Raw genomic sequence first — 125,991 nt, 5'->3', positions numbered from 1 at the left:
GTGCCCCATTTCTTTGTTTTTATGAACATGTGAATATAGACATTGTTGCCCCCACATCCTGTAACAGTAATGACACCCTGACACCAGGAAACTGTCTTTAACGCTTGATAGTTCTTCTCTAAACCACCAGGTGGAGGGAGAGAGCTTGTTTTCTGTCCACTCTTCCAGAACTAATGATCACACGCCTCTGTGCCTGTTACATTAAGTTTTCCAAGCTTGTACCTACAAATCATTCATAATCAACGTTCTCAGAAGCTGCCTTTACCGGAGCCATCGCCTGCTAAGAGGCTCCTGATAAATACTGCATTATCATGAAAAAATGTCTTAAGCGGTTGAAGATTGACTCTCTTAATATTAATGTTTGATGAATGGGGACCTGTATCACTAAAAGCCATCAGAGAGGAAGTTACATCAGCAGTGTCAGTGATGACTGCTTAATCAAACACAGTAATTGTTCAGTTGCAGCAAATTAGAATATGAGTGATTAACTGATGGAGATGGCAGTCAACACTGGGTGGAGAGAGGGTGCATCCAGAAAATTGGAGGTCACTGTGGGCAAAGACACACACACACACACACACACACACACACACACACACACACACACACCATTTCTATTAGGTGAGGGCTGGATTCAGGATGATGGAGTGTTTCAAAAACTGCCTTTATTATTGATTTCTCACTTCCTTTTCATCTCCCTTCTTTCAGTAAAGTCAACCCAGTAGGAACAAGTCCACTAACACACACACACTCACACACTGAACAATGACTGCACTGCATATGGCAGGATGCTCACCCATGGCTGTGAACCCCAGAGAGAAGGACTTCACAAACCTCCTTCACCCGCCGTTGAGCTCTCAACTAATGTACCTTGTAATTGAGAGAACCAGCGATCATGGTACAATATTGTCTCCCAGAAAGAGACATCTTTTCTTATGTTTAATCTTTTACATTTGGTGATTTTTATGTATTCATGGTTTGCCTGTCACGCTTTCCATCCGGAAAGAGTTACGGAAAGTTCAGCTGCAGAAGAGCTTATGTTTGCACCGTCCTGATAGATGACTAAAAAAAGAAGCCGTGCCAGGGATGCAAACCATGTGGCAACACATAATTATCTATTATAATAATCATCATCCATCCATCATCAGTAACGCTTATTGTTATTCACCCTCACATTCACACCTACGGACAATTTAGAGTCACCAGTTAACTTGTTGAGGTCATGTCTTTAGACTGTGGGAGGAAGCCGGTGTACCCGGAGAGAACCCACGCAGACACAGGGAGAACATTCAGATCTTACACAGAAAGACCCAGAAACCAGGAACCTTCTTGTTGTGAGGCGACAGTGCTAACCACTACACCACCATGCCACCCGTAATAATCATCATAATCATTGAAATAGCTTTTAATTAGGCCCATATGAGTCTATCATATGTGTAACACTTCATTTCACATGAATACACATGATCATATAGGTCACATAGGTCATTTGACATGACGGAAAGACAGACATGTTGTAACGTAGGTTTTATGTGTTACTTTTTGTCGCTGTAGGACCAGTTGGATTTGTGGTAGTGGAGGCCTGCTGAGGTAAACAACTGCAACATTGTTTTGTTGGAAAAACTGAGCCAGTGACTGGACATGATGCACACAAATAATGCTGGGACCATCATAATGGTTTTACATTTTTTTCAGTCAATTGGCTCATTTTGCTTAGGAAGGTTTCTAACTGAGTGAAATGAACAGGAAATATTTATGCAGCCATCATGATAAGAGCTGTAAGAACTCTCTAACTGTTAAGGAAAGGCGCTTCAGTGCTTCCTTTATTATCTCCTTTAGCATAGGATACACTGGAACAGAAAGGAAAGGAGATAATGCCGTCCCACAATTCAGTGACAAAAAAATCAACACACCATTCAGTAATTCACAACCAGTCATTTAAGTCAAGGAAGTGTATCTACAAAATGGGTCAGGTGCACCTTTACCTTCCTGATAATGTCCTGATTGCTGATTGACACCAGATGGTTTATTTAACAGTGTAGCTAAAACTTATGCAAAACTTTCTTTTTTAAAAATTACCAAAAGTGTTAAAGTAAATGCTCCTACCTTCCTTGTGTTTTGTCTTGTCTGTTTCTCTGGTCGTGGCCTCTGGTTCCCTCTCACCTGCCTGATTCTACCTTATCAACGAATCAACCCATGCATCAACTGCCAGATGTTTCAGTCTCCCTCGTGGTAACAGCGTTACAGCCTGCTCTGTGTTTTTGGTCTGTCTGTCAGTCATCCTCCTGCCATGTTTAGCTTTGTTCATCTCATGTCTGAACTCTGGCATTTCCTGTCACCACCACTCTTGCACCACCCTGGGTACCCTGCCACTGGCCTCCTCACCTCCCCTTCACATTCCCTTGGTGTAAATATATTTATAAACTGAGATTTATTCTTCCCTTGAGTCTGCTACTGTTCTCATTAACAAAAAGAAGTCAAAATGTTAATAAAAACTCAGCAGTGTGGTCATCTCATTATAAAAGCTAAAAAGCGACTTCGCTTTCAAACTGGGACAAAGACATAATAGATATAAAGAGAAGAATAAAAGCACAATAAATTCCTCAGATGATGAAGATGCAGGTAACCTACCACAGCATCACGTCACTTCAGATTCAGTGTTGTGACAGCACCTGACATCCTTCTCTGAAAGACACTTTATCACTGGGCTGCGAGAAAGCCAAACTGGCTTCCATCATTGTCGAGACGACACACACACACACACACACACACACACACACACACACACACACACACACACACACACACACACACACACACACAAATCCACCACTGCATCAAAGGTCATCTGAAATGCACTCTAGGAAAAGGGCCACTTTACAAATATGAACTCCTTGTAACAGAATTCCCGTTTGGAGAGTCCCTGTGTGTTAGGTTGTGTATAATTTATTTTTATTTGTTAAAATTAGTGTGGTGTCAATAATTCATAGGCGTCATAGAATGCAGTTTTCATAGCAAGTTATGTGAAACAAACATAACTTGAGACTTGGTCAACAAAAGCAATGAAGGAATGACAAAGGTCATCCTGTTGCGGCTCTTTTGGGTGTTTGAGTGTAATCAAAATCAACAGTGGCTGGGAGAGACCTCAGGTCATTCAGGTTGAACACTGTGTAACTTGATTTTAGACAAAGAGGTTAGGCCATAGTCACGACAGTAATATACTTACTGGGCACTAAATGGACTGTAACCAGCTCCTTCTGGAAAGTAGTGGAGTTGTTAAAAGCCAGTGAAGCTTGTTTGTTTTGAGCTTCTGCTGTCCACAGTCGCTGCTGATGGAGCACTGTGAAGACCTTGGTTTTCAAATTGGACCTCTACCATTTTAAAAGGATTACAGCTAAATGCAATCAGTAAAGATGCTCTCTGAGGCTTGGATTTCAAACGAAGGTCTGGGGAAAAACACTGATTCTTGAGCGTGTTGTAGGAGGTCACCAGCAAGAGCAGGAATAGAATATCTTAAATATTATCACATTATAAGGAAGTTGGAACAAAGAAAATGGGGTCGCTCATTTTGATTGATTGCGAAAACTTTTGAAGGACCAGTGTTCAAGATTTGGGGGGGTCTACATACAGAATATGGCAGACATGGAATAGAATATGTCTAACAATGTTTTCATTGGTGTATAATCACCTGAAAATAAGAATCATTATTATTAATCATCAGCACGTGATTTGGTCTGATTTCCAACAGGGCAGTCAGACCATTAGAGGAGTAACCCAAGTGACAATGGCCGCTTGAAAAGAGCTCTAGAGAGCCAGAAGCAGCATGGTCAACGCTGCTTCACTGACATCACCCCTGGTAGCCTGAAGAAAAGGTATGTTGAAGTTTGTTTGAAGTTTGCTGCACAACATTTGGAGAGAACTGACTCTGCAAGAAATACCATGAGTACAGCCATGCTCAGAGACTGGAGCATCATACTATGGGGCTGATTCTAACAAAATCTATATTATAGAAGGGAAGATGAATGGAGCCATGCACCTAGAAATCTATTACCATCCACCAGGATGATGACACAGGGGTGGAGCAGGACAAAGATCCAAAACATACTGCAAAGGAGGAAGAAAATAAAGGTGTTGTACCTATGTCACTTTCAGTGATGCCATTAGGCTGCTGTTGTGTTTGTGTTTTCGAAAATGCATAACTGATAGTAATGAGATTTTCTATGGATTTTTTTTTTTTTTTAGATATTTGTGGTTTTATGCTCTTGAATAATTTCTTCTATGGATTTTGAGTCTTAAATGATAAACACATCGATTGATTAAAAGATCCAGTGTGCAAAATTTAGGGGGATCTATTGGCAGAAATGAAATCTAATATTCATAAGTATATGAAAATAAGAATCATGTTTTCATTACCTTAGTATTAAACAATAAGAGTCTGTGGTTTTCAGTGGTTTTAGGACGGCTAAAGGGCATTGCTAGGGTGATGGATAGGGTAACGATGCTCCTTGGCTACTCTAAAACAGCAACAGTTACTTTGTTAATACAATAACTATATATACTCGGCAAGGTTTTGTAAAATAAATACAACAAAAAACACAATCATTCATTCATAACAAATAACCATTCTTTGCTCAAGCAGTGTAGTACTTCAGCGACTTTAAGGCAAGGATATTACTCTGGCATCCTCTGTCTTTGTAGTTTGGGCACCAGTAAGATTGCAGAGATGATTCACATTCATGTCCATTCACTGACATGATTTCTCCTGGCTCTAGGCAGGATCAGAAAGCTTTGTATGGTGGTGCTTCACAAGCAGTGGTTAGTGGTGTAGTGGTGCCTGGAGAAGTAGGTATACTCCATTTATGACAGTCTTTTTTCTTTTTTTTAAAGTAGCCTGTCTCGATTTTTCTCCGCCTTCTTTCTTTTTTAGCTTCTTCCTCCATCCATCCAAGTTTACTGTACATGCTTGGAATGGAAGGGTGAGGCGAGTGGTATTCAGTCGGCTGCAATCTGCAACTTCGCCACTAGATACTACACACTGTACCTTTAAAGCACACAGTAACTATCTGTCGTTGTCCTGAACCATGGAACTTTTAAACAGCTTTTGGTTGCTGTACCTGAGTCTGGAGTTAAAGGCTGATAAATATATAAAGGAGCCAAATTATTGAGTGTTTAAACAAAAGAATATTGTATTTTAAATAATTAAAGATGAATTCTGAAACAGATACTGTTTACACTGTTATCAACACCTATAATGCTGTCGCACAATACCTTAAAAAGTCATGACATTATTCAGTCTGTAATAAACAGATCTCTCTAACATCAGCGGTTCCTATGTGCCACCTACTGTAGCTACATGCATGACTTTTTGACTCTCTCATCCTAATCTAAGAGTGTATGATCCATATAGCATATGATCCCCTACTGCTGGCTAATTTCTGCAGCAATAACTATCGCGTTAGAATATTTAATTGAATTTTAAATAAACTCCAAGACTTACGAAAAACAACTCTGAAAGTACAGGCCAACTGAGAGCTACACAGTCTATTGAGATTAGGTGTAATTTGTCATTCCACCTTTGCCAGCCAACAAAGCCATAAATCACTGACAATATGATAACCTTACCGCAAACCGGAGCCGCTGTATTTTTAAGATATTGAATGATGATATCATGGGTGAGGATGTGTTTGGATGTGTATTGTTTTCCAATAGAGCTCCAGTTCATCAGAAGTGACTGATTACACTCCCACAGAGCAGGATACAGAGTTAGAAAACAACTACAGAGCAGAACGGGACTGGAAAACACAATGGATAGTGACAATGCACTGCAATGTATATGTGATGATTTAGACTGATCAATCACATACAGATAAGTCAAACAGATTGTTTGTGTTGAAGTGAATGATTCTGAATACGACAAAACAATGACAGTGGCTGTAACCAAGAATCATCATTGTGCCTTTCAGAATAATTTTGCCAGAAATAATGTTTAAATATGTTTTCAGAGATCCAGTCCTGTCATCGTTTATAACTGATAATTTGATTGGACTATTTTATACAGAAAATGTAATTTTGGTGTCAGTCAGAGACTGTATGGCAGCAGTGAAAGTGTGGAGACCACACTCTGTGTGTGAGCTTGAATTCATTTACTCCAACTCCACACTGTTATGTATATAAAACACATCCCTGTTGTTTTCTAACTATCCCGATTAATGTTGCATTTCAATGTTTTGCTTTCTTTTATCCGGCTCACCTGAATCTCTGCATGCCTCCATCTCCATTTCAGGGTGAGGTGCGCTTGCGAGCCACTTGGTGCTTGTTGTGTCTCGTCTCATCTGCACAGATTGCGTTTGAGGAGTTTTATTGCAAAATGTGGCTGCTGTACGTCTGCTCTGACAAAGTTATAGCTTTAGTGAAAGTACAATTCACTTCTGAATGTTATTGAAGTTGCTGACTTTCTGGAGCTCTCAGCTTACAAAATTGGAGTAAATGTAAGATCTTTTTTTTTCCCCATCTTCTCTTTGATATATGATAATAATTTTTAAGTTTGGAGTCGTGACTTTTAGAGACTTCTGAACTTTTCCTAGCATTTTAGTGTTCAATTCCAAATTAGTTCGTCCAAATGCTGTATCAAAAAATGTCCATCTAATGCAATAAGACATGCAATTATTAAAAATCTAGTTCTAATATACCTTTACTGAAAATCGTGTTAATGCTTCCATGAAATCTACTCTGGGATGTGAAAAATAATTTTCAACTGACTTCATGGGAAAGTCTTTATTTAAATTAAACTCCTTTGCCACTTTCGCCTGTTTATAGTGTGGCTACAGGTACAGCGGCTGGTCCCTGCTGGCCTTCTGACTCAGATCTCGTACACGGTCATGCATACTCAAACTGCAGCTCATCTGCCTGCTGCTGGTGCCCCCATATTCACTCTACTTCAGATTGGAAGTTTGGTGCAATCTCCCCCACAGTGAGTGAGCTGGGATCACCATCCTTCTGTAGCTACATAGGTAAGTATCCATACACCACTGGATAAAGAAGATGTGACCAGAGCTCTGTTTATCTACCCATCATGCCTTACTCTCTGCAGGGACTCATGATCGCTGTTCTTGGGAGTGTGGGAGGGCGCCGCATCGCACCATTAACTGGAATGTCAAAAATCATGAGTGCGTCGTAGACCCCTTCTCAGGACTATATGCAGTTATTGTCACTAGAGCGTGGGATTGACACTTCAGACACACACACATTTCCTGGATAGACACAATGACACATTCGCGTGCTGTCCACCAGATGCTGACCTTGCCCGAGCACTGACAGACGGGTTCCCTCAGGTGCTCCGACGCAGCACATCACTCACTGTGTTGAAAGTATCATTATTCACCAGTTCATTCTATCAAGGAAGGAGCTGAAGGTTGTGTTTACCAGCCGGAACGCAGCATCTCATGTCATGCCATGGCCTCCTGTAGACATTCTGATTTTTGTTTTTCTGCGTATTCTTCCTCCTTTCAGCAAAGAATGAATGTTTTGTCATTGCAGCATTGTTCTTTGCGGATGTGAAATGTGTGATAAATTCTTCGCAGTCAAGCAATCCATCCCTCTGACAATGATAATCAAAGATGCATTGAGGCAAAGGACACCCTCCCTTCTCTCACCACCACACACCCTCCTTCTCAGCAACTTGGCTGTGATTTGGAAACTGTCAGCCATTTGTGTCTGCTCAGCTCTTTTTGGCTTTTTTGTGTGTCTCCTCACACCTACACCGGCCCTCGTCGCTGAGCGGAGAGAGGGTGACTCATGGTGATGCCTCTCCAAAGGGAGGCCTTTTCAGTGATTACGACACTGCACGCCGCAGCACCGCCGCTGATTCACTCACTGAGGGGTGTCCTGTAAATCAGGCATCCCAGTGGTCCCGAGAGCGAGGCTACAGTTGGTGGCAGCTCAAGGACCGGCTGATGGACCCGGCCGCTGGCTGTCTCCATACTCAGCAAAAAGCTGGGTCCGTCTTTATGGTTGAACTTTGTGCACGAATAGATTACTTGTCAAGGAAAAGCTCATTTTGGTATGGAGGCTGACAATGTCACGGTGCAGACTAACTGCCTGCTAGGCTCTACGACAACATGGAGCATTCACAGTGAAAGACAAGAGGATAAAAAATACAATCCTACTTTTCAAACACAGAGCTCTGCTAGTGAAGTCAGTGGGCGTGGAATAATTTTGTGAATTAGAGCCCACTTTCTGAGACTGACTAAGAAATCTGACTGTCTAGACATTAACAAGACTAACAACGAGGGATGAGAGATGAAGGGATGGAGGTTAAAGGTATGAAGCGGGGAGAGTCAAATGTATGAAGGGATGAGGGTAGAGGGGATGAGGGGATGAGGGTCGGATGGAGGAGAGAACAGGGTCATTGGTGGATGGAACCTGGGAGTTGAGACTCTGGGTGGGGGAACCGTCTCTCCTTAGCTCTATGTCTTAGAGCCCCATGGTTCCTGTGTCTGAATGAAAGAGAGAAGAGAAGAGAGAGATAACAACAAAAGAGGGATTTGTGGGGGAGGGATGTGTAAACGTAGTCGAAGAGGGAGTGAATAGATAATGTGTGCTCAAGTACACGTGAAACGGAAATGGGATAAGTTCAAGGCATGGTCCTTGTTCCTGAACCTAGTTATAAAACTTCATTTCACCAGCAACATCTCTTTACAGAGATCAGTCTTACTGCTACTCTGGATAATCCACAGAACTCACTTTGAACAGTTTCCATTTTGCTTTTTACCAAAGAAATCACCTCTTTGAAAACTGTTCATAGATTATTGCAGTGGTGCTACAACAGTACTTTTTTACACAGCCACTTAACGCTGTTCAAACCGTCTCATGCTTTCAGCCATCCATTTTTATATAATATATAACTTATGTTGAAATGTGGGTTGTATGTTTATGTGGTCACCTTGTATTCTCCACCGGAGTGAGAGACCAAAGTTCAGTGATCTAAGACTCAACACAGTAAAGCAAATCATGGTCACCTCTGTCGGTGGCGTGCCTTTGAGAGTTTGTGGCTCAGCCAGGTTTGTGGCCCTCGCCCAAGTCACACCACAGGCAAGCCAGCTATTCAGCAGCAGGAGAAGTGTCATCGCTGAGGTTTCTAACAAATTACACCCTTCACTTGCGGGGAACACAGAGCGAGTTCTTGGCTGGGAGTGGGTTTTTGGCCAGGGTAAAGGGAAAACTGAGACTGGAAGAAACGCTCCTGAAAGCAAAGCGACACCTGTCCCATATTCAGCTCAGTGTCTCTCTACTGAAAAAGAAGACAGAGCACACGTTGTCAGGGCCAAAAAAGGAAAGAGAGTTCTTGGCATACAGCAGTGAACTAATATGACAAACTGTGTCCTTCCTGGCAACACGGCTCACACAGCATTAGATAAAGGAGAGTGCATTTGATAAGATTATTCAATTTTGTATGCTGACCATCTATGATGTATGGATCCAGGCAGTGAATAGAGCAGCGTGCTGCTGCATGTAGCTGCCAAACATGACTAAGTCATGAGCTGAATTTCTCTCTCTCTGTCTTTCTAATTATTTGTCTGATTATTCATTTTAGTCTGTTTTCTCAAAAGGACTGAAATCTCCACTTCAGCAGCTCTTACATACACCAAACCATCCAGCATCCTATCTAAATTCTGCAGGCTTTTACAGAGGAGTTTGTTCATATATCATTCACAGCTTGATTCATGGGACATTTTATGAGTAAAAAAAGGTGAGAATATTGTTTACAGTATTTTCTGATTTATGGAGTAATAAAAAGAGATATTCAGAATGTCCTCTGTTAGAACATCAACATCATTATATATGAGGTTTTTGTTACCTCAGATTGAGCCTGTTATATCTACAGACACAGCGGGTCCACTTTCATGGGGTCTGCCATGTTGAACCACCATGTTTTTACAGTAGCCCAGAACAAACTAAACACTGGCTCTTGATAGGACCTTTTGTGTTTTTCACATATTTCCCAGCCCCTGCAGTTTCTCCTTCACACTAGGAAGGAGGGGATGAGGCAACAGGGTTGTAATCAGCAACTACCACTAGATACCACTAAATCTTACACATTTCAGTAAGTATGTTGGTGCACCTGCAGCTTTTACCTATAGTGTCTTGATTGTTTCAAATGGAATGACCCCTTAAAGACCCCATCTGGTCTCATGACACTGGGTAACCCCCTTTCACTCATCATTTCCAAATTATTGAGGACAGAGACAGTGTAAGCCTCAGACATGTTTTATTATTTTATCAATATCTTGGAAGCCCAAGATTGCTATAACAAATGTTTATATGTCAATTGGGTGCACTTATAATAATTTGATTTTAGAGTTTTTTACTAGCTCCACTTATTATTATTGATGTTGTAATGTCAAAAGTTTGTATGTTGTATTAATGTTAGACTCTTGTTTGAATGATGAAAGGTGTGCTGAGAGCAGATGAACTGAGGAATATGGCTTATTTACATGTCTTGATAAGTATGTATATAGCAATAGAATTGTAATAAGTATGCATACATTGAGAAGGATTTTAAAATGCATGGAGGAAAAATCAGTCCGACCCACTGGACGCAGCATTGTTTGTCATTGATCAGCTGGAAGGACACCGAAGGCTCCACGGGTCCACCCCCTCTACCTGAGACCAACTTGATGTTACATTTTTACATTAACCAATGACAGTAAAAAGGAATGGACAGCGCATGAGTGACGTCACCCATAGTTTTCCAAAGCGCCATTTGAAGCTCAAAGTACGTTGGCCATGTTGGCTGTACTGGCTCTTGCGCCTTGGCAAAGATTATCTGTGGACCTGAGGTAGACTGAATGACACCTGAGTGCTCAATCAAGCCATCTGTAGCAGCACTGTTACTTATGCTGTGTTAATTAGCTATAGAGACCAAAACAGTTTTTTGTACCAGGCTGTAAACATGTTTATTTCTGCTGTGAAGTTGGACATTTCAACATGGGGACTTATGGAGAGCGACACATTCTGCAACCAGCCTCAAGTGGCCGCTCAAGGAATTACAGTTTTTGGCACTTTCACTTTGGCTTCACTTCCCAGTCTGGGGGTTGCTGCTTAGTTATAATGTGAAACGTTTTAACAATATAAATGATTACTCACATAATGCGATACTGATACATTTTGGCAGCGATATGCTTCCATAACGTTTTGCTACACATTATTAGGGGGGTTACTTTGCTGTATAGTTGAAGCTTTTACTTTGCTTTGTATTTTACGCTAAATATCTCAGTAGGTCTTTTCACAAAGTAGCCTATATTTGGGATTTCATGAAATTAAATCGAGTTGGCGGCAGGGGTTGGATATATAATTCGAGCAAATGTAGTAAAATTAGGTATGGCACTGCTGCATTTCAGCACTGCAAATTACTGTCAGTGCAAAATAGGGAAGCTCAGTTGTTTCCACGGCAGGTTGTGGATATGGCTTTAAAAACTGCTATTAAACTACACGCAATTGTCAGACGGTCCCTAACTCGGGCAGGCTGAGTAGTTGATGCTGGATCGCCGAGCAGCAGCAGCAGCTCAGTCAGTCCGTCGCTGCAGTCCGACACAGCGGCCAGTCATCAACATCCTCAGCGTCCCCCCGGAGCTGTCCTGTGGCTCTGAAGCGACGGTGAAACGGGTTCAGACGGAGCAGGTCACGACGGTGTAAACACTCCTGTGGACATGAGGACACCTGCTACGGCGACTTCTTCCAAAAGGCGGACCGGGAATCCTGACTGGCATCGATTTTCACCGAGCGAATGAGAAAGGTGGTGATGCAGCGGCGTCCGCACACACTGTCACCGAGACCCGCTAAGCTAGCAGCCTAGCCGCAGCAGCTAGCTGCGGGCTGTCGGTCCCCCAGCTCAGCCTCTAACACCACGGACAGCTAACATGTCAGCGAGCCCACATGCGTACGTCGGGATACTTTCATTCTTTATCCATGTTTCTTCCTCAGCATTGCGTCTTTAGTTTATTTCCCGCTGTACGTTTTTTTTTTTTTTTTTTTTTTTACCCCGCTAGCCGACGCTAGCTGCTAGCCCGCTCGCTCGTTAGCTCGCGTTTAGCATCGCGGCTAACCCGCCGCACACAGACTGGCTCTGTCACAGGATGAACTTGGTATTCAGTGCGGAGACGCCGAGACATCGTAGCTCGATGCAGACCCGATGGAAAACTACTGGATAACACGAACAAGGCTCGGAGAGACCTTTGTGTTTATAACATTAGCTGGCTTTGACCCGTCGGGCATTAAATGCGACTGCTTGTGTTTTAAAGGGGCAAATCCATCCTTCACATCAGCGCCTGGGGCAGTTTCTCAGCGGGGGTTTGCTCTCTGTACATAGGCATTTTTTTTACAACGAAGCAACGTGATTGTTTGCACGGAGCATTGAAGTTCAGATGTATTTAGCTTGCAAGTCCTGCCCCCCTTCATCATGCAAAGGGTCGCCACACAACTGTGAATTGTCATTCCGGTCGACTCCGACGGATAATGAATGGCAAGAGGATTTGTATGTGAGCTGATCTTGCTCTTCATCTCTGTCACTGCCTGTCATATTATTCTCGATCTGCTGCATCGCGCTGGAAACAGCCAAAGCAGAGAGCTGACGTTCATCCTGCGATGTTAAGTGTTTGGCTGAGATGCCAGCACACGCAGAGGGCAGTTGTTTGGTGATGGTCTCACAGATTATTGCACATCCTCTTGATACCTTTAAGCCTCTGGAAAATATGTTTGTCATTTTCCCTCAGGGCCAAAGGAAGTGTTTCATGTGTGTGTGCGTGCGTGAGAGATTCTGAGGTGTTTGTTTTAAAGATGGCATGTTATTAAATTCAGAGCTACTTTTATTACTCCAATATTTGAGCTGGATATATACGACATGCCAGTTTCTTGGTGTCGCCACGTATTTGATCATGATTCAGCGGCGTCGCTGAGAGCTTCACAAGATGTTACTAGCGGTTATGAGGGGCATGCTGCCGCGGGGGAGAAATGGTGACTAAAGAGAGACGAATAGTGACCGTGTTGAGGTAGGATGGTCCCAACGAAGACAAGAAAGGATCCGGTTGTTGTAAAATGGTCTCAACTAGTTTGTAAAAGGGTTTCTCTGCCCTCCGCAGCTCTGTGTTCAGCTCTAACTCTTTGCCTGTGATGTCCTCCCGTCTTTCAGACTCGTCATGACCGTTTCCCTGCTGACCAGTCACTCCTTCACTGAGGGACCTCGGCCGCTTTTGGTTTCTGGACTCCTCAACGCCGGAATGAGATAATAAAGTGGACCAGCTCGTGCATGCTGCTGCAACAACACCTGTGGCACTTGTAAACCCACCCCACCCTGCCCATCCTGATTCCAATCCCCGTCCCCTCCCCGTCCCTCCCCACCCCCGACAGCTGAGTTCACCTCGACGGTCGAAACATGACAACGCCGGCTCTCCTGCCGCTGTCGGGCCGAAGGATACCCACTCTGTCGCCGGGCGCCTCGTCGTTCCCGCACCACAGGGCTACGTTGAGGCTCTCCGAGAAGTTCATCCTCCTTCTCATTCTCAGTGCCTTCATCACCTTATGCTTCGGGGCCTTCTTCTTCCTCCCGGACAATTCCAAGCACAAGCGCTTTGACCTCGGCTTGGAGGATGTGCTCATCCCTCATATTGACTCCCCCAAAGAGGGGAAGCACGCTTCTGGACAGGTGGTCATACACGGACAGGGAGGACACGACGAGCACAGACACAGGTAAGGAGACTTTTACTAAAAGAAGACATTTGGCAACAACATTTCTCGATTATTAGTAATTCCAAGGTTTATTTTTGGTTGTTTATCCAAGTTACAGCCCACTGATATTTCCTGTGAGCCATGCGCTGACACTCCTCACTCCTTCAGCAGCCTGTCGTGACACCCAGGGGTGGAAAGTGATACACACTTCCCTGAATGTTAAAATACACGTCAGCACAGGTGTTCCTTCTTCCTCATTTCTTTTCTTTTTTTCTTTTTTTTTTTTGCCTCTTCCTGTCAGTTGCCGGGTGTAATTGTTCGCGTACAACAGAAATTTTATCACCTTGCTCGCTGTGTTGTTGCGCTGTCCCGCGGGCAGACGTGGCTGAACTCGATGAGCCAGAACACACAGGCTGTTTGAAAAGCTTTAGTAAGCGCTTAAACAGGCTCGGCAATGACTTCTCGCCACGAGCCAAATGCTGGCAAATTTTTGCCTGCAGCTTTTACGTTTGTCATTTGATGTGTGCGGCCTCACTGGCTGCCAGTCAGCCGTCGTTTCGAGGCTCTTTCACCCCCTCCTAAATCAAAATCTACGTCTGGCTACTCTAAATGTCTTGTACTATTTGGAATCCAGTGTGCTGGACACGTTTCATGCCCAGCTACTAAATTTTATTCTTAACCACCTCAAGCCACCTGAGGAGAAATTCTTCTCTCTGCATTTCAGTAGTTTTATTAATTACTTGGTTTAAGCCGCCACATCAGTACCAGGAACTGTTTTGTCACGCTAGGATTCTCTAACAAAATGCGATATTTGGGAATCCTGAAGTATGTGTGTTGAGTTTTATCCAGATAATTTATTACTAAACTGTTTTTTACATTTGATCTGCAGTTCACTACTCATCTCTCTCTCTCTACCTAATAATTCAATATACAGAGCCATATATGAATCATGCTTCTCTAGTGTACTATTTTCTGATGTCAAAAGACTTATGGGTGAAACAGAAAGCACAAAATGCCGAACAGTAGGTGGAAAGGATCATTTTATAGCAAAGGTCTCCCCCATGCTGGTGTAGGAGGTCATTAGTTTTACCGAGTGCTGGGCAAGGTGTTAAAAGCGATTTCTCAAACAGTTTTCACAGTGGGGACCGCTGAGTGTTGCCTCCTCGCTCCCTGCGGTGCCTTTTCATTTTTCCTTCCGGAAAGCCTTCCACAGCTCGGGAGTCTGCCCGCTGGACGTAACGTAATTATTGTCGTCCAGCGATTCGGAAGGAGCAGAGCACACCAGGCTTGATGCGGTGCTGCGTGTCCCTGTCAGGACCATGAGGGTTTTGTGAGGCGTAAAGAGTTGAGGCCATGACACGTCCACGCGTCTACAGGAGCGGCAGTTTACAGCAGGGATGAGAAGATGCTCAGTGAGTAGGTTGCGTCTGTTGATAGGGTGGCGTGACGCTGAAATGTTTCTGCTCTCATTCAAATCTTCATCACATTTAGCTGAGCTGTCGTTGCTCTTGGCTGATGCTCCCACATTTGTTTAAATGTTGTACCAACAGGTTTTGGCGCAGAGATGAGTTTCTCAGGGCGCAGCAGCAGTTAGCACAGGATATTTCTTCCTCTGTGGTTAATGGGCTGGCTCCTTTTTATAGCCTGTTTCCAGCTTACTGTTCTACTTCATGTATTTTTCAACGCATTGGAACTCATTGGAATTTATGACACGGATATCATGAAAGCCTTCGAAATTTAAAAATGAAATTAGTATAGCTTTTTAAAAAATATTCTAATGTTGTACATTTCTGAGCAGGTCCAGTTTGAAGTTCTGCAACGTGTTTGATTTTTGAGAGTTACGGTTCAAAGTGGCTTGTTAACGTGAGAGGAAGGAAGACGTGACGACAATCGAAGGTTTTTGAGAAGAGAGAAATTAGTTTTATGTCTAAAGTCTGTAGATGCTCCTCACACGAGCATTTACGCGATGCGATAGCTTTTATTTCTTTCTTTCTTTTCTCCACTCCTCATACCAGCTTATGGAAATGTGTTGAGTTTTCTTTTTGGTACGGCTGCCTCAGCTGTTCTTAAAATCATCACGCTGTGCTTCAGAGAAGCAGGGTTCAAACAGCCCCCAGAAAATGAGGCGCACTCGCATTTTAAGAGGCCCTCAGGATCGTAATAATTTCACCTTTACTTTATATTTGGCTACAGAAAAGCCCACAGAACCTGTGCTCTGTTCACAAGTTCACCCTCTTAATGGTCTTATTAAAGCTTGTGGGAAAGAAAATGGTATTATTGTATTTGTCACGTGGTAATTCAACTGTTACTGATATATTCTAACATCTTATAGCTGGATAGATTGTTTTAAATGACTCAGATTATGGTTAAAGGCCTGTGCTGTTTGATTTTATATTCATATTTTGTAGTTGACTTTTTGCGAAGCTGACACTGTGTGTGTGTGTCATGTGTGGAGGATGGAGGACTGCTCCCACAGTAAATTGAAATAGTTGTCTTGAGTGCTGCGATGTAACGCTCCGTCAAACACACTGCGAGGCCAGTAACTCTGTCTTGGGTTTGTTTTGGTCGTGTTCTTTAGGGGGGGTTGACGTGACAGATGACGGAGGCAGTGGCATTTCAGCAGCAGAACTGCCAAAGGGAGCTACAGTAGCAATAAGTAAGGCAGGAAAAAAGTCAGTCTCGTCATATGATCAGACACGTGGACGTCAGGCATATTTAATTATTAAAAGTGTGGACTGAATACTGAGAGAGGACGTTTGTTTTGCAGAACAGAGGATATTATGTATATTATATTGTAATATTATTGATTTGAGTAATGCTTATGTAATCAGGCTATGTGATCATTTGATTATCTCTTTCTGGCTTTCAGTGGATCATATTGTAACAATATGATGACACAGTGTTAGTGATATTTCTGTGTAAACTGTAATTCAGAACTACGTGAATTAGAGGTTTTACCGGACAGCACAGGAGAAGTTTTGTCTGGTGCGTAACAGTCAATGACAGTATAAAGAATGGACAGCGTGTGCGTGACGTCACCTGCAGGTTGAACTGATTCAAGCTTCGAATCTGTGAAGTCCTGTGAAAAATTGGCACGTGGATCATCGGTGTACCTGAGGCAGGCTGCTCAAACACTCCATCTGTAGCGGCACTCACCTGTCATAGCGGCCATGCTGTTAATCCTGCATAACTTTAAGTCTCAATATAATTTGAACAGGTGAGTTCTATAAAAAAAAAATCATTCAAGCTATAGAGACCAAAACTGTTTTTTGTAGCAGGCTGTAAACATGATTATTTCTGCTGTGAAGTTGGACATTTGAACATGGGGACTTATGGAGACTGACTCGTTCTGTAACCAGCCTTAGGTGGACGTTTGAGGAACTGCAGTTTTTTCCTCTCCCACATTGGCTTCATTTCCCAGACACAGAGGTTGCTGCTTGGTAACAATATAGTACATTTTATTTAATTGATTTATTGTTTGCTTTTTTTTTTCTTTTTGAACAGTCAATAGTTCCAGATACTCCAATGTGAGGGTTTACTGGATTATCTGTTTTAGATCATTGTGAATTCATGTTTGGATTTTCAACAACACTATTTACTATATACCTCTGTGGGTATCTCACATACCTCTGGCCTGTGAGAAATGGTAATGGTTTTGAATAGACTTGATTGATAAAAAGAACATGTGAGATTAATGGATGACCACTCCACCCAGTCCTACACTGCAGTTGCAGGCCTGAAGACCAGACAGAAGGCGTCGTCTCTGGTATTCTCTGAGGACAGATCCATTCAGAGCAGCCAAGCGAAGATCTTTCTGCGTTATTCTGTCTGCCTGGTGTGGAAATTACAACACGGAGCATTCATGCTGGGTATCTGCCAAAGTTCCCAGTAGGTTCGACAGGCTTGCCATCTGCCACCAAAATTAACCACAATTTAATTGTGCGATTGTGCTTTTCAGTGATCGTATGGTGATCAGTCAGTGCTGCGTAACGGCGAGGAAAATGCACGTTATGTGTGCTGTTTTTGTTCGAACAGCACAGTTTCCCACATGACTTATTTCACAAGCAACGGGAAAGTATGGAGTTCATTGTGATGGAGTTTTTTCCTCTGCTGTACAACTTCATTTTGCAGGCCAGAGGTTTGACACGGTTTGCAGGATTCTGTCTGAATCATCTTCACAACCGAGGAGAGAAAAAAACACACAGTTTGCACTTCAAAGATTGTTCAAGTCAATACTGTAATATCCTGTTTTCTGAATGATTATGTGGCCCCATGGTCTAGTAAATATCAGACCATCTTTTAACGGCACTTTCTGCGGCTGAGTGAACTTTCCCGGGCAGCCACACGAGCATGAATTGCTCATGCAAGATGTAATAATTGCCTCTCCGCTCCCTCCCGCCTCCTGTCATGAAATGCCGTCTGAAAAATAATAAGACGCTGATGGAGACTCCTGTGCCTGGAAGGTTTAAGATTACAATTTCTGACACACTTCCAGTCTTCCCTTACCTTTTCAATTATTCCACCCAAAACACTCTTGTCTTTACTCGCACGTCCTAACCTCTGACATCGTATCGGTTCTGTCCACATGCTGCAGGCAAGGAAGAGCCAGACCTCACGCTATTAGAGGACTAATTTGAGGAAAGTGGCTTTGAGCGGTTCTGCGTTTTGATAATGGAAAAAAAAGAAGAGATTTTGTCATGAATAAATATGGATTTAATGTGATGAAAGGTATTCTTCGAGTGAGTCACAGCCACAGGTAGAGGAAATGAACATCCCTTTCACAATGCATCTCTCTCATTATGGAGCTGAACGCCGTGACCGCAAGTCACCTGCTTTCACCAATTATTGCCCTGCCAGTTACTGTTGGTGTTGCAGCTTTGCTTTGGCGCCCATAAATCAGCATCAAAGCGTCTCAGATCATATTTGAGGCGTGGGGGGGGCGACATCAAAGTGCACTTATTTGTCATATTTAGTGTGATCTCAGATATCATTTCTGTGTCTTCACGCCTCATTTGCCTGTCAGCTACAAAGTAAATCCAGGCCTGCTGCTGTGTGTCGTTCTCTCCGTGTAAAGGACCAGGACCAGTTTGTGTGTGCACCCTATCGCCCCCATCACACACTGTCAAGCTCGCTCAACCTGGAGAGACAGAGAATACCAAGGCGCTGCAGGTGCAGAAGGCTCATGAACCGATCCATACTGATTTGTAGATCCAACAGGGGTATAGATATTTAATAATGCTTGTTCAGATGGATCTTTGGGAACACGGATGGGGCTTTAAAGGATAGCGTCAGTGCAGTCTGAGCTCTGTGCCATCGCCATGACTGCTTCTAGCTACAGCCATGCAGTTCAGCTGCAGGTTTAGCCTTTTACTCTAAAACTCAAAGACACCTGTGGTTTTGCCTAAAAACATCACACCTATGTTGTGAACCTACATCATGTTAAACCGCATGCAAATACTCGAGCAGGTCATCCAACAAACGTTTCCTGCTGCTCTCCTTTTGCGGCTGCGGTTTTAGAAGAGCACCGGCTACTCCAAACGATGTGCGGTTCCTCCTCCAAGTGACTGACGGGGTGCTCTATATCTCCAGCTGCAGCAAGGCCGTAGCATCGAGTATTTCTGACCTCATTCTGATGTTTTACTGTTGTAGATGTACACGGCAGAGGTTTGTGACTTGCGGCCCGTTGATTTCCAATAACTCAAACTTTGCCAACATTAGTCCACAAATTATAGGCCATCATACAAGATACATTTTACTGTCTGTCTTCAGATATGATCTTCTACATAGATACTCTAAGTGCATAGGAAGTGTGATTATTATATATGTTTTTGAACTTGCTGAGTTTAAAGAGATTGTAAAGAGGAAAAAACCTTTTTAGCCCCATTCAAACTCTGTGTTCTGATGGCTTCTGAATAGATATCACTACACGCAGAAGGAGATATCGATACAAATCCATCTTTCAGATCCACGCTCACAGTAATTTCACTAAGACTCGTCCTAATTAATTTGTCTGTTGTCAAGAGATTTCATCTTGTGCAGTTGGCATTAGGAGCGAGCAGCCTGCAGAACGAGGAGTGGACTTCCATCAGGCATAATCTCCTCATTAACACCGCTGCTTTATCAGAGCTGCTCTGTGTCTCTCATTTCCTGTCTTTCTCTCTCTCTTGTTTTGTTTCCATCTTTCTCATGTGATCATCATGTTGTTCCTCTGTGCAGAGCACAGCTGCAGCCTCTCAGATTGTCTCGAGGGCTGTGTGTGTGTGTGTGTGTGTGTGTGTGTTAGTGTGTTTGAGAGAGAGAGAGAAAGGGAGGAGATGGAGTGCATGTCTTTGAGTTCTTATGCATATGTTTCAGACGCTGTGCTGCAGGACAGAATTTCATTCATTACACTGTAAAGGGTAGTGATAGTAAACGGGAGGAACAAGTCAGTGAAATCACCTGCATACAGTTAGAATGATCACCTCTTCTGTCTGCACTGTTTCTGAAGTTTGACTTGACATATTTTACACTCTGCAAAGCGAGACTTAAAAAATCTGACATTGATATCTTGACCCAGACTTTGGTTTCGCCCTGGAATGAGTACTGAAAGAGTTTAAACAATACAAGTGAGAAAGTGCTGATGTTTTCCAGGCGTTGGCTCAGTCACTTGTTGTTATCACGATCCTGCTGGGGCAACGTTTTGGGCCATGGTGATGATTTTATCATCAGATGGACTTCATGAGATGTAGACGCCACATGCACACACAGAAGACATGTCACACAAGCACCAGCTGCACAGAAGAAGACTCTCAACCGTGTTCAAGGACGACAAGCACTATGGATGTGGAGTACAGTTGCAGATGTTCAGTGCTTTCAATCACACGTCACTCCTCTTTTGGTGACCAGGCATAACAGTGATGGACTGTATCATACAGCTTCACCTGGTTGTTCTCACGCAACTATAATAGAACTCGAGCATCACAACATGCAGCTGGATTATTATACAGTTGCAGATTAAGTGCAAACAGAAAGGAACAGAGACGCACGACACCACCTCTTTTGCTAATGTTAGTGGCGTTAGCGAGCGTCGGGCGGAGAAAGATTAGCCAGCTCGTAACAGTAACGGTCATGTGCTCCTGTTAAACAAAATGATGTCTGGCTGTAACCTGTCGGCGTGGTGGCTAAACAAACAGCAGATTTGTAACATCTGAATGTATGTGGATATGGAATATAAATGATATACATGTATTTATTTTTGTGACTACCTGATAATAATTCAATGTGGCCTTAAAATGGCCGTGCTCAGATTGGGTTGCAGCAGCCTTTGTCGGGGTTCAAACGAGCTCTCCAGCCACTTGGCAAACGACCAACTCTCATTTGGATGTCCTGTTGGAAGAAATTCTAACTGATGCCTCAATTAATGAAAGCACCGAAACACGTTTTGATGATTATCATACAGCGTTACCAGATGGCCAAAATAACCTGCTCACTTCAGTGGTCATAATGTGGCTCTCTGGGTGGTTATTACAATTAGCTTTGACATTGTTACTCTGCTCTGAAAAGACACATCAGGCAAAAAGTGTTTTTCTTTTTGTCAAATCAGTAGTACAGTACAATAATGAGACTACAGTCATATGATATTTATATTTGATGTCATTCCTTTCGCTTGACAAGTTTAAATCTTAGTTTTTTTGATGTACGTATATTGACAAACTTGCTTACTGCACTCAGTGCGGGTACTTGTGTGCCTTTGTGCGCATATGACTGCCAAGGGATGCAAACACTTGTTATTAAGTCAAGCCTGTGCTCAAACAATGCCTCAGAGAATATGTAGATACCTCCTGAGCACAGCCAGTGGCAAGGAATTTTACCATGAAACACCACACTTTGGAAACTTTGCTTGAAATTTCCAGACAGAGTGAGATGAGGCAAAGACAACGATTATATGATTGAAAGCTTGTATTTTAATCTCATACTTGCAATATCAAAGAGCAAAGCCTGTTTTAATATGTATGTAAATATTTTTTTCAAGTCCTGTTTGAACACTCCTGGTGCTCAGCAGTCACAGTACAGTGCAGCAGAAAATCAGAAAGACTCATCATGCATACCTGCATGCAGACTTTCCCTGAACAGAAATGAGGAACACATTGTTTTATCACTTTTATTGATTTTGTGTCATGAGACAGTTTTTAATAACAAAGGAATGTGACGGCGTGTGATGAGTTTTACTCAAATCAAATCAAATGGGTATGTTTGGTACAGCTTTCCAGCTTTTCTAATAAAGGAATGTAAGAGCAGGAATCTCTGAGTGAAAAACTAAATATAAGCAGCGGCTTGTGACGTGCACGGCCCGTATCAACACAGAGGACCAACCTGAAATAGATTTTGCCAGGAAATCCCGACTTAATAAGTGATTTAAAAAAAAGAAAAAAGAAAAAAAAGAGCTTCTCAAAACCATTTGCCACGTCTGTGCTTGACTTAGCGTCGAGGCGTTGCGGTTTCCCTAATGAATTCGTCAGAGCTAAGGAGGAGATGTAAGTTGCTTTGTAGTTTAAAAACACTGACTGTGACGTCATCTCCTGGCCAGCAGCGTTTCCGTGTTAAAAAGATATAGAAATGTCTATGTGTAATATCATTTGATCTTTGAAGCTGCCCGGTGATCACTCACAGAGGCACGCGGCGAACAGAGAATTGTAGGTAATTGCAGATTTTGCAAGGCGTAACAAGATAGAGCAAGATGTAATGAATCACTGCTCCTGGTAAAACCACTTTAAGAGTTCCCACTAGTATAAAGAAAGGAAAGTACACGAGCGGCACCTCGACATTAGTCAAAAGTGATGGCTTTTAACACGTTCTCTAATGTAAGAACATATCCAGATTAGTTGGTGAATTGATGCACCATTTCTGCTCACTGATTACCCTTAAACCCGAGGGACAGAGGGAGCCGGGCATGATGGATAGTTGAATGGAAAGTCGAACTGAAGAGATAAAGGAAATGAGGGCGGAAATGTGGTGTAGACGAGCGGAGCTGAAACAGGCCACATTACAAATTAATTTAAAGAATAAATGACTGAACATAACACAAGCAAGACTTCTCTTCAGTGATGGCCCTTGTGTCTGTCTAGACCTCTGGAAGGCTAGAGAGGGGGAAAAAAAACAGACACTTGTTTGAATTGGTTTGCATGAGTGCGAGACAGGAGAGGGGGGGAAAAAAAGATAAAATCACCAGAAAGGAAGTGGAAAGAGAATCGGAGAGAGACGGAGTGAAAGCCACTCGCAGTCCTCTGGGACGACGTGACCACGGTTAACTACAAAGCCTCTCACCGAATCCCCTCTCTGCCAAACTCTGAGAGCCTGCAGCCTCGGTCCACAATGGCTCCCCGTCAGTCAAAGCAACGGGGATCAAAGTGAGATTCCACAACGCCAAATTAAGAATTGGCCCTTCAGGTTTCCCAGGTTTTTAATTTCAAATGAACCTTTCTGAATTCACAAGCCCTGCTTTCTCCGTGACTTAGCGCAGCCACACGAGCTGTATCGGAGCCATATGGGTCTAATAATAAATGTGCATGTACCAGAAGTGTAGCATGCCAGCTGTTGGATTTATGATTGGCCTGGGGATGGGATGAGGGATCTCTGTTCTTATGATTTTTTTTTTTTCACTTATGGGGGAATCCTTTTGACAATCTGCACAAACGCCTGCACGATGGTTATTGTACTAAACTAGTGACTACGGCCTGATAGTGTATCACCTATTGTGTCTGAAACCATAATTTCACTGTTGACAAAACTGCTCTTTGCATAGTTGCATTGTCAGGGGGAAAAAATGGAAATTGGATCTTTTTAAGGATGATTCTCTCCGGAGGTTTCGTGATTGATTTTTTTCTTTTTTTTTTTCTTCCACATTTCTGATCTATCCATGCAGCAACCATCCAGGCTTAGCGCTTATTTGTTTCACAGCTCGGGCCTGTGCTAGCTGCAGGAGATGGACTCCTCTGTTTGCTATGAAGGCATTAGTCAGCCAGCCATGATGTAGGTCACGAGGGCCTGGATTTGAACACGGGTACAGAGCGAGCGCTGGCAAGGGCTCAGGTGTTCACCCGAAAACATACAGCAAGGAAGACGGATGGATCATGTACGTGTTCGTACGCGTAATGTGAGAACCAGAGGGACACGGACGATGAGGGAGAAGAGGACATCTCTCCTCTGTTTCACAAAACACCTGCCACTATTAAAAACATGGAGCATTTTGTACTGTACTACCAGCGCATGTTTCCATGGCAAGCCATTCAGCTCGGTGTTGTTTACGGTCGGGCTTTGATGTTTTTATTTTTGCAAAGTGTTTTGACAGTATTCAGCCTGATACGCAGCCATAACAGGAAAGTAACTAATCACTAACTGCTACACACAACACTCGACAAGTGGGAGGAAAGAGGTTTGGACAAATACTTAGAAAAAGAGCTAGAGAGAGGGAGAGAGAGAGAGGAGGAGGCCGGTTGTTTGGAAAATGCAAAAGATGGATGAGACGGCTTTAAAGGCAGAACACGAGACACGGGACAAAGAAGCTGTGGTTGTATTTGAGGGAAAAGGGTTTGTGTGTGTGTGTCTCTCGCTGTAGCTCGTCGTCAGAGCCGGTTAGGGAAGAGGGAGAATTGAAAGAATAAGCAACAAGAGCGGATGCTATTACACACCTACAGTTAAGCTTGGGAGAGCTGTTACACATACAGAAACGCAGCTGTCCAAGTGGGTCATGGGAGAAAAAAAAAAGAAAAAAGAAGCAGGACACGGAAGCTGTCTCATAGTTCACGTTGAAGGGAACCACGCGAGAAACAAAAACGTCTGCCACCTTACCAACCTCCGGCATGGACATCTTCTCTCCACTGGGTGGGCAGGAGACAGACTCACCCACATCACTTGAAACTCGGGTACCGTTTCTACGAGAGCTCACGTGTCCGAAGTGGACACTGTGCTGAAAATTAAGGATGACCCACTGTTCTGGGGACAATAAAAATAGCATCTGGGACTCAAGGATGGTGTTTATGCGTCATGGAATATAGAGTAAATGTGAGCTTAGATCAAGAAACTTGGATCCTGTTAGTAACTTTCTATGAAATGTCGCGACTTATTCAGACCTTCAGAGAAAATATCTAAAACATTCAAATATATGATATTGTAATTCATTCTCGTGCATGCTGCTCACAGCTCACAGCTCACAGTGCCAGGCTCTCCCTGTCCTCGCGCACTGGGTGCAGTCAGGAGGTGTGGTGTGTCGGCACATTTGACCTTCTCTCACTCCTCCTCTCAATCCGGATCTCTGGATTAAGCTGCTCGCCTACAGGATATGTAAATAGTTTGTTTGAGCTTGCAAATATTTGAATAACTTTGATATCTTACCTCCCTTTGTAGATCTTTTTTTAATTTAAAATATTTAATGTCCCTGTAGTGAGTTTGATTATTTGGCTGAATATTGACAAGACAAAAAATAAGTGATGCTTTATTGATCAAACAAGTAACTTAACCGATGAAGATTGAATACATTTATCTGGTTCACGCGCTTCTAAATATGTAAATGTGCTACATTGAATTCAACCCTTTTTGCTGTTTTTCCGGCGTTTTTGAACGGGGTGTTTTTATTTTTAAAAATTCCCCAATTCTCTACGCTGTTTCTGTGTCTGACATCGAGCCAGCTCGGGCTGCTCTGTGCAGATTGACATGGGCAGAAATGGAACGGCCGCACTTTCTCAGGCTTCTGAAACAGACCGCGGTGGTCTCCGAAATTTTGAGACACTGAAAGGAACGGTCACGGCGCGTAAGGATCGTGTCACATCCGTGCATGATGGAGGTTTGCCTCATGCTGCTCTCTACTCCCTGATAAATGGAGAAATATAATTCTCAACCGATCATCATTCTGCTGTGTGTAGCAGTGATTGACAGGTGGGCATTTATTATTGACAGTATCATAGCCAATCACTTCGTATAGCTGTTGTCATATTAGTCAGTGTGACTGGACTGCATGAAGGTGGCCTTGTCATGCTATAAGAGTAATCACTACTTTAGAGACGGTAGCTCCAAGAAACGACTTTGTTTGTTCACACACTTCCACCTAACTATCACACACAATAGCAGGACCTCCTCTAAGTGCAACGCAGTTACCAATAATACACCAGCGACTTTCCTGCCACGTCCTAAGGTCCGTCGAAAGTAGTTTCTGACCGTTCCTTATTATTTCCTGCAGCTGAAGAGGCACAAACTCTGTTGAACTAAACAACTCTTGATGAAAACAGTTTTTTAAATTTCCAGCATTTAGCTTTTGACGTGTTTGCATCTGCTGAGAAGTGAACACCTATTAGCTCGCAGAGCATCTCTCAGCGTATTTAAAACACCTCTCCGCAATTATGCATGTGTTTTCCTTTCAAGAGTCTCTGGCTGTCAATGTTTGCAGTCAGCACACGGCAGCTCTACCTTTTGCAGCGGCGTGCTACAGTTGTGTCACCTCTGAATGATGAATGCTCAGAGATTGGTTGATTTTAGTTTTTCAAGGAGACGAACGCACGTGTGACTTGGATTATTCAGCAGAGGCCTTGGCTCCTGTTCACAAGCCTTCGTGAGCCTCGGGGAACACTTTACTCCACGCGTGTCAAGAAGGCTCATGTTCTGACAGGATGACGTGGATTCATGGAACGCATGTGTGAAAACATGGTATTCTCAGCCATTCACTGATTAACTTTATACAGACTTCTCAGCATTTCCCCACACACAGGCCTTGATATTAAGTGTATTTTAGCATTTTTTTCATCAGTTAACTGGCGGACAGGGATGACGCATGCTCTGCAGAGAGTGAGACGCCCTCTGGTATTACATCAGGACGTCACAGTAAATATTTAAGAAGCAGGTACATGCACATATCTGGTTTCTGAGGATCGTTTTGACATGCTACATCAATAACAACACGCAGTTTACCTGCTCTTGTGAAAACATAACCACAGGAGACTTTCTAAAACATGCTGAGCCTAGGACCACTAACCAAGAGCAGTATTTGACAGCAGGCCGGACAAGGAGAGAGATGTGTGTGCAGTGAGCGACACAGACATGTATGTTCTTTTTAAAAAATATAGATTTCTTATTTATGACTAATTTCTCATCCACCTTGTGTGGAAACATTAAAGTCTGATTTAGCTTAAGAAAAGAAGCAGAACCAACTGGGCCTGCTCAGCATTTTTTGTTTGCAGCAGAGCGTGGTGGGCTGTTAATTGCTGTTAATTGTACCATGCAGTGCACCTGTGTGAATGTTTCTCCTCTCGTTAATCCAGGTTCCCGCTCTTTAATTTGTCGACAGTCTGCTTCATTTCCATTGACAGGACTGTTCTGTTGTTTCTATGGGATCCCATAAATTTGTGCTGTTGGAAAGTCGATCTTTCTTTAACACCACTTGAATTTTGATGTGTCTGGTTGAACACATCTTACTTTGATTTCTTTAGATGTGAAAGGCTTCAGTTGAGTGTAATGTACAGGCGCGCTGTGTAAAACGTGTTCTCTATGAACAGATATCTAATACACAATCTGCAGACGAGCGACCAGGATATTGGCCCTGGAAGTGTTCTGGTTTATTTGTAGCTATAGATTGGCTTTAAAACTCTAAAATATCATCAGCCTGGAACTACTTCCTCCACTCTGTGTTTGATTGGATTTTTTTCTCAGGTAATTCTGCCTTTTAGCAGCTATGTGTGCTGAAGCACAGTCGCAGACTCTGTGAAGAGTGACGACCACAGATGAACCCGTGACAGCAGCCTCGCATGAATGGGGTTCAATGAGAGTTCAGCACGAGCTGCCGTAGAACAGGTCACACACTCACACTCATTGTGAAAGGGGCAAGACTCTCTGTCTGTCTGCTCTGTGTGAAATGACTTACTGTCACTTGACACAGCCATGCGGCTGGGAGATGACAGCGCTGCAGCAGACGGGGTTTGCAAAGAGGTGTTGGGCCCATTGAAGTTGTGGCTGTTAAACACACAAACAACACACGATTAGTATAACTTCCTATGCATAATCTCTGTTGCCATGGTAAGAATTGACTTCAGATGCTGCAGGAGTGCCACACTTCCACTTTTACACTGCCACCTCTGCAGGGAGTACAACTACATTCAAATACTGAGCTGTCACTGATAGCCCAGTGGTCTTGTCTTATTCCTTTGCATAAATGATTCGCTGTCTATGACCTCAGTGTTCTTTGTGTGCGTGTGTGTTGTGTGTGTGTGTGTGTGTCTCTCTCTCTGTTTGTTGCCATGGTTACATAGCATCTAGCCTGCGATGCTTTCCCCAGAGCCTTGTGTTTCCACGTCTTCCAAAAAAAATAGAAAAGAAAACACGTCTTAGATACCCCAACCAGGCAGACGGACAACTGAAGAAGACATTTCAGTGACATTGAAAACAGTGATTACTGGAGGCCTGACATGAAGACAAGAAACAACTAAACAGGGAGGCGTGGCTCTCCTTGTTTGAGTCAGATTTTGGGGATATATGATGGGATGGGAGTATAGTGTGAGAATATAGCCGAGGCTCGATGCGGTCACCTGGGTGCTCGATAGCTGCGGCCCGAGCTCGTCTTTGTCAAGGTAATTGAGTCAGGCAGCTGTTGATGTGCTCTTAATTGTGTATTTGACATTATATGAGACTCGAGGGATCCATGGTGAGTGTTGGAATGTCTCGGAGGAAGAGGAAAGTGCGATATGAGATTTAAAAACGCAGGAGGAGCGGAACGTAAACGCAGGTTTGTATGGGAATGAGTTTTCACCAGAACTGCTGGTGCGTACAAACTTACACGTTTGTGTAATATGTATGATGGAGTTTTGTTTCCATGGCAACATGCTGACTCTACATATGCGTACGCCTACGCGGGGCAGAATCAATCCGTTAAACACGACAATGGCGTCGGCTCCTCATTTTCTTTTGTCATGCTCTCACACATCTCGTAAACACACACACACACACACACACACACACACACACACACACACACACACACACACGAACAGTCATACAGTCATCCAACATCGGCTGCAGCTCAATATCACATTTAAATGCACGCTGCTGAGGGCAAACTCACTCACAGAGGCACAGAGGAGGCGTGACGCCCTCTGGGTGTAGACTCTCACACACAGACAAACAAATTGCAAGATTGCAGTCAGTAGCACAGAGAAACCTCATCACAGACCTTGAAATAGAAGACATGACTCGAAATACGTGCAAACACATTCAACACAGTGGAAAGATGGATTAAACACACTCTCTCTCTCTCCCTCTCTCCCTCTCTCCCTCTCTCCCTCTCTCCCTCTCTCTCCCTCCCAAGCTGTATCACTAACTGGGAAGTACACCCACACGTACGTACTACACGTAAACATGAAAACACAGAGGAAACATTGGTACAAACCCATACATTCAGCGGCATACACACAATAATTGCCATCTTGGTTGTTGCAAAATATGTTTTCTATCAATTAAAGTCGGAGGCGCCGAGTTGTGATTTGAATATTTATGAGTCGTTTCCAGGGCGATGTTGCGTAACTTGGAAGCGGTTTATTTTGGTCTCTGTTGGCCCCACAGTCAGTGTCCTGATGGAACTGTAAAATGGATGCACATTGTGCTGTGTGAAGGATAATTAGTCTGCCTCTTTCCCGTCTGCCTCGCACGTCCCTTTGTCTGTCTTCTTCCATTCTTCATCTCCTCGCTTTCTTTCACATCCTTTTCCCCGTTCTGAATGTCTTTTAAGTGTTTCTTTTCCTCACTCTTGCTCACGTAGACTGTCAGCGCGGCCTTGGTTCACCCTGTCTCTGTCTCAGTGTATGCTGGGAAATGCGGCAGCACCAGTTGAACCTGAACAGGATGAGCAGTTATAGAAAATGGATGGTAGGCGCATGCGGATCACACGCGGGCTCTCTCTTTCTCCATTCTTTGTATCGTAATCTCTCCACCTTTTTATTCATCATGTTCAGCTCTTTGCTGCCTCCATTTCTCTCCCTCTCTGTTCCACTGGACAGACAGCTTTTAGTCCATCAGGTAGTGATACCAGGAAGACGGGTCTTCAACATCATCCACAGCTGCTCCACATGCATAAACCTCTCTATGTTCAGTTGATAAACTCCCTTCGCAGCCATCTGAGGGCCGCGGGTATATTAAGTAATGTGCACCATGCGCCTCCCAAACACTCGTTCTCTTTCACGGTTGCTCTTTATAGCGGCCTTGTGGGTCTTTAAGTGGAAGTCTCTGAACTGAAGTTGGCTCAGGTAGTACCTTTTAGTCTCATCAACCAGGTCTACAATAAAGACATGTGCTCTCGTGTGGGCTGACTTTTCTTCTCCCTCCGACCTTTTTTCTGATGAGGGGTGATTTTAGTCACATACTGTTTTATAGATGTACACATTTAAAGCACCTGAACACAGGAGAAATGATTTCTAGAGATCCTGACCTTTGAACTGCAGCTGTATAGGAAAAACTAGATACACGTGATACAAATGATTAAACAACAAGCAATCTGATTGGTCAACTAGACATTTAGAATGTGCTCAAATCAGCATGACCGCACACTGTCTGACTCATCACTAAAAATCTTCCTCCGCATTCTCCACATTCACATCCTGAAAACATGTAACATAACTGATATGAATAAATACATTGGAAGTCAACTTTTAATAAAGAAATACACCTGAATTATTTTTTTTTTTAGATTATTTTTTTGGCCTTTATGCCTTTAATGATAGTACAGCTGAAGAGTGACAGGAAGCTGGGGCAGAGAGAGGGAGTGACACGCAGTAAATGGCCGTACGATGCAGGATTCGAACCAGGGCGGCCGCTTAACCCACTGCGCTACCGACCACCCCAATACACCTGAATTTTAATTCTCATCTCTCTTTAGTAAATGTATCGAGTTGTTAGACAGCCTCATTAATACAGATGTGTACCTCGTTAATACAGATGTGTGCAGCACGTTGGAGATAAAACACTTTAGCGAGATTTAGCAGCTAAATCTGTCCATGGAAAAATTATTTTATTCAGCAGATCTCTTCAGTCACATCAAGACTGAACTAGCAAGTTAATCAGTTTTGTGTGTGGTATTTTTTACACTCTGGGAAACTCCATGAATGTTAGTCGGCTGCCACTAGAAAGCATCTTCGTTGCTAGATCATTATTAAGGCTCGGACTACTGGGTTCCATTCCATTTCAGAGTCCGCTGCCATGACAGATTGTTTTCCAGGTATTAGTCAGACCTCGTTGTATCTGCATGGAAACATCAGAACAGGGAAAAATATATTTTGAGAACAAATTGCCCCAGAATATGAATATCTCGATTATATATAGATTATATATATTACTGGTAATTGTTGTACACTGGCAGTATTACATTCAAACTTGAACTTCTTATTGACACTTTAGTGATGATTACAGACCTGACCACATCACTGTTAGCTCAATAAATGCTATTTAAACAATATTATATGTTTGAAAATCTGTTTGCTCCACAGACACAAAACTGCACTTTTGTTATGCACAAAAGTGCATAACATGTTGTTTTTTTTTGGGTTTTCCACATACACCTGCATCGTTTGTCACACCTTTACACACACTGAACACCAGAAGTGTGAATGCACCTCCACTTTGTTTTCTTAGTTCTTACAACAACACATTGTTCAAATTTACTAGATATTTGTTTCTTTTGTCAACATGCCAGCCCAGAATCCACTAACTGATATTAAATAAAATATTCTTTTTTAAAATGGGATTATTTTGCTTTTGTACTCCTAGCAGCCGTTCTTTCGGGAGAGGGCAGAGTCACATACTTGGGCATCTCAAGGACATTAACGGGCGGGTGCAGTCTGGCCAAATGACAACAGTGTCACTTTAACTCAAACATACAAAAAAAAATGAATGAAGAAGATTCCTCACACAAAGACATGAGCACACGTTCTCAGTGTTGTTTCCTCATTTTGTCAGACGTTGAGCCGTGCAGCTCTGCGGAGGCTCGCAGCTGAGTCCACACAGATCACAGCGGGTCGCCCGCTCGTTCCACATTTCCTGCGTTTATCGCACGAAAGGTCATTAATAAACACACCCACATGCAGTAAGGTGGTAGTTATTTTCCAAATGTGTACCCTGCAACTCATGCCCAGCACATTTTTAACCCCTTTTAGGCGGCACAAACCGCCACACGTTGACCTTACTGATCCTTGATATTTCTCAGTAAAGGTAGTTCTGGAACATACAGAGTGGATGAAAACATTACGGATCGACTCAAGCGTCAGGGGAAATTAATGTTCCGTCCATGTCTTTTCCTCCTGTCTTCCCTCTTCCGCTCACACCATGCTGGCTAATTAAGAGCAGTTGCATGTTGCCTAGTGCGGGACACCAAATAGGGCAGCACGAGGAGCAAACATGTTCATTTAAAATGTATTAAAGCCCAACATTATCATTTAAATAAAAAAAGATATCCTTCCTCTGTTCTTCTCCTCAATATGATGTGATAATAAGCATATGACTCATACATGTGATGATGATTACTTAAAGCTAATGCATTGCCTGGCCAAATATCATTTGTCATCTCATGTTTGTGTCATTGTGTATTGGTATTTGTGTAACAGCCAGGCGAGATTCAAAGACGATTTAAAAAAATACTTTCTTCCTTCAGTAACAGCAGAAGAGTTCAGTGTCATCGTCCTCCTGTCACCTTTTGCTTCCACCTCCCCGCGTGTTTGTTTTTCATCACTGACCCACCGCTTCACGGGCTACACCTGTGTCAACACCTTGGGGCTTGTAACGCTGTGTGAAACCAAAGATGAGGTTTCTCATTCCAGCACTGCCTCCCTCCTCATTGTTGTTCCTCTACAAATGTCCTATTTCCCGGAGCTCATGTGACTGCAGAGTTAGTGGGTGGGTGGGTTGGTCTCTCATTAGGAACTGGTAGTTTTGTCTGAATCAGAGGCGTGTGAGCTTTAGTTTTTATTGCGGAGGCTCCTTAACCTGCTTATTTGCTGTCCACCTCTACCAGCATCATAATAATTTAATATTCTTTTATTACATAAAACCCTGTATACCTTCAGGGGGAAAATAGGCAGAGGTACCAATTCACACAGAGAGGACTCTGAACTTTTCTATCACACATCCCCATTCCCAGAGGCTCAGTGTTTGTTATTAAAGTTGAGCGTTAATTAATTTAAAAAAGAAGCCCCTCTGCACACCTGTCTTCCCAAAGGTTTCACTTTTTTTTTTTTTTGTGTCAGACTTGGTTAAAATAACTCTGTGGAAGCTAATGGGGACCCAAACAATGAATAAAGAATAATAATGATGATAATAAGAAAGATTCACTTTTTTTTTTTTTTTCTGCCTCCCACAGGGAGGAGGAGGAGAGCCTGCGGGACAAGATCCGGGCTGACCACGAGCGAGCGCTGCAGGAGGCAAAGGAGAAGCTGAGGAAGTCACGTGAGGAGCTACAGGCCGAGATTCAGACGGAGAAGAGCAAAGTAATGGAGGAGCTGAAAAAGAAGGACGCAGGGCCTAAACCCTTGCCACCCGTCCCCATGCCCAAAGTGGTGGGCGTCAGTGATGGTGAGCCACCAGAGCCTGATGCCAAAGAGAAACGTGACAAGATCCGAGAGGTAAGATGTGAACAGTTATCATTTTGCATCCAGTTTGATTGAGTTTTTATTTACTTTTATGGTATCGTTTTGGAGAATGTGCACGGTGCTGATGCAGATTGTTTCACTGCTACACACACTGCGAGTTCGTATTAGTCGGAGTGCTGCGATCAAACGCTGTGCTGAAACGGCACTTCTAGAAATTGTAGCAAAAGCTGCGGCTAGTTCTTAATATCAATATATTTTATTATTGTCAATAAATCCATCAGTGTTCAGTCCCTTATTTAGCCATAAATTAAAGGACCTCCTCCTTTAGCATTCTTCTCGTCTGAACTTTACACCCTTTAAATATTTAAACTCCCTCTCTTAGCTAATTGTGTTTCCCGAGTTACATATCAGCATCTCGAGTGAAAGCCCTAATGTAGGAAAATAATGAGAATGAATGGCTTGTATTAGAGACAAAGTGCCACTAGCACTTCGTGGATTTCGTGAGAAAAGCAAGTGCCAGTGATATTTCATACGTTCAGTGTGCAAATCCTCTGTGCCCTCCTCATGTGCCACACGGTTTGGTATTAGTCCACTCTGACGGTTTGGCAAACATCCTTTAAATTAGCGCCATCAGCTCCACATTCACACGGTGCTGTAAAGATCCTCTTTCAATAAACTGGGGTGAAAACGTGTAAGTCACGAGATTGGTGTCCAATGAAATTTAAATCCCAGCATGTGTGCACGAGGGCCAGCTTGTGCTCGACGATACTGTACGTCTGAATCCATTTGTGTTGCCAAACGTCTGCCTAGGCGCCAGCTTTTATTGAAGGCAACAGTGAGCCAGACGGACAGTGTCTGTGCAGAATGCAGATGGTGCTATCTGGTCCTGCTCTCTATAGACACTAAGCCAACCCCCGGCCTATCTCCCTCTCTCTTGCTCCTCACCTTCCTCTCTCTCCCCCCTCCTGCAAGTTCTCCTGCATAATTACCTCATATCGTCTCTTGAAACAACTTGGAGTCAGAACACTCGCCGCACATGGGAGTTGGCCCATTCACTCGGAACCCGCCTTTGTCTCTAAATGCCCCTTTTGTTCCCTTCATAATTACCATTCAGAGAGAATGCCATACACTCCCAAATGAGCAGGAAAGTAGCAGCTGTATGGGCTACAGCGCCGCACACTCCCTTTTTTTTCTGATTGCCTTGTGACTCTAAGGAGAAATCATAATCGCACACTTCCATGCAATTGTGACTGGAGCTCTTTTTTTTCTCTCTCTCTTCTTTTTTTAAAATCCTGGCTGCAGGCAGACATTTGCTTAAGTCGAGTCCAGAGAGGAGTATCAGCATCCATGTTCTTGTCTTTGTCTCACGCAGACAGTAAACAGTGGTAGTTGTTCAGGCCTGAGGTCTGACACCATGATTCATTTTCACTTATTTTTCTGTCCTGTGAGGCTGTTTTCTAGCTGAACCATGGTGGTGCCATTGAATAGCTGCACAAGAGTTATTCCTCTTACGCCATATGTATTGAGACTTGTTATCAAATTTGCTTTTGCCACATTTTTCTTCATATTAATTAGAAAACCATATCACACTTATAATTCTTAAGCGTTTGTTGACGGTGTTGTTGTTTTTGCTTTCCATTGGTTGACAGATGTGTGGTCAGAACTAGGTTGACCTTGATGGACAAATACATACTTTGGATGGAGGTTAACAGATTAAAGGTAAATGTGATTTGCTAACATACAGGAAGATTATTGTTTTAGATTGATTTCCCTGGATCATACTAAATCCCATCCATCCATCTTCTGTAACCGGGGCTGGAGTCTATCCCAGTTGACTTAGGGCGAGAGGCTGGGTAGTTGCCAGCTTATCGCAGAGACAAACAAGCATTCACCGTCACATTCACACCTACGGCCAATTTGGAGTCACCAATTCACCTGTTAAGGTAGTTTCTTTGGACTGTGGAAGGAAGCCGGAGTACCCGGAGAGAACCCACATAGACATAGGGCATGGTCTGATCCAGCAGGATACTTTTACTCCACTCAAGCCTTTGTTCCTCCAGAAATAGAAATGAACCTTGTTTTTAAGCCTTCCAAATACATATTTCATTGACTGTACAGAACACAAAAAGCCTGCTCTTTCACCACTTCCATTAGCTTAGAACGCTGTACTATTTTGCTGTTCTGCTAATTGTGCAGCCCAGACATTAGTGGCCATTACACCTTTGTCTGGAGATGGAAGGAGCTTTAGGGCGATAAAAGAAAACGAATGGAATGAGCGACTATTAACCGTTCCAATACTATTCACCTGTCACACTGTGAAGTATTGTGGGCCCAGAGCTGTTGAAGTAAGCTGGCTGCTGCAGATAATGGGCCGCGGTACAAGGAACAGCTCACTTTGAATAAAGTTTCTCCATCAATAATGTTGGAAAAACACAAGTCGAGACAATTTGCACAAATCAAAACAATGTTTAATGAAATAGCAGATAGTCATTTTTTCCCCCTCAGGTTTGCATCGCTTTTCAGTGAGGACCTCTTCACATAACATAGTTATTATGTTCAGTCCTCTAATGATTTGGATTCTAGTAAACATTTCGGATAAATACACATGGTATAGAATATTTTATAGGACATTGTTAGAAGTCCTTGTTGACCACACATTGTGTGTTTTTGTTGAGAACCGGCTTTTTCTTTTCTAACAAAAAGAATCGAAACAAAACAGTGGAGGAGCAGGTTTCTCAAACCGATGCAGGAAATAAATGAAATAAATGGACCTACAGTAATATTCCATGGCTAAAATGATTAACTTTATACGTCATTTGATGTGTATCGTGATCAGAGTGATGGGGAAAACTTGCTTATATTGGATTTCAACACTACAGCCACTGTAGTCAATAAGTTGTCTGAAGATAAGGTTTAAAGCTGACCTAAGTAAGCCCTTCTCTAAACAGATTTGGTTTATAAGTAATATTTTATAGCATTTTATAGCATATATGATGTAGTAGTTAGTCATCATGTATAGTAAGCATGAGCAGCAACAGCTTTCACACATACCACAGAGTTTGTCATCCGGTAATTAAATCTTTTTTAATGGGGAAATCTGTTGAAGGCCAATATATTTAAAAAATTCCTGCCAATTCAGTTGAACGGTTGCACTTTTGTTTTTTTTAGCTGCGTCACTGTACACAATAATTCAGGAGGAACAGCATGGCAGGCTGTGAACTTTTCAAACCGAGTCTCAGAATGACCACAAAACTAACAGAGAGCAAGGAGGGCAGCGCGAAGCAGGGCGGTGGCTGCTCCCGTGATAATGTGATAGAAGTTGGCTAAACCATTTGAACCAGATGGCGGTACAGCTTCTTCTACCGCCGTCCGCTTTGATTGACTGTTCGGCTGACAGCGCTGTCAGCAGCCCTGCAGGAGAGACGCTCCATGGTGTGCTGGGATTTTATAAATGGACTATGAACAGAATGCACAATTTTACCTTCTCTGACTGTGTTCACAAACGCATCAACGCTAGAACCAACTGCAAAGGGCTCGTTTTTACCTCCTGCTGCTACAGCGACAAGTTATTTTAATGTATTTTTTTTTTAAATAGTAACTAAGACATGACAAATAACTGTTTTTAAATTGAGTTTATGTAAAAATTCATCATTATAAACTGTAGGCTACAACAAACTACTACTATACACCATGATATCAACATCAAAATCGACACCCTCTTCTCTCGTCCCCACCACTATAGTGAATAACTTTGGAGTCATGCTTGATGGCTGACTAACCTTCTCTGATCATGTTGCCCGGTCATGTTACTTCAACACTTCAAAATCAGGCCTTGTGTGAATCAACATGCTACCCAACTCCTGATACAGGCTGCAGTCATCTCATGACTTGATAATTGTAATATTGAAATCCTTTCAGATATATGTTCTGATGTGGGAATCGATTGTAGTGCAGATATAGGCCCAAAGTGCCATTGTTGTATTAGGATAAAAGCAATTCTGCAGACTATGTAAATGATGTGCTCAGCGCACTGCTACAGCTCCTTGGTAGGCTGTCTACCACTGTTCTCTCCATGCATCAGATGCAACACAAGAAACTCAAACATCATCATCATGTCTGTCAGGGAAATGGCGCAAGACTGCCTTTCATTGACAGCTGATTACTTGTAATTGGATTGCGGAAAAGAAGTCTCATGTCTAAGTCTCATGGCCTACTTTGGCTCATCGCGAGGCAGTACAGTGTTTGACGGGCATATGTTTTCACTTCTCCAGTCACTCAGTTGTGACTGTTGAGTGATACGCAAATAATTACAGATTTACGAGTGCTGTTGGACAAAGCGCACGTGTTTCCCCGCAGAGCTGTGGACCGTGGCTGTAAAGCCTCCAGATAAATCGATGGCTTTAAGTGCAGTCTAAATGGTGCTGCTCTACAGACATATCGGCCAATAAAGAGACGGCAAAATGTTTCCGTTGGAGACGTGGAATATCTGCAGAGGTGGCAGTGAGTCCCCTGCTCCATTTCTTGTACTTTACACTATCTTTTTCCTCCCTCATCCTCTCTTTCACTCACTCCCTTCGAAGCCCTGACAGTTTTTGGTAGATGGCCTTGTACAGTATGTTTGCTTACGTATTCTACTTTATTTATTTAGCCCTTTCTCTCCTGCTTACATGCTCTTTTACCTATCACTCTCACTGCTGGCTTCATACACAGAGAACAACATTTGATAAGACTTCCCTTCTGTCTCTGTTTGTAACTCAGCACGGTGTCATTTAGCAGAATCCTCGGAGGAATCTCCCTCATCCAGCCACATCCAGGCTCATAAAATCGTCAGATTGACGTCGTGCTGAACAGTAACCTCTATCATTTGAGTTTAACAGGATGGGCAGGGGTAAAAGAAGCTATCTGGAGAGACATGTTTGAAATGTTCCATCCATGTTCACCTTGTATTGAACTTGAGTTTTTGTGAGGCAACATTTGGTCGCGTAACACTTGATGCTCTCTTGTAGCATATGGTAGGGAGGTGATATTTGATAACCCCTCCCCTCTGCAGAAGACATTATCTGTGTCTATACATTATGTATGACTCCAATTGTCAACAGGGCTCCCAGCTGCTAAATGTATTCCTGAATGCTGGCATTAACCTTCATGTAAGTTCACCCAGTAAAGACCGTAATAATGAGCATCCCAGTGGAGAAAAATGTTCACGATCCAGATTGGAGCCACCAGGAAAGAATGACAGCAGTGTCAGCAAAGCCTCCACTGCTGTCTAAATAAAATAAGATTTCACTAAAACAGTACAATCAGATCATTTTTGTGTGCTGCTAATATTTCCACACAATATTTCTCTTCACTTCACTGCTCGTTTGGGAAGCAGTGGCAGTGGGAAGCAGTGGCACTTGTCTAATACATGGCATTCCTGCAATTTAAGCCCATGTTGTGTTGAAAGATGTTTGAGCATATTGCTGGTGTTTCCATCCTTCATCATTCCATGATTCCATGACGATCATTTTACAGACATCACAGCTAGCGCTATAGTCACTGTTCTTTGTGAAAAGAAGCCACGCTTTCGACCGTTTATTCCTCTCCACCAAGTTTCCAACAGCTTTAAATGCAAGACGAGATTGACGATCAGAAAAACATGCTGCCATCAGGAAAAAGAATCTGTAAGCTCAGACACACACGATTCCAATGGATCAGACAGTTTGGAAGTGGTTCTTGGATCCCATCCTTAATATAATCTTTGTAAGCACAGTGGGGAATAATACATAAACTGGTTCCCCAGTTGTTCCCATTCTGCCTATGCTGCGTGCATTATGGTGTTATTTAATGTTACTCAGGTGCACCAATAGCCAAAATAATTATCGATGTGTTAAGAGCCAAAAGACGTTACATGAATGTCTCCAACTTTCAAACTGCACTGGCACAGTAAAGTTTTCTGGCTATTGTCCTCTTGTTCGAAAGATTCCAAGGACCGAGCAAACAAATTCAGCAGTCTTCGATAACACACTATGTATGGATATCTGCAATCTTTGAATGACAGAGGTAAAGTGGTGACATCACAAAGTCTTTATGTCCATAAATGACTTCTCTTTTGCTCCAGCATATTTTCTTTTTGTCATGTGAACAGCGCTGAGCTTCATATGTCCCTTTTTTCTTTTCAAAAGTAAACCTCGATCTCAGCTGTTATTATTTCTCCAGGTTTTGTCAGAGTGCCCTTTTTGTGCGGTTTCATTTGTCTGCGTTACCCGATCAAATCCTCTCTCCTTCTGCTGTATCTTTTTTTCCAGTCCCAGCTTGAATATAATCTAGTCTTGGAAAAAAAAAACTCGTTTTTGAGTATTTCCTTCCCAAGTCTTTCTCAATTACATGATCCATTCTAGGGTAACAGGAATATTTTGTTACCACTTGTGTCAAGGTCCTGTCACTCTGACTTCTGTGTCACCTGACGGGAATTCAATCCAAAGCAACACCACCACAAACTAATGCCTAAAAATGCCCCTTAAGTGCAGCCACACCATACTAACTCAATGTTTAAAATAAACCAATACATGATATACCTTACTGGAAACGCTTCACTGAATGGAGCCACTGTTGACATCATGGATCACACGTCTTAAGTAGAATTATCCACTGTGATTAAGCACGCTATGTCACATCTGTCACATCAGCTTGAGTTGTCCTCCTCAGCCGACTTTCATTTATCAGAATGAAACCTTGCTTATTTTTTGTGATGAAACTTTGCTGTGGCAGTCTGCCAATGGCAGATCAGTCCTAAGACTTGTAAATGTGTACCCCATATTGAGCTTGATTTTACTTTATTGTTTGACGATTTCTCAACACGTGTCGAGGTGTGGAAAAAGGCTGCAAGAAGGCGGCCCAGACTAGCTGTTCACACAGACGGCAGCATAAAAATGTCTTTGATCACAAACACCGACAAATTCAGTGAAATGCTGTGATTATTCTTATAAGGTCACTGAATTATTATTTTCGAGCAAATTACAAACCAAAACATAGCTTTGTTTGTACAGTACACATTGTGTAGGAGAAGTATGATATTAAACACACAACCTCAGGATTTTTCTGTTCTTTAACCACTGCTGAACAATGGTTGTTCTTGCCTCTTTTAATGACTGAAAGTTCAGAAAACCGATGAGCTGGAGGTAAATTCCTTTATTTAGTGGAATGCAGGGAGTATCCCAATCATTTTAAATACAGCAGAGGCATAGGGAGGCCCAGCAATTACAGCTCAGGTGATGGAAAGAGAGTGACAGTGAAGCTGGCAGAGGACAGGATCACCCTACAAGCGCTGCCTGTCCCTCTGGACGGCTGCTGCTGCTGAAGAAGTGCTCTATTTTTGGCTTTCTTTAATATTCAATCACTAATTCAACAAAAAAAAGAGGATTTGTTCTTTCACCCCTTATCTTTTCTCTTTGACAAATGTCTACCTGCGTATGTGTGCGTGTGCTTTTACCAGTATATCATGACTTTATAGGATGGCCTGCCTGACAGCTTTTGTCATGTTAACTGTTTAACAGTGCAAGCGATAAAGAAGAAGCAAACTGCACGCAAAGGGCATCATAGATCAAGTTACTTTTTTTATCTTGAACGAGAAGGCAGAGCAGAAAACGTGATATGCTTTCAATAACTCTGACGTCTGACATTTCAGAATTGGCTGTGAAAGAGCAAGGGGGAGGGGCTGCAATTGGGAGGTGGTTTCTGCAGATCCTCAGGGACGGAATGCTAAACTAAATTCAATGTTTCAAAATAAGCTGTCATTTGTCATTGCCGTAACATGTTTTAACTGGTGTGCAGGCCCACTTGTAGCTGAGACAGTTGTTATTGCTGTATTATTATTTCCAGTATGAATAAATGCATATTTTGTGATTCTGCAGTGCTTCCAGTACCATAACTCAATCAAATAAGCATAAATAGGAAATAAGGATATACACAAGGATATTGTGTGTGTATGTGTATGTATGTGTATATATGTATATATATATATGAATTGTTTGTTCCCACTCTTGTTGCATCCATAATCAAGCCTGAAAAGCAAACATACCCTTCCATGCTGCTACTTCACAATTAATGTTTTCAGTCACCAATCCATTAAGGCCTTTATTGGGAAGCAGCTGTTGCGTCATCTGGCCTTTCTGAGCAGTGAATTCGGTGCATACAAAAAGAACATTACATATTCTGTATTTAACTTTATAATTTAAACATTGAATCTCTAATACTTTAGTTGGACTTCACATTTATCAGCCTTTTTTTTCTAGGAGTGGTCACCATACCAAGTTGTTAGGAACAAGCTTAATTGAAAGCTATCTGTATGTAGTCTGACTACACACATTGGCATTTGCATGGCCTTAACTATTTGGCATGATTTCAGTAAGAGAGGGGAGGCAACATGACATCATTGTAACCATCAAAAGTGCCCCTTAAATCAGCAGGGTGGGGGTATTTTGGATACCTGGCACGTTAAGAGACATATTCACTGCAGGAGAGGTAAGAGGTAAAAGTTAGTGCTAGTTGTTTATAAAATGAATTTTGGAATTAAAAAAAATGTAAAAGGAAAGAAATCATGTTATCCTGCCTTAAGTGAATAAATGTTTTGCCCCCACACCTACTAATACAATACAAACTAAATTAAGGACTGTCTATCTCATGACGGTTCTGGTCTACATTTCTGTTCTCAGTTAGGAAAAATGCTTCTCTAATCCAAAAAATCCCCAAAGTCTTCCTAAACTGAGTTATGATTTTAGACTTCAATGAAGAATTCCATAAAAAATTAAACGTTGTTCCGGAAATGGAACCAACATATAATGGTGAATGTAGGGAAATGTTAGATTTCTCTGCAGGTGCCATGCATTACATTTATTACACTGGGCTAACCGTATCGTAAACCATTATCTGTTAAAACTTTTGGCTTTGGGAGCTGTATAAGAACAGCCTATCTAGACTCTTTTACTGTCTCGATTTCATGTGGGAATTTATTACCAACATGTCCCAAGTGCCGTGAATGTATTTACAGCAAGAAGCAATTCAAGCAAGTCACAGCCATGCCATCCTCGTGCATCTTCTGCAGGGCCTTCCGTTCAGCTAGATGGGAAACCTCCATGGGGTGAGTTGGAAGGAGATGAGAAAGACGAGAGCTGGCGGATGGGTGCTTTACATCAGTCAAGCTGACTCTGGAGGTCACTCAGAGCAGCACATAACTCAGTTCTTCAGCTCCCCAAACCTCCAAGAGCTTGTCACTGTGTGCTTCTTCTGTGGGAGCTAAGCTGTTTGTTTTTCGTTTAGTTTTTTTTTTAAAAGGATTTTTTATTTTAAAAAATGGTGAAAGTAATGGCTTTGCTCTTAGCTGCAAGCTGGAATGGGATTTATGAATATTTCCCTGCCCTGTGGGTGTCTGTGTCCGTACATTGTAATTGTGTGTCTGTGTGTGCGAGTCTGTGGCACATCTGGGATAAGGGTGCATGAATCATGACTGTTGGTCCTTTGGGAAAGAGATGGCTGGGAGCAGAGAGTGGTTCTTTTCTAGAACAGGCAACAAGCAGGCTGCCACTGTGAAGGTCACGGCTCTTAATAGACTGTGCAATCTTGTTGGACATCAAGAGAGAGGACAACCTATCGCTTCTAAAAAAGGCAGCTTATATTTTCTAAAGTCATATTAAAGATTTGAGTGCTTTGCAGAAGGGCTGAATTCAGGCACTGCACTAAAAATACCAGTCCTCCCATTCAATTTAACAATCGTAGACAGTTTAGGCTGCAGTGGTGGGGGAACAGGGGATGCCAAAAGAAAATGCATGACCTGTGGTGGAGAAACTGATCAACTTTTAGAGAAACACAACCAGGCATTGTTTTGTTGCCGCTTAGTTTATTTTGTGTACACAGCTTTGACGTCCCTGTCTGGCTTGCAGTCTATGCTGTAAAAAGCAAAACCAAGAAGAAGTTTCCCTTTCCGTTTGTTTGAGAGAGAAATTGAGCCAGTGACGGTCTAGAGTCATAGACAGTGAATGGGGAGAGGGAGCGCAGGTAGTAAGGAATCCAGTGAATCAGAGAACGAAAACATTATTTTCTGATTGATGCATCCCTACACAGCACTGTGGCTAGTCACCTGATTTGGTCTGAATATGACCTGAAAGAAGAAGAATGGGACTGATTAAAACTAATTAACATTAATGGATGATTTGTGTATATTAGAACTTGAGTGTTTCTTTGTTGTGTTTAACCCTGGGGCAACATCAAGCACCGATGTATTTCTGCAAAGCAGCGAGGTCAGTACAGAGAAATGAGCATCCACCACATTGGTAATATGGAAATCATAACATTTTAATTCATAAAGGTATGTGCAATAAAATGGAATAAAAAATACGGTAAGAAAAAGCTCCAAATCATCTGATTCCATACAGAATATTTCTTCCATCCGTGGTTGGTAGGTTAGTACTTGCACTCTACCTGCAAGTAAACATATCTTTTGTTACCAAGCTGTTATGCGAGAAACATCTCATGATTCATAGAAGCACAGAGCCTTTCCATGACCTTCGCAAAAACATTGTTGAGCAACATGGCAACAGGACTGGATTTCTCAAATACCAGTTCCTATGAACATCGTTGGAGCCATTATCCACAAATGGAAGGAACATCACTTCCTCATCAATTGACTATGGATAGGATCTCAAGATTTCCAGATTCAGTCAGAGGAATAGTACAAGAACCAAAGACCACTTGAAAAGAACTTCAGAAAGACCTGGAAGCAGCAGGTGAGGTCGTAACAGATAAAACAAGAGGCACGACCGCCCTGGAAAATACATCACTGAAGAAAAGACAGGTTGAAGCTTGTTTGAAGTTTGCTCAAACTTTTGGAGAAGCCTGTAGATTATTGGGAGGATGTTGCAAGGCCAAATGAGAAAATCACACATTTGGCAACAATACAACACACCATTAATGGAGGACTGACCCAGTCAACCGTCAGACTTAAACCCAATAGATCAAGATTCACCAGTGGACCTGAATCTTCAAGAATTAAATACTTTCTGTGGAACAGATTTATCTTTTTAGTTATCTGTAGTTAGTTAGTTATTGTCTGATTTTAAATTTCAGTTGAGTAGCTGAAAATACTACTTATCTCCCCCACAGTATGACCTCACTTATACTGCCACATTATTGCACCATTCTGGTCGACTTTAAATCATTTGGTACTTGCAAAAGTATTTGGAAATTTTTGAACCATTGAATTGGAAATACAAAAAAGTTTTTGGTTGGGCTGACCACATAAATCCATCAAATGAGCTTTCCTAATCAAAACCAGCACCATATTCTAGGCTTCTTTTCACTCTCAATGCCATCAGTCGATAGTGAAAGGGAGGGGAAGAGTGGTTTTTTAATCTCCCTCAGACTCTGACCTTAATAACACAGGGCCACTCCTGGGCTGACAGTTTGTGCCAATGTGAGCTCGAGCGTATAATGTGGCATGATTAATACATTTACTGCTGCAATATAGAGACTTGTGCCACATAGAAATAAGCAAATCACTGTTGAAGGATTTATTGCGACGGCCTTCCCAGTCCTTTCAGGCATGGAATAAGACGGTGCATGGTTAATGAACTTGTCCTCTGGTGCTCAGACACATATACCACAAGTGATTCTGGCTTTGTATGTGTTTGAAGCCGATTGAGATAAGTGTAGTGATTGATGATGATACAATGTATGACTCTGGGGTTCACCTCCAGATGCCAAAGATGGCCTGGCCTTTGCAACACAGATGAAAATACTGCCTTATTGCATCGATCCAACAAAGTCTTTATACTATAAACTGTATGGTAATGGGGCTAGCAGGACTACATTAGCCAATGGGGCTAACGTTGGCTAACATAGTCCTATGTTATTACATCACATCGGTTGATTTTATGTTGCTTTTTCCTTCCTTTCTGATCCGTTTATATAAACAGAGACGGGGCATAACAGGATCACTGAATTTAGACCAAGGTGTCTAAACCTGATATGAAACATTTGGCAGAATTTTGCAAATCATTTAACAAATACAGCAATCTTTTCTCAAACCCTCAGTAAAAAATACATATGACAGTGTTACATATGTTTCCATTTGAAGTAGTGTGTGCCTCAGGGATTGTTCAGTAAACCAGGGCAGGTATTAAAGGAACTGTTTTTAAGACTTGCAGCAAGACTGCAGCAAGTTAGACTGTCGCAGTAAACACAGTAAAAACAGCCGACTCCAGAGGAAAAAGCTACACACGCGGGTGTATTTGGACAAAATGAAAATGCCTCTCAGTATAGAGGCATTGTCATTGTAAATTCATTAACAATATATAGCAGCCCGTGCCATTGCAAATTGTTGAGTCCTTATATGAAAGTAAAAAAAAGAAAAATAATTATTCCAAAGGTATTAAAATGATTTGAATTGTAGAGAAATATAAAAGTATGCATCAGAAAGTATATATATGTGGAAAGGATTACAGAGACAGAACAGCCTTACCGAGCAGCTGCCGCAGAAAAGATGATGAATCATGCAAAGGAACAGACTGTGTTTGTCTGTCTGTGTTACTTTGGAGAGCTGTCAGGGTTGAACAGGCTCTCTCCATCCTACACCACAAGCTTCTGGTTGTCGTCATGCTTCACAGTCCCGGATGTAGTACTAAAGTGGGTACTAAATGACAAGACTAACCACCACTGGGACTCACTGGGGGTAACAGCTGAGTGTGAGGGAGAATCCAGTGGGGCATGAAGTGAACATAAGGGATGCAGGGTGGGAACCTTTGACATCATGTGGATAGAGGATGCCTTATGCAAATATCTTTTTATTTTTTCGTGAGATAATTTCACAATTTCTTGCCTTTGTTGCCTTGAATCAAGACATTTTCATTCGTTGCTAAGAAAACCCACCCCATCTGGCCCTTAATAGCTGTGTGCAGGCTAACGTCGTGCTTTGGGATACTTTATTTAAGTCGTCATGGTAACACAAGCCACTTGAAATGAAAAATCCTAGACACAGTAAAAAGTTTTTTGACATTAATGTTACCGGGAAGTGTGTGTGTGTGTGTGTGTGTGGTGTCACATTTTGAAGCATAAGGTCATAAAGTGTTGACAGACTCTTACTCGTCGAGATGTAACACATTTGCTTTCAAAGTGCTGAACGAGGAGATGCATCATTTAACAGGATTTTATAACAGCTGTAAAACCACACAGCAGGCACTTGTCTAAAACACTTGTGTGATAACTGTTGGTGATTTTCACGACTAGAAGCCAGTTTATTCAGAGTAAGTATTAGAAATGCTGATAGCGATAGATGCAGGTTTAATTTTCCAGAGGTCACAAAGTGCTGCCTTGGCACTCCAATCTTTTCTTTTGGCGTCCTTGCTGATGAGGTTCAACTCTAATTGTGGAATGAAGCAGCCACATTGACCAATGCATTCCCTCCCACCTCTTTCCTCGTGGCTCCCAAGATGCTGCGGTGGCAAGAGGTAGCTGTCGGAATCAATCTCCAAATTCTGTAGCTTAATGCCCAATTAGTATTCCAAGGTCCTTTAAATAAGCAGTTTGTCAATGTTGTCGGGCACCCTGCACTGTTGTGCTTGTCCTTGGCATATGGGCCAATCAAAATTTGATGAAGCATCCAATCAACACAGATCACAGGGAGCCAGCCAGCAGAGTGTGTGTGTGTGTGTGTGTGTGTCCATGTCACGGTGTGTATTCATTTGATTTACAATCCTCTGTGTGTGTGCATGGAGTGCGTCATGGAAAGCCACAAAGAAGCTCCTGGCCCTCGTCTTTATTAGCTTGGATGTCTGCCTGCTCCAAGGAGAGAGGCTGAGGAGGTGCTGGATACTCCTGCTCACATGGTGGCAGGCAGACATGCTGGCGTACGAGGTGGCTGATTGGTACATGGGTACTTCCTGGAATGCGATACTGTGCACTAGCTGTGTGTGTGCTGCCGATAGCTCGATTGGTTTCTACCCCAACAAAAACAGAATTAAAAGCAATCGCGTGACCCATTGTGTGAACACAAGGCATCAGTGGCAGCAAGTCATCAGCATCACCAGATGAGAAATTATGTGACGAGCTGACAGCCGTGCCGAGGCTGACTGATGGACATACAGGAGCAATGGCAGCAGACAGACAGACATTATAGAGAAAGCAACGGATGTCCATAAAAGGAGACAGTGACTGACATGGCCACATAGACAGGAGCTGTACTTTTCTGAGGTTGTCGATGCCACTTGAGTACGGCTGTGGAGGAAGAAGAAGAAAAAATGGTCTGAAATTGAAAGAGAGCAGCAGTGCTTCAGTAAAAGCTGGCACTTTTTCCTTCCATGGCTGTGTCATCCTCCCTGTTTGCCCCGGAGCGCCGCTGCTCAGCATCAGCCTCCATGTCAGGGCTCATCTCACAATCTCTTGCTTTTTTTAAAATCCTCATTCCCTTCCCCAAGCTCTGTCTTTCTCAGCCTGCTTTCAAAGGTCACGTGAAGAATAGTTTTATTTTGTTCCATCCGGTAGACAAGTGTCTTCAGATACGGAAGAGAGAGAGAGAGGAAGTAATGCACGAAGGCAAAAGACAGAGCTTCAAAATCTATCCTCAGTCACTCCTACATTCATGTGTGCTCTTTATTTAAAACCATCAACCAACTCTGTGTGTGTGTGTGTGTGTGTGTGTGTGTGTGTGTGTGTGTGTGTGGAGAACTGTAGAAGTGAATGGTGAACTTTGATTCAGCTGAATCATGATCCAGATTAACGTCTTTGAAGTCATGTCCTTCCTTCTGCCCTGCCAAACCGCCAGTAATTGTGTGTCTGGGTGAAGAAATTCACATAATCTCAATATTTTCTTAATTTTCTGGGCTCGGTTCACTCATTGTTGGAGGTTTTTTTTATGTGTAAAAGACATGTAGCAGATGAATTGGTTCTCTAAGCTCTGTCCTGATGCAGTTCTATTTTAACAGGAGATGAAATGTTTCTCCCCAGCATGGCTTAATGGTTTTTTCCTTATGGATGAAATACACAGGACATGAACAGTCGTGGCAGCAACAGAGCGCATCCATTATAATCGACTGAAGCTGCCATGCGGCTCATCTCTATTTGAACACAGCTGCTCTTTTTATTTCTTTATTTACTTTTTCTTTGGTCTACCTGTAACTAGGTGGCCCTCCAACAGGTAAAAACTATAAACTACACCCCCCTGCGCTCCCAGAATACAATCAAATTTCCATTCATTGAAATAAATACCACATTTTAGTCAATCTAATCAATGTGCATCCATGATCCTGTAGTTCAAAAAAATTCAGTTAATATAGCCTATGCTTCTAAACCCTGCAAAACCAACTGCTTCATCACCACACAATATACTGCTACACCACTGTGGAGGCATCTTGTTAGCAAAGCTGACATCCATCATGAACAACTCCTCTCACCTCCTGCATGAGACCGTGGAGGCCTTAAACAGCTCCTTCAGCAACAGACTGCTGCTCCCATCATGTAGGAAGGAGTCTACCACAGGTCCTTCATTCCAACTGCTGTCACACTCTTTAACACCAGCATGACTTCATGACTTTCTACTATATATTTCTTATTTATGAATAATTTCTTATTCACCTTGTGTGTACGAGCTGCTGTGACAAGTGAATCTTACAGAGATGGATTTTGTGCCCCGCCTACACAACTGTGTCCCGCGTGCTTTGGTTGTAAATGTATTAACTGCGTTATCTAACGAGATCTGTGATCACATCCGCTTAGTTTTATTCATCTTGTTGATTGAGAAACAAAATGATCATGTTTTTTTTGTGCTGTATCTATTTGTCGGTGCCTTAACTGGCTTTAGTGACAGCTTGACTAATTGCAGGGATAACAGCTGTTGTTGCTGGAATCACATTTTTGCCAAAAATGTAATTCTATAAATGATAAGTCAAATTAAGCAAATTAAAACACAACTGTCTGTCTATCTACTGACTTTCATGTCACGGAACTGCCAATCCGGTTCTGATACGCTGCTTTGTTGTCTTCTGTCTTTTCAGATGATGAAGCATGCCTGGGACAGCTACAGACAGTACGGCTGGGGTCACAATGAGCTGAAGCCCCTCGCCAAGAAAGGACATTCCACAAATATCTTTGGTAAGCCAGACAAAGCCCGCTCTCCCACTGCCGTCTGTGCCCATTGGCAGTTCGCTCACACAGTTGTAAATCACACATGGATGCATGCATGAATGCGCACGCACTCTGCCTCGCTCACAGTCAAGACACGTGTACACACACACTCACACACAAACGACCCTGTCTTTTTCTCTTGTGGACAAGGTTATGTGATAATGCCCCCGGCAGGATGCATATCACTTGCAAACAGAAGCACGAGATCACGCAGCATTGAAACGCCAGATAAAAGAAGATAAGAACATGTATCTGAAGCACTGTTAATATTTCACCAGTCTTTGTCCAGCGTATAAATCTACAGAGCACACAGTGATACTGAGCCTATAATTAAAACAGTCGCATTCTTGGATTATCACTGAGCCTGCAAAATATTGGATGTTAGATTTTGCATTGGACAGTGGGTAAACCCTATAAACGGATCAGATATCTGCATTCAGATGCAGATATCTGTAGGCGGGTGACCAAGATTTTGGCACTGGAAAGCGTTCTGGCTTATGTTTGTTGTCCGAGTAGTATTGACCAGTCATGTTTGAGTGGGCTGTTGGTTGCAGCAGTCAGTGTGGAGAGCAGAAAAAAGGTGGAACACGTTGGCAGAAATGAAAAGTCAGAACTCATCGCCTGTCATCTGACGTCACTTTAGCTTTTTTTTAAAAAGTTATCTGCATTCATATTCATACATCTGTTTGTAGAGATTAGCAGAAATGTGTCTCATCATTCTCATGCAGTTTAAGTTGCTAATCAGACTGAAGAGGAAGTCTTGGCCCAGATATCCGTTACTCTGGGTATTTGCTGGCTGCTCTGGAAGCCCATTGGCTGTTGCACTCAGAGGCTAAACCGTCATCTGATGATAGCTGATTGTAGAGTGGGTGTACACACATTTTGTACAAACAGCGGCCACGAGGGAACTTCCTGTTTGTAGAGAGAGAGAAACGTTGCCATTGGCGGTGATCATTTTTCCAGCAGGGGTCAATCCAGCACAGCCTCTCCTCATCTGTAATTTTTGTTTTTGAAGGTTTGTGTGTTGGTATCCACCTCTGCGGCTGCCATTGGTAACAGCGTTACTGAATTTTAAATGACTGTTTCGGACCAACACACATGACATCGCACTCAAAATGATTTGTCTTCGCAAAGACACAGATCCCACGTCTACAAGACTTTTTAATGATAAAATTACAGCTTGATGAATCGACAAAAATATCTGATGCCAGCGAAGGCAAGGAAGAACGTGACATGTTTGCCATACCTTAGACATAAAAACCTTTACACTGCCTCTATATTGTTTCCTCTAAATTGGCACCTGAACGCACCACACCACACAAGAATACATCACAGGCTTTCCCCCCAGCATTGTTTCCTTTGTTCTAGTTGAGACATGACCTTTGCTCCAGGGAAGCAGCCTCTTTTTGTTGTTGTCGTCTGTTTAACCAGTTGCTCATCTCTTTGGCCTCCCCTGCTGTGGGACCTCCTTCTCTTGTCAGGCGATGGCATGTCTTCTTCTGTGGTCTTGTAGCAGTCACAGTGGATAGATAAGCCGTAGAAATATTCAGAGAGCTACACCCAAGTGGCAACCTCCGTGGCTGGGAAATGAAGTCAATGCGTGTGTGTAAAAAAACTGCATATTCTTCTCATGATTAAGAATTATTTAAACATCTAAATACACATAAATATTTACATATTGGTTCTTGAAATTCTGAATTATCAGTGCTGATAATCCAACATAGGACACATATACTGTATCCAAAATCCCATATTGGTGTAGATATTATTGATGGGTTGCCAGTTACAATAGTGTGTGTGTGTGTGTGTGTGTGTGTGTGTGTGTATGAGGGAGAGGATGCGAGGCTTTTGTGTCAAATTGGAATGATCCATCCGGCAAATTGGCCGACAGCGACGCTGTTATTTTATGAGCTCTTGCTGAATGGTATTGTGTGTGTGTGTGCTTTCTCATGCCTTCTTGTAATGGTTTAGTCTGGGTGTCTGCAGGTTGCTCGTCACAGGGTGGCCAGTAAATACACAAGAGACACATGTCATCGCTCACACTCACAAAACACACTTCCATTACTGACGAGGTGTCTTCCCACATGTTTCTGTATTGACTGTGTGTGTGTGTGTGTCTTCGACAGAGTGAGTAGCACGGGAAAGAAAAGCAATATGTTGGAGACGCTGCAGACACTTGTTGCTGGGTTACAGTAGTAAGAATTAGAAGCTTTGACGATAGGTTGCACCAAAGGGACACACACATGCACACATGTGATTGCATGGAAAACATCAATGACTGACAGACCGTGTCGATTTTAATCACTTTTGATGTTTTGTCATTTAAAGTGACTGTTCTATCATATCCGGTCTGAGAACATCACACTCCTTTTAAACTTGACTGGACGGTCCTGCATCAGGTGAGGATTGAGCAGTCCTCGCTCCACGCCTTACTGCTCAGTCTTAAGCTGACCCGAGAGAAGAGGAGAGGCCAGAATGGTAACAAGAGGACTGGGGCTCTTATTGTGGCACCAGTCTTAGATAACCTTGAATTGACTGCCTGCCCCCAGCCCCCTTTTTCCCCCCTCTCTTCTCCTTTGTGGAGAAAGAGTCAAGCTGATTTTGAGCACAGATACAAACACAGCCTTTGTCTCGAGGGTAAGCAGTTCAAGCAAGGATAACGCTGGGCCTTGTAAAGGAAACACAGTGCAGGATGGGGTTAAGAAAAGTGTGGTTTGAGCTGTGTGAGACACAGCCAAGCAGACTACCTTCAACTCACACACACACACACACAGACGAAGCTGATGCCAAGGACTCCATGCTGATGGAGATCCAGGCTCATTTTAAGCTGCCTTCTTTAGAGACGGAACAAATGTGAGTACAGGAAGCCAGAAATGGTTAGCTATTTAGGTTCAAACCTATTTTAATCATTTCTTTGATAAACATTTAATTAAACTTTCAGCTTCTCAAGTGTAGGGATTTGGAGCTTTCCTTCATGTGATGGTAATTTAGACATTTAGGTTGTTCAACGTTGGATGTGATGGCTGTTTTTCGCTACTTTGTGACATTTAATAGAACAAACGAATATTTGGAGAAAATAATCATCATTGGTTACATCCATAATCAATCACGTCTGTCCTAACCACCACCACACACTGCTATTTGCATGACAGCTCTGCCTTTTGTGTCTTGTGGCTTTGATCATAGTAACTCTGTCAGGTGACGGATATCTCTATTCATCTCTGTCTGGCTCACACACACAGACACACACACACACACACAGACACACAGACACACACACACACACACACACACACACACACACACATACACATGGTAATAATACCCATGGGTGATTGTATGAGGTACATCAACCACCATTGATTCAGCCTGAAAGCATTTGACCCCGGTTGAGGTTGTGGGTCAGTCAAAGCAAAGGCCAGGCAGCAGAAGTGGCCTTGTTTATTGTGAACGGACAGCCCAAGCTCTGATCTTTAAACACACTCCTCATTGTTTGCTGGAAAATGCTCTCGGGGGACGCAGGTCATTTTACATTGATCAGGACTTCTGCGTGTGTGTGTGTGTTTACACCACACTCTCTCTCTCTCTCTCTCTGTTCCTCTGTGGTCTGAGTGGTTGCTCCCCTTTACAGAGTTGCGGTAGTTTACATGAGATGAAATAAAGCTTCAGTCGGCTTTTTTTATGGTGGGACAGTTGAATTAGACCTGTCACTCTTTAGCCATATTTAATTAAAAGATTATGAAATGATAACCCTTCCAATAAAAATGTTTTAGATTTGAAATTGTATACATCATGTAAGTAATTTATAGAGCAATAGTATTTTCTGCTTTTCTTTTTATATTATTTTTGAATACTTGAATAATAATTTCTTAATCGCATGAAATGAATCACAGTTTAATCAGTAATGACAATAATCATTATCTGCAGACATAAATAAAACCAAATTATTATTTAGTGGTTGGATGATAAAGTGTAACTAATCCCCAAATTCTGCTCACTCCCTCTCTCCCAGCAAATTAAAACCATACAGGGCAGTCACTATGGGGGGCGTGGCCTCATGGCTACATATTGTGTGACGTGGGAGGTAGCAAGAATACAGCTACTGCTATTCGGAACAGACAAAGCTTAATCAGCCATGAGCAGCTGCTGTCAGGCTCTCAGTCTGCTGGACCTTTGACAGTCACTGAAGGACTTTCACAACTGTTTGTAAGATTTGTTGTAATGTTGGCTACGCTAGCAACTCAGAGAGGCTACATCTCCATCAGTCTGCAGAGTCGGGATGTGTTGGTTTTAAGAGAGGACGGGGATGCCACCATATACATCACCTGCCTCTAAAATCAGCCAGTATCGCAATTTAAATGCAAGTTTCATCCAGTACAGTTTGGTAGCTTGCATATTTATAACACATAAATGTTGTTTTTGTATTAAACTGTCAAGATTTGTGACCGAAATGATGAACAACACACCTGTGGTTTTCATCTGGAACAAGTGGTTTGAGGGTTTAGTTTAAGAAATATTTTTCAGCCAGCAGTAGAGGATCAGGAGTTCTTCCGTTTTTCCGAGTTGCTCCTCTCTATGGATTTCATCTGTGGCTTGAAGTGACCTTATTGGAGTCACTGTAGTGGATTTAATCTCGCCTGCACACGAGGGAATCCATCTGAGAGTCTGAGGCCTGCCCTGTCGGCTCCACCTAGTGACTGTTACTGCTTTATTGGTTTCCCCCGAAAACTTGTCGTCTGATGATTTTAATCTAAACTTGCAAGGAGAATCTCTCACTTCTCAGCCTCATGGCTTTCTCCCACAGGCAGTTTGACATGCTCGTTGTAAATGATATCACGGACTGCCTCGGGCATGCAGTTGCTAGGGGCCTGTCAGGCTAGGAGGCGATGGAGAAGATGCTAAACTGAAATCAAGTTTGGACACCTGGCAACTTTCTGATCATCCACAAATGTATTCTGGTGATCAAGAGAGGCTGTTTGGTATAATGACTCATCCAGAATCCCATAAATCCACAATGAAATCAAATACAGCTTTGATTTCCAGCTTAGACACTGAGTGAGCGTAATCTTCTGCACAGCTATTGGATATTGGTTCCTTCTTGCAGAATCTCTGGAGGGTTCATGTGGATGACCAGTGATAACCATGAAGTCAGAAGTCTGCTCTTGCTGACAGCCATGCAGCTTTACTGTTTTTTTTTTTCTCCCAGCATCTAGGTCATGTCTTCACATGATTGCCTCCCAGGGCGAAACAGTGCAGTCCATGCTGGAAAATGGTTGCATAGCAGCACCATGGCAATGCACCCAACGGTGAAGACCAGTGAAACAGATATTACACATTTATGTGTAGCTGTAGGTAATGATTGCAAAGGAGTGGAAGATTCCCAGTCAATTTCCAGAAATAGGAAGTAAATCTGGGGATTTTTGGAAATATTCCAAATTGGAAACTTTCCATGGGAATTATGGAAAATTTTGCAAATTCATGGGAATTTATGGAAATTAACTGGAAATTGGGGGTAATTGAAGGTAACCTAGCATCATAAGATATCCTCATAAATGGTTAATGAAATGATGCTAGCTATAGCTTATTTAGCATCAAAGTAGCTATCTATTGTATGAATACATCTTCATGTGGTGTTTGCAAGTTAAACATTATTACCACACATTAGATATATGTAGCCCGTAATATTATCCAAAGTTAATTCACTTTATGCGGTCCACAGGGTCAAATATTTTATGGAATTTTGCATCCCTAGCTATAGGCCCAGATCTCATGCCATGAGCCTAGACCTTTTATATGGTCTTGCAACACTGTGTATTTACCATATGTGTGATAAATTAGGGTAATCCTGTGCATCAGCTTAAAACATTTGGTCTCGACTTGAATCTGAGCATCTGCAAATTAATTTCATACCCGATTTATGATCAACTAAAGTTTCACACAAGATGGATAAATCTGTCTTCTTTGGCTTTGTAACCATCGAGGCTGGAGGGGAGCCTGCTGTATTTAGCTGTGTGTGCGGGCTTGCCATATTAGAGAAGTCAAGATCCAATTGTAAGAAAATGCCATTTGCGTCATCGATTGGTTTTTGCAATCAGCCACCCAGATGCATTAATCCCTATCACGTATTATACTAAATATCGGCCATTAATGTATGGCAGCTGATCAATACGTAGCCAGTTATGCTACTGCAAAGATGGCAGCGTTAGTGAAAGTGTGTCTTCTGTCCACTGGATGTTTAATTTAGTTTAATTTAGTACATAATGTGTATTGCAGCTGCTCAGCTGGACAGCGTCCCAGTGCAATGTACAGAAAATGAAATCTCATGTCAATAATCAGGCCTAACCATTCAGACACTGCTCTGAAGGAAAGTGAATGAACTATGTGCAAAAGGTGGAGCTGGATGAGAAGAGTAAATTTCATGCAGTTCTCTGAGGGAGTGAGAGAGAGAAAGTATGGATTCTGCAGAGACACGGGGGTGTTGATTTGCTTATTTGCAGATCAGCAGTGCAGTGGAATTCACTAAAAGCTGAGATGTACCAATTGTCTGCAGCTCAACTATATTAGAACATACTGAAATAAAGTGCTCAGTGTGTGCGCTGTCAGGATGGATTGATTGCAAGGCAAGATATTGAATAACCTGCAGACAGTAATCCTAAAGTACTTCTTCAGTGATTATCTTAGTTTATGAATACAGCATGCTGTCAGCTGCAGGCTTTTATCCAAAGCACCTTAGAGTTCCATTAATGGAGCCATATATTTTCTATCACAGTTGATTCCAGTAAGGACTAAGCTCCTAACAGTGTTGTTTACAGAAATGGAGTAGAGCAAAGTAGATCTTGCAACATTGAAGACATTTGTCTCCAAAGCCATCGACCAGATGGACTTACTTGTCACCTGACTGGCTTGTGTTTGTATCTGTTTTGAGTGGCTCCAGATGTTACTATTCAATTTAAATGTAGTTTTGGCGTTTGCAAAAAAGAAACGTTAAGTTCTGTCTACTATCTACCAAGATTTACCATCTGATCTATTTATCTTAAAGGGATTCCTTTTCCAACAACCTTCAGGGATGTTGGCTTGATGAAGATTAACTTTACCCCAGAAACATTTCCTAATCTCTTACATATTCATGAGCTCATGGTCACAGCTCCCTTGTCAGCCGCCTGATTAAAATCACCCATTGTACAAATGTACGCTTTCAAAACCAGTGGCAAATTTGGCTTCTGCTGGTTATTTCCCCTCGTCGGATCAGACACCACTGAAAGCACCCAGATGTGATTTTGTGATTAAGGGTTATGTGACGGCTGGTTTTATTCGCTTGATTGGAAACTTTATATCTATCTGTAGGTGACAATGACAACCCTACCCATACATTTGAAGGTTACATACATAATATTATGATAAGGCGCAGCAGTTTAATGATGTTAACTTGACTAAAGGAATAAAAGCTTACAGAGCTCACGTTGGATTCAATATTTTTGATGGTCCATGTAGAATCCAGGGAAATAAAGGAGTTGTGTACAGAATCCACAGATACATCAGGTATTGCAGTATGCAAAACACACATAAATCTTAAATTTGGCATACCATTAGATAAGCTTATATCATTTGAAACTTTGAAATGAAATGTGTGTCTTAGATCATTATATTCCAATTTTATGCTATTGTTAATGTTATCAGAACCCTCCGAGCACATTTCAGCTCCTTTTTTGCAATAATTGGTAATTCTCCACTTTGGACAAGCCAGTCGACATCATCTTGCTTATCTCTAGCTCTATAGACTTTGTTTGGCAGGTTTGCAGTGCAAAAAGACACAGAGAATTGAATTCTGCTCCCAACACGATGTCAAACTTTTCTTCGCCTTGGCCCTCTCCTTTGCTCCCCTCTTTCCTTTCAGATTAAACTTTCAGCAGGGCTGCCGGTGCCAAATTGGACAGCAGGAAACACGAGGATTTGCCTCCACTTAGTCCAGCAGGAATGTGAATAAGCCCTTCAAACAGAGTTGAAAAAGGGGGAAAGTTTCATGAAAAACATTACCTTGTAAGTTCATACCGACAGGCTTTAGTTTTTGTTTTTTTTTGTCGACTATCTGTGGCCAGAAGAAGATAAAAGCCGGAGTCTACAAAGCAGTGCCACTGAATAATTGGATGAGTCACTTTAGAGCCATTACCCACAATGCGGATAACTCTGAAGCTGATAGGGTTTCTATTAATATTGATATAACTAAGCCAGGTTACTTAAGGAGCCTGGTGGTTCCCTTGTTCACCTGATTGGTCCTCTTGCCTCCCACATGTTTATGTCCCCAGTGTGGAAATTCAAGAACAGGGCTGTGCGACATTTATTTAATGCCATCTTATGGTCTCTATACTGTATGTGTTACAAATGTAGATACAGTGTTTTCAAAGTACAACGTACAAACAAAGTTCAATTGTCAATAGTTTTATCATTTTAAATGTGACATTACTTCTACTTTGTCTTCAGCATCCGTCACCTTATGGCTGGTGTGGGCAGTTTGCATCTCGAGTAATTTAGTGAGCTTTCATCTGATTCTAGAAGACCTTAGGAATCAAAATCAGGTGATCTCTCAAAATATCTCTCTATATCCTGATAGAGCTCTAATGCTGTGTTTATGTAGTAGGGATGTGCGTGATTAGTTAAGTCCTTTAAACAGTTTTACCCTCACTTATTGCCACCAGAAATACTAATTGGTTAAACGAATTATCAATGCTTCATTGATGTTGAGTCTAAGATGAAGCAGCCGACCCATTCAGCCATGCCGGTTTTAGAGATGTCATATAATAAATATATGTTTAATAATAGTCATATTATTTCATTCCTGTAGTCTGCTTTGGGTTTTAATCAGCCCGTTTCACTTCCTGTCATCTAACCTGACACAACAAGCCTGTTTTTAGACGACACTCTCTGCGGGAAAGAGTAATGTTATGGTGGCAATGTTATCAAGAAGGAAATTACATTGACTTAATGACATTAAGCATGGAGACTTAAGAGACTAGCAATCACATTTTGAAATGTAATGTCATCCTCGCTGTATATGGTGACTGACAGGCGGCGATCAGATGGCTATTAGTTAGCTTACCTATATCACTAAATCTGTAAATTAATGCTATAATAATAATACCTAAATCTGTAAAACAACCCTCTGAAACCTGTTTCATCACTGATGTGATGTCAATTACATTTTGTTATTGACATCACAAAGTTATTCCAAAAAAGAAAATATAAAAAAAATGTAGGAGGTTATTGTCCGTAGGTTTCCCATTTCAGTCATATCCAAGCACTGACATTTAAATGCTGCTAATGTAACGGACAGCCCCTGCATCAAATGTGTGTAACAGGATATATCGAACAGAGTAACTTGTGAAGGCTGGCTGTGTGTGTGCAGCTCGTGTGTTTTTGTTTAATTTGACTGTTTTGTGCATCTTGACCAGCTTTAAGTGTTTTTCCAAACGACTTTAATCAGTTACTTTTTTTTTCTTTTTCTTAATTATTCTGCTACGTGAACTCACTTTCAGCGTCTTGCAGGATATATTTTAATCAAAGCAGACGCGGTGCATGTAGGGGCACACAAATTGGACATTTCAAAGACAAGATTACGGTAACAGAGCTCACAGAGGGAAACAAGAAGGCAAATTACTTCCCCGGTTGCCTGCTCAAAGCCAACATATTCACTGTGACAGTTTGGCAGATGGATAACTCAGATGTCTTGATCTCGCATGATTCTTGAATTTTGCCTTGAACTGTTTAATTATTTTGCTGTTGGCAGTGCAGGAGTATCTAAGGACCAAAATAAAAATAATTAATCATTATTATTAAATCAATTGAGTAAGAAAGAAAAATAGCCTGACATCTTCTGTCATGAAATAGTTTTATAAACGGATAGATGGATCAATAAATCTATGTGTACTGTCAGATTAAAGGTCCAGTGTGTAGGGTTTAGTGGCATCTAATGGTGAAGTTGCAGATTACAACCAATTTAACACAGCTACGGTGTCACCCTCCCTTCAAGTTGTGCAGAAGAAACTAGGGTTGCTGCAAAAAAAACAAGGTCCTGTGAAGTGAAGGGCCAGTGTTTGGTTTGTACCTTCTGTAGAAACATGGCGGTCTTGCGGAAGAGGACCCACGCAGTGTGTAGATAAAGGTATTGAAGGTTTCAGGTTATTATACACACTCGGGCATTTAGGCTTTTAAGGAGTGAAGTGTTCCTCACCTCTCGTTGACTCTCAGCGTTTGAGAAGATGCAGTTTTGCAGTTGTCCAAAATAAAACAGGCCAAATCACAGAGGATAATAGTGCCACCATGATTAGTAGAGCTGCCATTCCAGGTAGACTTTACAGCGAACAACTATATGCATCCCTGTAGAACTATTGTATGCGTATTAGAGGGATTTACCCACACAGTCCATACAAGTCTGTTGGATCCATGCTGTGAGACTCTCTAGTCTAATCTCGGCTTGGCCTGTAGTTGAACACATTTTATATAATGTAGGTTTACCAAATGTGGCACTGACATTCAGAACTCTATTGAACTAATCCTCTCCATTTTACGAACACATATATTCTTTACACTTCCCTTCAACACAAATCCCAGTTTGCCGAGACATTATTCATCTGCTTTTCTTTGGACAGACGAGGGAATGCCATAAAATGACTCCACAGGAATACCAGTGCAGACTGAGAACCTTGGCCCCCGGCCTGCAGCCAGGCATTCATGCTGAGGTTTCAGGCAGGGAGCTCATGTTGAGTGGAAAGCCCAGTCTGACCAGTAACCCTCTGTGGCTGAAAACAGAGCACAGCAGAGGTTTCGGTTTGCTTCCAAATAAGTTGGTAACCAGTTGTCCACTGCCAGCCAGAGTGGTCCGAATTGGCCTGTGATTGGCTTGTTTATTGCTGCTGGGCTCGTTACAAAACAGGCTGTAATGTCATGACCAACCTGGAGCAATGGAGGAGGAGGAGGAGGAGGAGGTCTGCAATACAGTTTTCACCAAACCGTGCAGCAGGCTGTGACGGTGAGTGTGACTGGACTTTAATCGCAGCTAAATGCAAAAGAGTGGAGTTCGATAAAAGCTGTTTCTATGGTTACTAATAATGAGTATTAGTAATTAGTAATTAGTGATTTTGGGAGCAAAAGTGTGTTTATAGAGCCTAACTGATATATCAAATGGTTGGTATTGTCAGCTGAATTAGTTTTTTTTTTTTTTTTTTTTTTTTTTTACAGATGATAACAAAGTGAGAGGATGTGGAAACTTTGTGTCAGTGTTACATAGTTTATAAGACTTCTTGTTAACAACAATCTGTACTAGCCCAGCTGGCAGAGAAGCTTGACAGCTGAACCAGCCATGAAACAGAAAAAGTGTATTCTCTCACTTACCTCTGCCTAACTTTACAGTGAGAGCACATAGGCAGAAGGAAAAAGAGAGAGGCCTGTGTATTGGAGAGGTGGTTGGCAAAAGGTAAAATGGAAACGAGGGAGTCAACAGCTCTGAAACTCAATTAAACTCTGTTTTTGTCAATTCAACTCTGTTTTTGTCAGGTGAAATCATCAACATCAGAGACGGACATGCACACACAACAATGCACAAACAATGCAACGCATGCGTCACACCATAAAAATAAAGTAAAAATTACTTCTGACATGCAAAAAAATTTAATTGCATCGTCTAAACACGCACGCACGCACGCACACGCACACACACACACACACACACACACACACACACAGACACAGAAGTCCTGATCCATGTAAAATGACCTGTGTCCCCTGAGAGCATTTTCCAGCAAAACAAAAAGGAGTGTGTTTAGTTTGTTTGTCTGATACTCGCACACACACCCCCGAGCTCTCCATCATCTTCCACTCTCCTGGAGTTGACAGTTTACAAGACAGAGAGAAGGGACACTGAATAATGACATCACGGTTTCCTGCCTCGTGTGCATTCACGCCATAGAGCTCTGAAACCCTTTGTATAATGAAACTGGCACAGTTTCACAGGACCAAGATTGCAAGTGTGATTGTTTGTGTGTGTGAGAGAGAGATAGTAGAAGGAGAGTGATATTGTACTAGATGGAGAAAAGGAAGTTGGGAGTGCGAGAGAGTTCAGTTGAGGTAGAAAGGTGTGTGTTGTGAATGAAATGAAAGGTAAAAGGCTGGATGCTGTGGAGATAATTCCCTGAATAAATAAAGTTCATTCTGACCAATTTGTCTCAAATAAGCAGCACCTGGCAACCTTAAATCCACCTTTTGGAAGAGCCAGTTCAGCTTCATTTGATGTATTTGGCGTTGTATGAAAGGCTGCACAGCACTCAGATAGTGCAAACTGACTGCAACAGATAGTGTCGCGTTGACAAGAGTGACAGTGAAACAATACAAGCCCAGATATGAGGACTGATGACAAGTAAAAGCATGACTGAGCCAGATTAACAGCTGGAGGAAAAAGATTTAGCATGGGGAGGAAATGCTCAACAAAACCGTACTGGGGACAGAAAAATGCTCCTGACCGAAGGCTGGAAGGAGTGTTCAGGGTCTGAATGTGATTGTGGAAAGATTAGGAAAAACACTGCAAGACGGTGATGGATGAGAACAAACAGATGGTTAGGTAGAAGGAGGAGGGGCAGATGAAAAGACGGGAGTGTGTGATGGACCAGAAATAAGATGGAGGGGGAGACTGCTCAGGTGTGATTGCAAGGTTATATCCAGACATGAAAGTGAGTCGAACTTCTCAAGGTTGGGAAAACATAGCCCAACATCAGAGTCAAAAAAACAAACTGCACATTTAAATTCTCTGCCGCTTTGAAGTTCACACTGAAGTTATAATTTGGCGAAGATGATACATTTTAGAAATAAGGAGTGAAGGGAGAAGTACTAACAAAAGGCTGAACCACCGCCGTAAATCGGGCAAAAAAGAACATTTTTGCGATCGCTACATAACTTTAATATAATTTTATTCAATTTGTTTTTTAAATATTGCATGGAATGTTACTACAAGCGGGCTTTAATTCATTACAATTCAATTAGAATTGGAGTTTGCTACATTTGACCATGTGGCAAACTCAATGACTATAAAGTGAAATCAGTGCGAAAGTGGCAAAACTGCAGTTCCTCAAACGGCCACTTGAGGCTGGCTACAGCTCTCATGTTATTGTCCAACTTCACAGCACAAATAAACATGCTTACAGCCTGGTTAAAGAAAAAAGGTTTTGGTCTAACTTCACTGGTCATGATAACTGTTCTGAGTCTGAATATCTATTTAACTGACCCGTTCTTATTATTTTAAAATTTGCGCTTAATCAACAGCCTAGCCACTTTGATTGACAGGTGGGTACTGTTACAGATGCCTTTAGCCCGCCTCAGGTCTGCTGATGATCCTCGTCTTTAGGATTTTTAGATTAGCTGGAAGGTAGAGGAAGCAGTACAGCCAACATGGCGGTGGTGCAAATGTCGAGCTTCAAAGTGGTTTTAAAAACCTACTGGTGACATCACACATACGCACATACAGTTCCTATTTTCATTATTGACTCTTTCAATTCATAGATTCAGTGTTGAGGTTAAATTCCCTCATAGCACAACAATAAAAGTAATTATAAAGTAAAAATTCAATTGTGTTTTTGATACCTCTCTTCTCAGGTTAGCCCAAACAACAGACTGTGTGAAGTAATAAATGGAAGACATTTTAAGACAGCTACAAAACATTATTGTAAATTCATCTGAACAAAGTCCAATGCAGACAGAACAGTGATGTTGTTATCATGAAGTTAATATCAGCACAGCAAAGGGAAATGCTAGTCTGAGGCCGCACTCACATTTCACATTTACACTCTGCCTTGTATCTGTGTCACCACAGCTAATCTTACAGAGTGTATCACGTTTGAAATTACTACACTGTTTATGGTGTTGTGAGGTTTATGTTAGAAGCCTGACCGATTGAACGACTTCAAAATAAAATGATGCTTTGACTGTAAACCTACATGTAATGTATTAACATGTATGCTCGGCGTACTCTAAGGCTGCCTGCTCTCACCACTGTACAAGAGAAGGGTTGCTAAAATAGCTGAGGCTACATCTCTTGGTATTCTAGAGGAGAAAGTATGGCTGAATTACATCATGTCAGTGTCACATTTTCATTTTATTTCTTGCAGTGATGCTGATTCCTCACTGTGTTGTAACACTGTTGTAAACACGTAGGGAGCATTGCATCCAGGAGCTGTGTTACACAAAACCTCGACATCAAAGGAATATTCCCCAACCTAAGAACATCGACAGGCCTCCATCTTTTCCTCAATGGTGTCACATTGCTATGACCGCCTAAAGCGTCCCTGTAGGTGATGAAAGTAACAGACGGGAGGGGGGAGGGGGTTCTGCGTGGTGCGGCAGAGGGGCTCTGCTCCACCAACAGTCGGGCCAATCTGTCAAGATCCGGCAGGCAGCCAGGGCATCTTGCTATCAGCCCTGCCTGCCTGACTGCAGTGTATTTTTAGAGTGATTTAGGGGTTCCTGTCTATAATGATAATAACGCTGCAGCTTCTGCATGAAGCCAGACGCTCGCCTTTTGAATGGAGTCATAGATAAGAGGGGATGGCAGGAGGCTCAGGAATTCCAGCAGCGCTCACTGTAGCTGATATGAAATGAGGATTTAAAGGGCAGTGCCACTGACTCTTACCACTGAAATGCGTCATGAGGGAACGGCCATTGAACTGAACCCAATACAGCGAGCAGTAGTAGAGGGAGATCAAGGTGATCTGATGAGATCTTTGAACAACAGGCTGCAATGTTTTACATACTGGAGATTCATTTGAAAAGCTTAAAGGTATGTCATTACAAATAGCCTATTAACACTTACATACAGCCCATCGTTGTATGATCATCTCTTAGACAAAGTGTTTGCTCCGTCATTAATATTAACATGCTGTTGACTGTAGTCAGGTGCTGAGGAACAATGCACTGTTCACAGTGACTGCATGTCACAACATCTGCAGTAATAAGACAAGTAGCTCTATTTAATTATTGATGTCATTAGCACAACTTCCAGTCTATCACGGTAACTGCGATGACAAGACAGCGTCTGCTGCATGAGTAGAAACAAAAAATGTGCAGATATCCATCACTGGGGACAGAAAGGGCTATAATGATTAATACAGAGTGATACATATGATAAAAAGATTCATATTTACTTTTCTTGCCATTGGGCATCACCATAACCGGGAACAGTAGAAAACAATACAGACCTAAAGAGCTGCCCAGGCTAAAGGATGCGGGGTCTGATTATGACTGCAACCTCCAAGCTTGTAGAATAGAAGAAGCACATTAATGGCTGTGTATTATTAGGAGATAAGAGTCCCAAAGCTGGAGAGTTGTGGACCTCAGCAGTAATAATATTACAGTGATGAACAGTATTTTGAGTGAACCAACAGCACTTGATGAGTCGCAGCTTCCTTATAGGAGCAATAAGTAACATTTTATTTCCGTGGTGCATAAAATGAGCATAATATTCAGTATGTGCAGGGGTTTATGGGGAGGTTGATGAATGATGAGTGGAACAGCAGTTAATGTACTTGTACCGTCTGGGATTTCTGGTGTATTTGCAGTGCTTCTGTCTCCTAACTATGTCATGTGGACAGAATCACACACTACGATATCCAAACTCAAGGAAATGAGGCGCATGATCATTTTATGATGATGTGACACCTATGATAATTTTCCTTTTCCTTTTCTAATTAGCTTGATTACTTATCTCCGACCTCATTGTGTCATTCGCAGATGACTGTAATTCAGGGTATAATATGCTGGAATAGCGGTCACAGCTGCAGCTCGCTAGAGGTCATACATCTTATATTGGCTGTTCAAATATTCATTTTGACCTCTTGAGTGAGCAGCTGCTTCACATTCACGCAGTTGCATAAAGATACACACCTGGAAGGTAGTGAACTTGGCACTAGCTGCATACCCATTTTAACTCTGCAGTTGCAGAGCTGCCCTTTGGATTTTCAGAAAAAGTTCACACAAAGAACTATTGACTTTTAGAGGCGCAGGAGTCAGGAGCATTCGACATAACTGTTGCATATTAATCATGATAATGGTGTAGTCAGATTTTTAAAATGGTTACTTTGTGAATGGGGAGGTTGATATTGTGCCGTACTTTACTCCTCTGGGGAGTCTCAGAGGATGGAGATTGAGAAGAGGAAAAAAGATAAAGAGAGGTTTTAGTATTTCCTGAATGACTGAAAATGATAGTTCAGTCCTGTTATGAGGCTTCTTTATACTTCTTGAGCTTTCGCGTTCACTTGCCTCTCTGCTGACCCTGCTTGGCTCCTCTTTCTTTTTGGTCCTCCTACATGTTCGCCCACTTTCTGTCTACAACCTCCTTTTGTACTCTGCAACTTTCAACTTTTTAACATTTACTTTCATCTACCAATATTTCCCGCTGGTTCTTTCCACAAAGTCATGCTTGTCTTTTCATGTAGCGGCTTTCTGTTGGCTCTCAGAGATCCTCATAACTTTGAATGAAAGGTTGGGAAAAGCACAGGAGCGATGTCCTCGTCAGCTGTAACTTCATGAAGCATCTATGTAGGGCTGGGCGATATATTGATATTTTAATCTATATCGATATATTTTTGAACACGATATAGCATGAGACCATATCATTTATACCAATATAGTTTTATTTTGCATTAAAATGACTATACATTTCTTCCCTTGAGTCGCCAATTTGCTTTTATATCTCCTCTCCCTCTGTCCAGGTCTCCCGCTGCTCGTTGACGTCGTCACGTCAGAGTTTCCAATAAGTTCAGAAAAGGTCTCTAGATTTGTGGCTAGTCGCTTTTTGAGGGAAAAAAAATCACTAGAGCGTCTGAAAAGTTGCTAAATATAGCGACAAAGTCTCTAAGTTGTCAACACTGGACCACTGATTAGAAGGGATGGGAATTGATAAGATTTTTCCAATTCCGATTCCATTATTGATTCTGCTTAACGATTTGATTCTTTATCGATTCTCTTATCGATTCTTATTTGGGAAAAAAAGGAGAACAAACAGTTTGATCAGCATCATCTGGAGGAGGTAGTGAACTAGAACGAGTACTAGTACAGCTGCCAGCCTCTGAGCCAGCCAGAATCTCTCTCTCGTCATGGTCATCTTCTAAATGTAATGCAGAAGGCAGTCGTTTAATGTTAACTGTTAACTGTTAGCATGTTTTACAAAGAAGCACATGGCGCTAACATGGTAGGCAGTGTGTTATTTACCGTCCGTCGTAACTGCAGAGGCTCATAGCCTGGCTGCTGCTGCTGCGAGGTTAAGATTCATCTCCAGTCCGACACATGTCAAAAACACGACATTCATTTAAAAATATTACATGTGTGCGCAAATGTTTCTGCATGTTCGTCATGTTCCCTCCCGACGATGTTATCTCCACTTTGCAATGATTGCAAGTTGAGCTGTTGCCATCTGTTTTGGTAAAAAGCAGCAAAACTTTGGAGCGTTTCAACTGAGTGGGTGCCATTGTTTACTACTGATTGCACTGCACGTGCCAAACTTGCGTAAGTTACGTGCCGTAATTTGTCATGCTTGCTGGAACCGAGCGTGCGTAACTTCTTGCGGAAGTTACGCAACGTAATTCGTGCTTTCTGGAATCGATAAGAGAATCGTTAGATAAACTGCCAAACGATTCCATGGAATTGAAACACACGGAACCGGTTCTCGATTCCTATCCCTACCGATTAGTGTGTATACTAACTGTGTATACTGTGTGCAGCTGGGATTTGTAGCGTGAGTGGTGAGAGTGCGATTTACCAGCGGGCCATTAATAATAGACATATGAAATTATCCAGCCACTGAAAAAGTATCGATTATATATATATAAACATGCCCAGCCCTACATTTATGTCTTATCTTCCTTTTACAGCCAGAGAAGAAGGCCAAGAAATAATACGCAAATATTAGATATTGACAAATGTAATAATGTATATCCACCCATCATCTTCATGTTGATTAATCTACAGTTCTTGGTGTGTTTCTGATGGACGGCAGCTAATTCTGAAGTTTAAATAGTATATGTTATGATTTAAATTCATATGAGTTTCTTATTTTTCAGTGCACTAAATGTCTTAGTTTCTCCTTCACAAATCAGGCCCATTATGTTTCTGATTAGTTTCCCCTCATAATTCCCAGACTTGCAGGTTCTTTTTCTTTTGTTTTTGTTTATTAAACAAATTGGTTGGTGCGTGACTGGACAAATGAATCTCATGTTCCTATTTGTTTTACCATGTGTCTTGTGCAGGCAATTCCCAACTAGGGGCGACCATTGTGGATGCCTTAGACACCCTCTACATCATGGGGCTGCATGATGAGTTCAAGGACGGCCAGGAGTGGATCGAACAGAATCTGGACTTTGGTGTGGTGAGTACATCCCTTCCTTTTCTAACACATGAACATGTATGCAATAACAGTTATAAAATAATCACCCACGCAGGAATTCTATAGATTTGAACTTCTGTGAAGGCTTGTATAAAATCACTTTCATCTAACAAGGCCAAAAAAAATGGGTTGCACAAAATCACCATAAGTGTTTCTGTATGATGCTGTAAGGGCAAACCTTTTGATCGATAAGTGTTTGCCCTTGGCTAGTTTAGTATTCCTCTATATGTTGCTTTGAGGACGTTTAAAGAACCATTTTTCTCAGAAGCATAGTATGGCTTCAGGTACAACTTCAACTTTTACCTACATGCGTAAAGTACGTTAATTCACAGTTTTACGTGGGTTGATTAAATGTTATTTTGTCATTGGCAATCAACCTGACCTCTGGCATTGAATAAAAGCCACATGCGGACCTTTTGAAGAAGAGAACCCTTGATAAAGAACTATTTCAATTACCCTAAAGGAGGCTCACTGAAATGCCTTGCTTTAACAATGAAGTTCTAGATACAAGTGTTGCTGAACTTTTGACCCCTTGAACAATTCTCTTTTGCAACTTGTTTTACAATAAAGATTTAGCTGTCAACTTTGTAGCTAGCTAGCCAAGCGTTCACATAGCTGTCTCAAATTGTTTTATTGAAACTCAGAAGTTTTTGTCGACTGCTTATATTTTTTCCTTTTGCACTCTCTTCCCATTTTGGAGGAGTTAACAATCACAATAATGCTGTCAAGGATTGTTGAGGAATCATGGAATAACTGAAGTTTACATGTATTATTTCCTTATAAGCCGTAGTCTGAACATATAGGCAAAGAAACCATCTACCAAGCTTTAGGATAGAGAAGGGGGTGAGGGCCATTGCTGGGTTGGGTCTATTTGTGCTGATCAGATTTTTTTTATTTCTCTGATGAACCTCCATTTAGCGATGCTGGAGCTCCCTCACTCTCATTCACTGTCTATGTCTCTCAACCAGTACTTGCTCTCTTCCTCTCTGTCTTGCTCTGTCTCTCAAACCATCAGACACAAAACACACAAACTTCTTGTGTTGCTGTTTTGCAGCATAAATTGCGAGTCAAACACAGATTTAGAGGCTGAGTACAAAAAAGCCAGAACACAACAGGTATAGACGTCAGACGTTATCAGACGTTAGTCCATAAATCCACCTGGATAGTCTCAGTTTCAAGCTGACTGTAGAGGTTTTACCGGTCTGATCGTCATCGTGATTGGTGGCTACAGCGTGACGTCAGGCTACGGTTCTTCTAAAGTTGAGTCCTGCCCAACTTCTACGCCGCAGGTCGCTGCACTACTCACTCACTTAAAAGGATGAAAAAAACCCTGTGTTTTTGCCGCAGCAAATCAGGGCTCAGGGAAATACTTTGCATAATGGATCAGGTTCAAAACTCAAGGTAGTGTATACTGGGTAGTCTGTTAATGACCTAAATACAGCTTCACTTGAATGGTTTTGTTTTGCTGCTTGGCTAACTGAACCTCATTCAAGGATCGAATCCTTTCACAGTTTGATTATCTGCTCCTGGTGTGAAAACACAATAAGTCAAGGGTAGTAGAGAAATGCTTGAATTGGCCAATCACCTTGATAGTCTACCCTTTCTGATGAGAGCCATGATTGCTAAATTAACACAGAGCTTTCAGCGAGGGGGAACTTTTTATGATGAATTATTATATTATGAGAAAGTAGGAGTAATTTAAATTTAGTTGATGTGCAAGTCTTAAATTCAAGACAGTAAAAAGATGATGTATAGTTTGTAAATAGACATTATTTACAGGTCCACAGTGTTCCAGTGTTTTTTGGAATCATGGTTGTATCTGTTTTCTATACCCCTCTCTTTCCTCGCACACTCTTCTGGTAACAACCTCCTTCTTCCGTCTCTCTTGCCCATCTCTCTTCTCATTTATTTTTCTGTTTCACTCGTCCTCTCCCATTACCAGCTTCTCTCTCCCTCTTTTCCACCTGTCAGTTACCTCCGTCCACCCTCTTTTCCCTTCTGTTGTTGTTTTACTGCATTCCCTGCATACTTTTTTTTTCTTATTGTTTATTCTTTTTCCCTGCTTTGTCTTAACTGCTTTATAACCTCTTTGCAGTCTCTCGACTTGACCACTTTATTGTCTTCAATCTCCCCTCTTCATTACATTTTACAATCGTTTTTTAACAGTTCCTCTATCCATCATCTCCACATCTATCACTTTTAATTCAGCTGACCCTTTGTCCATCCTTCTAGTTCCCCATTTTTACTTTAGCCTTTCTCTTTTGCTATCGGCAATTCTAATTCTTTTGAATTTATTTCTCACCGTGTATCTTCTATCGCTCTCTGTCCTCCCCTCCATCATTCTCCAACCTGTTTTCCGCCTTTTGACTACTTAAGCAAATTATATTTCCACCCTTCCTTTCTCTACTGCCAAGTTGTCATCCCTTCTTTCTTCCCTTTTCACGGCTCTGTCTCGCCTAAATTTCCCTCGAAATCATTATTCTGTTCATACCTTCTCCTTTCTCTTCCTCCTCTCTTTTTTTCTTTTCTTACTTTCTGTCTGCTCCAATGTCTGACTCCCAAGCTTGTTAGTCCCCCTACAGAGGCAATCACAAGGCAGCTAGCGGGTAGTGCAAAGGGGATCTAACAGACTGACACTTCGAGGGCTAATTAACCTCAGAATCACTGAGGTCGAGCAGTGGAAAGGGGATAGAGGGAGGAATTGGGGATGGAGAATGGAGGGGAGCAGTGGAGTTGGCTTTGAGAGAATTGTTGGGGATAGGAAGACGATTGAAAAAGAAGGAAAGAGGTCAATTGAACCTTTGAACACAAAGCTTTTTCAACTCATTCACTTCATTGAAAGCCTTGTGAAAGAGTCGCTACATGTCTTAGCCAGACAGAAAATGTAATGATACCTTCAGAATATGTTGGCTCACTAAGAAATGCCATCAGTTGGCACCACACATGTTCTTTGAGTTTTGAGTTTGAATAGTTTAATTGTCACACATAACTTACGTAACAGGTCAGAAGCTCTTCATGAGCTTCTCAGTTCTGACGTGTAGCGCTTGAAATTGTCCCTGGGACAATAAAATGGCATCAAATTCATGATCATTTCATTGTGAATGAAGTTATTACATAGGAGGCATAAAATAATTATTAAGGCATTAAATAATTTCCCTCTGGGATTATTAAAGTATTTCTGATTCTGATTCATGTCTATGTACTGTAGTGAGACACCAAGGGTGATTATAGTGAACAGCTGGCAGAACTTTCATGGTGGACCAGTGTGAGTCAGTGAAGTTATTAAAGTTATACTTAAGCTATATTCTTTATGTAGAATAAAAACAAACAACAACTTCAGTTTGGGACAATGGCTGTTAAGTGTGGGACAGTTGGAACAGTTGCGGGACACTGAACTTTACTGAACTGAAAAGATCATCTGGGTTGTTGAGACTTTATGATTCTTCTAGCCTTATTCTTGTAATGTGTAGAGAAAGGTAAAAGGCTTCATGTCAATAAAACAAACAAACAAAAAAAGCTTTGTTGACTGTTAGAAGCACTTTGCTTTGTTGTCCTCCTGAGACACTTTAAAACGTGCAGTGTGAATCTTTTGTCTTCTGCTGCTGGAAGACACAGAGTGATTACACAAACAATAATTTGAATTATCCCAAAAAACTTAGTACCCAGTGTAAGACTCAATACGACCGTTAGCCAACCAAAATAAACTTGGTGAAACCTCTTGAGTCTAATAGACAAGTTTAACTCCGGAGTTACCACCCGTAGTTCGGCCGTTGCGCAGCTCGCGGTTCCAGAGAGTGGTCAGACTGGGCATCAGGCGGTTTCATGGTGGGTCCATGGAGTAAAGGATGAAGATCGAGAATAATCAGATTCTGTAGAATGGATAAACGATGAAATATGCACTTTTCGGCTTGTTGCCAGTGGCTGGCAAGCTAATAAACCATCCCTGCCAGAACAGACTGGGCCTCTTCCACTGGCGAGTAGATGCAGCCTTTTTGGTTTAAAACACTGGCATTGCTGATTGATTGTATTGATTATAAAACATGTTAATGCTAGTGCTCCAGCAGGGAAAAGTCCCCACAGACACCAGATTAAAAAGCTCTGTATACAGAGCAAACTCACAGGAACATTTTAGGGATGGACTGTAAATGATGTTCATTTATGCTGCTCTCCAGCTTTAAAATGAATAATCTGCTTCATCTGTTGCATGCCCTGTTGACCTCGGTAAACTTGGCTGATAAATGAAAATGGAGGAGCAAAGCTGTGCTGATCAGATTCATACAGAAGCAGCCGATCGATTAGCAGTGTGCAGAGTTTTTCTTTTAGAATGAATTTTAGATTGTACACCGCAGATGGCAAATTTCCAGCAAGAATGCACGGACAACGTGGGTTGTGCATTACGCCATATGGGTTGCATTCACATCTTTAAAGCCACTTGACAAAAAACGCTGAATCTAAACATGGGTGTATTTCTGTGTGTACAGATTTAAATGAGTTATGACGCTTAGAATAGGAAGTGTTATTTTTTAAAATTTATTTTGACACCATCATTTCTAACAACATATACCTAATGTTTCGCATATCAGAGTTCATCAATCGCATCGACGTGGTTAAGGTTTTGGTTTTCCATAGGTTTTGGGCCTTCGGAAAATCTCAGATGGAGGACAGTAGACTAGAAAATGAAAGGAGATAAGTGGATTAGAGGAAAAGGCAGTAAAATAATGCAAATAGTATAATCTAATAATCTAATAATCTTATTAAGGTGGCTTACTCACTCTAATTGTATTAACTGCATCCTATTTATAAGTTTGATTGTATTTTAGCGTATTGCTGCCCTGTTGCTTATTTTATGTCTCATTGTTGATCTTAATGTTTTATTACTGATCATATGTTTTCATGTGACTTAAATGAACCTTGAGTGCCGTGGAAGGCACCGCTAAATGAAATGTATTGTTATTAAAATAAACACTGGCATTCACATGGCACCATTTGAATTCATCAAATCATCAAGTAGAGAAGTTTTTTTTCCGGCACAGTGAAATAAAAACAGGTGCAGGAGCAACCACTGTAATAAAACTCGCCTTAGCAACAAACGATATGAGATTCATGCCTCATGAAAAAGGTGGAGCTTTATAAAATGTATAACAAATGCAATAACAATGACCGCAATATGAGATAATGAGAAGAAATTGTAGATGCGATTGAACCGAGTAATAAGAGACAGAGGCAGGAGAGACAAAGAGAAGCTCTTTGGTTATCCAGGAGGGGAAAGGAGGAGAGATTAGAGAGCCAAGAGAGGATGAGGTTAGAAGCTCCTGTTAACGAGCGCGAGAAGGAGGGAGGTGTGGTTTCTGTGTTTTCATTTACAGCCTGCATTGATGCTCTTATATCTGCATGCATTAGGCAAATGATTCAGGCATTATCTTCCAGCCACTGTAACATTTATGAAAGGTGAAGCTAGCTTAGGTTGAATCTTAGCAATATGGCCAGGGCATTACTCCGGCTTTTGCTCAGGCCTTTTACAAAACAGGTAATTCCCTGGCTCATAGGGAGCAATACTTTTCAAGCCGGCAGTTGCCTGGCAGCATAATTGGCAGCAAAAGTGTTATTAAGCTTGGCCCGAGTGAAAATCAAAGATTTGTTCAACCCAAAGGGTGCAACCATATCCGACCTCTCTCATCAGAGCTCTGAGGCGGTAGTAAGGGCACAGTGTGCGTTTATGTTGTGGAGATGAAAGATGTCACTCATGGTTTAGTTTAAGCTCTCACGTGCATGCGTGTGTGTGCAAATCTAACTGTCCATTCCCAGCAGCCTAAATGTTACTTTGTGCAATGGAAACCAAACTTCAAGTTGTAGAAGACGACTCCCAGTGAAATATAAAAGAGATCCCCTAAGTTTGTGAGAGTGGGTGCAATGTCTTGACATAATTGATCTCATGTAAATGCAACGAAGCGCTGGTTGTCTGTTGTCCTGTATTCTTGCGGCTGTGTGTAGGTGTCAAATATTCCTCGCTTAATATCATGCATTTATGTCTCTTATATGCTTTTAACAAATGTTTACACATTTTCTATGTGTATTTTCTCCACCGCTTCTCAATCCAGCAGCCCACCTGCCGCCGTCACCACCAGCTCCACCACTAATGAATGATTAAATAACTGCCATGTCAGGTTGAGCCAAGCAGTGAGTCATTGTTGGAGTCTCCAGTGTCCTGGTAGGGCCCCCGCACTGCAGCCTGCCCTCAGATGATGGATGTGTTGGCGTAAGGTCTGCATCCATCGGCAGGCTCAAAGATCCAACAAATTAATGGACTCTGTTAACTGCGGCATTAATAACCCGGGTTAGATTGAGGATTTGATCAGAGACGACGTGGCAGAGATAGAGAGATAAATTAACGATGGGTGTCGAAGAGTACATTTCAGCCTAGTTTGATTAACCAGATTTAATTATAATGAATGAAAATGTCAGCACTTTAATGTTATATGTGACAGTGCACTGCTAGACATGAGGGAATGCAGAGTTGTCCTCCATAGTCTTTCAAAGAGATGGCTTCATAAGTTACATTCTGCTGCTTGTTTTCAGGACGTTGCTGAATATGGCGTACATACACAGTGAAAGCTGTCATGTCCTGATTAGATGCCTCCCTCCTCTCCCACACAGCCTCTTGCTGAAGGTGAAAGACATTTGACAGTGACTTCCCCGGTTCTGTGTGTTTCTCTCTCGTCACCTGGAATGACAAATTATGGCAGAATATAATATTTTAGCCGAGTCGCCTGGATGGCATTTTTCTGTTATTGTTTGCCTTCAGATTTCAAACACTATCATCATATTTCTTCAAACTGAAAGGTGAAAGTGAAAGGATTGAGCCGAACCGTGTGTGGGACTATACTTGTACCCACAAATACTTCACCATGTCCAATGTTCAAGGATTTTCAGTTTGTCATCGCAGACAACTCTGGAAGCAAAATATCAGCATTTAAGATGCAGGAAGCAGAAAATGTTTCCATGTATGACTAAAAATGACTCAAAACAATTCATTATAACAATTCCCTCTCATTATATTTCTGGCAATTGACTGATTGTACAGTAAATATACATTTAGCTCCCACTCTTACCAAAATGAGTTAAGGATAAGCTGCAGTTGATTCAGATGCAAAATTAGTAACCAGTAGAAAGTTGAGCTCCGTCACAGTCGACTATATGTTCGCCAAAATATTGACCCCAGAGTGTGGACCCCAAAAGAGAGAGGCACTTTTACTGCGGTGACAGGATCCAATTTAAAATAAACAACTGTGATTATCTATGACAGCGAACCTCACAAAGAGAAATGGCTCACAAGATGGGCTGACAGATTTCTGTTTAGAACTGGTGCACGGTGGATATTAATAGAGAAAGTAGAAAAGATTGGAAAGTGGATGTAATTCACAGGGGAGCACGAGTACAGTATGTCATTAAGAAGTGTCTCATGATAGAAGAAATCACATCACAGTTATTGCTTGTATGTATACGCATAGAAGATATTAGACTCTGGTTTCACGTTGCTCTCATACATAGACAGATATAGGCATAAATAAAGGTAAGAAGAACAACGAGCATGACAAGGTAAATATTTACAGTTAAAAATACATAGAAATATCTATCTTATCTAGTCTATAACTTTAGACAGAAGGAAATCACTGCCATCCTGTTTTGTAGTTTCTGAGCAAAATAATTGAAACATTTCAATTAGAATAAAAAAATTGTACAACCTACGTGATTCCTCACTTTCCTGCCCGTGTTCACTATAGGCATTTTTAAATGGAGGCTGCTTTTATAGCCTTTCTGGTCGTTGGACTCGCGGCTCTTAAACTACAGTTGTAAATGGCTAGCAAGTGAGGCTGACTGACAGACAGGGAATTAGATAGATAGATGGATGAATGGATGCTGCCAAGCAAATCTGGCCTTGAGGCTTTATGAAAGCTTCCCATCCGTTCATCACTCAGTGCTTCACCCTCACCCCATGACTATGGCAGCCGCTGCCATTTTGCTGTGCACCTCCTGCCGTGATGATTCTTTTATTCTTCATATGAATCAAATTCTTACTTTGACTTTTGACCTTTGACCTTTGTTGGGTATTGAAAGGAACTGTCTGTGACTGTCTGGGTTTATATCACGACTTCCACCAGCATTGAAATAATGAAATGTTGGTAGCTGTACATTGACGCTACATGCATCATTTCAAAAGTCTAGACTTGAATATCTCTCTGTAATCAGTTTAATAATGCTGGTCGAGCAGTCATCTTTGTTTCCGGAGCACGTCAGACCACTTATGTACTGGAGGCCAAAATCCAACTTTTACTACAAATGACTCAGATTATGGGAGGTTCAATGTTGGAAGGAAGATCCTATTTCCAAACGTGATCCACACCGCTCTATAGCTAGATATAATGCTGTGGTCTCCAGTAGATAAGAGACATTCTGGTGGAAATTATAGTCCCCTGAGAGGAGAGATGCCAAGATGACTGACAGTTCTGCATCTAGTTCTATTGCACAGACTTCCCAGCAGCAATATGAATTTATAACATCTCTAGACACTGACAAGTGTCAAAGGGCATCCAGCAGAGAATGAGATGGTTTAGGAGTAGGTTAGTGGAGGATAACTGGAAGTCAAGGGCAATTAACGGGCAGTGATTTACCCACCACTGCTTAGCTGAAACTGAAGGATGTTACGGTTGAGCATCAAAACAAATTATGAATGTGGACAAAGTCTGCTCTCGAGACTACAGTTACCTCATCTGGTAACAGAAGAGCACACCGATCAGTGTGTAAGCAAATAAAGAAACATGATAATTTTCTTCCAACCTTGTTGACAGTTCAGCCAGCTCCATTTTTAAAATTCAGAAAATGTTCCTATTCTCTGGTTTTCTCGCTCCGTATCCCCGCTGGAGTGCATTTACTGTAAATCGAGGTCATTCAGATTGGCCTTTAGAGAGATGTGCAAGTCCTCCTCTCTTGTGTGTTTTCATTTTCTTCTGTGAAAATATCAGAGCAAGGTCACATTGTAATTTGCAAGTAACTCTCAGCATTTAAATGTGCTGGACTGCAAGGTGTTCCACATGAGTAATTTTACTGCGTCAGGGTTGCCATGGCATCAAGGAAGCAGTCAGTCACAAAGAAATGTACTAATTTCACATGAATTCATTCACTGAGAGTCTAAAGTGTTGTCTTAAGACAATGCTAAAGATGCACATGCTCCTGGGATTGCAGTGGTCCCTGAGATAGCTGCAGGACTAGCAGGAGGGTGATTTTTCTTTTTGGGTACATTATAGTGGAAAGAATAGAACATTTCAATGAGATTAGGCCCCAATTAAGTCATGCTTTTCAAACAAGGATAGTGGGGTGAACACCAGGGGCCTCATGTACAAAGCATGCGTACGCACAAAAAAGGGGCGTACGTCCTTTCCCACACTCACGTTCAAATGTATCAAACGTGAAACAATCGTAGAAATGTGCGTGCCCCACGCCAATTTCATAGCTGTCGTACGCACGTTTCTACAGCTATTGTTCCTTTGGCGACACTTAGAGGTGAAGCTGGGAAACTCTTAATAATGTGAAAACAAGTAGTCATTAGAGTGATGTGCACATCAGAGACACACTTATGAACAATTAACACACCCACATGTTTGCAATAATATAGGTGGATATAAAAGCATGCACAATGTGATGAAGAAAATGATATTAACAAAAGTTGTTAGAGGACCTTGCAAATGGTGCAATCCGCCGTGAGCGATTTAAGCAACGCAAGGATTTACTTGCAAACAATGATAATTGGCTCATAAGACGATTTCAGTTACCAAGACCAGTGTTACTGGAGATGTGCGCAGAGCTGCGGCCGGCCCTAGAGCGCAACGGGGGCCGGCAGGCCGGCTGCCTGACTACGCTGGGGTTCCCGGCAACAGGGGCATTCCAGCGGGAGCTGGCCGATCGGTCAGGAGTGTGCCAGTTAACCCTGAGCCGAGCCATTTGCAGTGAGAGCCGGTTTCCCTGATGTAATCGGAGCTATTGACTGCACACACATTGCTATAAAATCACAGAGTGAATTGGTTTATGTAGTAGGAAACATTTCATTCCATCAATGCGAAATGCAACAACTAACATCGTGGCAAGGTGGCCTGGTTCAACGCACGACTCATTCATTATGACCAACAGCATGGTTGGGAACAGGCGGGAGGCTGGCACGGTGCGCGATTGGTGGCTTCTATTCCTTTAATTGTCCCGTAACACGGGACTCACACCGAACGCGGAACAGAAGCGGAACGGAAGCGGAACGGTACTTTGCCCGGTGTCAACTCACACCAGACGCGGATCAGCCGCGGAACGGCAGCGGAGCGAGCCGGCCGTATTCACGCGAGATCAACGCGAGAAATCCTGGACATACCCGAGACCCCGCGATAACAGTGTATAAAGAAAACAACAACAACAAACAGCTGACTTTGCTTCTCCGACGTGGAGGAGATTATAAAAAGCAGCTGTTGTGTCATAAATGATTGTGTGTTGTTCCACTTCAACAATTAGTCTCTCGTTGAGACCCTTTGATCGATCTTTGATCACCTGGTGCCACCGGTCATGACGTCACGTTGATGTGAAGTTGTAAAAAGCTACATGAACTGAGTATTGTGTTTTATTTTGAAAGGGGGCGGAAGTTTATTACGTTGATTCAAGGCCCGGTTTCCTGTCTGGTGCGCAGTGCTCTGTTGAAATTTACGAGGTTTAGCCGCGGCTCGCGGAAGAAATAGAAATCCTGCGGAAAGCTCGCGCCGTGGCGCGGAGAGCCGCTTCTGGGACGCTTCTGATCCGCGTCTGATCCGCGCCCGGTGTGAGTGCTCTCATTGACTAGACTGGATTCTATTTGCTATGGTGACCGCGGCGGTGCCGTTCCGCTTCCGTTCCGCGTCCGGTGTGAGTTGGCCTTAACGCTGGTTTACATACGGGACAATTAAAGGAATACATTTTTTTACTTACCCAGAAGCCACCCATCGCGCACCGTGCCAGTGTGCCAATGCACATTCGGGCATGTGGCATTCAAATATCATGTTTTTGGTTTTCTTTATTTTCTGCTGGTGAAATTAGAGCTTTCTAACAAGCCCCTGATTGTCTCCCTGTGTTCAGTATTCTTGTCAGTAAAAGCGGGCGTAAAATGTCAGCCGCAGCGCCACACCTGTCCACACCTGTGTGCGCTGCTCGGATCCCACGGCATTTCCAGCCTCACACACACGCTCCCACTCACGTCTTTTTTTGTTCATATTTATCCCTGTTGACAGGGAACCAAACAGAATCTCCACTTCATTTACTAGAATATCTAGCTCAGACTTATTTTCTTTCCTTTGTTCATCGCGTTATCCGATCGGACAAAGAGGTGAATCTCAGGTCCAGGGCCTATTTAAATAGATTTGCATATGTAAATAGGGGCGTGGACAGGGAGGAGTTGCACGTGCGCTCAATTCCAAGAAACGTGCTTGGATCCATGCGAACGCACACTTTGATACATCTGAATATTTTTGTGCGTACGACAGTTTCCGGGTTCTGGCGTACGGCAAGTTTTAGTATGAAATCCACGCAAGTATTCGTACATGAGGCCCCAGCTCTTTCTCCCCGTCCCTTGTTGCACCCCAAGTTAGGAATAATAGCCAGGGTGACAACTGTGGGCTTAAGTCGTGGAAGAAATATGCATAAAGCTTGTGTGCAGTGTTTATCCACACATAGTTGATTTGTAGTAAAAGTTAAACTTATTTAATTCCTTTACGGATCTCTGATGGCTATATCTGTCAGTAATTTCTAGAATAGGTGATTAACACCAGTGACCGTGACAGTCACTGTCTAATCCAGGATTTGTTTAGGTATACAAATTCCCTTCCAATAGAGTTTTTTCACAGCAGCCATTTTGACATGAAATAGTAGGTAAACACAGGTGTTAGAAATGATACTAATTGAGGTTCCATTCAGGTCAAACAGAGTCAGCGTGCTGCTGTGCTGCATGTTGGCTCACTGGAACCGTAATTAGTATCATTGGTAACAGCTGCGTTGACTCTCACCCCCCCTGCTTTCAACTGTGCCGTGATGGAAACATGTTACAAGTATGCATCACCACAAAAGTCAAAAAGTCAATAGCTTACTTAGCGCCTTTTCCTGAAGTAATATTGCTTGTTTTAATGTCTTAATGGTGATACAGTGTAGGACAGAGTTGTTATGAAATAAGCTGAGAAGGTGTGGGGGAATACCTGTGATTTGGAAGTTTCTCTTCTCTACCTGCAGTTTTTATACTTTGAAGTGTTGAAGTTGAACTGTAGGAAAAAAGATGAAATGAAACACAATCTTTGCTGCAAAACCAAGTTAGTATTCATATTAGGGGTGGGCGATATATCGAATATACTCGATATATCGCGGCTTGTTCTACGTGAGATGTATGAAATGACTATATCGCGACCATCGAGTACTTGTCACGTAAATGTTTTAAGCCGTCGGCATTTAATTCTCCGGACTTTTGCCTGTGTCACTCACTCCTGGTGCTGCTCACAGCACGCAGCACACTTCCCTGCCCACCCAGAAAAATCCCCTGTGCGCATGCGTACTTTTTGTATCAAGTGAGGAGAGACGAGGCCCCGGAGTGGCTGCGCCACGGTCACCGGAGCAGATAGCTGCCAGTCTAGTCAATGAGAGCACTCACACAGGGCGCGCCACGTCTCAGAAGCGTCTCTCCGCGCCGCGGCGCGAGCACCTCGTAAATTTCAACAGAGCACTCCGCACCAGACAGGAAATCCGACACAGAATCAACATAATAAACTTCCGCCCCCTTTCAAAATAAAACACAATACGCAGTTCATGTAGCTTATCACAACTTCACACCAACGTTACGTCGTGACCGCTGGCACCAGGTGAGCAGTCAATCGATCAAAGGGTCTCAACTTGAACGATGAGACTAATTGTTGAAGTGGAACAACACACAATCATTTATGACACAAGAGGTGCTTTTTATAATCTCCTCCACGTCGAAGAAGTAAAGTCAGCTGTTTGATGTTGTTTTCTTTTATATACAGTTTATCGCGGGGTCTCGCATGGTACGTCCAGGATTCACGCGTGAATATGCCGGCTCATTACGCTGCCAAGACGCGCCCGGTGTGAGTTGACACAGGGCAGAGGACGTAGCTAAAACGCGGCGCAGCCATTACTAATCTAATAGAAGGGTCTACTTGAATCATGACTGATGTTATTTTTTGCATCAAAGGGTTGAATTTAACATTCATAGTGATTTACAGGAGAAATAAAAATATCGAGCTATATATCGTATATCGCGATATAGCTTAAAAATATCGAGATATTGGTTATAGGCCATATCGTGCAGCCCTAATTCATATAAAAAATAACCGATGAAGTGAATTGTGTTAACCTCTTTCCCTATGCTCTCTTGTTTTCCCAGAATGCTGAGGTGTCCGTGTTTGAGGTCAACATTCGGTTCATAGGAGGACTGCTGGCCGCCTACTATCTCTCTGGACAGGAAGTAAGTTCCCACCTATTTGTGATATTATGAGTGAGAAGGTATTTCACAGTTGGCAGAGGCGTGATGGACCTCAGTTATTTGTCCTGAAGAGCACAGAGGGGTAGTATGGGAGGGCATAAATAACGCAGGGTTTGAGGATTGCTTTGTGTTTTTATTACCTGAACAGTGGGTGTAGAGGGAAGAAGGGATCCTCTCCTCTCTGTCCTGTCTTTCTCCCACCACTTTTATTATATTCTCTCATCCAACTTCTTCTCTATTGCCAGCAGGCAGGTTTTGGTTCTCTGTTAAGGAGCAGGTGGAAGTTAAATCCAGCCATGTAGCTCTCTTTTTCTATTCTATTTCCTTCTCTCTATCCATCATATCCACTCCAGCTTTCATGCCCAGCCAAGCAGTGCTCCCTCTGTAATGGGTGCAAATACATTAAATATGTGTTCAGTACAACACCCACATGGTCCTCTGTGCTCTCTATTATAATGTTATGTGGGTTTTTTTTGCAAGTATTAGCCAAGGGATTGCAGAGGAAGTCGATTCTTAGTGGTAAGACATTTTACATATTAACTAAGATATACTTTTAACAAACTAACTTAAACTAGCTGTCAAATATGTACCCTTAACATACTGAAACCATGCAGTGTTGTGTCGACTGCATGGTTTCAGTATTTTTCAGTATTTTCAGACAGGGACTGGGCAGTAAATAATATATTACTTGTATTTATAAGTATGGTGTGTTGAAGAGAAAACATCACTAATGTGTTTATAAAAAGGAAAAAATGTGTATGAAATCAGTAAAAGGTGATCTAATCGCCTACAAAAGAAAAGTTTGGCTTCCTCCCACGAGTACCGGCTCAGCATTGAAAATGCCCATTAAACTTTGCCTGACCACAGGGAGTGATACAAAGGTTGTGCGTAGGCTTTTCAAAACTGACGAAGGCTTTGCTAAATCTGTCTCAATAAAAACAACATTAGTGCATTCCGAGCAAAATTTGACTTCGCTCTTATTCTCCGCTCCTTCCCTCACATTCCTTTAGCTCGATTCCATCTCCTCCCCCTGAAATCAAACTCAGTCATTCATTGGGTGGTGGGAAAGGAAGGGAGATGGAGCATGGGAGGGCTCAGGGGAAAGACGGTGATGGAGGGAACAGAGGAGAGGGTGGAGGAACGACTGCGACGGGACAGTGAGGATGAGTGGAGGGTGTGTGAAGGTGATGGTTACAGATAAAAAGATGAGAGTGCAGAATTAGGATGATGAATGGCTGAGAGGGGAGAAAATCAAGTGCGACTCATTGTTCACTCTCATCGGACGTGTCCTTGAGCAAGGCACTTAACCCCTCAACTGCTCCTGTCAACCAGCAGCAGGATAAATGGTTGTTACTGGGCTGCTTCCTGGGGGAAATTGTGTGTACCAGCATGAATATAAAGGTTTAAAGATAAAAAGCAGAGAACGAGAGTGGGTAAGGACTAAGAGATTAGAGAAAGGGGGGTGGGGGTGAATTGGGGTGCACACGTTACTACTTAAGAAGAAGGTGAACAGGAAACATGGCAGACAACATGAAAGGGAAATTAACACTGATGAGAAAAGTTTGGACTTCACTGAGCCTACCGGTGGCAGATCTAGGCATCTCTCATTGGTGGAGCATAATAGTCGGGAGGTAACATATTTCTGTGAATAAGGATATTCATGCAGGACTGGAGAATACTTTGTAATCAGCATTAGCGATTTAAGATTAATGCGGGCTGCTACAGGTAACCAGTGGAGCTCGTTGAACAACAGAGTAGCATGTGACCTTTTGGCTGATTGGAAACCAGGTGCACTGCCGTGTTCTGGCTCATCTGAAGAGGTTTCACTGTGCAGACTGGAAAGCCTGTCAGGAGAGTGTTATAGTAATCTAGTCGCGAGACACACACAGTCTATATCACCAGTTGGGTAGCATGTTGAGTTACATAAAGCCGTTTTTTTTTTTTAAGGTGGCATGACCGGGCAACCAAGGCAGCGTGGTCAGAGAAGGTTAGTCGGTCATTGGCCATGACTCCTAAGTTAATGCTGCTGCAGTTGTTGGGGCAAGAGATAGGAGTCAGTTTTGATGTTGATGTATACTATACATGGTGTATAGTAGGTTTGGCTGTCAGGACCAGCAGTTCAGTTTTTGAGAGGTGCAGTAGATATGTCTGAGAGGCATTGAGAGATCCTTGTAGAGACTGAGAGGTTGTCTAGGAAATGACAGATAGAGCTGTGTGTCATCTGCATAGCAGTGATACGAAAAGTCATGCAAGAGAATAATCGGACCCAGAGAGGTGGTGTAAGTAGCAAAGAGAAGGAGCCTCAGCACCGAGCCCTGGGGCACCTGGTGAGGTGTGGACAACTGTCCAAGCCAGGATATGTTGAAAGAGCGCCCTATGAGGTAGGATTCACATAAAAACATCAACCCCAGAGAACAACACATGGATGGAGAGATTAATGGAGCTACTTTATATATTCATCACTTCATGCACTCCCCTCAGCCAAAACTCTTAATAAGGATAATTAAACAAACTGCAATAACTGCTGGGTATTTCTCAAACTAATTTACCACAACTGAATATATTCGCTCTCAAATGTGAACTTGTACACAAATTCACTAGTACCTTGGTTACCACGGTTATGGAACATCTTGAATAGAGCAGGCGAAAGCAAACTTATTTTTCACTTAGGAATAGAAACCAGACTATAACTTGACGTTTACTGAACAGAGCACTAACACTGCTAAAACCTGAGGATTGGACTTTATCGTGCGTGTAAATGTGAACCATGGAGATTCACAGTAGCAGATTGACACTTGTACCATGTCCACACTTTTGTACTGTAGTCTACAGCTTCAAATTGAGTCTGACTTGCACTGTGAGTCTGTCCGATATTAGGCAGGACCTAATAATCTAATGACTTGAGAAACACATGCTGCAGCAAAGACTGACTGTTCAAAATTTGGATTTGTTGAGTTGGAGCATTGAAAATCAAGTCCTGGGGTGACCCATGCTGGCTACCCTGAGTTAGACACCATCTGCCAGCTCTCTCTCTCTCTCTCTCTCTCTCTGTCTCTTGCTGCTTAATAGCCATTTGAAATGGGATAAAATAAAGCAGAGTCTTTTGAATGTGGGATCAGTTTAGTCATTTTAATCAGATTTCCCTGCTGGTTTAGAGTTGTATAACAGAGACATGCTCTTTATGAAGAAAATATACATCCGCAAATGAGTTTCAAGAATGCACATGAGACTTTGACAAGCTCTTGTCAGGTGAGACAATGGAAAGTAATGAAAATATATTGCTTTGGCGTAGACGGGGCACACGGATGATGTTCTAATTTATGTGAGGAAGAAAACCTCATCCAATGAGGTTTTCTAGTCATTGAATGCGTTCAGCTGTCAGTCACCACCAACAAGAAATATAAAAATAAGGAGAGATTAGTGAACATGAGAGAGAACACTCTGAATAAAGGAGGAACAACAGGGGGAGAATGATGTAAGACCAAATACAAGGAGAAAAGAGGAGTACAGACAGGAAGTGAGACAGAAACACAGACTAAGCAACAGATAAACAGAAAGAAACTGTGATTCAGGAGGAGGAGGTGTTGGTCTGGGTGAGTCGAGGCAAAGCAGCAGTGATGGATTGTGTTTACTCCTCTGTCTGTCCCCACCTTTCTTCTTTTGTCTCTCCTTCTGTTTCTGCCTCGTTCTTTCATGTCCTCACCACCTTCTCCTCTCTTTTCACACCCTTTCTTCTGTTTTGCTCTGCTGGCCACCTGTCTGCACCGATACAGTATAATTGGCTCATCTCTCCTCCTTTTTTCTCCATGCTGCTAATTCTCTTCTTTATTCCTGTCTTCTCCATTTCTTCTTCTTCCTTTCTTCCTCTTTCATGCTCATCTTGTCCTTACCTCCTTACTGTTCTCCCCCTTTAAGTTACCATGCACCTTTTAATCATTTTATTTCTCCTTCTTTGCCTCTTCTGTCCTTTACTTTTCTATTGTGCATTCTCCTCATTCTCATCCCCATTGTTTTCTGTCCTCTCTATTTTTCTCCTTTCTGCCCTTCCTTCCTGTTTTCTTTCATTTTCTACTACCTCTCCTTTATCTCTAAAGGCTTTGTAGACTGTGTTCCTAACATTTCTTTTCTCTCCTCAGATTTCTCTTTTTCCTCCTCACTCCACATACTTTCTATGTCTTATAAATCCTGAAATAACTTTTTGTCTTCACCCTCTTCAAAAAATGCATTCTTCTCCCAAACTTTTGCTTTTACCTCCAACTTGTATCTGTTTTCCTCGTCTTTCTCTCCCTTTCCCTCTTCCTATATTCTCCTCTCCACTCGTCTGTCTTCTTTGTTCACTTTATCTCTCCAGTACAGTCCAGGTTTATTCCTTCATGTCCACAGTACATTGCTCTCTCTCTTCCTACCTTACATCTTTCCCACTAGTCTCCTGCCCTGCTGTCCCCATATATCACTGTTTGTTCTTCTCCCTCCTTTAAACTTGTTTGTATCTCACCTTCTCTGGCCTTTTGCCCCACTTTGCCTCAATATCTTCTCTATCCCACTCTTTTATGTATGTTAATCTTCGTTCCCGCTCTGAATAGGCCATATTTGGGTGTTGTTAGAAACTTCTATAATGGGCTGTATCTAGACTAAATCAGGTATTGCTGGGAATCACTGTGGCAGTGTTGGGAGGCTTCTGGAGGTGTGGGTGTGTTCACAATGAAACAATGTGAAAATATTCTCTCTTTCTCACACAAACAACACAAACAAACACGGTATAAATATATATGTACACACACACACTAAGCATAGACTGATAGACTGCGATCCAGACACAACCACATGGCTCGGTTTTACATATTCCAGGCTGACTGTCATTTCAGACTGGTCTGATCACAGCGTGACGTTGAGTTGTGTTCCTTTAAAAGTTGAATTCTATATTTGACAGTGTTAACATCACTGTAAACTACTAGAAATCCAAGAAACTACCACGTCCTACAAAACTTACCTTTTATATTTCCATTGAGTTTGTTGGGAATAGAGTGTTATATTCTACTTGGACACACTGTCCCTTCAAATGTACACTTGGAGAGTTAGGGGTCATGAAAGTAAAGAGCATGAGGTGATTTTCTTGTACTGCGGAGAAATTTCTTTTTTGTGTGTGTGTTTAACCACACGCCTTCTTTTGGGAAACCAGTTAAGCCTCGATTTTGCTTTACTAGTAGAAAAGAGTGTATTATTGCCAATTAATATTCTTAATATATACAATAATGCAAAAAAATTGTGGGTTACACAACAATGTATCACACAAGCCATGACAGATGAGCGGGATTTAATGGTATTACTGATGTACAGTAAAGGCCATGAAATAACATTGTATTATACATCAGAGAGAACTCCATGCCAGAGCCACCCAGCTGGGGGGTGCGATAAGTATCGTGGTGATCTCGTTAATCTCATCCGATCAAGAACGCTTAATCACAAGGAGTTCAGTGCTTTCCTGACAAAAAATGGTGGGCAATATGGGGACGTAATCTACCCCTCAGCACTGGCTTAGTTTTGGGACAGTTCCTGGAACGTTCTATTCCTGGAGATCTTAAATTGACTTTGAAGGAAAAAAGATGACATCCTAGTTGAACCGAGCAAAGTGAGTGATTGTCAGGCCTTGCTTTTTTAAGTTGATCTTACTCGGTGGCTGAACACTGAACAAAAGCTTGTAAGGAAAAAAAATTAGCTTGTGTCGCAAATTTATGCACATATGAATTTGTTGTGATGCTTTGTGAAGCAATGCTGCAAACCTACCGACTCTGCAGAAAATGATTTCCAATTTCCCCAGATGGCAACTTTTCTGTAGAAACTGGGGAAATTCGTGACAGTGCTCACATCATAGTTCAAGGAATTTAACCAGCACTAGAATTTGCTGCATTGAGGCACCATGCCAAAAATATTTGGCAATCATCAATCCAAGGCCCATCATCACTGTTTCCAATAGGAGTGCTATTTACTGGTGAATGAAATGTAATAGTGATACAATCATCTTAGATTCATGTGTAAACACACTCATTTAGAAAGCCTCTTTGTTAAAAGGCTCATGGCACAGGATAAAATACTTGGACCAGTTTGGACACCTCCCGATTTAAAGCATACAACACGCATGTGAGGAGGAAAAAAATATGCCGGACATTTTGTCCTTTGTTCCTTCAAACAAAAAAAAGGAGAGGGACCAGAACAACAGGCATGGTTTGAGCGAGGAACAGCAGATTGCACAGCTGAGCCTATAGGATAATGAGACAAGAACGTCTAAGAGAAAAGCTGCAGACTCTGCATGCATAAACGCTATACCACAAGCACCCTGTGGACGGACGGACGAGGGATGAAAGGAGATAAAGAGATAGAGAATGACAGAAAGGGAGCAGCAAATGAAGGGGGACAGAGGTAGAGAAACGGAAGGACAGGGATAATGATGGTAATGGAAGTAAAAGCCAAACATGAGGAGAGGAAATTAGAGAGAAGTGGGGAGAACAGTCGGAAGGACTTAAGGGGGTCAAGGAGGAAGGAGTAGAGGAGAAAGACGAAAAGTTAGTTTGGGGACCACAAGAGATAGATGCAAATCACATGCAAGGAAGAAAAAGAGATAGAGGTGGAGAGATGCATGATGACAAGAAGACAAATAGGCAAAGAAGAATGTTGTGTGGAATGGTAAGAAAATAACAAGTCTGTTTACATGCCTGCTGTCTCCACCAAGAATCCTCTCTCCAAAGACATCCTGTATTTTTCTCCTCAGCTTCTGTCAGTCCTTCTACTTCATCCTCTCACTTCTCTCTATGTATCTCTTTCATTACTCCCCACGTTGCCTTTTCTCTTTTCACCGCGTCTGTCTGCACTGTGATACAGAGCTTTAGCAGTCTGCTGTCCAGGGATTGGTGACTGCAGACCGCACTACATACACACAGGGTCTGTTTGATCTCACCAGGGAGCATTTGATTCCCCTCTCATTTTTTGACACCGAACCCGTCAAACAAATTCAGGGCATCATACTAACTCTGACTGACTGCGACTACGCTGCTGCCCTGCCAGAAAGCAAAGACACGCACGGGATAGGTGGTCGCAATTGTCATAATGGCAGCGTTTTTAAAAGGGTCCCGTGACTGCTCACCTCAAGATGTCTGAATGAAAATGAGTTTTACGGGTACCCAAGAGTCTCCCCTTTACACGTGCACACTTTATGCTAATTCCATGCCTCCTTGGGCAAATACAGTGGAGCTTTTTGCATGCACTATAAATGTCATTTTCACCTAGTGTATTTGAATATTCCTGCACAGTGCGGTCCCTTAACAGTATTGCATAAATTGGATATGACAGGAGGGCTGAGGACTCACTCTATTCATGTGTGATGTTAGTCCCCATGGTAGCCAATTCATTGTAGTCAGACCAGATTCTCGAAATATGAGCACAGCCTTGTAAAACTATACAACCACAAACTGGATATCTAGGGAATACAGAGGGGGGATGTATGGTTTTCCTACGTAATCGTAATCGACAGTACGGAGGTTCTAAGCTCCAGAAGAGACGTGTTCGCCATCCAATCAGCAAAAGACTAACTTCTTACAGAAATCTTCATATGTATAAATGTTTGTTTTTAATAGCAAACCAGGTGTTTCTGGTGCCTTAATGGGATATTTTGGCAATTTCATCAATTCTCGAATGGCCAAACATGCTTAAATTTTACACTAAATCTGTGGAACAAATGATATCAACCCAAAAACTGCTGCAACAACTTGTTTTGAGCATAGGGATATCCTTCATATACTCCATTCATAGTGAAGTAAGCTTATACGCTGTATGCCATAAATATTTGATAGAATCCATGCAAAGTCTTTGTTGATGAGACAGCAGCGTTGCGTACGCAAACCGTAACATTTCCACGTTCTTGCCAATAAGAGAGCAGCACATATTGAGGCCACTCCAGTTGTTTCCAGCAACAGCCGTGAAGCTTCCCATGGGAATCCTTTTCTCCTTTGCAGATATTGCTGTGATGACATGCTCAGTAACTAGCTGCTGCTGTGCCAGCAGGCAGCCGCTCACACACACACACACAGGCTCACACTGGGAGAATGAGGAAAACCAAGATGGTGTAACAAACAGGAGAGAAATTATAATCTCTTTACAGCTTTATAAATTCCTCTCTGCAAACTAATGATCTAATATTCTGGGGCATCTTTGTAGCTCACCTGTTAAGTATTAAGTAGTCCTGAGGCCTTTTGATGACTGTCATCCCCTCTCTCTTTCCACTGCTTCTGTCATCAGCTATCTATAAAATATATGTACAAAAAATATGTTTTCGTTCAAAAGTACAAACTTCCACGAGGAGGGAAGCTGGGAAGACAGAGGTTTTGTCAGAGATGTGTGGAGAAGAGAGGAAAAAAAAGCACAAAGGAACGAGGACAGAATAAGAGTGAGAGATTTTCGGAGCAGAGTTGACAAGCAGAAAGATGTGTGGAAATGGACCATGCACTGAATAGAGGAGATGAGAAGGGATAAAGGGCTAAGAGAGTTAAGTTAATGAGGGAAAGAAGACAATGATGCAGAGTAGGAAATGAAGGAAGGAGATATGTCCTTGTGAACGAAATGTGAACCAAATGCAGATGTACACATTTGTAGTTCATGTGAAAGTTCTACTTTTCGTTCATGCTCGAGAATTGCTGCACTTGTTCTCCATCCTGAACAGGAGTTGTTCAGAAGGCGTCCTCAGTTTTGCTTTTGTGCGTGTCCCACATTTGAATTTTACTTAATGTCTTCTTGCAATGTAGAAGAAAATCTTTGGCTTTGTTCTATTTCCAGCCGTCCTCAGGGGAAAAGATGGTAACATTCAAGAAAGGGTAGCCTAGAGCACAAATGGCAGATACAGAAGAGACAATATAAGAACATCAAACGAGACTTCCTCAACATTTTTAGGAGATTGGACACTAACTCTTCAGTCATATTCCATACGAGGCTTCACAAGTACACCATTTTCCATTAAAGCTCAATGCAAAATATCTGACAGCAGCCGGTGTGATACTTGGCGATGGCAAAAAACGGAGCGATCACAGTGCTAATTTGGCCATGGTCTTCGAATTTTCTGCACTCGCAGCTTGTCTTTGTGCCTCCTTCCTTTTTGACGTGCGGCCACTGCATGCTAAACAATATGAACAAACGGATCAGCTGATGGTGATGGTATGGAGTATGGAAATGACACACCGTAACCACACACACACACACACAACGGGTGACTTAATCCTGTCTCTCCTGCTGGCCCTCGGGGGTCCTTCTCACCAAGCAGCTGCATTCAGCACATTTCACAGTCTACCCTTTAATCCCTTTAGGAGGCTCCATTACATGTCAACAGAGGCCCAGTGCTTACAGTACTGTGTGTGTGTGTGTGTGTGTGTGTGTGTGTGTGTGTGTTGTATGTATTAGCAGATTCTTTATAGTGTGAAAAATGCTGATCTTATTAAGTTATTTAGTCAAGTACTTACAAAGTGTTTTTGTTATGGAGACTTTCAGCCAGGAGAGTTAGCGATTAGAATATTGAATTTGACTTTTATTGGATCAAATTAGTATTATATTTTCTGAGTATAGTTCTTCAGTGTTGTTACACTAGTACATTTGTTCTTTTGATGGATTAAAGCACACACGAAACGATGTGGCTCCTGGTGAACAAAGAGATGTCTGTGTGTTTGATCTCCATCTGAAGTGGGATTTCTCTTGATGGTGGGGTGGAGTTAGGATGTAAAACTGCAGCACAGAGCTGACAACTGGAAGCTGCTGCTGCTGCAGAAGGAGCACTTGAAGAGAGAGGATTGGTTAAACCGCAGGTTTGATGAGATCTGGTGACAAAGTAAGAAAAGAAAACACGGAACATTTTAAACGCCGCCGACGGGATGGAGTCGACAGTTCAGGATGTCAGTGAATAAACATAATGAGTGTGTGTTAGAGAGGATGGACCTGCTGGAACTCACTATCACTACCAGTTTGATGGTGTTGTCATCTATCAGCTACATTTTAATGTAGTTTCCAATTGGCTGCTACTTCCTAATTTCTGTATGTGACTTATGTGTACGCACTTTGTTCTACAGCGTCTAGTCTCCCAGATGCTCGCAGTACACACACATCCTCATGTGTAATAACTGGATTATTGGCTGATTTTAGGATGTGTTTGAGTGGCGGATTACAGCTCTCCCCGTCCCTGGGATGCAATGCCAATGTACCATTTGGCAGATGATTTTATCCAAAGCTCCTTACAGGACCATCACACGCATTTGTAAGCATGGCTGGTCGCAGCAGGAGTCAGACCTCTTGCCCAGGCAGTGTTAACATCATTCCTCCAACACGAGAGACATGAAACCAGCCTGCATCCCCACGTCTAACCCCCTCAGTCCTCCTGCCATACTCTACATCTGCTGCCTGGGAATTTAGCCCAAAAAACAAAACAAACAACCCAGGCAGCCTTGGGCCACTTTGAACCATGAAAGAGTGAGACAGTGCAGAAAAGAGAGATGGAGTTGTTGAAAGATGAGGAGAGAGTACGCTGCTAATGGGCGAATAAAGAAGAGAGAGATAAGTGGAAACAGGCACAGATCAAAGGACGGATGACAGATGTGTGACAGTTTTTATTCATGGTATTTTAAAACTAGAGCTCAGTGAATACTGGATATTTTAATAAATACCAGAAATATTCAAGTAATCTGATTTTTTTTTTTTTTTTTTTTTTTTTTTTTTTTTTAAAGAGGCATCAGCTACAACTGAGAATTCTTGATCGATATTCATGAAATCATCTTGTTAGTGTAAAATAATCTGTGCTCTCTGGTGCAACACGACACTGTTACCTCAAACGTATCTTTGACAGTCCTGTGCTGCATTGTCTTGTTACTTATCGGCCGACGTACCGACGTGCTGCGTCTGTCATAAGTTCAAAATGACTGATAATATCGTCCCTGCCTTTCATCCGTGTGATGTCTGTTGTTTTTTTTGTGTGCTCTCAATTGTATCACCTAATCTTGTCTGGTTTTCCAAAATGTGTGTCTCAAAGCTTTATGTGCGTGTACGTGAGAGAGCGCATCCCTCACTGATGGATTTTGAAGTGCGCTGTAATACATTTTAAAAAAGTGAAGCTGTCAGACCTAGAGGGAGCATGGCAGAAGCAGATATACAAACTACACAAAGAAAGAAAATCAAATGGTCTAATTTAAATCATTTTTTTGCTGCACAAAAAGTGCCCAAATCTCAGTAAGTGCTGTTCTTTACCAGAAACTACAATGCGTACAACTGCTCATTAGCAATGCCTGGTTACTTGCAAGAGTGGCTGCTCGGCAGACGAACAGAAAGTCAGCAGCCAAAATATACGTACATTTCTGCGGTGCAGTTGGCAGCGTATTGTTGCATATCCTGGGAGTGTGTTCACACCAGATGCTGAAGACTGAGTTTGGCTACACAAGCAAAAACAGGCAGAGCACCACTTGTCTCAATTGTGATAATGCTCCATACTAAAATAAACGAGATAAGAAAAATTTTATGGCTACTAATTAATCAGACCCTATCCTCCTCCCTTTCTCTCAGCAGGTGTACTTCCTTTAAACACCAACAACATGGCTGACAGCCTGTTAGCTTCTCTCCTTCTTTTCATCCACTCCTAGAGTGGAAGTGTTGGAGGAAGATGATTATCATAAGCTGTGGAGTCTGACAGGTCGTTTTAGATCCGTCACTTTTTGATCAGCCGATAAAATGCAGTGGAGTTTGTTAAGGTGTCCTCACTGCAGCCCGGAGACAGACCACAAATCAGTGGAGGTTTTTATGATGACTGAGCAGGCATGTGTGTGTGGAGGCCTTCTTCAGATATCTAGTCTAGTCTGAGGTGAAACCATGAGGGGACCAAACAATGTGCGAGAGTTTATGGCTGTTTATGCTTTTCTTAGTTGACGCATCATGGTAGAGACTCTTACTATTATTGGGAAGGATGACTCACCAAAGCTAGACGTGTAAGTGGTCATGATTTGAATCATATTTAGGCTTTTGTCATTTTTATCAATTTAAATTAATAAATATATTTTGTGGTCACGTAGCTTCCAACGTTTTCAACTTGTCTCATCCTCTTGATTAGGGAGGATTGGTGCTCCAGTGATTAGTCGATAAGTTGTCGATCAATAAATTAATTAAAAAAATTTTTTTTGTTTTTAGAAAAAATATAAATTCTCTGATTTTAGCGTTTCAAATGTGAATATTTTCTGCCCGTCTTCTATGACAGGAAACTGAATATCTTTGGGTTTCGGACATAACTAGACTTTTGAGATTATCGCCTTGGGTTTTGGGAAACAGTGATCAATATCTTTCACTATTTTCTGACATTTGAAGCATCAAACAACTAATCGATTAATCTAGAAAATGATCAACAGATTAATCGATAATGAAAACAATCATCAGTTGCAGCCTTTCTTCATATGGACGCTCATGTCTGCATCTGCTCAGCTGCAGAGTCCTATCTCTCTTCTTCTTCTTCTTCTTCTTCTTCTTCTTCTTCTTCTTCTTCTTCTTCTTCTTCTTCTTCTTCTTCTTCTTCTTCTTCTTCTTCTTCTTCTTCTTCTTCTTCTTCTTTTCTTTCTTCTTTTCTTCCGTTCTCTTTCTTCTTCTTCTTTCTCTTTTCTTCTTCTTCTTCTTCTTCTTCTCCTTCTCTTCGTCTTCTTCTCTTCTTCTTTTTCTTTCTTCTTCTCTTTTCTTCTTCTTGCTTCTTTCCTTCTCTGCCTTCTCTTCTCTTCTTCTTCTTCTTCTTCTTCTTCTTCTTCTTCTTCTTCTTCTTCTTCTTCTTCCTCCTCTCCCTCCTCCTCTCGTCTGTGTCTGGATTTGTCCCATGTTTAACTCCACAGTTTGACCTCCAAGTCTGCTGTAAGATGTCCCACTGGCTGCTTAAGTATTCTGCAAACACCAGCATGTGTTATTGCTCCCTCTCACTTTGTGAGACAGCAGGAATTTTCCATAGATCTGGCCCCTCTATAAAACTGCTCAGCCCTGACAGATTGTGTTGATGAATCAGCCTCCGTCTGCCCCGCGTTGGAGTGCTTCCCTCTGTGGCACTGCTCTGCCTGACTGCTGTCTGCAACTTGTACAACTCTCTCTTCATGCATCTATCTCACAACTGTCCTTCAGAAGTAAAAAATATACATTGCAAATCTTGGAAAAAAAGTAGAACCTGACAGCAGTTTGCGGATTTGTCTGGACTCTCCCGATAACAGGGATGACACTTTAGCTACCCATGCAGACAGGTTGTAAAGTGCGTGGACCTTATTGATACAGCTATCTGGCAGCTGGCTGGTGTTAGGAATGCAGTCAGCTTGAACTCTGGAGCAAAACTACATTTTTCATCGTCTCTCATGCAGCTCACATACACCAGAGCAACACTAGATTTAGTTTTTATAAAGCACTAGTGCAGCAGACGTTTGGCACCTTTTTTTTTTTTTTTTTTTTACTGTTATTGAGTTCTATTTTTGTCTCTGCAACACTCATGTTAATCGTTTTAGTCGGTTTAATATTTTCTTCAGCGCCTGATTGTCATATTTTCATGTTTGACTGTTAGCTTGTCAGCTAACACGTGCTCTCATGCTTGTCAGCTGTCAAAAACCAGATTGCAGTGTCCTGCCTCAGGAGACTAGTTTAATTTAAAAAAGATTTGCAGTGCGTGCTGTGAACAATTAGATTTTTTTCTTTTTTGGGACATAAATTACATAATTACATAAAAAACAGAAAGTGGAATTAAACCCACACTAATTACTGGTAATCAAGCAAAGAAACAGTAACAAGGGAAGAAAATGTATATCTGTCTGTGGATGGAAATGTAAAAAATGATCTCCTGTTCTCTGATGAGGCAACATGAGTTTTAGCAAGCGACGTTAAAGTTTAGAAAGCTTCGTCACTCACTGTGAGCTGCGTTTATTTTTGTCAACTTATTTGCTGATTGCTTTGAACATCATCGCTTCCGTTTTCAGCTGTAAGCATATGCTCATAGGCGGCAGGTTCAGCTGCAGAATAACCTTAGTTTCCTTTTTATCTCTTTGATTGGCGTGCCGAGAGAAGAACAAGGGCTGCGGCAGATATTTCCGGGCCTTCATCTGTCAGACGCTGCGCAAGAACTTGTGTAATCTCGAAACGAACACATGTCCATTTCTCTCCATCAGTCTGTATAAATTAGACGCCAGTCATGATAATAGAAATCCAACCGGTGTCTCAGTCTGCTCAGTCGATGTGGGTTTGACCGAGCTTTTTCTTGTAGAAATGAATCTCAGTGGTGTTCCGCAGCGTTTTATGTCACTGCAGCGCACTTTGAAAAGAGGTTTTGCATATATTAGTCTGTCAGTCTCCTCCATAAATCTGTTCGGCTCCAGCACTCTGTGGCCATCATTTAGCAATCGTTTGTCTCCTGACATCTCACTCTGCCTTATTTTCCTTCATCCTGCATTTGTTTTGTTTTTTTACTCTTGTACCTGTCAGCGGTTTGAGAAGAATATTAAGCAGGGAAAGTTGGCGGACTGAAGCGACCGCGACAAAAGGTAACCGACCTTACAATTAACCGTCTCTTTTGCTCTCATCCTCTCTCTCCAGGTGTTCAAGATGAAGGCGGTCCAGCTAGCCGAGAAGCTGCTTCCTGCTTTTAACACCCCCACGGGTATCCCTTGGGCCATGGTCAACCTTAAGAGGTCAGTGACACTGCCACTGAAATCCACCCACTCCATCCTGAATATGAAGTGAGATGTGTCACTCAAAAATCCCAGTCGACCGAGCAGCCGGAAACACAGTCGGGTGTTACTTGATTGACAGATTGATGGACAGTTTTTCTCCTTTTTCACTCATTTTTTTTCAATAGACTGACAAATGTCTCACCCTAAATTATATTATCAAAATGTAAAACTGTAATTTTTGGCCAACACATCCAGCAGATCTGTTTCATTCACTCGCCGTTCATTTCAAGTCTCGTTTTTGGCCACCTGGTGACTCTTTCGGTCTCCACCTGCTCCCGATGGAATTATCTGCCTCTTTAGCTGCTAAATGCTCCGCTGTGTTCGCCAGCAAATTCTCCATAGAGCTGGAGAAGCGCTGAGTCGGGCTATAATGCTCTGTGGGAGCATCATGTTCGAATTTCACATACAGGTAATCGTGTGATTCATTGTTGATATAAAAGTGTCGATTTTGTGCTGCTTTGATGTAGACTGCTGAACACTTGAAATAGTTTTCACCACACGGTTTTCATCGTGTTTGGCTCACTTTTTTTGTGTTAACACAAAACAAGAGTTTGTACATTTTTATTCCGTATGACCTTACAACCATACAAACTCTTAGCTTGCTGTGTTTCTTGGCATGTTACAGCCGCCTGTAGGTCAGTAGAGTAGTGTCACAGTGGACAGGACTGCTTAACTTCTCTGAATGTCTAACACTCACAAGAGCCGTTCAAAAGCACACACTCACACATTTGATTCTCGGCAATGATCAAGGCTGCCCTGGTTTTTTATACCTCAACACCTCCCAGTGCAGGCATGGCAGACGTCAACAACAGACAGTGTTTCTAGAAGTCCTTTAAATTCTCCATTTTATCATTTTAATATGAATTATTCGGGCTTTAATCATATTAATTGTTAAGTTTGAGTCGTAGATTCATTTTGCTGTCATCTCATATGACCCTGGCGTACTTTAATGCTCCCACACACTCACAGTCAACCCACACAGGAGCTTTTACTTCAGTTGCCTGATTGGACCTGTTCGAGGGACCCCATGGACGTGTACAGCAGCACCTTTCAACATCATTCTTACATTTACATAATCTGGCACTTTGTGTTATTCCCAATGTTTCTGCACTGAACTTTGACCTTTTTAAAGGAGTCTCATCAGTTTGAGTAACTGAAAATACTTTTAGGGTTGTTTTTGGCACCGATGTGAACAAGCAGCAAAAATGTGAGTGTCAAAGTGTAGTCACCCAGTTTGTAACAGTGGTCCACCTTCCTGTTGTAGCCTCGACCTGAAATGTGTGTGTGTGTGTGAGAGAGTGTGTGTGCACTCGTTATCTCCTTCCATCCCCCACTTCTGTCTGTGTTATCAATTTACTTATTCACTGAATGAAACAATGACACAAAATAAAATTACTATATCGACCCGGGGCTACTTTGTTTCTAAGCACTCTGACTTGTGTGAGGACGTGTCGTACAAGCAAGGGCCTCCTTTTCTCGCGGTAATTCTGATTTGTTCGAGAGCAGACGCTTCGAGGTTCACTTGTTTAAACATCAGAAAAAATGAATCACACACGCGATTGTCGCAACCTGTCATACGCTCGTGAATTATTTGGAAGCGGTTCGAGAGGCCACCTGTGTCATATATGATCACTTGTGACCAAAACAAACTCCTGTTGCACAGGCTGCAATCAATCCAACTTGTGTTTAAGGATGCATGGTCGTATTGAATATTAATGTCTCCTCACTCTCTCCCCCTCTTCCACAGCGGTGTTGGTCGTAACTGGGGTTGGGCGTCAGCGGGCAGCAGCATCCTTGCTGAGTTTGGGACTCTCCACATGGAGTTTGTTCACCTCACCTACCTGACAGGGAACCCTGCCTACTACCAGAAGGTAAAGTAACAATATGTCATATTATATCTATATGTGTTTGTGTTGTGTCTGCATGAGCACTACTGCAGCATGTGTGCAGGTTTTCTTTGCTTTCTAGTGTTGCCAGTTATCCTTTTTTTCAAAAGGTGAATATTCTCCACATGGATTAAAACTTGTGTCGATCACAGGTGATGCATATCCGGAAGCTGTTAGCCAAAATGGACAGACCCAACGGACTGTACCCAAACTACCTGAATCCTCGCACAGGCCGCTGGGGCCAACGTAAGTACACCTTTTGGTTTAGATCAAAAAGAGCAGTCAAGTGCAGAAAAAGAAAATGGAATTTTAATACCTAAATATAAAATACATTGAATTCTAAGATTAGATCTGGGTGACTTATAAGCAGCCAGTTAGGACAAAATTGTGTCGTGTAGTGTCAAAATTTTCTTCCGGACTTACGTCCAGAGTGCACAAAGAGAAACGAGAGGGACCGACACTAAGTGAAGGAGAAAGGAGTAGAATGGATCTTCTTTAATGAGAGCAAATTGAAGCGAGTAGAGGAAGATGGAAGAGGGGGAACACAGTATTCCCGCTATATTGATTACACTTTGGCAGCGTGCCCGGGGAAATTAACAGCTCACTGAGTTAAGTTAGATGTGCAGCGGCACACTGTTCTTGTTCTGAAAGCTGCCATTTCTGGTTAAAGTCAGAAAATAAAAAGAAAGCATTGACTCAGATTCCTTCAGTCATTCAGAGAGTTAGATTGAGTCCCAGTACACAACTGTCTTAAAATATGTATTTATGTATGTTTAAAGAGTGTTTGGTGGATGTCATTATTTTGCTATCAATGAAAATATTTGGTCCTAGCATGTTTTATGTCCTGGTTCATCTGAAGACAATATGAGGCTTAAGCAGTCTGAGTTAGAAAAATCAAGTTTGAAGAGTTTATCTTGAACTCAGGCTAATTTTCCAATTTTCAGATTTTTTATAAATGAAAGATTATTAAGGGAGTAATCTGTATATTAATTAATTAATATATAAATTATATATCGTACATTGCAGATCAAGATATCCATTTGATGTGTCCAACTCAGCCTGCAGAAACTTTGTTAGCTTTGGCTGAAATCAAGATACAAAATGAGGACTGTGGATTTTGTGCCCACATCTTACTTTGACAGCCAGTGAGGACAGGAGGAACTATTATAGCCCCTGGACTGGACAGAGAGACTTGAAAAATGTGAAGCTATCCTTAAATACCGCACTTTAATTAGATGTGACAAAGTCTGACTCTGAATCCAGATGGATCTTAAAGCGCTGGTTGTACTCGGTTTTGCTCTTGTTTCTCGAGTTTGGTCTAAGTTACAGTGTGCTGTCAGTCATCCCATCACTCACTTTTCCTTTAGCATTACTTAAGATATTTCAAATATCATCCAAACATCTGCAAGGAAATATTAAATATTCCTTTTTATTTATTTTTCAACATTTCAGTCGGTAGAGTTTTGAACCTTTTTAGGGGGACTAAGATGCGAGGCGGCAGATGAAAGGAGGATTGCAGTTTGTTATCGTAACATTTCAACAGAATATTAAAACATTGTGGATATTAAAATATTCATTTTTGTGTTGTTTTTTTTTTCAACTGAGCGCTGTAATTTTTGCCCGTCAATCAGATATGACTATGTGCTCGAGTTTACTCTTTAGTTCAGTGAAAGGAAATGAAAAGATGAAATCTGAATAAAACTGAATATGTAGTGTTGTTTTCATTTGTTGAGGGGAATGAGTTGCTGCATAAGAGTGTGCTATATTAAGACTATTCAACCTCACAACACTCCAAAGTAAATTGAAAATAGACAATACACATGCAAAGACTATGCACAGAGCAGAACAGAATGCCCATGTTACAGCAAAATACAGATTTCCTTAACCGCTACTGTGGTCTGGCAAGATGAAATCACTTCTTTTATTTGTTTCACTTGTCGACAAAACAAATGGAGAGCGCTCACGGGTGGATGGATAAATGGAGGGGCTCATTAATGGATGGATAGGTGGCTTGGCAGTCAGACTGATGCACTTGTAAGTGCACAGACTTTGGGCCAAAAGCAGGGGGGAAAAAATAAATGGAGGGAGGGCGGATTGATTGATGGACGGATGAGTACATTAACAGATGGATGGTTAGCCGGCGAGCTGCATGACTGCGCAGGTGATGACAGATGTTTTGTGTTTGTTTCTCTGTAGGCGTGTGTCGAGGAGTGGGTCTTTCTTTCTGTGTATGTTTGAGTCATAAAAATATAGCTTGTGTGTGTGCGTGCGTGCGTGCGCATGTCTTTGTGCGGCAGCTCTGTGCACATGGACCATAGTGTAAGGTGGTCTCAAGTCTGGACACCTCAACCAGCTCAGCTTTAAATAAAGCTCATTGCTCCTCTAAGACCAACCTGACCTGCTGTAGTGACCCCTGATGGCTGCATGGAGAGGCTGCATGATGCAGTTAGATGGAGGGAAGAAGTGGTTGGAGGAACGTCTTTGATAAATGTAAAAACTGAAGCGTCTCAGAGTAAAATGCCCTTGTACACTGATGAATTCTTGCTAAATAACAAAACGATTCTGATGATTAGAAAACATGTTTCTTTTCCCCTTCATTACCACACTTCCAGTTTATTCATTGAGCTGTATAGTAATCTCGTCCAGTCATGCAAGCACAGATTATTTATAGGTGCCGGTAGCTGGACGACTCTTTGCAGCAAATTCACAATAAATGTATTTTTTAGGGGTCAGAAAATGTCGGGGAAAGTGTGAAAAGAGAACTGAAAAATATTTGAAAAAAATAAATAGTTACAGTGCGCCTGTCAGTTTCGTTTAGAGTTTGTTCAGACCATAAACATCACTGCAACATCCATCGTGGATGTATTCTTGTTGAAAATGAAAGCAAAGCCTTTTTCTTTTTTGTCGCTGAATAGTCAAAGCTCCTTTTTTCTACCGTGCGCTCACTGTATCATGTTCAAATAGTCACTAAACATGTAATGAAGTCAAAGTTAATAATTTAGTTGTAAGGACTGTCAACAAAATGATACTGTAGTTATTGTCAGACTTTTTTTTTTTTACCATTCAAAAGAGGGTTAAAAACATTTTTGGGCACATTTGTCAGAACTCGTTTCTTAGCTTTCGAGCCGCTGGGTGGGTGGGCATCTCCCTTGGCAGCAGCTGACAGCCGCCACTGCTCTGAGACACGCTGTCAGCTACTGCTGTGCTCTGACTAGACCAAGCAGAGTGTGTAGCCTACAAACTTTGCTACTTTGCTTTTTTTTTTTTTTTTTTAACTCTATATAGAGCCGGTGAAGTAAGTAAAGTGATTGAACACATCTGTACCTTTTAGAACATTCAACAGGACTCACTGTGCTGAGAAGTCTGTATCCTCTGAGAGTGGACTTCACTGTAGCACTGATTCCCGCTAGATGTTAATCTGAGACGTGCTGAGTCATCAGCGGGTGCCTGCATTCAAATATTACACCTATCAAATGGATAGTTCAATAGACGGTATCAAGTACAAACAGGCATCAGGGCTATACTGTATGTACAGATTTCTTCATTTTGACATGTTTACACGTTCACAGTCATGATTTTAATCAACAAAGATGCTCTCCGCTCGCTGCTCACACCGCCATCATGACACCATTATCATCATTCACAGATTCACAAATGCAGAAAATTACAGTACTTTTCAGATAAATACAGTTTGTGAAGCATATTGTTGTGGGCCATTGCTATTTACATATCTTTGAATACTGATAACTGCCGCAGAGTCTAAGAAAGACACGTCGCTTTCAGGACAGAGGCACTGCGGCTGTCTCACGTTAGATTTATGGTCACTGGTATGTGGGCACAAAATGAACACGAACCACCAGCAAGAATCTGCAGCTGGAGTGTTTTTTTTATTGTGTCATCTGCTCTAGCAAGTAAACAAGCAGCATTCTGAGGTTTTGTTGCTTTCTTTAACAATCTAATTGCTTGAGAGTACCTTTTTTCACCCTGGTTATGATGTGTGTGTGTGGGTGTATGTGAGAGAGCTTTGGGTGTGTGATTTGGAGTTGTGAATATTTGAGTGTTGCATGAGAAGTCGACGTGATCATGTGCCTGCGTTTGATACAGTGTGCGAAGTGTTCGGAGGGTGCGAGCATGTATCATGAACGTGTGCGAATGTGTCACTGTGTATAAATGTGTGTTCCTTATTGTGGAGTGTAGGTGTGTAGACAGTAGTTAAGACACTCTAATGAGGCCGAGCTCCTCTGTCTTAATGAGATCCTGCTGTGACTGACAGCCTTATTACCACACACTCCTCTGCCTTACTATAACACTGCCTACCCTCACACACCACCCACTCAGTCTTTTTAACCTACTCAGCGACACTTTTCTTTGCTCACTCACACACACACACACACAGACACACACGACAATCTGTCAAACACTCCTTTCTTCATCACTGGATTTCCAAATAGCAAAATTAATTAGTACAGAGATCAACAGAAGCAGAACATCAATCGGAAATGTAACATTGTGATTTATGCAGGTTCAGCTTCACTAATGTTACAACCTGATTTTAAGTTTAAGCTGTTAAAATGGCATTTTTCTTTCTGGCTTCCAGCAGCAGGAAGCATTAAAGCACAAACATACAGTAAACACACAGCAGGAAAGGCCTATAGATGTCTGTTCATAGACTGATGGTTCTTTGTGGTTTCACTTCATCATTTAGGCCTCATTCAGACAGGATCAGGCGCTCGGGGTGAGATGGGCTGCTGGGGCTGTGTCTGTTTATGCTGAACCTAACTGCTGTGAAACAATCAGGAAATAACTTTTTATTTCACTAATTAACCGGCTTTAGCGAGGCCGGCTCACTCACGCTCACTAACTGCCCATGTCTATCCAGCTCTGTCTCTCCCTCTGTCCCTCTCTCTCTCTCTCTCTGACTGTGGAGGTTTGACTGATCTGATTAGTGTTTTTTCCAAAAGTTAGATCCGGCTCAACTTCTCCACTATCCCGACCCAAATGAATGGAAAAAAACTGTCTGAATGCAGCCTTAGTCTGACAGACAAGTCTGACATTATTTGTGTCACCACTTTCACTTAAAAGTGAAAGTGGTTCAGTCCGAAAAGATCAGATGTACAACAAACCAGTGATATGTAAGAGGTGCAAGAAAAACTAACGATGAAAATGTGACAGTGCAACAACATTTATTTCACCACCTCAAGCAGAAGCACCAAAAAGTCCTGTGAGGAAACATTTTTCAGCATGCTGTCATATTGTGAAGAATATCATTATCGCAGAAATACCCTGAAACTGTTGGTTTTTTTCCCCGTTTGATGCCTTCAGTTGCTCTTTTCCGTACTCTCCAACGGAAGTTTGAATCAATTGGTGATCACTGTGGCGAAATAACATTTTGTATTTTGACATTTTGGCCATTAAAACCTTTTTTCAGCAGTGAATACACACACACTACCCTTCACACACCATTTTACTAGAACAGCTGTACAGGATTTGTAAATAATGATTTGTTGGCAGCTAAAATGACTAGCGTGGAGCATGAACTCAACATGATCTAGAAAGCGGGAACTGAAACATGGCTGACCTTTGCTGTTGTGTTCTTCATTGTTATTGCTGCTGCATAGAAACAAATTGTACTGTTGGACTTGACAGCACGCACAGAAGTTATTGGTATTTCCTCAGCAGGCTTTGCCCGTGACCTATGTTTTAAATCTTAGTGTGTTTGAAGCCTTGTCAAGACATGTGTACTTGCATCTTTCTGTTTGCAGCCTGGGATGCGTTTGAAGCCGCCTCCTCAACAGACACTGCCTTTTGATTGACAGGCGCTCCCTTCATCACCCTGATCCTTTGATTGGCAGAAGAATAATGGAGAGGAGAGAAGTTTGGGGGAGTGTGTGTGGGCAGATGCTAAGTTGAAAGAGTGTGGGAGGTGATTGCGAAACAGGGAAAGGTAGAAGGTGATGGGCTAGATACCAAAAAAAAAAGATCAGACAGAACTGGAAAGAACGCTTCCTGTTCCAATTTGTATTTTAATCCACAATGCCGTGTTATTTTCCTCTCTACATTCAAGACAACGGTCTTGTGTTAAAGGGCAGTTAGAGCTGTGGGTGGTGTATTATCTTTATTCTGGTCTGGTGCTGTGTTTTCCAATTTCTGCAATTTCACTCTTACTTGTCATTTACGTCGCGTCTCCTGTGATACATCAGGGGTTCGTGTTTAAGACAAGTGGTTTTGCTTTCATTCGCCGTCACTACGGATGTGTTTTCACATATTTTATTGGAAAAATCAAACAACGGCTCAGTCAGCTAGGAGTTTGGCAAGCAGGGATAGGGAGACGATGCAAAATGAGCACAGCAAGAGATTATCCAGAGCCTCTAAACTCGACAAGAGTCTATTTATGAAAGTTCCTCTGGCCAAAGCTTGTGTAGTATGGAAGGGGATGTTTATAAAACGTCAGCTGTCAATCGTCTCTCAAGTGCCCAAACTTGGAGACCTGAGACTGTATACGTGTATGTACATACACACCGTGCTTGCATTGACGATGTTGAAGGTCTACAATACTGAGAATTTGTGAAAAAAAAAAAGATTATCAATCAATAACATCATAATAAATAAAAGATGGATTATTTCTGACAAAAAGCCAAAAAAGAACCAAAACTACGATAACTGAATACTGAAAGCAGCAGGTGAATTTTGAGCTGTCATGTCAGTTTTTTATTTGATCTGACTATCTGATTATTTTGGACCTGACCTCATACGTGCCTGGACATAAAAATCAAGTTGTATACAAGTTTCACATTTCAAGGTCTTTGTGTGGCTTTGTGACAGTGAAATAATTCCTGCTGTACTTTAGGGGGGAGTAGGTCACTGTCCTACTAATGAATTATTCTCTGCGTGGACAGAAAGCTTTTGACTTATAGTCCAAGTCAAAAGATCTTCATCACTGCAAGAACGCCTTTTAAACTTTACATCTATCATGTAGAGTATCCAGTCATTTCCAAAGTTTGACAAACTGAGCTCGCAATGTTATCAGGTATTGTTGGGTTGGGTAAATATTTCTTTAAAGAGTATGCTACAGTAGCTACTTGGCTGAGGGCTGGTGGTAATGGTAGACATTAACCTTTGTAGAAATGATAATGCCATCCACCCTTCCATCCATTCATTTTTTGCTGCTGATCTGGCCTTGTTCTCAGTGGTAACGGGGTAAAGCAGCTCAGATGTCTTCCCTCCCAACCGCATACTCGAGCATTAGCCTTGCTTCACATATTACAATGGGATATGAAATCCATCCAGTGTTTTCTGGGTTATCCCCTTGGTCTCCTCCTAGTTTTGATATGCCTGGAAAACCTCTGCATGGAAGGGTTAGAAAGGCATCCTCTTTACATGACTGAACCACCTTCTGGTTGGTACAAGCAATGCACCAATGGTTTTTGCACTGATAGCTTTGAATTCCTGAGCTCCTCACCATTATGATAGAGGAGAATTCAGACATTAAGTAAAATAATTTCAGCCACTTGTGTCCACTCACAAGAGTTCTGGTCCACTGTTCTGCCACCAGGTTTCAATCCTCATTCCTGGTGTGAGGCTCCAATTTTTGTATGACCAAAAATTGTTCTTTGTCAGCCAGGGTGACCATTCTAATCAGGATGTGAAATTATTTTTCTATCTGCCAGATAAAAAAAAAAAAAAATCAACCCACATGCCACTTTCAGTTCGCCAACCAAGTATGATAATTTGAGGTGAAACGGAGCCGCCAGAAGAGGGCTGGTGACCTGCCAGAGGCTGGCAGAGTGGAAATATATGAATCATACCAGCATACATCTCGGTCACAGGATAGAATAATCTGAGCGCCAAATTTGGAGCAGGGGATTTATTGAGGTAACATTTTTACGCTATGCTGAAGAAAACATTTTATTTGTGCACATGCGTCATTAACCGCAAAATAAACACTCCAGAGAGAGCCGGTGTCATTGTGAGCGCTGTAGTGCTGCTGACACTGCATGAACACCTGCTAATGTTATTACAGATATCATAAAACACGTGAAAAGTCTGTCTATTGCAGCGAAATGCCAGTGCACACAGACTTGCTATTGCCATCGCAGTTGTACCAGGGTCTCTTTGGTTGACTCACCAAGTTTGTGAGTGATTTCATTCCGCCAAATGGACTTGTTATAACCATTGTTAACTTTAAACAGTATTCAATGGATTAACTCATTTTGTTCCCAAATAAAGCTCAACAGTGACCGCTTACTTTTTGAACGGCAGTGGTCCTGGAATTGGATTCACCATTCATTCATAGGTTTCAGGAAATCCAGTGTTCAAAACTCACCACAGCCCTGTGCGTCTTGTCTTTCATACACAGGCCCTGACAGAACACACAGGCTCGCCCTCACAAACACTGATTTTTAGTGATTGTGGAAAAATGCAGCATGTCAGAAAGGTCGAACGTTATTGGGTAGAGGTCAGAGGTAGTAGTAACTCACGAACTGAACCTGTTTTAAGATCACAAAAAGAAAAAGAAACCCACTACCTGTGATCTGTGTCATTTCTATGGTACAAGCTAGCTCAAGGAATTAAAGATGTTGCTGTTACACTTCAGGATTGTGGGTAGTGTAGTACTTCTCTGTCCGAGATCGACATGTTTTTCTTAGAATATTTATGTCATACGGACTTACCCGTACCATCGTTTTATAAACTCTTAGCTCGCGTTGAGTCTACCATGGATGATTACAACATTACGGCTATTCATCAGAATCCTCAATTCAGACCATGAATGGGATTTTTTGCACCGATCGGCAACAAGCGGTCTCTAAACGTGCTTATTTTAAAGTTGTTTCTTACATGATAGAGCTCAGCCACTTCTCATTAGCTGTGTAAATATGCAAACTCCCTCTCCCGTGTGCACCGTCACAAACATGAACACACACTCGGTGGCTCCAAGTTTGTTTGTGAGCTTTGTGCCCTCTCTTTGACAAAAGATGAATAATTCATCACACCCATTGCTTTTTCATCTTTCTCATTCCCCCTCTCTGTGTATCCCTCTGTTTACCTACAGGTGTGTCAATCACATACAGAAAACAATCTTTAGATGAGTCTTAAAACAATCTGCTCAGATATAAGTGATAGCGACACAGAGGATGAGGGATATTCCAGTTTCACCCAGCGGTCAAAGCTCAATAATCACTTTTTATCCAAGATCCTAACTAGACTTTCAAGATCATAATTACAAGAGGAGCCAAAGAAAGAGTCTAAATTTCCCTTCTGAAATTGGGGAATTTTATCACCTTGTAAAGTTCAAAGTTACTCTGTGTACCTGCACAGTCAACAAAAAGTGTGTACCATTACACATGATTTGTCACTTTTCGAAAAGTTTTAATGATTTGCAAATATCTTCACTAATACTGTAAAAAAAAAAAAAATTATATGTCAGTGTAATTGCCTATTAAATAGAACAGAGTACTATGAAACTGAGATCAAGTGGACTTCAAACTGCCTCTGGAGAAAAGTCACTTTCTTAGACTGATCAGAATGAGTGTTGGCTGCCTCCCATCATCTCTGTGTGATGTCCTGCAAATTGGGACAACCATGAAAGCTGTGTAAACTTTCAAGAGGGCCATCAGGGACATTGAAATGTGAGCACATCAGGGAAAGGGTAAACAGAACGGGAAAATGAGAGGAAACGTGCTGCCAATATATAGTGGGCATAGATCAAAAACAAACAAAAAAATCCACCCAGGGTCTCAATACATGCTTTTGATGCCAAATGTTGCGGGAAAGTGGAAAAATGAATAATTCCTTTTGGCTTCCTCATTTGTCTGTCTCGCTGTTTTTCCTCCTTCTTTTGCTCTGTCACACTCTGTGCCCTCCACTGCGATCTTTTGAATTCTTTTTCCCCCTCCCTCTTTACAGATCACACCTCAGTTGGAGGACTTGGGGATAGTTTTTACGAGTACCTGCTGAAGGCATGGCTCATGTCAGACAAGACGGATACAGAAGCCCGCAAGACCTATGATGACGCCATCGAGGTACGATTCAATCAGCAATTTGTCTACAGATGTGTATTTATATTCATGGGTGCCAGCTGCTGACCAGTTACCAAGGAGACGCACTATTTGTACTTAATCTGAAAATAAATTAACTTAGACTTGAGTGAATTGATGTCCTCCATTAGAATTCCAAAATCTTGCGCTGTATAAAAACGCTGCTGCAGAGATAGATGGACCACAGTGAAGACAAACTCTTCATTTGATTACATTGACAGCCACAAGAAGAATTACAGAGTCCTTCACAAAGGAATACCACAAACATGTATGTCTCTTTATTTACAGCAGCAACATTTAATCTCCCTTTCAGTTTTTTTTTTTTTTTTAGATTTTATATGCAGCATTTATTAATGGAGACTACACAGCCACAAAACCAAAGGACTCAGATCAGTACAACAGCAACGATTCTGAAATACTAACCTCACTCTCTGCTGACAGATTTCGATGTTCATCTTAACAAAAGAAAGAAGTCCTTGACCTTGTTTTGTTTTGTGGTGTGTAGCTGATGAAGATGTCAGAGAGTGAACAAGACAGATGTTGCAGGGTAAAGGGTGTGAGGGACGTGGCTGGATTTTACATTCTGCACTCACCACTTTGTTTGGTTTTCTCCTGTCTGACCCTCCCCGCCCTCATGTACATGTATTCAACATGAATGTCCCATTCACACAACATAACCCTATTAATACATTCACACACATGCACTTAATAATCTATTTGTAACCTACGTCTACATTCTTACTGGCTTCATTCCACTTTTTGACACACACACACGCTCCCCTTTCTCCAGGCCATTGAGCGCCACCTGATACGCAAATCCAACGGTGGTCTGACATTTATTGGTGAGTGGAAGAACGGCCACCTGGAGAGAAAGATGGGCCACCTGGCCTGCTTCGCCGGCGGCATGTTTGCGTTGGGCGCTGACGGCTCGCCCGACGACAAGGCCGGACACTACCTGCAGCTGGGAGCTGAGATTGCACACACCTGCCACGAGTCTTACGACAGGACGGGTGAGGAGAGCGAGGGGGAGGGCTACATACATGTGCTATGTGTGTAATATGTTTGAGAAACTACTAATAAGCAACAAGTAGTGCTTCAGTGTCAAAGCAGACTTTCATTTTTCCGTGGAGGGTTTGTTAAACACTGTTAATGGCTGTAAATTCTATCGTCACCAATCAAAGGAGACCTTTCAAAATACCTGATTTTCTGGAAAGGATCAATAGTAGGTGATCTTGCACCGTGCTGTCAGAAATCTTGAGGTTGCTCTGTGAAAGAGGAGAGGTTGCCATGGCAACAAATGGAGATGGAGAGAGAGAGAGCATGAGAGGGAGGAGAGCAGAGAGAAAGAGAACTTTCTGGTTATGTAGCAGAGAGTTTGATAGCAACAGTCAGGAGGTCGAAAGTTGGTCTTTTAGCTCTTAATGAGCAGGCATTCACAGAAACCTGACACACACACACACACACACACAGGCACTAATTCATACTAGCTCTGACCTGTAATCACCTCCACAAGGAGCAAAAGATAATCTTCTCTCTCCTGGTTTCCTCTCTCAATCATTCTCTCCTTCCTTCTTTTGTCTCTCCACTCATTTGTCTTCTTTTCTGTTCTCCTCCCCTCTATCTTTCTTGTCTTTCTCGTTGCTTCCATTCTTTTCATTTCCTTTCCCTCTTTCCGTGTCACCTCTTACCCCCCTCTCTACCTGTCTCCTTATTTTTCCTCCTCCACCCTTCTGTTCTATCCCTCAAGTGTTGAAGCTCGGCCCGGAGGCCTTTAAGTTCGACAGCGGCCTGGAGGCGGTGGCTGTGCGGCAGAATGAGAAGTACTACATCCTGCGGCCGGAGGTCATCGAGACGTACTGGTACATGTGGAGGTTCACCCACGATCCCAAATATCGGCAGTGGGGCTGGGAGGCAGCACAGGTAAAAAACTTGTAACCATAATACTAAGTTAAAATTTAGTCGTTTTTCTCCAGAATCATTTTTATTTCTCCAAACAAATCCAATATGAAAAAAATGTTGTTTTGAATGACAGTGCTTCGTACATTGTGGATGTGTTGGATTTGTTTTGCTCACAGAACAAGTAGAGTATGAGACCCTGTTCTCTCAACAACAAAACAAAAAGGAGCAAAGGCTCTCGAGTTGCTGGCATTGTCACATGGAGGACAGCCATGACACACAGAATGGATGATGGAACGTTTCCTTCCATCAAACATCAGCTCTTGCTCTGAAAAGCAGCTGCAGACAGAGCGTCACAGAGCAGAGAAGGAGGTGACGAGCAGCGAAATCCAGTGGGTTCATAGGAAATGTAATAATTTACAATGATAAGAAAGAGTTAGACATTAATTACATTGGGTTAATGAGGCTCTACTGAATGACAGTTTAAACAAAAGAGAAGGTTTAAAACTAGTGACTGCTGTGTACCTGAAACTCACCTGTCATCAGGATGCAGTGATTTTCCAGGTACAAGCAGTTAGTGATCTGTTGATTAGCATAACACCATGCACGACCATTTTAATAATAATAAATATACTTTCCATAAATACACTATAGTTTCGGAGGTGTAAACTTTACTTTGAAATCTGTAACTGTTGCAGCTGAGCGCAGTGCAGTGAGTTAATTTCCTTAGTCACATGACCTGCTCCACACCCAAACATCTACAGTTAACACCTGGTAGCAGGTCTGGTCTCAGCTACAGAGGTGTCTTGGTGTGGGGAGATGTTAACTCTTCCAGAATACTGCAGGCAGCAGAGTGTCTCTGTGTTCCTGTCGCTCTGCAGAGACTGCATGTTGCTGCTCGTCTCTTTGATCATGAAGGTGACACTACTCTATAGAGTGTGTAGGTACAGTACAGTAAATAATTCTTATTCATAATATATAGTGTAGAGAATATTTTCATATTTCCATCTTTGATCGGATAACTCTCTTTCTCTTATCCATATTAAAGGTTAGCCTCAGCCCCATTTTTTAAATCGGGCTTTATGATGACATCACATTACCTGAATGGCAGGCTCACCCTCTCTACAATCACTATTTGTTCTTGGGGTTGATCAGTGAATGTCAGAACTCCTGAACATATATTTTACTATCTGCTTTTCACACAGCGAGCGGAGCTTGTTTTGTTGCAGCTGAAACTGAAGCTGTGATTTAATATTGACTTTTGAAAGTCAGACTGTTTGCAATCATGATTCTGCTAAAAGCATGTCAAGCAAAATAAAGAGCTGTTCATAGCGTTCCTCCGATCTCTGACAACCTGCAGCAGCGAGCTGTGTTTATGGTTCAGACGGTAAACTGAAGAGACACTTTATGTCCCAGTTTCTTGTATGGTCTTCTTCACGCCTTGACCTCCTGTATGCAGAGCACATGCATATTTCTTTCTAATAATCACATGATCTTTGTTTCCATGTGTTGGGAATCTATACCTGCAGGTGGACGTGAAATTTCAGCGAGTCTTTCAGGTGTTATAAGTTATTTGTTCCTCCTTTTGTGTTTGGATATAAAAAGCTTCATGAAAGTAGAACAGAAACAAAAGCCTTCTCTATCCGTTTTAACTCCCCTGCTCCTCTCCTTCTGACAGAGAATTAAAGAGCTCGTCTCCTCTACGGCAGTCGGTGTGTGAATCCATCTAAATCTCAGCCGGTCTGCTCGTCATGCTTTTTATTTTTATTTTTCTCCGACTCTTTTCATTCTCTCATTTTTCTCTTTCTCCTGCCAATCTTTTTGTCACCCTTTTCTCTCCATTTTTAAACTACTTCTCCTCTTCCTTTTTTTTTTTCTTTTGTTTTGAGTGGGAGTAAGTGCATAGGCGCTTATGTGCCAAGCAAATACTTTGGCAAGTGTGTCTATGATGTGTGATCGTACCGAGTTTGAGTGACACTAAAGAGAGCTGGTGCTGAAGGGCTCATCCTTGCCTCTCTTGCATTATTTATTATTGCATATATACATGTATACTAATGCCGATGACAGATCCTGCTCTGTAACTTGTACTGATCTTATTTCATTTAGATGATCGATATGTTTATGTGTTTGGCACATTGATATTCAGAAGTTACTAAGTTAAAGTTTTTAGTTAAGGAGCAGTGTGAAGGACTTCATCTTTTAGCATTTCAAAACTTTTCCACTCTTGTTGCCACTGAAACGTGCTGCTGCCACCCAATTCATTACATTCAATTACATTTCTTAGTTTAAACGTCATACGTTGTGTTTGTGCTGTTTTTAATTAAATGTAGAGATTGAATGTTTTGCACATCGACACATTTTATGTCAATTTCCGTTTTTACACAGCGTGACCTTTTTGGAAATGGGGTTGGTATACTAATTGAATGTAACGGCTTGGAAACGAGCAGGAAATAACTTTTTATTTCACTGATTAACAGGCGTCCTCGATGCCGGGGCTCGCTCACTCCCATTCACTGTCTGTGTCTCTCCACTCTCTCTCAAACCATCGGACACAAACCAAATGAAACTTTTTTGTGTCATTAATTTGCAGTGTAAATGGCGAGTCAGACTCAGATTTAGAAGCTGGTTCCTGAAATAAACAAAGTCGGAACTGGCTGGCTGGAGGTTTGACTGACCTGATCATCTGATTGGTGGCCGCGGTATGACTTCAGCCTGTGTTTTTCCAAAAGTTTTTCCAGCTCATCCTCTCTGCTGCGGGTCACAGTCAGAAACGTGTGTTTTTGACACAGTGCTGGACCCTCTCTGAATGTGCCTCTCTACTCAGAGCTTCTCCTCCATCTCCAATTACAGTAAATTTTGGGAGAATAGTGTTCATCCACACTACACTCAAAAGTCAAGTGTTTTTTTTTCAGTAGGCATACTGACTTTTTAGTTTGAGCATACTTTGAACTCTGCCAGTGAGAACACACTCAAAAGCTACCTTGAGTTAGTATTCAGTATGGATTCAGGCCATCGTGGATACTCCACTTATTTAACACTTCCTCCCCTTTTTTTGCTTTTTTCTCTTTTTCTTCAGCAGTTTATTCTTCTTCCTTTCTGTATCATTTTATATTTCATTTTAATTTCTTTTTACCTTCTAACTCATCACCTGAGGCTTTTTTCATGTTCACACAAAGCTCAACATCCCACTACCTTCCTCTGTTGGGCTCTCCATCCCCCCACATACACACTTCACACACACACCTGTGATCTTCTCTGTATGTTGCCTCAAAGCTCAGCTATCCTCTCTCTTACACACAAACACACACACACACACACACAGTATACACTGTACCTCAGCTTCTATGGGGGGCATTTTATGCCAGCACACTGTACTAAAACGCCTTAACCGCGTCGCCTATGCCTGCATAAAGACTAAAAAATATGCGTTCAATACGCGTGCGTACAGGCACGCGTATTGCGAGTACACTAAATAATGAAGGGTGGAAAGCAAAGTAGCTGTGTTAAACTCAAAATTTCCCATAAGCTTCAACCATCTGGTACACTAAACCTGCCTCTGTTTGTCACACTTTCTCTCTTCACAGCAGCCATTAACACTGACTGGCTTTACCTGTACCTGTGTGTGTGTGTGTGTGTGTGTGTGTGTGTGTGTGTGTGTGTGTGTGTGTGTCAACTTTCCCAGTCTGTTGAATGTTTGCTAAAGTGCAAATGATACTGGTATGTATGGTGTGTGTATGTGGAGACACTGCAGCGTGGATCCAGAAGGGCAAATGCTCATCGGGCGCAGCAGCCCATTAATAACAGGAATTACAGTCCAAACTCCTCGCAACGGAAATCTGCTGACAGCAAAATGGTCACTCGAGGACATGATGGAGGGAGAAGACATCTGTGTGTGTGTGTGTGTGTGTGTGTGTGATAGAGGGACTGAAAGACAAGGACAGAGATAATGCTTTCAATTACATGCGGTAATAGTGAAAGTCGATAAGGTATAAGCAGGACTGTAATGCAGCCAGAGTTTTTATGGAGGCACCAATTTCACTGTAACAAGTCATCATTGTAAATCAATAGAGCACACAGGTAATAGCGTACTGTCTGTATCACCAGCTGGACCATCGCTGCATTTTTAATGAGTGTGTGTGTGTGTTGATGGGGAAGCACCTGCTCACAAATTGAGCTTGTTTTCAACTAGAGGGTACATTTTACTCCTTAGAGCCAAAACAGTCCCCCAACATTTGCAGCAGGGCTGCAAAGTGTGATCTGTTTATTAGAAATAATTAAGAATCAACACGCTTAGCTTCACTGGCTGATGAGTCCTCCAAAATAATAACCATCAACATCAGCAGGGCAGCTCCACAGTGAAATGATTCATCTTATGTTCAGTGAAAGTCAGCAGAAATGAATACAATAAACCCTTTCACTAATTTCATCACAGATTTCACAGTAGGTGCTAAATGTATTCGTTGTCATGGTAACTTATAGTTCATTCTGACTAACTACACGGCGTGTAACAGGCTAGTAACTTGGTGTTGTTTAACTGTTGCTTGTTCTGGATGTTTCTGTCAGACCCTTTAAGTTGTCCAGGCTCTGCCAGCTGTCCTCCATGTTTTGTTTTTGTTGTTGTCGAAACAACGACATCACATCTGTCGTGTTTGGTGGGTCAGAGATAAAACCCTCGAAATCCAAAATGAATGGACACAAAGGGGATTTAAAGCCCAATTCAAACCACCGACAAAAGTGGCTTAAATGTGTCCTGAAAAGGCTGAACTGTGTGCGTCTTTTTGTTTGACTTGACTCAACCTCTGCCTGAATTGATCTTCAAATCCATGTTTTACACAGATTATGTGCTCAAAAGCGGTTATTTTGTTAGTCACAGACAGCTCCTGAAAAGAAATGTGAAAGGCTGAGAGCAGCGAACAAAAAAAGTGTGTTTAGAAAGAAACATCTCGGAGCTTGTTCTGCCATTCATCGAAAATCAGCAGGCGAAGGCGCAAACGCAACCTGATGAGGAGATTGTTAAAATGACCTACGAGAGAGCGACGCAGGCTCCGCCTCGCTGAAAGAAACCTTTTTATTGCACAGTTTCCACAGCAGCTCTTTCATACACAGCGTAACATGAAACAAATGTGTGGTCCTTCATTATTGAAGCTGCTTCTGGTTGACGAGCGGCAGAAAGAACATTTCAGAGAACAGAATGTAAATGTGGGGAAGCAGGCCGACTTTCTGCTAATCTTCTTTTCCTCCCATTTTCTACAGCTGCCGTTTTCTCTATGTGTCTCTACAGGACTCGGTCTAATCTGTCACAAGCAAAGAAATTAATTATAGCATGCTTTTCAAAGCTTATTAAAATTGTGCTCTCCCTCCCCGCCCCCACCTTTTCTCTTTGCCCCTCGTTTTTGTCTTCATTCATGTAATCCCTCTATCATTCTTTTACCTTTTGCTTTCCGACATTTCCTTTTTCTACCTCATCATTTGCATTCCTCCTTATTTTCTTCCTTCTTTCCTTTCTCCCCTTTCTTCTACCCGCTTTATCCTTTTCCTCTTTCCTTCCCGCCCCCCCCCCCCTCTCTCCACATCTCCTGCAGGCCATTGACAAGTACTGCAGAGTGAGCGGCGGTTTCTCGGGGGTGAAGGACGTCTATTCTTCCAACCCGACCTACGACGACGTGCAACAGAGCTTCTTCCTGGCCGAGACACTCAAGTAAGCCACTAATAGGTTGACCTATGAAGCATCAGTGTGTTTGTTGATTATTTAATCACAGTGATTTGTTTGGTGGGTGGGCTGATTGAGAGAACTTCAGCACGATAACACCAGTTACTTCCTATTTTGTAGAATCTCTTAACATAAATGAGCAGAAAAATATGTTGTAAACATAAAAGCCGCATGTCAGTCACAGACCTTCAACTTTTAACAGACAAATAATAAAAAAGAAAAATACTTTCCACCTTTTAAAAAAAAAAAAAAAAAAAAAGCAAGCCTGAAACATAAAACCAGTTGGGTTGAAAAGGTTTTATTCCTGGTTGATTTGGCTGATACCGTGAGTACAGGCCGTGTAATGCCACAGCAAAGTCTGTGCTCCTACACAATTTGATTTCAATCATTTCCAGATCTGAAGAAGAGGATAGAAATACATTTGTTTTTATAGACCATTGCCCCAATTTATTTATTTATTTTTTTTTCTATAATACAAAGTTCAGAATTTCTAAAAGTAAACGGATACATAAACACATACACATACATAAACACATACATACACCACTGTGGGAGTGAGCACAGGCAACAAGTATGTGGCTTATAATTGAATGGATGTGTTCATTATTGTTCCCATGGACACGAATAAAGGCTACACACACACACACACTGTGGTGTTCATTGATTTGTATGAGCTCCGGTTCTTGGCTGCAAACATCAGGCGATTGTGTGACAACATAAAAACACACACAGGCAAAATAAAAACGTAGCTGTCAACAGAAGATTTTATTAAAACCATTTATTGTCTTGATTTAGCATCTAGCATTTAGCAAGTTTCAAATATGATCTGAGAAATTCTCAGCGTACTGTGCAGGAGCCCTGCGAACACTTGTTGCACAGCTACTGTGTCAGGGATAGAACAGAGGAGCGGCTGGTCTGTGGGTTTTAACGAAGGAGTCCATGAATAATTGGCCATTTTCCATCGTGACATGAGCAACCGTGATCTGACTCGACGCCGCACACCACACAAGTCGTTTTCTGTACCATCGCGGTGCACAGTGAAAGGAGCTGGTTGCGTTGCTGAGGATTGAAGGTGTACAGTCTGTCACCTGCAGCTCTTCATCTAACAGCTCACTGTGGCTGCTCCTGTTCCATACTCACTGTAGCTGAACTGTAGCAGAACTCATTAGTGACATAACGAGGCCTTTTTCACAGACTGTGAAACTTTGAAATGATTGAAATATTAGATCTCTGGTTTGTAGAATTAAAAGAAGCTTTACTATAACCTTTAGTTAGTTTTTTTACGTTTTCACACACTGCTATCATCATCTCCATTTCTAGCTGTTCTGTTTCTGGCCACAGAGGGAGGAGAGGCCCTGCATGCAGGCTGTGGTCCACAGGTTGAAGTGAAGCCTAATGCAGCTCTCTGATTCCCCCTGCTGGCCGCTCTTTGAATGTTATCTCCTCCTGGAAGTACTGAACATGTAAACTGACCTATATACAGTAATTCAATGTACACTGTTGTTACTGTCAATCAAACTGTATGACAGGTCAAAGATAATCATAGCTCTGTGTTAGCAGGAAGCTACTTCTCAGGCCAGCGTTTTAACTGAACCGTGTCTCAGATGAACGCCCACGCAGCGCTAAACACCGGGGAAATTAGTCTTTGGTGTGCGTGGCGTTAAAGGTCACCCGCAGGCCAGGCGGCTAACTTTCTGAGACGATGACTCTGGAATACCTCCGTGTTATGCAACCTCTGGTGTCTCTGTTCTCAGCCTTTGTCCCCACTGGCTGCGAGCCAATCACATTAAAGCAACACCGCAGCTCTGTGTCAAGCAGGCATCAAACACAGAAATGCTGGTTAAAAGCAGAAAACCTGATTTAGAATCTTCCATATGTACAGTATGAATTATCTGCACAAATGATTTGCAGTTTTGCGAGGCAAAACCTTCCTTACCCAACCTCTCTGCCCTCACCCCTTTTTCTCCCTTTGTGAATCCCTCCCGTTCCCCGCACCCTTCTACCCGCCCCATCAGGTATCTCTACCTGTTGTTCTCCAGCGACGACCTGATGCCGTTGGAGAGTTGGGTCTTCAACACAGAGGCTCACCCACTCCCCGTCCTCCATCTGGGCAACATCACCCTGCCTGGCAGTGAGCCGGCTCAGCGGTAGACAGACGGAGCCCTTTCTCCTCTTCCTCCTCCACCACCACAGCACCAGGGGGGTGCCACCTTGTCCCCCTGCCTGCCTGCCTGCCCAAAAAACCCACCCACCAACACTGGACAAACTTACATTCAGCTCTAAAGACTCAACTGCTTTCGGACTGCAGACATCAACCAGAGGAGACGGAGAGAGAGAGAGAGAAAGCGAGAGAGAGCCTCCCACCACCGCAGGCCACTGCGGCGTGGAGAGGGCTCAGCCATCGAGTTTTCCTCTCCTCTTCTGCATCTTCACTCTTTGACTCTCTCCGTCTTCTCTGCTTCGATCAGAAGGACGGTGGGTTTGCTGCTCAGCCTCATGACTGGCTAGAATCGACTCTTTTCTCTGAAGGACCGAGCTCCAAATCCAGAGGCTTGATTAAGTTTTTTTTTTTATTATTTTTAGTGTTTCTTTGAGATTTGACCAAACTTTCCTCCCGTACAGACTCGAGCTGAGGCACTGAGGATGCGTTACGGGGTTTCGTGAAGGATCACACACAGTCAGTTTGACACTGCGCTGATGGAAGTGTCACTTTTCCAGACAGACAGACTGAAGGACTGTACAGGGTCTGTTGATGAGGTGTTTCTTTTTTTTTTTTTTTTGGTTGGTTGGTTGGTTGGTTGGTTGGACAAATCTTTAATGGGGACACAGGGTTGAATCAAAGCCCACCGCTTTTTCCCGACCCCTCCCCCATTCCACTTCCTGTTTAATCTCCATCAGATGAACTTTGACCTGGAACTGTTTGCAGCTCGTCACATCATCAGCGCGAGAGCAGGTCGTGGCGACTTTTCCTCTAGTGCTCCTCTCCTTTTTTTTTTTTTTTCAGAAAAGTGGACCATTGTAAGTGGAACAGTAATTACACAGGGACAGCAGCAGGCCTCCCCATCTTCACCGCCCCCTCCTCCACCTCCACAGCTTTCCAGTTTCTCCCAACGTCACCGGCCATGATGTTTTTCTCCCCAAAACATTCTGCTGCTACTTGTATGGATGCTGCTTCTTTATCTCTCCCCTCCACCTTCTTCTGATCACACCATGGCATAGTTTCTCCCCCAGGCGATCAAACCTTCTCTCATCTCTTCCATCCTCGTGTTCATAAATCACTCCAAATCCTATTCAGGCCATACATTGTTAGATGAGGCTGCACCCTGGCCATGTTAACGTATGAGCGTGTGTGTGTGTGTGTGTGTGGGGATAAAATATCCTCTGCTGTAAATCATTTATTTGTGCACTTTTTACGGGGACGCTGTGATGAAGAGGAAAGTGGAGGTGTAGCACTGAAAGAGCTGAATAAATGAAGACTTTCCTTTGTCTCCCTGCTACGCTCCCATGACACATTTTCTCTGCTCAAACTCCATCAAGTCACCTCTCCGGGGAAGTCACATGAAGTCATCGCGCTGTTAAATCCTCTTTCTTTACCACTTTTTTCCCACATAATCACAATTTCCAGCTTTAATCCTACATTTTGTTGTTGAACCTGTCCTCCAGGTTTATCTCCGCCTCTCCTGTCCGCAACAAGAGGTCTAAAAACTCCCACATGACTCCGATCAAACAGACTTCAGCTTCAGATATATGCTACAAATGCTGATCAGTCAATCCGGGCTGCGCCAAACCATTATTTTCATAATATATGAATCTGTCAACCAGTTCGGTCCATAAAATGTCTGAAAATGTTCATCACTGTTGATCCCCAAATATCTTGTTTTGTATTTGTCCATATTTACATTTCAGTGTCCTTCCAAAATGATTCATTGATGATCAAAACAGTTGGCGGTTCATTTGATAGGTTAATAGACAAAACTTGATCTGACTGGAATTGATTCATCGACTAATCGTTGCAGCTCAACAATCAAACATCAAAATCTTAATATCGGTTCTGAAATTGAACAAATCAATCGTGACAGTTTGAAACACACGTCCAGAGTTTGACAGTCAGAATATTTTTGAGAACTCTTGTTGAGAGAAGTCACAGCCACCACACTGTCTTGTCACTTACTAGCACGGCTATTGGTGTCACAGTCTGTTCAAATAAGTTTAAAAACAACCAAAACAACAGTCCTCCCTGGTGAGTAACTGACCGCCGGACACTGACCAAACATTTTACACCTCTCAGTTCAGTGTGACTAACTCCAACAAGACACTGAGGAAGACCTTTAATGTAACCGACCAAAGTGTGGCTGCAGAGTCGTACTCTTGTCAACCTGGATGTCGCAGGCCTAATCCCACACAAACCCAAAGCTCAACATCATTTTAAGCCCTGCAATATAAAAATATACTGCGCAATAAGATGCTTCTTTTTTTTCAGCTACAAAATAGAACAACCTAAAATGACGAGTGCAGCAGTAACCTTTTCTGTGAGCCGTGTTGAGTTTGTCAGCAGGGAGACAAAGTGACAGCAGAGGGTGGGATGTCGAGTCAAGGCAAATAATACATTAATAAACCCAACCGGTGTGCAGAGAACATCGTTACAGCTATCCTGCAGCAGTAGTTTATCAAATATTAATTACAACAACAACAAGAGACAGATTTTCATATAAAGACCAAACGACCGTTAGCCAAAAACTTTTTTTTTTATCTCCGCTCTTTATGATCCACTCTTGTCGGTCGGCATTCAGCTATGATTTTTCTGTTCTTAAGAAAAAAGGTCACATAGTTTATAAAAATACAGAAAATAGGTTTAATGATGGGCTCATTAAACCTGTTTTCTGTGTGTTTGTGTGTGTGTGAGAGAGAGAGAGAGAGAGAGAGCGAGCTCATTAATAAGCCTGCTGGTGTCCAAACTACTTTTGAACTGACTGGTTTAGGTAAAGAGACCGAGCAGAGCTTCACTACTGAAGATGATTCGTTCAAGCTGGAGAGAAGGAATTGCACTAAACCAGGAAGTTTTGTTTTGTGTCTGTGTGCGTGTCTGTGTGTGTCTGACCGAGCCTTATTGTCGTACGTGATGTCTCAGCCATCACTGTGCTCTTTTCACACTCTTTGCTCTGTGTTTTGTAATACATCATTATGATATAAATTCTATTCTTCTTGTTTTTGTTTGCACAAACATCACTGACATGCAGACACGGCAGAATATAAGGTGCTCCGAGCATCAACATGACAGAAATAGGTTTGTTTAACGCCACAGAACTAAAAGTTTTAAAACGATAGAAATATACTCACTATACACCCACGTGTTAAAAAAAAAAAAAAAAAAAAGAACTGCCTATGTTGGGCAATAGGTCATCTGTCAATGAAGCCATAACGTAAATGGCAAAGGTTGATGCAGAGCTACTTTCCCAACACGCGTGAATCACATAGTGACATCACTGACTGTAACATAACGTCCTAACACTGAAACATGAAAAGACCAAAACCAACAATAAATGTATGTGACAGAGCTCATCTGTTGCCCTCGACGACATGTTCCTTCATAACCATGAACATACACTGTAGTTTATTTTGATTGAGTCTCACACGCCGTCCCGCTGCTAGAAATACTCACTAGAGCAGCAAATGTGTATTCATCCGCTTCTGAAAATAGTCCCCAACAAATGTGCCCGGCTGTTTGTAGAGAGCGTTGGTTTTGGTATTTTCATGGGATTGGAGGATGGAAGACAAATCTAAAACATATGAAATAATATCTGCCTTATTTTTTAAAACAGTTAATCCCAGCAATATGTAGAAAATACAATATGTACAAACCAGTGTAGGTAGCAGTAACGTTTATCATTTTTAAGTGTCTTAATATCAAAATGTTTTTGACCAAACGGCTACATGTTCCATCAATTTTTAGTTTCAATTTAATCAGTTCACATTTTTTATAATGAAACAACAACAGGTGTCTGCTCACATCACTCCTCTCAGTGTACATACAGGATGTTTCTCTGCCCTCCCCCCATCAACACATTTTATTCCCTCCATACATTTCTCTCCATCCACTATCATCTCCACCTCTCTTTCATCTGAGCTCTGGTGGCAGTCAACCTATAGTCCACTGATGCAGTACAGTCTTGGCTCTGAGCCTCTATCCCCCCAGTCTCTGACATCACACTGACATCAAGCTGACATCATCATCACCACCTATTTCTGATACGGAGGAAGCCCAGGCGAAAGCCGGGGCGGCCATCAAGTCGCTGGGAGCGACGTTGATTTTGAAAATCGAGTGTTCTGTATTTGTATTTTTACTGAACAAAAAAAAAACAACATACAATTAAACTATCTGTAAATATGTTTAAAACTGAGAGACAAATTCAATAAAGATGTTATGAAAAGTGATTAGGCATGATGAGTGTTTCTCACACGATGCTTTCACAGTGGACGTCTTGCATGAACCTGGCTTATTGTGATGTTTGCATTATGTCTTGTTTTTGGCAGCAGATTTTAAACTATTTCAGTCGGAACGAACGTCAGCAAATCTCTCTGGAACATAAATATTCAGACTGCATATTAATTTCCTGTCTGAAGAGTCACGTTCATTTTTATTTTCTAGAAATGGCTCATATATTTTCAAGGTTTACAGCACACTGGCTTTTTTTTGTACTTTAATCCATTATTTTGTTTTATCATCTCTATTTTCTACATCAGACAGAATGCCATGACATCTAATTTGTCCAATACTGATGAGTTTGAGTACTTTCAGTGTGTTAGCATTGTAAATGTGAGTATGTTAATTAATATATTTTCATTTGGAATTTGAACATTATAGCATTGATTTGACTGATTAGTCGACAGCAACAGCTCATCCGAGTCTCATAAGGTAAACCTGACTCAAAGCTTTTAAAGAAACAACCTTAAACATCTTCATTAAACACTAACCTGTCTATAGAAAGTATATGAATCATTTTGAATTCAACAGGTGATCGCTGTCAGCAACGTTTGAAAGAGCAAATGTGTTCCGGTTGCTGCTGCTCGGCCTGCTGTCACATCCCTCCAGGATGCTGGCAGAGAGCCGCCCAACAATTTGGACAAACACGCAGCAGCTTCTTCCAAGTTGGCAGCTCTCATACTAATAAGCACCTTTCATTGTGGCGGGTTTTGTTTATTCACAGACTCCATTTTTATGCCGAAGCACTGCTCAGCACAATTCCCTGCACAGTTTTCTCTCAGTCAACACAAGATACTCTTTTATTTACACAGTGTAGCTGTGGAATTCATGTTAGCCTACGTGTAGGGTTGATTTCATTTCACAATCATCACATCAAATATTTAATATGTCTCATCTGAACCTGCTTAGAGTCAGTACATAATGTTGTTAACTTCCAGTTTATCACTTTTAGCTGCCATAAACAATCAGCTGCCTAATAGCTTAGAAGAGGAAAGTAACACGGTCACATCTGTGCTGCTGTTTGTTCTCCGCAATGAGTCTGATCAAAACAAACCATAGAACCAGAGATGAGTTTAATCACTGGGATGTTTCTCACTAAATTTTAACGCCAGCTGTGTTAAAGATCCATAGAAAAACCTAGTTATGAATAATATATTCCTCTGATCCCTGTAAATGTTACACACTGGACCTTTAAGAATAACAATGTTGGCTAGTTCTTCCACAGCTACTGCTACTTTGGTGCAGTCTGAAACATCTCCCCTAATTGGATGGATCAGTATGAAATTTGGTGCACCTCTTCGTGAACCCTGTTTATGATGGATAGGTATTTGATGAGGGGAGTCAGGGAGCTGCTTTTACTGCATGTCATCTCACTGGAAAGGCTCTGCTGCAACAAATGGAACTCTAAAACCATCTGTGTTTACCCGACTGTCTCATGAGGTCAGCTGTAATCACTTCAAAATTTCAATTTGTTTAATACTTTGGTTTATAACCTGACAAACCAAAGACATTTCCATATGCCTCAGCTGTGCTTTGTGTGTAGCGGTTATTGTTTACTGCTTTTTGGGAAATGTTAGCATGTTAACACACTAAACTAAGATGGTAAACAAAAGAAAATGCATTATTACAGTAGCATCAGTGTGTTTAGATTTTCAGCATGCTGATGTAAGTATTTTAGCACAGAGTCTTAAGTATAGACCAGGCCTCCACAGCCGGGAAATAAAGCCCATGCCAAAGTGCCAGAAACTGTCATTTCTTGAGCAGCCACTTGAGGCTGTCCGCATGTTAAAATGTCCAACTTCACAGCAGAAATAAACATGTTCACAGCCTGGTCTCTATAGCTAATTTCCCCGTTCATGAGAACTGTACTGAGAGTGAATTTTTATGAAAGTCACCTGTTCAAATGATATTAAGGCTTAAGGTTACGCAGAACAGTGTGGCTTAACTTGTCAAATCAAGGCAAATAGTAATTGAGAAGAATTCGCTGGAAAAGCTGAAACTGAAAGCTGCATTTGGAAACGGAAAGAAACACACGTGTGTTCTAGTTTCCATATGTCACTTGCCTTTTGAATTATGGAGTTTTATGTAAATTAGGTCGCATGGCCTAATAATGATCGGCATGACTGGGGAAAGTCCAACATCACTTATTTTTCACTTATATAATCAGTCATAGAGCAGAAAAATTACAGTAACAAATTATCAGTGATTTTAGATAGTGGATGAATCATAAACAAGCATATACTGTACCACACACACACACACAGAGACACTCATAGTGGACTGCAGTAAATAAAAAAAAGAACCTTTGTTCATGCTGAACCAAAATAGACAGTGCTGCTGACACAGTATGATAAAGTAAAGGCCTCAAAGCTTTAAAAGATTTGAAATTTCCTCACAGATATTTTTCTTTTTTCAACTCTCGTCACTTAAATTTCACACAGAGATCTCGAGACTAAACACTGTAGTGTTCATGATTGGTAATGAAAGATGTTCGATGCCTGCAGATGCTCTGAATCACCTCAGCTATGAAGGCGATTATTTGGTTTGAGAGTTGATCCTGTCACATCCTGTGAGTGTGTGTTAATGTGTGTTTGTCAGAATGAGTTATTTCATATTTAAAAGGACATGAATGAAGAACGCAGAAGACCTGTGGAGAAATCAGTAATGAAACCAAAGTGACGTCTGTTTGTGACGCTCAGTTCTGACCACAAAACACCTGGTTTCTAACAAAACAGAGTTTTGAAGACGCTCTCATGACTCTTCTTGACAACATCCTGATGTGACCATCAAGGATTTGACAGTTGGCAAATCTTATGTTCTTGCTTTGTGTGACAGAGAGGCACCCCGATGGTTCACCTGGTAGATTATGCATGTATGTCCTGTCCAAATCAAGTCCAGAGCCATATTTACCCGTCACTAAATGTGCATATTTGTGCTATTCCCAGGCAGCATTGTCTGAAAGATAACTGTTTCCAAGTGGCTGCCTGAAAACACATCAAGCTGTCAGAGTGGAACAATTCCTAGGTTGTGGTTGGCAGCTGACAAATCTTCATTGAGGTCTGAGCAGATTTACTTGTCAACATTTCTCAATTCATCACACAAATGTGAAAAGCACCTGTATTTTAAGGCATTTTTAGGACACCTGTCAATGTCTAAAGATTTGTCACTATTGTTCTTGTGCAGTAAATGACATCCTTCAATGACTCTCTGTGCTGATTTGTGTGTTTAGTGGAGCTGAGAGACTTAAAAGACTGACAGGGCTGGTTCGGTGTCAAATATTCAGCTTGTACGCCTGCCAGCGCTCTGCTTTGTTGTGCAGTTTTACCGAAGTTGTGTGTGTGTTTGAGAGAAGCTGAAGTTTTTTATTACCTGTAGAGCAAAATAAGTGTGGATGGTTTCAGGTCAAGGTCACCTTCAGTCTGTGTTTGGAAATCTTTCCTGGCTTGTGGAGCTTATATTTCCTATGCGTGTGTTTGTTTGAGATAGTCAGAGGGAACATGAACAGGTGCCTCCTTTTACAGATAGCTGTGAACAGGAAAGCTGTGACCCCAGTACACACACATGCTCCTGGTAAGTTTGATGTTCTTTCACATGATGAACAACATGTTGATCATAACATTACTGTGTGAGGCTTTCTGTATTGCTTGTTGCCTGTGTTCAAAGTACAGTGTTGCTCTGTATTCACTACACACACACCACAGAGGCAATATTAACTTTCACATTCCACTCTATTTTTCCATGTTACATTAGTAACATTGATGGGAGCCACAGGGTGTTAGCAGAATTCAATATGCATGCTATGACACATCTCAGGGCTGT

General features: G+C 42.0%; 1 protein-coding gene across 2 annotated transcripts; it reads left to right on the top strand.

The window, feature by feature from the left end:
• The first annotated feature begins 11,489 nt into the window (after positions 1 to 11,489).
• man1a2 (mannosidase, alpha, class 1A, member 2) lies at positions 11,490 to 122,020 on the top strand. 2 transcript variants are annotated; one of them, XM_027290790.1, is made up of 14 exons: positions 11,490 to 11,794; positions 13,187 to 13,743; positions 33,080 to 33,341; positions 49,328 to 49,424; positions 67,736 to 67,854; positions 81,320 to 81,400; positions 96,029 to 96,123; positions 97,913 to 98,036; positions 98,204 to 98,297; positions 107,955 to 108,070; positions 108,876 to 109,095; positions 109,833 to 110,005; positions 115,564 to 115,679; positions 117,707 to 122,020. In XM_027290790.1, exons 2-14 carry the CDS (start codon positions 13,430 to 13,432, stop codon positions 117,840 to 117,842), a joined length of 1,947 nt encoding a protein of 648 aa, XP_027146591.1. In that variant the 5' UTR covers positions 11,490 to 11,794; positions 13,187 to 13,429; the 3' UTR covers positions 117,843 to 122,020. The 2 variants fall into 2 exon arrangements, with proteins under 2 accessions (XP_027146591.1, XP_027146592.1); XM_027290791.1 differs by lacking the exon at positions 11,490 to 11,794 and adding an exon at positions 11,801 to 11,938.
• Positions 122,021 to 125,991: the final 3,971 nt, after the last annotated feature.

This window comes from Larimichthys crocea, chromosome XVIII, assembly GCF_000972845.2.
Source record: "Larimichthys crocea isolate SSNF chromosome XVIII, L_crocea_2.0, whole genome shotgun sequence".
Taxonomy (NCBI): Eukaryota; Metazoa; Chordata; class Actinopteri; family Sciaenidae; genus Larimichthys; species Larimichthys crocea.
The sequence above is the reverse complement of the archived record's forward strand: the minus strand, read 5'-3'. Positions and strand labels throughout refer to the sequence as shown.

What these genes read in the sequence shown, in the direction of transcription:
- man1a2 (XM_027290790.1), top strand. Translation starts at nt 13,430, where the DNA reads ATGACAACGCCGGCTCTCCTGCCGCTGTCGGGCCGAAGGATACCCACT. An exon ending in ACTATCTCTCTGGACAGGAA is followed by an intron (nt 81,401 to 96,028) that starts GTAAGTTCCCAC and finishes CTCTCTCTCCAG; the next exon opens with GTGTTCAAGATGAAGGCGGT. An exon ending in ACCCTGCCTACTACCAGAAG is followed by an intron (nt 98,037 to 98,203) that starts GTAAAGTAACAA and finishes TGTCGATCACAG; the next exon opens with GTGATGCATATCCGGAAGCT.